This window comes from Monodelphis domestica, chromosome 3 (assembly GCF_027887165.1).
Source record: "Monodelphis domestica isolate mMonDom1 chromosome 3, mMonDom1.pri, whole genome shotgun sequence".
Classification (NCBI taxonomy): domain Eukaryota; kingdom Metazoa; phylum Chordata; class Mammalia; order Didelphimorphia; family Didelphidae; genus Monodelphis; species Monodelphis domestica.
Genome location: NC_077229.1, coordinates 7,990,367 through 8,134,545, shown reverse-complemented (window position 1 = coordinate 8,134,545; position 144,179 = coordinate 7,990,367). Strand labels below are relative to the sequence as shown.

The 144,179-nt window shown below is 39.4% G+C and overlaps 3 protein-coding genes and 1 pseudogene across 3 annotated transcripts; 2 read left to right on the top strand and 2 right to left on the bottom strand.

The window, feature by feature from the left end:
• The first annotated feature begins 1,382 nt into the window (after positions 1-1,382).
• Positions 1,383-19,139, top strand: LOC130458160 (zinc finger protein 420-like). The gene is made up of 4 exons (XM_056821269.1): positions 1,383-1,592; positions 4,106-4,227; positions 8,617-8,743; positions 11,483-19,139. The coding sequence occupies exons 2-4, from the start codon at positions 4,195-4,197 to the stop codon at positions 13,681-13,683; spliced, it is 2,361 nt and encodes a 786-aa protein (XP_056677247.1). The 5' UTR covers positions 1,383-1,592; positions 4,106-4,194; the 3' UTR covers positions 13,684-19,139.
• A 25,184-nt stretch (positions 19,140-44,323) lies between these two features.
• LOC100013400 (zinc finger protein 883-like) lies at positions 44,324-72,112 on the top strand. The gene is made up of 6 exons (XM_056821268.1): positions 44,324-44,465; positions 46,814-46,875; positions 49,263-49,390; positions 55,404-55,530; positions 56,905-57,000; positions 68,778-72,112. The coding sequence occupies exons 2-6, from the start codon at positions 46,821-46,823 to the stop codon at positions 70,601-70,603; spliced, it is 2,232 nt and encodes a 743-aa protein (XP_056677246.1). The 5' UTR covers positions 44,324-44,465; positions 46,814-46,820; the 3' UTR covers positions 70,604-72,112.
• A 15,836-nt stretch (positions 72,113-87,948) lies between these two features.
• Positions 87,949-122,208, bottom strand: VN2R530 (vomeronasal 2 receptor 530). Its single transcript, NM_001099528.1, has 6 exons — positions 121,994-122,208; positions 113,735-114,029; positions 107,088-107,894; positions 104,951-105,178; positions 92,707-92,830; positions 87,949-88,868 (listed from the first exon to the last, which is right to left on the bottom strand). The coding sequence occupies exons 1-6, from the start codon at positions 122,206-122,208 to the stop codon at positions 87,949-87,951; spliced, it is 2,589 nt and encodes an 862-aa protein (NP_001092998.1).
• VN2R529P (vomeronasal 2 receptor 529 pseudogene) lies at positions 136,774-143,534 on the bottom strand (annotated as a pseudogene).

Below are 144,179 nucleotides of genomic sequence, written 5' to 3'. Positions count from 1 at the left end.
TATCATATCAATATATGCCTAAAAGCTTTAAACTATGGGAACCTGCCATTTATTGATAAAATATTATAGGACTGTGATTAATGTTTGTGTCTGATTCCAGGAAAAGGGATAAAAACAAGGAGCACAGACTAAACCTGAATAGTGCCAGTAGAGCACACAAGAAATATTAAAGTGAGACTCGAGGTTGCAACGCTTAACTTATGTTTAAGTCGTAGGACTTCCTTGTATCTACACTCTTTATGAAGTACTCAAACAAGTACAAAGCTTGACTATCATGCTCTATGCCTTAGTACAGACCAGTCAGGCCGCTTTGTGCCTCAGTTTACCTCAGTTCACAATTACTTATGGCCTTTTGCACTGGTGCTGTCCCCCTGGATGAAGGCGTCCCAGAAGGGTGGTGAGACGTCCCCCGCCCTAATGGGGGTACCCCGGGGTCTAGGAATCGGGACCTCCATACCTAGACAAGCCGGATCCCAGCAGCCCCCGGGGGCCCTTCCGCCCTTCCATGCCCAAAGCGCTCCTCTTCTGCCTTGTGGACGGCGGGCCAGTGGAGCCTCCCATTCCGGGGCTGAGACCCCCTCGCACTCCGCTCTCGTTCCTGCGTAGAGGAGAGGATGCCGGGACTCCCTCCCCAAGCTGATGCCAAGGACTTGTACGCCCCCTTTGCAGCAGAACCTGCGCCCCCACGTGACCCCCGGACTGAGACAGGAGCTGCTGGAAGGTCTCCCCGCCCTATTCAGCCCCCAAAGGGACTCTGTATGACACCAAGGCGTGCCTCCTCCCCCCCCCCCACTCCAGAAATTCCTCCGTGGCTCCCTATTACCTCCTCGATCAAAGACAAAATGCCGTATGGCACCCAAAGCCCTTCAGGACTAGCCCGCTCCTTCCTCCCTGACAACTACTCTTAGACTGGCACAGAGCCAGCTCTCCGTGGTCCTGGAGCAAGTTGGGGCAGGGGCGAAGCGAGTGGGGCGTGGACAGAGTGGGAGGGAGGGAGAGAGGGGCGTGGCCAGAGAAGGCGGCACTAACGCCGGGCTTTCTCCTCCTCCTGCCTGAGGCTCTCTTCTAGCCTCCTACTGACCCCTAGGAGGTCTCAGGCTCCTCCAGGCTCTGCAGACTGTTCGGAGCCTGGCCACGCCCACATTTCTTTTCTATAAGCGTGGGGGGAGGAGAAGAGGATCTCTCGGGTCCCCCCCGCACTGTCTTAGGCCCAAGAGGAGCTTGGAACTCGGGACCTTCCTCGAGAAAGGCAGGAGACCGGAGCACCCTGAACGGAACGCAGGGCGGTCTCTGACGCACAGGGAGGGGCGGGGCGGAATGAAGGGAAGGGCTGGGGGGCGGGGATGGAGGCGGGGCTCACGCTGGAGGCTCCTAAAAAAGGATCAGGAGGAGGGGACACGGAGACAGGAGAGCCAGGCCGAAGGGGCAGTGCGGTGCAGCAATGTAGCTTCTGAACAGGTCGCGCAGAGGCCTCCGGGAACCCGGAAGTGAAGCTCGCCGCCAGCCCCACTCCTCCTCCATACCTGAGCTTTTTCCCGCCTCTACTTCTTAGAAGGCCCTGGATCTCCCTCCGCCTGGCGCCTCCAGCCTTGGTAATTCTGAAGTGGTGGCGGGGGACAGCGGCAAAGGGGGCCAGAGGGAGGGGGGGAGGCAGAGAGCAGGACTGAGTTCGAATCCTCCCGTTTACGAGTTCCTCAGGGGCAGACCCTTTCCGCGGTGACTCTTGGACACCCCCAAAGCCGGGAGCCCCGCCCATCCCCTACGTCCTGGGACCCTGCAGCTAGACGGGGTACAGTTTATCCGGGGCTCCCCGGGTGTCAGACTGGAGTCCACTGTGGCCTTCGGCTTATTCTTTGGGATCTTTTTTCCTGCTAAAATGTCCTGCCTAGAAGGGGGGGGGGGGCGCAGTACCAGAGGTACTTTTACCGCTCCCAGCAATGAAGGCAGAGGAAAGTCACGTGAGGGACTGACTGGAGACTGGCAGGAAGGGGAAGAGAACCCAAAAGGTGAGGGAGGAGGAGGGCCTTCCCCACCGGGAGTACTGCCCTCTGCCCAAGGGAGCACCGTGGAGAGTGCCGGGCCTGCATGGGGAGGGCCTGGGTTCCAGTCTGGTCTCAGACCCTTCCTGTAGTATTAGCGGCTCCCCTTTTGTCTCCGAACCTGCTGCAAGGGCTTCCTAGCTGGAGTCTGGCTGGGCCCCCTGGAGCACCTGGAGGGACCCCCACACCCATCCACCAGGCCAAGGGGGCCTCCTTCAACCCCTCCCCCTCCTCCAGAGCAGGGCTTTGGCTTTGGGCCAGTTTCTTGTCACATTGGGTCTTCCTCCGCCTCTTGGCCACTTACAGGCCTTCTTCCTTTTCCCCCTCCCCCTCCCCCTCTCCTTATCCCCCTCCTACTCCCACCCACCCTGACCCCCTTCACCTGCCTGATTCTCCTGAGATGGTTCAACCCCCAGATGGCCCTCCTTGTGGGCCTCACTTTCCCTCCCCTCCCCTACCCCCTCCTCTCCCCCAGGAGCTCTCTGCTGTCCCCACCTTCCTCCTAATATATCCAGGCAGTCTGGGGGGATGGAAGGAGGGTCTCCATGTAGGGGGAGGGGGATTCTCTCCTGCCCAGCCTGGTGGGGATGGCCCAGGGGGGAAGCCCAACCCTGGGAAGGGGTCTAGGGGCAGAGAGGGGACTTTCCTGGGACCAGGGATGCCTGACCCAGGCATCCTGACACCCACCCAGCTCCTGCTTAGAACTTCCTCTAGTCTGCCCTCAGAGGGGCCCTCTGGGAGGATCCCTGAGCTATGCCTTCCTGCCCCCCACCAGGAGCCAAAGCCCCTTCCTTGCTCCCTTCTTTGCTGCTCCCCGGCAGGCCCCCTTCTTTTGCTGCTCCCCAGCAGGCCTTGGGCTCTCTGACTCCTTCCCATCATGGATTCCCAGCCTCAGCTGTCAGAGGGTCCAAGGCTCCCCACCCCCTCCAGCCTCTAGGGAGACTCCTACTCAGGGTGCAGAGGACCCCTAGCGCCCCCCACCCCCGCCTTGCCCCAGGGGGGATGGGCTGAGCCAGACCCCAGCTGGAGGGAGATCAGGGTAGCTTTCTTGTGAAGTCCAGCTGAGAGCAATTGGCCAGGGAGGGAGTCCAAAGGCAGAGAGGAAGATGGGCTTGTCTCCACTGGGGGAAAGAGGGCTGGGATGGGAATCAGTTAAACATTCCCTGGGCCAAGGGAAGAGCTTTGACTGGAGCTCCATTCAGGGCCCAGAAAGTGGACTGAAGACGGGAGGGGGCAGGAGCCTGAGTGGGGAGATGTAAAAATGAATTTTTCATTACTTTTTTAATTTATCAGGGACCTGGAGGTCCTCCAACATTAGAGATGTGAAGGGATTCGCCAGCTCACAGTTATGGGAAGGAGAAATCATGGACAGGAAGGAGGAAGCATAGAGACAGGAAGTGAGGTAGGAAAAGGATATAAAGGAGGGCCAGCATCAGTTGGTAGGTTTTTCAGTTGCTGACAATTAGGTCTGGCAGTTGGGGGGAAGTTTACTGCTGTGTTGGGCTGGTGTATGGTGGTTGGTTGCTGGAATATAACATTGGGCTTGAGCTTAGTGAGAGAACTTTTGGGTTTGGGGGTTTTGGTTTGGTCTGTTGTTCGGTTCTTTTTCTTTCTTGAACTTTTTGGAATGTGGCTGCTCTTTGACAGATCTAATTGGGGGTGGATTAAACACTGATTGTGTTGGTTTTGATTGGTCTGGATTTGGTTAGAACTCTGTGGGATGGTTGTTATTAGCGGTAGTTATAGGTAGTTATAGGTAGATAGGCAGTTTATAGGCAGTTTAGGTAGTAAATGGAGGTAGTTATAGGATCACTCGTATAGACTTCAGGCAATTTTCTTTCTCTGCCTCTTTCTTATGTTTCTCTCCTTTGCTATATTCGTTTAACTCTATTCTTTGACTATCTCTATTTAACTAAATTGTTCCTTGTAAACCCTGCTAGAAGTTTTCTTTCCTCTGGCTTTGAGGGATGACATTAAGTTACTCCTCTGCCTTTATTCTCATTAAACCTTAAATGATTCAATGCTTCTCCCTTATTTTGTCCAAACTTCTCATTTAACCCTTACAGAGACGAGGCTGGAAAAGCTGGAAGAGCTTCTCCAGAGGGACTCACTGGGGCGGCTTTTCAGCCTGTAAAGGAAGCCTGGGGTACCCGGGATGGTCTCCGAGAGGGACAGACACCCAGCCCAGGTAAGTACATTCCGGCCCCAGATGGGAGCCCCCTCAGCCAGGGAGGCCATTCCCTGTCTCTGACACAAGATCGCTGGGAAGCTGCTGGCTCCTTCCTGCTGGGCCATGTCTATCCCCACGTCCCAAGCAGGAAGAACAGCCCTTCCTGGCCCTCTTCTTGCCTTTGGGAGTGATTCCTGGGCCCTTGGACAGCTCAGACCTCAAGAGTTCCCCCCAGGAGCCGGCTCCCATGCTGTATTTCTCCCTTGGCACAAGTAAGAGGCGAGGACAATCATTGACTCCTTCTTCTTCCCTGAATATGGATCCTGTCTTTCCTCTCTGCTTGTCTGGCTGCACTCGCACCTTCTTCCTCTGCTTCTTTTCACCTGTTCCCTCTTGAGTCTGGCCTGGAACAGAGCCTGAGGGTGTCCCTTGGTCTGTGCCGTCCTCAGGGAAGACTTTGTTCTCTGGTGCTGCTCATTGGCTTCTGCCTGGAATCTTCCCGGGTCTCCCAGTCCTCCAAGTGCCACAGTGGACACCCCCAACCCCACTCAGGACTAGTAGATTGCAGGCAGCAAATATCTCTGGCCTCAGTGTGAGTCCTCATCTCCCTTCACCCACATGAATATTCATCAGTGGAACCCCTTTCTACATCAAGGCAGGGTCTCCATCCTTTCTCCATCTTCTCAGGCTTTGCCTTCTCCTCTGTACCTCCTCCCCTGTATGCTCCTCTCTTTCTGAGATGATAGAGCACCTCCTCAGTCCTCCTCTCAGTCCTATCTGCAGCCTTTCATGCTTTGGGCCCATCTCTACTCCCCATTATTCTCTTTCTCTGGGGTTTAAGGACAGGGTTCTCTCTGTCCTGGTTTAGCTCCTCCAACTCTGCCCTGTGATTCTCTGTCCTCTCTGCTGGCTCCTCCTCTAGATCTTGTAGCACTAAGCCTAGGGTGAGGGAGTTGTTCCAGCCCTCTCTTTAGCCCTCTACTCTTCTCCTTCTGGGCTTCAGCACTTGGTGATCTCATCAGCTACCAGGGATGCAAGCACCACCTCTCTGCTGATGAGTCTCAGATCTCAATTTTCTGCTCCAATCTCTGTGCTGATCTCCAGTCTTTTATCTCTAATCTCCTTACAGGGATTTCACACCAGGTGAACAGGAGACATCTTGAGCTCAGTGTGTCTCAAGTACATTGTTCTCTCTCACCTAGACAGAACCCCCACCTTCTCTGGAGCTGTATCCTCCTAGTCCCTCTGGTTCAAAACCAAGGAGTCTTCTTTCCTCCTCACTGTCCCTTCCCTACATATCCAATGTAAAGCCAGGCCCTGTCAGTTTCACCTTTGCAGCATTTCTCCAATGTCCCCCCTTCTGTGCTGGGTCACTGGTGGAGGCCCACATCACCTCCCTCCTGGACTATTAAGACATCCTGCTGCTGGCTCTGTGTCCCCCAAGGCTCTTCCCACCCCTAGGCCTCCTCCATTCTCCCACCAGAGTGATTTCCCTACAGCTCAGTTATGATTGTGTCACTCCCCTCCTCCATAACCCCCAGTGGCTCCGTGTTCCCTCCAGGGTCAAATACAAACCGTTCTGTTTGGTATTCAAAGCCCTCTTTCCCATCTTCTTATTCATTAGTCCCCAGTCTGTATTCTTGGACCTAGGGTGCCTAGCCTCCTGGATTCCCTCAGCTGGAGACTTTAAAAAGACATACTTTACTTTCTGCCTTAGAGTTGATGGTGAGAATCTCTTGTGAGGCAGCAGATGGCTAAGAGGTAGGCAATTGGGGGGAGACTGGTTTACCAGATGTCACATAGGTAGGAAGTGTCAGAAGTCATATTTGAACCCAGGACCTTCTCTCTCTAGTTCTAGTTCAGTATTCACAGGCACCTAACTACCCCAGAATGGAAAATATTAGGGGGGGGGGGGCTGGTTAACTCTTACCTGCCATCTTGGGAGCAGTTCTAAGATAAATATGACTGATGAGGGTCAAATATGACTGATGAGGGTCAGGCAGTCAGAGTTAGTGACTTACCCAGGATCATACAGCTAGGAAGTGACTGATATCACATTTGAACCCAGGTCTTCCTGACTCCAGATCTGGCACTCTATCCACCATGTGATCTGGCTGGGTCTAGTTCCAGGCATTTTCCAAGGCTTTAAGTCATGTCTGGAATATTTTCCCTCTACATTTCATTTCATTGATCCCTTTAAACTTCCTCTAAGTCCCAGCTAAAGACTAGAAACTTTCTGCAGGAAACCTTCCCTGGTCCCTCTGGGTCAGAGTGCCTTTATTCTTTCCGTTCTTCCCCATTTCTCCTAGGCAGAGCTTGCTGGGTGTCCATGTGTCTGTGTATTGTCTCCCCCTGCACTGAGAGCTCCTGGAGGAAAAGGACTGACCTTTGCCTCTTGGGGAATCCCCAGAAGGGCAGAACAAGTGCTGAATGTAGAGGAGATGGAAATGACAGTTTCCGGTCCTTGAGGTGCCCCCGTGTATCCCTGTCTTCTCAGTATCTGCCTCCTCTTCTCCCCTGTGGTTGTGCAGTCCAACACAAGCAGCATCCTCCTGGAGCAGAAGGGAGGCCCCAGGAATCTTCCCCGGATCCCCTCTGTCTTTGCCTTCACCTTTAGCTCCCCCCTGAGTTTCCTCCTTCCTCCCTTTCTCCTTGTCTGTAGTTCTTACAAGAAGCCTCTTTCTGGTCTCTCTGCTGTTCAGCTGCTGCTGCTGTTGTCTTCATTCACTCCTGCATTTCTGCTGCTCAGGGTGTTCAAGAAGCAAATGATCTCTTCCCTTCTGGGTCTCTTCCTAAAAACTCTGCAGACTCCTCTTTACTAGGGAACATCTGCTGTTCTGTCCAGCATTGTGAAGCTCTTATTTACAGGTGTTGGGAGTGAAATTTAACCAGAGGGTAAACTGAGGCAGCTCTCCAAGGACGACAAGCAGTGGAATGCTGCCTGTCAATAAAAGAGTTCAGGGGCTCCCCTCTGTTAATGCTCCCTAAGCAGAAGGCTCTTTGATAGGTTTGGGGAGCAAAGAACAAAGAACAGACATGGTAAGTGATATCTGTCGTAGAATGGTCATAGAGCTGGGATGATCAGGGATATGTGACTGGCTGGAATAATCAGTAATAAGGGCCAACAGTGCCCCACCCCTCCTTCTGTCCTCAGACTAAGCAGAGATTCTGGTGTGAGTCCAGTGCAAGGTCAGGATTCTGATTTTGGGCAGGAAACCAGCCCTGTCTGAGATGGGTACAGGCTGTAGAAAGACTAAACAGACTCCCTGGGGCTCTCCTGAACCTTCCAAGGCCAGCGGATGCCTTGAAATGAGGCCAGAACAGTGATGAAGTGCCGAAGAGCTGGATTCTGCACTTCTCCCATTACAGGCTGGTTGAGTATGGAGCTGAGCCAGGAGGCAGAGATGCAGGACTCAGGCAGTTACCAGACAAAAGAAGTTACAGGTCAAGAGGATCAATAAGTCAATGATCCCAGATCACCTCAGCCTTCTCTGAGGAGGGTTCACCTGAGCTGTATCCCGAGTCCCCGAGCTCTGTGGAGCACCTTCTCTCCTTTGTCTTGTCTTCCACAGAGTTATAAGTAAAGACGGATATGCGGGCTCATTACCAAATTGGAGAGCATTTATTGGGGGAGAGAGAGATGGAGAGAGGGGGAGAGAGAGAGAGAGAGAGAGAGAGAGAGAGAGAGAGAGAGAGAGAGAGAGAGAGAGAGAGAGAGAGAGAGAAAGAGAAAGGGAGATAGACAGAGACAGAGACAGAGAAATGGGGAGAGAGAGAGAGAGGGAGAGACAGAGAGAAAGACAGAGAAGGAGAGACAGACAGAGAGAAGGAGAGAGAGCGAGCTCAGCCTTTCTAGATCTCCTCCATTCAGCTTGCTCAGGCTGGGCTTGCCAGAGATCAAGAGATTAGGGAAGCTCAGAGACAAATCCCCAGCCCAGAGAGCCAGTCAATTCCAGGGCAGTACAAAAGCCCCCTCTCCTGCCTTTTACCTTCCCTCCCAACCCCGCATCCCCGCCACCCCCCTCAGTGGCTCTGACAGGTTGGTGACTCACACCGATGCTGGCTATCCTGGGACACAACAACAGGGCCACAGAAAGCGTGACTGACTCCTACATCCCACCCTGGTTCCCTGGGATCCAGGCTACCCTGGAGGTCCCCTAGAGGTTTCCCTTCACACACTACAAACTCCTCGGCTTCCCTCCGGAGCCTCCTAGAGCTGCTCTTCTCAAGCCTCCTTTGGGCTCTTCCAGACTCAGCTTCTAGTGCTGTCTCTGACACTGACAAAGGGCGGGACCTTTGGGCCCTTCCCTCCTCTGTGGGTCAGTTTCCTCCTGTGACTGACCAGAGGTGGACTCTTCCTTGTGATGTGAGTTTCAGCCCTCTGTGCTCTCTCTTGGACTTCTCTAGGAGGTGGTGATGTTCCAGGATGTGGCTGTGGACTTCACTTGGGAGGAGTGGCGCCTCTTGTCTCCTCCCCAGAAGGAGCTGTACAGGGAGGTGATGCTGGAGAATGCCCGGAACCTGCTCTCTGTGGGTAAGGAGCCTCTGCTTGCTGCCCGAGTCTGCCATCCAAGGGAATGTTGAGCTGAGCAGCAGGCAGGGGTGGGAGGAGTTTTCAGACATGAGGAAGGGATGAGGGCTGGTATGGCCAGTCCCCGAGCCAGGGCCCTCCTGCTGCCTAGTTCTGGTGTAATGGGACTTTGGGGGCTCCCTTTGGTGCTCTTGAAGTCCGAGTTCTGATGAGTGTTGGAGAGTCTCAGACGTAGAAGTAATCTTGGTGTTGAATCCATCTCATCCCTCCCTGGCTCGCAATTTGTTTCCCAAACCCCTCTGGGAAAGCTCTTCTGGAGGATTTTCCTCCCACCTTCTTCCCCTCTAGGGTGGATCTACTACTGGGGATCTTTTTAACCAGCAGAAACTCGTAGCTCTCAGCTCCTTGGTGTCCCTAGGAGACGTGATTTGTCCTTAGTCTTCCTTTTGATTGCCCTAAGCCTCCAGCAGAGCCAGTAAGGAAGGCAGGCAAAGGACAAAGCATTCATAATGACATGCTCTTAGCCTGGGTTTCTATCTAGGGTTTTCTCTGTAATTTTCTGGCACTTCTTCCTCACTTTCATGTTCCTAATTTAGTGCCACAATTACCCCCATTTTCCAGATGAGAAAATACATTCAACAAAGTGGCTTGTTCTGAAGCACCCACATAGGAGCTGCTTGTGGTAAAATGTTAACTGAGGTCTTGCTGCCTCTGATTCCCAGCTCCTTAGCCCTCTCCTTCTGGCTGCCTCTCATTTCCTGATAATGGAAAACTATGGCCTGAGTACAGGCTTCTCTGAATTAAATCCCCTAAAACCTATCATTCTGGTTCTAGATTGGTTCCCTAAACGTCTTCCTCATTCCTCTCCCTTCCCTAAATGCTGGGGAGACTGTCCTCCAGCAGTCCTTGTAAGCCTCCTATAGGCCTTGCTTGCCCTTCTCTGTGATTGTCAAGATGAATGGACTGACTGAGAGACAGCATTGAATCCAAAGAGAATTGTTGAGTTCTCCAGGAGAGGAGGCAGAGACTCCCCAAGAGAAGAGTCCAGGAGGCTCAGAGAGGTGTCAAGGAGGGAGGAGCAGGCAGGGTGTTGGGAGGAGAGCTGATCCCTTGAGGTCCCTGTGTCTGGGGCTTCATACTGAGGCAGAACACTGATGATTGGAGCCATTTTGGGACATCAGGAGTTTCTTCCAGAATGGACTCAAACAGGGTGGGAGGGGGGCTATTGCTCATTCCAGGTCCCCCAAGAGGGTAACAGGCACATCCTACTCTGGGCTCCTGCATTACAAACCCTGAGAGATAAGGGCAGACTCCTGCAGGAACCCCAAGGACAGAGTCTCAGAGTGGAGTCACTGGCTAGATTTAGGGGAAGGAGGACCCAACTTAGAATTCTTGGGCAAGTCACTGAACCCCCTGTACCTCAGTTTCTCTCTCTGTAAGATGATGCTATTGGACTCCATTTCCTATCACTTCCCTTCAGTATTTTGGGATCCCAGCTGCAGGGAAACCAATCACAGGAGGGAAGGCTCTGAAGGGAAGGAGCACTAGAGAGGTCTAGTTTCACTCAGATGATCCAGGGATAAAGAAGTGTTGGGGAATGGAAATCTATTTAGTTCAACAGAGAAATCAGGAACTAGAGGAGTGAAGAGAATTGATAGTTAAAGGAGAAAAGTAATCTAAGGAGGAAATAATCCAAACTCTAAAGATAAAAATAAACACCATTTGCATATGGGCCCTATTATGTGTCATACACATTATAAATATTATCTCATTAGATTCTCATAGGAACTCCAGGAGTCACTTAATATTATTACGTTCATGTTATAGTTGCGGAGCCTGAGACCAGCAGAGCTCCTGTGACTTGCCCAGGCTTAAAAGTCCTGGCAAGTTTCTGAGGTATGATGAGAGTCCACCACCACCCATATTGGGATTCTTAAGAAGAATATCATGAAAGTGCCAGCATCTGTATGAGGTGGGAAAGAAAAAGAGAATTGTAGGAGCTTTCTTGCCCGTTTCTTCATAAATGGATCAAGGACTCAACTTACTCTATGAGACATATTTTTATACATGGAAAATGACATGTTTTTGTAGTAGGAGTTTAAGAGTAGGGAACAGAACAAAATCTTTTGTGCATTGAATGAATGCTAAAAAGAGTGCTGAATTTCTTCATCTGATCTCAGATACTGGGGAAAAAAAAATAAGGTCGAAAGCAATCACAAAGGGAATTCCATCATGCTTACAGAGAAGCTAGATGATGAAATGGAAATGTTTAGTCTACATGCACCCAGTGTTGTCTACCTAGGATGAGAGGATTGAATATATAGACAGTGAAAACCAAAGCAAAAAGATTGAAAGGGAATGGTCTAGTACCGTGGACAGAGCATGTCTAGCCACAGGATTTGGTCTCAGCTACCTGGATTTTGGGTCAAGTCACTCATCCAACCTTTCCTGAGTCACGGTCCATGTTAGGAATGTAATAAAGCTAGCTTGTCCCGAATCCCAGATTTCTTATGAAGAGCCTGTGAGATCACATGAGAGCCTCCTTATTATTTAAATTGTTCTTTAGCTTTGAGGCCATGGTATTTTCAAAGGATGGATTGTGCCCATTTTAGTTGGAAGCTTTCTTAATTGAGGAAATAAGATATAAAGCAGGTTATTGTCTGACAGTGGAGGAAAGGAGATAAGAGTTATATATGTGTATATGTTGCTCTATATGTATGTTTTACTGTTTGTTTCTTTTAGAAAGAGAGATCAGACCTGAAATGAAGCTGATTGCAACAGATTTGAGCCTCTCTGTGGAAGAAATGAACCTACAAAGATTCATGAGTGATTGTCCCGATAACTTTGCTTTCAGGGAATTCTGTGTTGCACCTCAAAATTCATCTGATATTGAACATCAAGGAATTCACTCTGGGGAAAAATCTAGTGAAGATAATCAGTGTGGAAAGACTTTTATGCAAAGGGCCATTCGTGTGGGACATCAGAGAATGCACTCTTTTAAGAAACCTTATGAATGCAACCAATTTGGAAAGACATTCAGTCAGAGCTGCAGTCTTGCTATACATCAGAGAATCTACACTGTGGAGAAACCTTTTGAATGCAACCAATGTGGAAAGCCATTCACATATTACTCCAGTCTAACTAGACATCAGAGAATCCACACTGGAGAGAAACCTTATGAATGCAACCAATGTGGAAAGACATTCAGTTGCAGCTCCCATCTTGCTGTACATCAGAGAATCCACTCTGGGGAGAAGCCTTATGAATGCAACCTATGTGGAAAGACATTCAGTCGGAGTTCCAGTTGTACTAGACATCAGAAAATCCACTCTGGGGAGAAACCTTATGAATGCAACCTATGTGGAAAGACATTCAGTCGGAGCTTCAGTCTTGTTGAACATCAGAGAATCCACACTGGTGAGAAACCTTATGAATGCAACGAATGTGGAAAGACATTCCGTCAGAGCTCTAGTCTTGCTGTACATCAGAGAATTCACTCTGGCGAGAAACCTTATGAATGCAACCAATGTGGAAAGACATTCAATATGAGCTCCAGTCTTGCTGTACATGAGAGAATTCACTCTGGAGAGAGACCTTATGAATGTAAGAAATGTGGAAAGGCATTTATTATGAGCTCCCATCTTGTTAAACATCATAGAATGCATACTGGGGAGAAACCTTATGAATGCAACCAATGTGGAAAGACATTCAGTCTGAGCTCCCATCTTGCTAGACATCAAAAAATCCACTCTGGCGAGAAACCTTATGAATGTAAGCAATGTGGAAAGACATTCTGTCGGAGCTTCAGTCTTGTTGAACATCAGAGAATCCACACTGGTGAGAAACCTTATGAATGCAACCAATGTGGAAAGACATTCCGTCAGAGCTCCAATCTTGCTGTACATCAGAGAATCCACTCTGGCAAGAAACCTTATGAATGCAACCAATGTGGAAAGACATTCAGTCGCAGCTCCTATCTTGCTATACATCAGAGAATCGACACTGGGGAGACACCTTATAAATGCAACCAATGTGGAAAGACATTCAGTATGAGCTCATACCTTGCTGTACATCAGAGAATCCACTCTGGCGAGAAACCTTATGAATGCAACCAATGTGGAAAGACATTCAGTATGAGATCCAATCTTACTGTACATCAGAGAATCCACTCTGGCGAGAAACCTTATGAATGCAACCAGTGTGGAAAAGGATTCAGTCGGAACTCCAGTCTTGCTGTACATCAGAGAATCCACACTGGGGAGAAACCTTATGATTGCAAGAAATGTGGAAAGACATTCAGTCTGCGCTCCTATCTTGCTAGTCATCAGAGAATCCACACTGGGGAGAAGCCTTATGAATGCAACCAATGTGGAAAGACATTCAGTCGGAGCTCCTATCTTGCTGAACATCAGAGAATACACTCTGGAGAGAAGCCTTATGAATGCAACCAATGTGGAAAGACATTCAGTCGGAGCGCCTATCTTGCTGAACATCAGAGAATCCACACTGGTGAGAAACCTTATGATTGCAAGAAATGTGGAAAGACATTCAGTCTGCATTCCCATCTTGCTCGACATCAGAGAATCCACACTGGGGAGAAACCTTATGAATGTAACCAATGTGGAAAGACATTCAGTCAGAGCTCCTATCTTGCTGTACATCAGAGAATCCACTCTAGGGAGAAACCTTATAAATGCAACCAATGTGGAAAGACATTCAGTCGCAGCTCTTATCTTGCTGTACATCAGAGAATCCACTCTGGGGAGAAACCTTATGAATGCAACCAATGTGGAAAGACATTCAGTCAGAGCTCCTATCTTGCTGTACATCAGAGAATCCACACCGGGGAGAAAACTTATGAATGCAAGAAATGTAGAAAGACATTCAGTCAGAGCTCATACCTTGCTGTACATCAGAGAATCCACACCAGGGAGAAACCTTAATAATAAAAGCTATGTGGAAACATGTTCATATGCAGCTCCAGTCTTGCTATGGTGTTTAGGAAATTTACTCTACCCCCCTTTCTTGGGCAGTATATACCTTGTTTGAGACTGAACTTGATGCCGGTGAGGATTATGTGATGGAATCCATTGAGTGAGGATAGAATGGCAACAAGAAAAAGGTAGCAATAGAGTTGAGAGATCAGGAGATGACAACAAGGTGATATCCCATTCAGTGCCCCCTGGACTGCCCTCCTGACAACACTGGCAAAAAAGATAGCCATGGTTGGCTTCTGGGATGAGATTTGTAAGTTAGTGGTGTAAAAATGGAGATTTTGATCCCTAGACTTCAATCCCGAGAAGTTCTTGGTATTTCCCTAGATTCCCTATAATTTCACCTCAGTCTCCACCTGGGTGAGATCACAATGAGTGTTTAATTGGCAGTCTCTGCCTCCCTCTCACTGGGCCATTGCAATAATGGGGTAAGTAAGGTGAGCGTGAGCACTCTGAATGGGCTAATTAGCCCTACCACATGGTTTCTTATTTTGTGTTTTCTTTATTCCTTGATTTCTAACAATCCTTAATAAACCTCATAAAATACAATATTTTAATAATCAGAGATATTTTAATTTTTTCTAAAGATAGCCTAGATGATTTTTTAAGCCACGTTTCTCCAAGGCTTTTCAGCAAAGCCTCTTGATGTACTCGCACCTGCTGCCTGTTTGCCTGCTTCTGCTCTTGCCTCCATTCATTTGCTTTTGACCTGCTTGACCCAAAGTGCTCTCCTGTATCCAACCCGCCTCAGCCCTACCCCAACTGATTTCCAGCCTCTCAACCGGATCACCCCAGGCCAGCTCCAGGACACAGACTTCTGGTAGCAGCCCCTTGTGTCTTAGAAACCAGCTGGTAAAAATGAGGGTGTCTTTTCCTTAGGCTATAATTATCCTCCACATGGAAGGGAACCACAGTGTGGTGGAATGAGGAAAAGGTAGAGACTTTTTGAAACAGGAAGTGTGGAGTATTCTATGAGAGAGCAGTGTATTACTTATTATAAACAGCCTCCAATTTTAGGATTTTTTTTTTTTGAGTGTACTGATACTTTCATTAATCTCATCTGAGATTCAGGAAAGGAATTCGTCTCCCTGCAACTCTGTTGTTTGGGCCTGCCCAATTTGAGATTCCAAAAACCCACCCTCACTATGGATGGGCAGCTGGGTGGCTCAGTGGATTGAGAGCCAGGCCTAGAGATGGGAGGTCCTAGGGTAAAATCTGGCCTCTGACACTTCCTAGCTGTGTGACCCTGGGCAAGTCACTTGACCCCCATTGCCTACTCCTTACCAGTCTTCTGCCTTGGAAAGAATCCCATACTTCTGATAAATAGTATCTCAAGGGATAAAAACAACAAAACCCCAAGGAACTTTAATGAGACTGGAGGTTATATTTTAAGGCATTTCAGACTCCAATGTTTTTTTAAAAAATCTATTTTATTGCATTTTACTGTTTTGTTTAAGATTTTATTTTGTTGGTTTCAAGTTCATATAATAATGTATTCAATACTATTCTGTTACACTGAATCATTTTGATGTACTGGGTTTTTAACTACTGTTATATTCTTTTGCTTTTCCCCTATAACTACACTGAACAAATATTGAATGAGCCCATATAAAAACAACTTTTTTCTACTTTTGATTTTGTAAATCGTCACATAGAGGATGGATGGACTTCTTTACCATTGTATAACAACCTTTGAAAAATTTAATGAGCTAAAGGTCTCAAATTGATTTTATGGGTACTTTAGAAGTGATTTTTATATTTTTTTTTCAACTCCGCTCATTTTTTCTGCCTCTAAGAGGAGGTAAGGTCCATTTCAGTAACTGAGGTGAAATACAATTTTAAACCCCACCTACCACATTTATAAAAAATGTGAATGAATGGGACATCACAGTCTCATACCAAAGGAGCTGGGAAGTTAATCCCAGGGAATGTTACCCATGGATGACTCCCAAAAGAGGAGCATCTCTCATTTATAACTTCAGCTCACTTTACCCAACATCAACAGTACAGTGGTTTCGTTTATTTGTTTTTTTCCTAGACTCCTCTGCCACATTTTTTAATGATATCTATATTTCTTCAGGATGTTCTAGACACAAATGAGTTTTACTTAATTCAAAAAAGTATTTGCCAAGGTTGAAAGATTTGCTACACCTAAAAAAAATTGTGACCAATATCCATCAGTTCATAGGCTTTTAAAGAAATGCCATACATCAAATTATGTGAAATATGATAGTGGGTTTGTTTCCTATTGTAATTAACTGGGCTATTGTGAATTTTAGGGATTTGCTTTACTACTGTTCTTTATTTTTTTAAAAAACTGTTACTTTGTGAAATTCATTTCCTCATACTCACACTTGATCATGGCCAGGTATGAAGAGGAAATGGATCTCTAGTTTGGTGAGAAACTTTTGTATTCTACATTTCCTTAGCTGACAGAGTGTGTCAATGATTATAAGCTATATTTTTGAATTTTAAAACTTTTATTATATTTTTCTTGCATGTGCAATATACCATTTCAGTTTCATTTTTTCTCTCCTTTTTATTTTTGAAGCACATGTCAACAGTATTATGATTTTAATTTTTTTTATTTTGCTGTAATATAAGTTTAAAATATATTTGCTATAATGTCAATGTATACCCAAAAGCTTGAGACTATAAAAATGATGCCATTGATTGTTTAAAAGAAATTTGGGGACTTTGCTTAATGATTGTTTGATTCCAGGACAAGGGAATAAAAAAAAATAAAGCTGAACTGCACAGTGTCAAAGGTGCACAGATTTAACTTTAGTATTGCCGAAAGAGCACACAGGTCAAAAAAAGGAGAAACCAATCCAGGTAGGATTGATGCACTTTTAAGCCAATACAAAGGACTTGAACTTAGTGTGACACTCGAGATAACAACGCTTGGCATATGTTAAAACGTAGGACTTCTTGTATCCACACTCCTTGTGAAAATACTCACAGACAAGTATCTCAAATTTGTCTCCTACCTGGCTCCTATAATCTAGTCCCTTTTCCTTTCTTTCATAATGTGGCAACTCCTTGTAGTCCTGGCTACTAACTGGGTAAATGCTTAATTGCTTCCATCATTTTAATTGGGCCCTGATTCAAGGACCTGTTATAGATTTAGTTGTCCTTTACTTAGAATTTTTACACATAAGACTTTGATAGTCTATATTTCATCCAGAAATTATCTTTTTTATTTTAGATTTTTTTTACTTCTCTTACCAATTGATTCATATACCTCAAAACTCAGCCATGTATCCCTAAGTGATCCCTGAGTTTTTCAATCACCCTGTTCAGAAGGGCATGTAAAAATATTATTTTAAATTGCAACATTTAAATTTCTTTTGAGAGTAATTTTAGGTTAAGGAACATGCTACCTCTCCAGAACATGAACTGTTTGGAGGAGACACCATGAAGATGGCTCCACAGATCACAAGCTACTACAGGAAGATCCAGATTGAACCTTGGGGTTCGGTTGATTGAACTGAAGGTTGATTGAATATTTATTTTCTTTGTACACTCTTGTGCCAAAGGGGACTGCCCCTTAACTGGCTTTTTGTCAATGCGCCAATCAATTATTGGTTTTGTTCTCTTCCTCTTATCTTAAAATTATTATATTTTCATAGCTGATATGCTTACAAGACCCATCGGAGAGACTAGTCTTCCTTGGGCCGCAAGGGGAAGGTAAAAATGGAACCCCAGACTTCAGTCCCCAGAAATCGTTGGTATTTCCCTAAATTCCCTATAATCTCACCTCAGTCGCCACCTAGGCGAGATCACAATGGGTATTTAACTGACAGTCTGCCTCCCTCTCATTCATCATTTCAATGATGTAGTAAAGTAAGCTAAGCGTGGGCACTCTGAATGGGTAATCAGCCCTTCCAAGTGGTTTCTTATTTTGTATTTACTTTATTCCTTGATTTCTAATGATCCTTGATAAACCTCATGAAATACAATATTTTTATTACTAGAGATAACTTAATTTTTACAGTGGGCTGAGAAAAGATTTGATAAACTGAAGCAAGAGCAGATATCCCATCTCTTTCAGTTTTCTTGCTAGCTGGATTTCCCTATGAGCATGGCTTTGGTGCCCTAATGATGGCCACAGAATAGCAAGCTCAATGGACCAGCAAGGAAAGTATCTCCTATTTTTCTCTCTTTTCTCCCTACTACCTTAGATTAAATAAAATGAACTGCAGGCCAGTTTCACATCACAGACATTCACACTGAACTCTCACCTTGCTCACAATCAGACAATTTACGATGTCATAAGGTCTCCTAAGATTTGGTCCAAATGGGCATATGATTTAGACCTAAAGTAGGATCCCATGAGAAAATTGAGGGAACATAGAATAGTTTACCTTTAAGATCAATTTATTGATAAGGGAAGATTTTATGACCAAATAAGAAATTGATAACATTTGGAGGTATAAAATAGGTAGATTTTTTATATTAAATTCAAAACTGTACAAACAAAAGTAATTGAACCAATATTAAAAGTGGAAACAAAGAGTTATTTACAACTATGTTCAAATAAATACTTTAGTTTTTAAAAAATTCTAACCCTATTCTCAATTGTCTTTATTTATCATAGCCTCTGGTTCTAAAGAGGAGTTAATTTAGGAATGAAATAATGTCTATATAAATCACTTGAAGATTTTCTCAAAAATTTCTATAAGGCAAAAATTAAAAGGTAACAAGATATCTTGGATTTCAAATATGAAATAAAATTGTTGACATTCCAATTGTGAATTTTAAAAGTATTCTGCCCTAATTAAAATCTCCATAAAACCCAGCTGACTTGGGTATTTTCATATTTGGGAATTTTTCCCATGGCGCCCACTTATTTTTTTTTTAAACCCTTACCTTCCGTCTTGGAGTCAATACTGTGTATTGGCTCCAAGGCAGAAGAGTGGTAAGGGTAGGCAATGGGGGTCAAGTGACTTGCCCAGGGTCACACAGCTGGGAAGTGTCTGAGGCCAGATTTGAACCTAGGACCTCCCGTCTCTAGGGCTAGCTCTCAATTCACTGAGCTACCCAGCTGCCCCCGCACCCACTTATTTTTGATTTAAATCAAGACACTAAAAATTATCTTTACAGTTTTGGCAATTAACAGTCATGAAACCCACATTTTTGTGGTCACATATGTCAGAAGATTATGCACTATAATTTATACCAGGAATGAAGGACTAGATCAGTATTAGGAAAACAACAGTATAATTGGACATATTAATATCAAAACCTACAAAAACCACAGGTTATTTTGTGATCATATTGGTTGCCACTTTTTACAGTGCAATAGCATGATTACATTCATATACCACAACTTGTTCAGCTGTTCCAAAATTGATCAGCATCCCTTCAATTTTCAGTTATTTGACACACAAAAAAAAACCAAACCAGATAATATAAATATTTTTGTACAAGTAGGTTTGTTTCCCCTGTCTTCTGTCTCTTTGGGATAAAGGCCTAGGAGTGCTATCATTTGGGTTAAAGAGTAGATATATATAGTTGTGACAAAACAAAAACAAAAAGATATGATGTAGTTGTGGCAATGACCGAGACTGCTCAGTGACAAGACTTTGACCAGACTTTTGACTTTTGACAAGATTTTTGACAAGAGTTTGACCAGAATCAGGAGTCATTCCCCAACTGAAAAATGGTCAAAAGATAAGAACAAGTAATTTTTAGAAAAAGAAACCAAAGCTATTTATATTCATATAAAAGGCTCTAAATCATTAAAACATCTGTGAGATATCACGTCATAGTTCTCAGATTGGCTAATGTAACAAAAGAGGAACATGAGAAATACTGGAGGAAACAGAAAAATAGGGACACTGATGCTTGTTGATGGAGTTGTCCACAGATCCTACACTTCAGGAGAGTATTTTGAAATAAGGGCCAAAAGGGTAGAAAACTAGGCATATCCTTTCATTAGGTATATTTGTAGAAGGTATGAGATTTGACCACTAACTGAATTTAGAGAGATTAAAGGAGAAGAGGTAGACAAGGCCAACTATGAGGTCATGACTATGATTTACAGGAAGGATTAAATGGTTGACTTCAAGAGAAAAAAAAGTATGGAGAAGGAGGAGTTTAGGGACAGAGAAGTGGTGAGGTTATGACTATACCACAAATCAATTTTTAAAAAGGAAAAAGTACCTTTATGCAATATATATATACATATATAGTATACTTATTACATGTTATATATCTAAAGCAACATAGTGTGGTGGAAAAGAATGTGACATTGAGGGGATTCCCATCAGGTGAAAAACAGCTGAACAATGATTGTGATGGAAGACCATTGTGCTTTAAGAAGTAATGAGCAAGATGCTTTCAGAACAAACCTGGACTGACATGAACTGATGCAAAGTGAAGTGATAAAAACCAGTAACAGATTATATATAGTAATATGAATATTGTAAGATGATCAACTGTTAATGACTTAGATATTTTGTCTTTTTTTTTTTAATTTGGAAATTTTATTTAATGAATAAATTTAGTATATTTTCCAATGGTTACAAGATTCATGTTCTTTCCCTCCCCTCCCCACCTCTCTCATAACCAACATGAAATTCCACTGGGTTTTACATGTATGAATTAGGTATGAATAGAATTAAACAGATCTAAGGTAATTCAGAGTGTCATATAAGGAAATAATTTTGTCCAGCTTCAGATAAAGAGGAAGTTAAAGAGGTATGCAGATCAAAGCAGACCTATTAATATTTTCTTTTTTCCCTTTGGTCTGTTACCTTTTGCAATAGAATTACAATGTAAATATGTTTATCATGATTGCAAATGTAAATTTTATATCAAATTGGTTACTTTGTCAAGGTAGGAGTAAGTAGGGGAGTGAAAAATTTGGAAATCAAAAATTATAAAAATGAATATTGAACCTTTTTCACATAAAAGTGGAAACTTTAAAGTATATTTTTTACAAAGAAAATGAGTCTCACTCCAAACTCTTTCTTTTCCATCCTTTCCTTTTATCCTCCCTGTGCCTGATCCATACCATTAAAATCATCTTTGAGTGGCTCTTCTGCTTTAATCTCTCTAATATACAATTAGAAGTCTCTTCTACACTCATCTCAAATTCATTACTCCATCAGCACCCTCACTCCTGACCTCAGGTCTTGCATCACCACTTGATTATTAAACAGTGTAAACTGAATGTCTAACATACATCTTAAACTCCATAGGTCCCAAATTAACTCACTATTGTAAGAATGGAAACTTGAACCCTGGACTTCAATTCCCAGGAGTCCTTGGTAGCTCCCAGAGTTCCCCATAATCTCAGGTGAGGTCATCACCTGGGCCTTGAGGAGAGGGTTTTTAAAACGGACTCCACCATCTTCTCACTCTCTTCCTGCTTGGGCTTCCAAGGACACGCGTCTCATGACGTAAGTCAAATTGAATGGGCCTTTCGGCCCTCCTAGACACATGCTTTCTTATTTTGCATTTTCTTTAATAAACCTCTAAAAATATAATACTTCTAGCAGAGAAACTAATTTTAATTGCTACAGGTATGGCAAACCACATGGGTTGAAACGAAATACCCTAAATCTTCTGATCTTTTACCTTTAATAGCTAGTGCCTAGTTTGTTTGTTTTTTTAAGCCATGTTTCTCCAAGACACTTTTTTAGAAAACCATCTTGATCAGCTCTGGCCTGCAGTCATCTGCTTCAGACTTTCTTGAGCCCTTCCCGCCGGCCCAGCCCAGCTCGCCTCTGCTTCTGCCTGCTTCTGCCTGCCTGCAATCCAGTCCTGTTTGATTCAAATCGCTCCTGCTCAGGCTGCCGCTCCTGCTCTCTCACTCACCTGGTCCCTGTTTGACTCAGATCTCGATCATCTGGTGACCCACCTGCCCAGCAGACTCTAGCATTGGAGCAGATTGCTCATCGCCCAGGACTCACTTCCACTGGCTGGTAAAAAAAAAAGCCGGGAGAAATTTTCCCTTAGGCTACAGTTAGCCTCCACATGGACTGGGGGCAGGGAATCACAGGAAGGGAGAAAGAAAGGGAAAGAAGAAAGAGACTTTTCCAAATAGGAACTTAAAGCATGGCTACTTTAAAATGCTATCTTTTAACTATATTGATAATTTCATTTACTTCACATGAGACTCAGAAAAAAATTCATCTCTCTGCAACTCTTTAGCTAACTTTGGGGAGACATCTGGGTGACTCAGTGGACTGAGAGCCAGGTCTAGAGACAGGAGGTCCTCAGTTAAAATCTGACTTCAGATACTTCCCGGCTGTGTGACCCTGGATGGGTCATTTAAACCCCATTGCCTAACCATGACCAATCTGCCTTCTGACAATAGGCATCTAAATGGATAAAAACCCAAGGAACCTTAAAGAGACTGGAGGTTTTATTTTTAAGGCATTTCAGACTCCAATGTTTTATAAAAATCTCTGTATTCTATTGCATTTTACTGATTGCTTTTTTATGGTTTAACTTTGTGATTTTAAGTTCTTATTTTAAGTTCATATATTACTGCATTCAATTCTTTTACACTGAATCATTTTAATATATTGAGTTTTAACTACTGTTATATTCTGTTGCTTTCCCCCTATAACCATTCTGAACAAATATTATTGAATAAGCCTATATAAAAAACAGCTTTTATATTTTTGACTTTGTAAACTGTCACATAAAGGATAGATGGACTCCATCAGAAACATTGCTACAACCTTTAGAAAATTTAATGTACTAAATATCTCAATTGATTTTAAGGGTTCTTTAGATACAATTTTTAGAAATTTTCTTAACAATCTGGTCATTTTTGCCTGCCCCTAACATGAGGTGTAAGGCCCATTCTAACAGCTGAAGTGAAATATATTTTATTACCCCCAACCTTCCTGTATGCCTAAAAATGTGAATGGAAGTTAGGCAGTTAATCTCAGGGCATTTTGTACCCCTAAAAAGCCTCCAAAAAGGAGCATCTCTCATTTATAACTCTTCAGCTCATCATCTTACTTCCACCAGAATGATATCTAGAATTCCTGATGTTCTAAACCCAAAATGAGTTTTACTTTGTTTAAAAATGTTACCAAGGTTGAACGATTTGCTACGTTTGTAAAAAATGGTGACAAATATCCATCAGTTCATAGGCTTTTAAAAATGCCATATAGCAACTTATGTGAAAAATGATAGTGCTTTTGTTATTGTAATTAATTGGGCTATTGAGAATTTTGAGAATTTTGGGGATACTGGTATCTACCTATTTATACTACTGTTCTTTATTTTTTTAAAAACTGTTACCTTGTGAAATTCACAGTGGATCATGGCCAGATATGAAGAGGAAATGGATCACATTTTTGGTGAGAAAGCCTTGTATTCTATATTTCCTTAGCTGACACAGAGAGTCAATAATTATAAGCTATATTTTTGAATTTGTAATACTCTTTTATTATATTTTTATTGCATGTGCAATATACTATTTCAGTTTTTTTATTTTTTCTCTCCTTTTTATATTTAAAGCACATGTCACCAGTATTAAGATTTTCTTTAACTTTTTTGATTTTGCAATAATATAAGTTTAAGATACATTTGCTAATGCATGCCCTAAAAGCTTGAGACTATAAAAATGATGCCACTAATTGTTTAAAAAAATTATGGGACATTAATTAATGATTCTGTCTGATTCCAGGACAAGATATACACAAAAGAGCCATTGCATAGGGCCAAAGATAAGCCAATCCAGGATGGATTGATGCACTTCAAAGCCAATACAAAGGTCTTTAAACTAGTGTGAAGACTCGAGGTTGCTATGTTTAATATTGTTATGACATAGGCCTTCCTTGTTTCCATACTCACTCTGAAAATACAGACAAGTATCCCCAAACTTGGCTCCTACCTGGCTCCAATAATCTGGTCCCTTTTCTGTCTTTCGTAATGTGGTAACTATTCTGTAGTCCTGGCTACTGACTGGGTAAATGCATCATTGCTTAGATCATTTAATTGGGCCCTGATTCAAGGACCTGTTATAGATTTATTTTTCCTTTACTTAGAATTTTTACATATAAGACTTTGATAGTCTATATTTTCATCCAGAAATTTTTCTTTTTTGGATTTTTCTGATGTTTTTGTTAATTTCTCTTGCAAATTGATTCATATACCTCATACCTCAGCCATGCATCCCTAAGTGATCCTGTATTTTTCAATCACCCCCAAGATGGGGAAATGTAAAAAATATTATTATTTTAATTGCAAAGTTTAAAATTCCTTTTGAGAAGAATTTTAGGTAAAGAAACATGTTACCTCTCAGAATCCAGAAACTGGAACTGTTGGAGAAGACACCATGAAGAAGCCTCCAGACCACAAACTGCACAAGATCAAAATTGAACTTTGGGTGTGGTTGATTGAACATTTATTTGTATGTACACTTTTGTGCCAAAGGGGACTGCCCCCTGACTGTTTTTTTTGTCAATGTGTCTAGCAATTATTGGTTTGTTTTTTTTCCCTCTTATCCTCAAATTATTGTAATCTTTAAGTTGATTATATATTTCATGATCCTTTGGGAAAAACCTTTTTTCCCAAAGGATCAAATGGAAAATGTAAAAATGGAGATTTGAACCCTGGACTTCAATTCCCAGGAGTCCTTGGTAGCTCCCAGTGTTCCCCATAATCTCAGGTGAGGTCATCACCTGGGCCTTGAGGAGAGAGGGGTTTTTAAATCGGACTCTGTCTTCTTCTCGCTCTCTTCCTGCTTGCACTTCCAGGGACATGCGTCTCATGATATAAGTCAAATTGAATGGGCCTTTCGGCCCTCCTAGACATGTGCTTTCCTATTTTGTATTTTCTTTAATTCTTTTTTTTAAACAATATTTTATTTGATCATTTCCAAACATTATTCATTATAGACAAAGATAATTTTCTTTTCCTCCCCTCCCCCACCTCTCCCATAGCCAACGCGCGATTCCACTGGGTATCACATGTGTTCTTGATTAGAACCCATTTCCATGTTGTTGGTATTTGCATTAGAGTGTTCATTTAGAGTCTCTCCTCACACATGTCCCCTCAACCCCTGTAGTCAAGCAGTTGCTTTTCATCGGTGTTTTTACTCCCACAGTTTGTCCTCTGGTTGTGGATAGTGTTTTTTCTCCTAGAACCCTGCAGATTGTTCAGGGACATTGCATTGCCACTAATGGAGAAGTCCATTACATTAAATTGTACCACAACGTATCAGTCTCTGTGTACAATGTTTTCCTGGTTCTGCTACTTTCACTCTACATCAATTCCTGGAGGTTGTTCCAGTCTCCATGGAATTCCTCCACTTTATTATTCCTTTGAGCAAAAAAATCAGGCCATTCTCCAATTGATAGATGGGCAAGGGACATGAATAGGCAGTTTTCAGTTAAAGAAATCAAAACTATTAATAAGCACATGAAAAAGTGTTCTAAATCTCTGATAATCAGAGAGATGCAAATCAAAACAACTCTGAGGTATCACTTCACATATAGCAGATTGGCTAACATGACAGCAATGAAAAGTAATGAATGCTGGAGAGGATATGGCAAAGTTGGGACATTAATGCATTGCTGGTGGAGTTGTGAATTGATCCAACCATTCTGGAGGGCAATTTAGAACTCTGCCCAAAGGGCGCTAAAAGACTGTCTGGCCTTTGATCCAGCCATAGCACTGCTGGGTTTTGTGGAAAGGAAACAATCCTGACAGTTGGTTGGGGAAGGGGCAACTGGGACTAGCACTTCCTTCCTGCTGGGTTTTACTTCCTTCATGGTGTTGGTGGAGGGAGGAGCTTGTTCAGCCCAGTCTGGTATGGTGTGCCTCTTCTTGGTTCAGCCCGAAGATTCAGGCCCAATCACTTCTGAAGGTTAGAATTGTTCTTGTTTGCTTTCTGTCAACTGATAAGATTCTGAATTAGACAAAACGAGGACTGATATAGAGTAAACAGGAGTGGGCAAAACCCTCTGCCAGCCTCTGGGACCTGGCCTCAGCTCTGAAGCTGAGGAAAAACTCCAATCCCAACTGGTTATTAAACTTTATATTATTTGAATTCGCAGTCAGATAAGTGGACTATCTTTTCTGGGCATAGCGTGAGCTGAATATCAGTTCAGTCATTCAAGACAAACAGTCCTTATCGTATATAACCCTGCTGCTTCCTCTCGGCAGGGGGCATCTCCCTCCTTTGCCTCACCAAGCAATATTCCCTCTCTCCCCTCCACTTGTCCATACCCTACTACAGACCTCCCATTATCTCCTGGTTTTTCATATCCTCCCTATCTCTCCCAACAAATATTACAGTTTGTACCCCAAAGAGATAATAAGGAAAAATATATGTACAAAAATATTCATAGCTGCGCTCTTTGTGGTGGCAAAAAATGGAAAATGAGGGGATGCCCTCCAGTTATAGAATGGCTGAACAAATTATGGTATATGTTGGTGATGGAATACTATTGTGCTCAAAGGAATAATAAAGTGTAGGAATTCCATGAAGACTGGAACAACCTCCAGGAAGTGATGCAGAGTGAGAGGAGCCGAACCAGAACATTGTACACAGAGACTGATACACTGTGGTACAATCGAACATAATGGACTTCTCTAGTAGTAGCAATGCAATGTCCCTGAACAAACTGGAGGGATCTATGATAAAAAATACAATATACACATGCAGAGGAAAACCTGTGGGAGTAAAAACACTGAAGAAAAGCAACTGCTTGACTACAGGGGCCGAGGGGATATGAATGGGGATGTAGACTCTAAATGAACATCCTAGTGCAAATACCAAAAACATGCAAATAGGTTCAGCTCAAGGATACATGTAAAACCCAGTGGAATTGTGCATTGGCTATGGGAGGGGTGGTGGGAGGGGAGGGAGGAAAAGGAAATGATTTTTGTATTCAAGGAATAATGTTAGAAATTGACCAAATAAAATAATGTTTAAAATATAAAATAAATAAATAAATAAAATAGAAGAAACAGCCACAGTGAAGACAAGCCCAAATGTGATTTATTTGAAGAGGCAGGAGGCTGCAGTGGGACAACCAATGAAGAGAAAGAAACAGAGGAAACATAAGGTGAGGAAGACAAGGAGAGTATAGCTGAGGGCCCTGTTACTGGATTTAACTATGGGGCTGTTTCAGAATTTCACAAAAACCCTGCGAATCAGAGCTGTGAGCCCAGAGAAGAAAAGAGCCACACAGGTGAGAGCCATTCCCAGAAGTTCTTTGATATCCAAGAAGATAATGACTTTGGGGAGGCAGTGAACCCCCTCCTTACTGGGATGTTCATCCTCAGGATACTTCATACAGTGCTTAATATCTGTAGGGGACAAGAAGCAACTCATTGTTTAATGTTTAAAAATTCTCCCTATTCTCAAACCTGGGAAACTTACAAATAACTGTAGTCAGGTCATTTGGACATAGAGGGTAGAACATGACTCTCAGGATATAATCATAGCCACACTGGTGTAGCCCCCAATGTGATTAAGTGCAGTTCCACTGTGCACATTACCTTTATAATTTAGAAGACCTAGATCAGGCTATTTCTCAGCATTTATCTTTTCCAATAGAACTGTGAATTTCAAAACTACTCCACCCTATTCAGACCATTCTTTAGAAGCTCGGATTTAGCTATTTCCTGATCAATAACAATAGAGATACTTGGAATAACAGAATCAGGTCTTGGAAACTACATTGTCCACCCTACTCAGTGGAACAAGATTAGAAAGGGCTACAGCAAACTCAAGATTTATTTGAGAATATGGCCTTCAAAAGACATGTGCAAAAAAAAGGGACAGTTGTAGTCGAGGCATTGCCGTAAGGGCAGTGAAGGGTTAAGCCTCCTCTTCTCCCTGCTTGGGCTGCATAGTCAAGGTCGTGGGTTGAACTGTGTACGACCTGCCCAGCTGCATGCTAGGTTGGAGTAGCAGTAGAGGGAGGACTGATAAGGTTTGTGAGAAAGAAACTGCAAGGTTGGAATAGCAGCAGAGGGAGGATTGATAAGGTTTGTGAGAAATTGTGAGAGACTGTGGGAAAGTTGCTTGTTTGGAATCCTCTCGATTCTTCCTTGTGCCTGGCAGGTAACATCATGGATTCCTATTAATCTGCCCAATTATTGGTTTCTGCTGTTGCTGGGCGGTAACATATCTTCCTGTGTGTCTTAACCTATATATGCTTTGTGTGAAACCAATAAAGCTTTGTCGTTATACCTTTCATATAGCGTCCATTCGTCACTCTTCATGTTCATTACCCCAGGCAAGGTCACAAAAGGTTGGCCACCTTTTTGATGAGCCTTGCAGACAGACCTCTGGGAGGTCCTAGGTCAAGCTAGAGCCACCTTTGGCACATGTGAGATGCAGGAAGTGAGGTAGAGAACAGCCTCTGGAGTTCTCGGGACTTCCTGGGAGGATAGCTAGAGTTCAGTTTGAGGCTGGTGCTTGAGGTTGGAGGAGCTCCATAGACAGCTTTCCTTCAAATTGGTCATGTGAATGATAAGGACTGGTCCCTTTCCCTGCCTTGGCTATCCAAGGCCTTAACACCTGCTTTGGCTCAGCCGGAGCCAGAGTGGTTCTGAGTTAAACTTCTTTCCTCTCTCTCTCTCTCTCTCTCTCTCTCTCTCTCTCTCTCTCTCTCTCTCTCTCTCTCTCTCTCTCTCTCCCTCTCTCTCCTCTCTCTCTCTCTCTCTCTCTCTCTCTCTCTCTCTCTCTCCTCTCTCTCTCTCTCTCTCTCTCTCTCTCTCTCTCCTCTCTCTCTCTCTCTCTCTCTCTCTCTCTCTCTCTCTCTCTCTCTCTCTCTCTCTCTCTCTCTCTCTCTCTCTCTCTCTCTCATACTTTCTTCCTCCTTTTGCAATTAAAACACCATAAACATTTGGCAGCTGACTTGAGTGTTTCATTTAGGAATTACATAAGTGAATTCCTTGGAGACCTTAAATTAATATATATCAGTCTTTTAAAGTGATTTCAATACCACCGTTTGGCTGACCACATCAGTGTGATGAAATACCCTCAATCTTCTTAAGTTTCCTAAACTTTTTTCTACTGTGACTATTTTTAATAGCTTATTTTGATCAGCTATACAGGTAAGTAAATTTGGATATTTTTTTCTTTTCTCCCTCTCTCCTTAAATTAGATAGAACACAGCTGTTTTAAATCTTAGTAACAGGGCCCCAAGGTCCTAGCTGGGAGAGCTGTTTCTAAATCTCCTTTCCCTTAGGGAATAACTGCCTAGATTAGGAGTGGAAAAAAACCTGTAGAAAGTTTTGGCTTTGTCCTGCTGCCCACGTGTTTTGTGAAGACCATTAGAAAAATTATATATATATATATATATATATATATATATACACACTACATTTTTGACATTTATATGGTGGTTGAAGAATTAGGGACGTTGAGGAACACAGCATACCTCCAATTTTTTATATTAATATGTAATGTCATTTTTGTACTCCTCAGCACTGTGTTTAGAGATGCTAACATAAAAAAATTAATTGAAGCTGAAATTCATAAAAACACTCAAAAAATTGAGGACATAAAAAAGATGCAAGAGAACATGCAAGTCCAATTTGAAAAGTTAAAATGTTTCTTACAGGATCAATTGGAAAACATCCACCCTACCAGAAACAGACCTGTTTCTGAACCTTTGAATAAGGAAATTTCCTTCCCTGAAATAGAGATGGAAAACGCCTTCCCTATAGCTCAGTTAACAGACTGCTTCTCTCACGTAGTGCAAATTTTGACTGAATTCAATGCCCAAAACCCGTCTCCTGCAATCCCAGTTTCTCATGTTCCCTCTCCTTCAGAAAACCAAATTCCAGCCCAAAGGAGATCTCATCCTCCTAAACTTGCTCTAGTCAAACTGACCCACAGGTACAAAATTCAACTAGAGGCCCATTTCCTCTAAGAGAAGTACCTGAAATAGGATGGAATGGGGATGTGGTGACTTTAAGACACAGGATACTGTTTACTGTTTATTACCAAGAAATAAATGAATTTACATGAAATATTCCCACATATGAACAAGATCCCTTTCTAGTAACAAAAAAGATGGGAGACATATTTTTTCAGTATAATCCGTCTTACAAGGACATTGAGAAATTGCTACAGGCTTTTAAAAACTGAACATGAGAAAAATAAAATAATTGCTCATGTCAACAAAACCTAGGGGTGTAATGCAGCACATTGGTCCTCTCAGGATCCTGAATGGGATTATAACAACCCGGAGGATTATCTACAACTATACCGTTGTAGAGAGGCCATCCTTACAGCAATGAGGGAATGTGCAAACAGTACAGATAAGTTGATGGAACTTGAAAAAATTAAGCAAAAGGAGGAAGAATCACCCTTCAGATTCATGGATAGAATAATCAAGTTTCGGGACAGATACCTGGATTTTGACCTAACTAAAGAGAATAGCTTAAGACAAGTTAGAAGGATCTTTGTCAGTAACTCTTGCATAGTTATTAAGGATTATTTTAGAACACACTGTCCAAGATGGTCAGAGATGGACCTTGATGAATGGCGAAAAATAGGTATGTATGTTTTAAAGGGAAACAAAGAAAAGGAGGAAGAAAATAATGATGCCATGGAGGAAATGAAGAAAGAAATGAGATGTGTAAAAGATAAGATAGCTAAATTAGAAAGTGGGCATGATAACGAACCAATGACACTTGCCCCTCTCCAGAAATCTAATTATTAATCCATTACCTGCCACTTCTGTGGGAAGAAGGGCCACAATATGGTAGAGTGTAGAGCTTTTCTCAAGATTATAGGAAGGAATATGCAGTTTAATAACAACTACAGAAGTGATAATTATAGAAATAAATATAATTATGACAATGAAAACCACAACTTTAGGAATGATGACTATAGGAAGTTGAACTAAATGGTTCTTTAGGGTCCTTCCACTTCTGGATATATGATCCTACACATTAATCCAGCTGATAATCATCCCCGTGTCCTGTTGTATAATATGTGAAAGAGACCAAGGACAAGAGATAGATAAAGAGAAAAAACAATCAGCCTCCCTTCTGGCTATATTTCTTGTTACTCTTTCATGGAGTTTGTGAATCTTAAAATTTACTCAGACCACCTTAGAAGATTTGGTTAAGCTATTCCCCTATTGTAACAATGGAGATACTTGATTAGGAATGTATTGGGAACTTTTAACATTACCCCCACCCTACTCAGACAGTGCCTTAGGGGAAGATAAGTTGTAAACTTCTGATTGAACAATGAAAGCCCCGAACTTATACCTTATTGTAAAGCTAGAACCTTAAGCTAGGTCTATTTTTAGATCTAATACAAAAAGGTGTTAAGTACCTGTAAAGGTTAAATTAGTACCTAAAAAGATCAAGTAACTTACAAAAGGCAAGCTTAACAAAGAGGTGTGAAGTACTCAGAAGATTTAATCTAACCAGAGAAGGTGAAAACCAAAGAAGGTGAAAACTAAGAATGGGCAGTTCTGGGAAAAAGCATCTACTGTGTTTGGTAGACATGAAAATTTAGGGGAGGTGACATAAGAGAAAAATCTCTTTTAAAGGAGGTGAAGGAGCAAGTTCAGGACAATTGAATTCAGTTACAATTGAATTCAGTTTGGAGAGTAATTTCAGTTTGGAGTGGAAGAACCCAGCTTGGAGACTATCTTGTGTTGGGGACAGCTACGGAGTTGCAAGAAAGACTGGAACATTATCAAAGCAAGGATAATGAACATTTATTGCAAGCTGCACACTAGATTTAAAGTTCTTCTCTAGAGACACAATCTATCTTCCCCAATCCTCCCCAGAATGTGAACAGAGGAGTTAACCCGTTCCCAGGACTTCTTGGAACTGTTTATATAGCCTTGAACTGAGATTTCTATGTTTTGGTGTACTCAGCAGGAATGGTATGTCACAAACACCTGGGAAGAGGAACTCTATTCCATGAGGTCATGAATGGTTCAGTGCAATTCCCCCTTTTTTGTTTATGTGATCCAATTCCCTTTGGTACAGGGTCTGATTAATAGTTTTTTGCAATACAGAAAAACTAGTCATTAAAGCTTTTAGTAAGCAAGGCAAGCATAAGCAGATAAGCAAAATCACCAGCGCACCAACTACGAGAAGAGTAATATCATGAACTAAGGAGGACAACAATCCCTTTTTTGTTTCAATCCAATTATACAAAGAATCTGCAATATGCTGTGGTTCAAGGTCCTCCTGTAAGGATGAATCAATATTCTGAATTAATATACTGAGATCGTTAATATCTTTGGTGATGTTATCATGGTCCCATAATCCCTGTAATTGTAATTTAATTTTTTCCAATGTTTTTGTGTCATTGCTTACTGTTATGGGTAGTAAGCAAATTGCAGTATATCTATAATTACATTTCATGCGTGTTTTCAATTACAAATATTCTACTTCATTCGTTAGATCAATCATTTTTCTGCAACATCATTATGCTTTTGTAAAAACTTATATCAATTTCTTTTTGTCTTTCTAATGCTGAGGTTACAGTAGCAGCCAATGCTTTCAAATAACTGACATCATGCTCAAGAGTATGTAAGTTAGAAACTGATTGTGCCAAAGAAACAGAACCTATTATAGTAGAAGTCAATGCAGAAACGAATGCTACTATGCCTAATGCAATACAAGTAATACATCGTTTATGTCATTGTCTTATTTTTTGTTGTAATACATGAAGAACTTGATCCCCTGGACTACCATACCATGAATCTTTATGTTCAGTGGCAAAAAGGGCCATGCGTGGTCGCTTGATGGTTAAGACTGGCCTGCCCACTTGTGATCCTACACAATAACTGACCCTGCATTTGCTACAGGTTACATTCCAATATCTAAATCCTTTGTTTGTTATTTCAGTAATGTTCAAAGCTTTAGGATGATTTTTTACTGTGGTTATAAAAGCATATTCCAGTTAGGCAAGATTGAATGTCTAATGTAACACTTCTTTTTACTGGTGTTTGGACTTTTCCATCATAAGTAACATTAACATAATGAGACATATTTACTTTATCCAATGCCAGGGCTATCTTTCCGTAATCAGTCAAAATCTGTGTGAAATTAGCAGAATGTAACCAATTAGCTCTGGGGGCATCACCCACAAAGGCAAGCTGTATCCTCCTATAAAACAATCATAAGATTTATAAAAATACAGTTTCTTTCCAATACACCTTGTGTCGTTATGCCAAGACACCCCAGTCATGTTTTTCCATTGAATACGTGACGCCCTCTTAGATCTACATGATAGCAAGGGCGGAAACATATTAATAGTGTCTCTTTTGTTCATATTCCATCACATAAGGACAAATAGGTCTCTCTTGTCCCTGAGTACTATCACAAGGTTCCCCCAACCAACCTAGATATTGCCGTTGGTCATAACCTTCCTATTTTACCCCTTTGTGTACACGATAAGGTCCTGTCCAGAAGGAGTCTGACAGGTCAGGATGACCATAATAAGGCGCCTGCAGAGATCTGAGGGGCAAGCATTAAGGATGGTCTCATGGGAGGCACACTGGGGGTGCCTCAACTAGTCCAGTCCAATTGAAAGGCACAAACAAATTGTTGGCCTGATTGTTGTCCTTAGCTTGTCTCTCACAACGGTAAATGCCAGGAATACCAGAGTTAGTTTTTGTAAATAAGACGACTTCCGGTAAAGCGTGTCCCATGCCGACATACTCTACCCAAGGGGGTTGTTCCCCAAAGACCATCCCTTTATTCCAGTAGCTGCACTTAAGTTCTTAAGCAGAAGAGGCAGCATCTTATGGAGACGTTGCCAAGTCTCCTTGTGAGTCTTCCTGCGTCCTCTCCTTGGGGGAGGGGGGGTTGGAACACAATTAGGACACTTTTTAACAATACTCCTGGCCTGATCCTTTGTGAGTTGGAACATTTTGTGTAAAGCAGGACTATTTTGGTGAAATCTATGATGGGATTCCTCAGCTAATTGCATATCAGTTAGATAACATGGAGCAATCAAAGCTTGATCATTTCCTTTAAAAATGGGTCCAGGCAGAGCGGTATGACTGCGTACATGCAGGACACACACTGGACGTGTCCTGTGTCGTAGGACAGTTTGTAATTCACAGAATAACGTTTGTACATTGCTTTGAGTGGCTCTGATGACAGCTTGTTCTCTACCCTGCACAGACTGAAAAACCTATTGAGAGTCCATTATAAGGTTGAAAGGCTCCTGAAATAACCAAAAAGCTGGTCAAACAGCTGTTAATTCATTTTGTTGGGTAGAAGAAAAAGGAGTGTAAAAATGACAGGGGAGCTGCCGTCCTGTATACTCCTGCCTTGTAACTAGCATTTGCATCAATGTAAACTTTAGGTCCTGCTACCGGATGATCTCTTAGAATTTGAGGAAAAACAATAGAATGTTGTGACAAAAAAGAAAATAAGCCTTGTGGAGTGCAGGTGGAAATAGCAGTGGGGTACATTAATAGTAAAGATCATTCGTCACGACTTTGTAAATATTTCTGTTGTATATCTTTAGCAATGGGTACCTGGACTTCATGAGGATGCTGTCCTAAACTGAGACCACATGCTCTATGCCTTTCCATATTAATTGAGCCATAAGACAGTCATAACTCTATAAAGCCTTTCCCGATTTGCTTTTTAGATGTAACCATTCAATGACTCTTTGTTTCTCAGTTAAGGCACCTGTTGGTAACATGAAAGTTGCAAAAATAGTCACTTCAACGGCTAATTGAGGCTGATAGCGGTGAAGTGGAGCCTGATTCAATTTGTCTTCTACTATCTCTAAAGCAAGAGAGGCCTCAGGTGTCAAAGTTCCAGGGGAATTCAAGTCAGAGCTCCCTTCCAGTATTTTGAATAACGGTTATAATTCAGCTGTAGTAAGAAATGAATATTGCCTAACCCAATTGATATCACCTAACAATTTCTGATAATCATTTAAGGCATTAAAGCAGTCCTTTCTCAATTGTATTTTTTTTGGGCATAACAGATGTTGCATTTAACTGAGCCCCTGAATAGAGTACGGGACTTGTTTTTTGAATCTTTTCTTGAGCAATGACTAAATGGTATTTTTGCAAGGTAATTTCCAATTAACTAGAGCACTTGCTTATTTGGGATTCATCTTCAGCCGCGATAAGAATATAATCCATATAATGGATGATGTACAGAGCAGGAAAGTGTAGTCTTACAGAATGAAGGGCTGAAGCTACCTATTGTTGGCAGAATAATCTTATCATTCTGGACATGGAATGTTTGCATTAAAATTCCACGGCTTCAAACAAGCTACTTGGTCAGACAGGGCTGGCAAAGTTTGTTTGTTTGAGCGTCTTAAAAACCTCCATTTCTACAATTAAAATATACTCATCTTAAGTTTTATCACACAGTGGGTGTTAACTCTTTGAGGTCCCTATTTCAATTCCTAAGTATCAGTGTGGATTATAAGCACTTCTTTCTCCTTCCTGTGTGCAAGGAAGGGGTTAATAGCTTGTGAGCAATTTATCCAGTCTCCTTGGCTCAATTTAGATTTATTACTTAGCAACCTTATCCCATCCTTCTTTAATAAGTGAGCTTACTACAATTTAAAATTTTGAATTTATCAAACTCTTTTCATAATAATTTACTCTCAGTGAATTTCAGTTTGAACTCCACAACTCCCAAATAACTTTAAGTCCTTTAGCAATCTTTCAGTGTGTAACCAAACTGAAGTACAAAGCATTTCCCTATACTCCTCTCAAACTTTTGTCTAAAGTAGAATAGAACCTCCAGTTTACTTTTCTTTTAGCTAAAAATATTGCTAAATACTTGATTAAATTCCAATTTATAATTTGTTGTATCTATTTAACATTAGAATTTATAGTATCAACTAGTATCTCCATCCATTATTCTTATTTCTTCTGGCTTCTCCTCTTTACCATTATTGTAAGTAGAGGAAAGGTACTATCACCCTTCTTGATTTCAAGGCTGCAGCTTGCATATCATATACCCTTATATTCCTTCCTATACATTGTACACATATTAGAAGCAATTCATATAACCTAAGTCAAAGACAACATCGTTTAGAAATTCTCTCTTGCAAAATACCAAATTCTTAGTACTAGTACTATTAAATCCCATGAACAGATTAATCACTTTAAAAACTTCTTGTGTGTCATATGATTTCTTGTTACTACTCCTGACAGGACATGCATTAAAATAAATCTGATTTGAAAAAATCCCAAATTTAAATTCTAGAATAAGTTCTTCTCAACAACATAACAACTTTTTCTGGATGACTTTTACATCTATAAAGTAGCCAGTACAATTTCTGTTCTCATAGAATAAAACATTCCCTCTCTGTGTCAGTCCGACTATCAGCCATATTTAGACAATTCTCAAATTCACTGAAACCATTATGCATAGCAAGATCTAACAAAACAAACTTCTAACCACGAGTTTTGTTGTGCTCAATAAAATCTGATTAATATTTCACATTTAACTGACAGGTAGTTACCATAATACATGAAATGATATTTGTATCATATCAAAATCATTAACAATCCTCCCAAATTGCATACATCAAACCATAGAATTAATCTTAAGTGAAAAATAGCCTCTAATTGTGGAGTAAAAATCTCCCTTTTTCTGCTCTGAATTTTTCTCTTTTTCGCTCCTTCGGGGGCCCATCCAAAGGAAGAAAGAGGAAAAAATCATTGAACAGGTATTTGCTTTTGTCCTCTGCTGAGGATTTTTGACAGACAAGTTCAATCTTGCAACTATCCCATTTTATTTTCTTTCTTTTTGTGAGTGTCCAATTTAAGAATACATAGAGACAAGACTGTGACAAAGACAACAATAAACAGAAACATACAACATTGTGACAAGCATGCTTTGAAAAAAAATCAGTGTTTTAGGATCCATTCTAAAGAAGAAATATTTGCAGGGAGAAAAATCATTAAAACAGTTTCAGTGTACTGCCTTTAACTGAAGAAGCTGTGTTGAACCAAGTTACTGAGATTAGCCATCTGAGTGGCTGGGTTGACTTCCTGGTTCCCTAACTTTCCCTGAACTCTACATGCTGATCTACCTAAACTTTCTTGACTTATGATTTCTAACAAAATACTCTTGTAGTATGTGGACAAAACTACTATCTGCTCTCAGTTGGGGTTAGAGGTGAACTGTTCATGAGGCTGACTGGATTTCTCAAGGAAGGAACTTTTAAATCCCCTTCTACTCAACAGAATCTTCTTTTCTGACTCTTTATCCTCCAAATACAACTTAACAACATTGTAAAGTAATACAAATTTAGGCTGTGGTTCTTCATTGCCATTAAATTTGGATCTAATCCATTCCCAATCTTCTGGAGTCACTCTATATTGATCCAGAAACCACGGGGCTAATTTCTGGACATACTGGACAAAATCTTTTAACTGCCTCCCTTTTACTTTAGCTCCATGTAACCCTAGGACTGTTCTAAGTAGCATGATCCTGCAACATGATCTTCATCTGAGATGAATACCAAAATATTACCCATCTTATTTATACCAAGCAAATACAATTATCAGGGAGAAAATAACAACAACAACAAAAAATAATACTGGCAAAAGACCAATACCTATTCCTATTAAAATACAAATTAGAAGAACTGAAATATAATTTCCCTCTCACCCCTAGAGTATCTCATATACTCATCACCGAGGGGATCTCCATAGCGTCGGGACTCTGCATGACCAGCACACAGCGTCGGGGGTTCTTGGAAGAACTGGACAAGTCAGGGGTTCTCAGAAGAGAACCAAGGGGGTTCACCAAAAAGAACTGAGGGGGGTTCATGGAAGAACCGGAGAAGTCAGGGGTTCTCCAAAAAGAACTGTGGGAGGTTCATAGAAGAACTGGGGGGTTCCAATAAAAGAACCGGAGACTGGTCCCTGTTCTGGGCACCACTTGTTGGGGACAGCGACAGAGTCGCAAGAAAGAAAGTTTGGAACATTATCAAAGCAAGGATAATGAACATTTATTGCAAGCTGCACACTAGATTTAAAGCTCTTCACAAGATACACAATCTATCCTCCCCAATCTTCCCCAGAATGTGAACAGAGGAGTTAACCCATTCCCAGGACTTGGAACTGTTTATGCAGCCTTGAACTGAGATTTCTATGTTTTGGCATACTCAGCAGGAATGGTATGTCACAAACACCTGGGAAGAGGAACTCTATTCCATGAGGTCTTGAATGGTTCACTGCAGTCTTGTGGTGAGTGATAAAGTCTGACTCGCACTCCCTTAGGCTCAGGCCTAGGTCATTTTGGCCTAGGCATTTTTCAACTGCTTGGCTCAGCCTGAGCCAGAGCAGTTTAAATTAATGTACTCTCTCTCTCCTTCCCTTAATTCCTTCTCTTTGTTAATTAAAATCTCCTTAAATCACAGCTGACTTGGGTATTTTCACATTTGGGAATTTCCCATGGTGACCATTTATTTTAGATTTTAAGTCAAAACACTAAAGTTAACTTTACAGTTTTGGCTGACCACATCGGTTATGACAAAAACCCTCAAATTTTTGTGAAATCCCTTTCCTTTTTCTCTTTATTACTTGCTTCTGTTAGTCTTTTTAAAACGTGCTAATTCAGCTTCAAAACACAGCTGCAATAGCAGATGAGTAAAAAACATTTTGATTTCTCCTTAAATTAAATGCAACACTGCTGTCTTAAATCTTAGCAACAGGGCCCTAAGGTCCTGGCTAGGAGAGCTGTTTCTAAATCTCCTTTCCTTTACGGAACAACTGGCTAGATTAGTATTAAGGGAAACCTGGAGAAAGCTTTGGCTTTCTCCTTCTCCCCACGTGGTTACTTTATAAATATGTGGCTACAGGCAGTTCACAACTTACTTAACAAATGGTTTATCAGATCCATGACCAAACTTGTAAATATAGTATTTCTTGTCTCTCTGAAATGGCTCATTCCATGGAGCTTATGGCAAAGTATAATCAACATGTTACTCCCCCTTGGGATTCTGATTGTTGTAGCTGTAATATTGTATCCCCTTAAAAAACCCACTTCTCAGTCAAACCAACCGATTGCTCCTTCTACTATTCAACAAAATGCAGAACTAAATACTTGGCTTGAGCTTATAGAGAAAAGTCAGGGGGAGATTGTAGCTGTTATGAGAAGCATTAAAAGAGAGTTAAGAACATTATCAGAATCTCTGTCCCACCCTGCTCTGGACAATATGGCTCCTAGTTCACAAACATGCCCCTCCCACACCAACCCATTCCTCCCCCCACCCATACTGACACTAACCCAACTAACCAACCCACTACTCCCCCTGCCCATGCCCCTTGCCCAATCTGCTCAGCCCCAGTTCCCCCCTACTCATGCCTCCTACCCCACCCCCCACTCTAAGTTCACAACCTGCCCATGCCTCCCACCCTAACACCTCTACTCTAAGTTATAATAATTAAAATAGTTGATTGTGTAGGTCATAAACTGTAGTGAGTTAAAAGAGTGGAAGACTTAAATTGTTGTAGATAAAAGAGTGGATGAGTAAATTGTGACCCCAGAAAATATGTTTTCAAGACAGTGTCTTGTTTTTAATCAATATATAAGGTGGTCGCCAGGGAAATATTCCCAATTATTCAAATATACCCAAGTCAACTGGGTTTTATAGAGATTTTAATTAATTAATACAATGAGGAATTAAAGAAAGAGAGAAAGAGTAAGAAAGGAATAAGTATGATGGGCCTTAAGCCAACATGGCCTAGACCTGAGTCTTAAGAGAGAGAGATCAGTCAGTCCTTAATCACTCACCATAAGATCTGTCCAAGCAAGGATTCTAGTGGCATCAGGCCAGCATCATCTCAGCTGCCTCCACCAGCTCAATCCTCAATCTGAATTTGAATGTGAATCTGAATGTTCCCGAGAGAGTCCCAAGAGAGACCCTTCATGGCAGCCTTTCCCAGCTGACTGTCCCAAGAGCCTGTTTCCAGAGCTCTCGCCCAACAGCCTCCTGAGAGACTGTTTTTCCAACAGCCTCCTTAGAGACTGTCCTCAAGAGACTGTCCCAAGAGCCTGTCATCTCCTTATATAGGGAATTTTCTCCTATGTCATCTCCCCTAAGTTCTTCCATCTACCAATCACAATAGATGTTTTTCAAAGGACAGACCATTCTTAGTCCACACCTAAGAAGGTGTAAATTTTTGAGTAATTCCCACCAGGAAAGCTCTGAGTAAGTTTCTCAGCTCTTTGTTTCTTGTAAATTCACAAGTTGCTTGACCTTTATAGGTACTTATCTTAAGAACTTTTTGCCTTATTATAAGTACGGGTTTAAGTACTTTTCATTGTTCAGAAAAGAGTTTACAACTTTATCTTCCCCTAGGGCAGACTTAAGTAGGTGAAGTAGAGTTCTCACATTCCTGATCTAAGTAGAATTCACTGCCCAAATGGGGAATGGTCTTAATCCAATCTTATGAAGTAGGGTCTGGGAATTTTTAAGGTTCACAAAGTTCACACCCTGCCCATGCTTCCTACCCCACCCCCATCACCCTAAGTTCACACCCTACTCATTCCTCCAACTCAAACCCCTCTGCATCCTTTCCCCCATCTAATGACCCTTCTTCCTTTGCCCCTCCTTCCCACCCTGCCCAGTTCAAATCCCATACCCTTCCTACCTCTTATCCTTCTGGCACTATGGGACAAAAACAAATCCTTCCCCTCAGTGTGCCCAACCCTTCTCTTTCTCATACCTACCCCATTGAGAATGGATTAAGAAGTGTGGAAACAAAACCAGGAGTACCAAATAATTGAGATTGGTTATTTCCTTTAAGGGAAGTACCAACTTTTAATAAAGATGGGAACTTGGTATCTGTAAGGCACCATTCACCTTTTAACCCTGATGATTTAAATAAATTCAAGGAACATATTCCATCATTTGAGGAAGAACCAATATTAATTATAAAAAGATTGGAGAACATATTCAGAACTTTTGACCCCACTTGGATGGATGTTGAAAATTTATTAGAAAAATTTCTGACAAAGAGAGAGAAAAATAATGTCATCTCTCTGGCTAATCTGAAGGGAGGTAGTAGAGGAGCAAATTATTGGCCAACTGAAGACCCACACTGGAACCCCAATGTTGAACCAGATTATACAAAACTAAACCAGGCCAGAGAAGCATTATTGACAGCTATTAGAGCATGCTCGGATAGACCTGAATCATGGTCAAAATTTGAAAGAACCCGACAAGAAATTGATGAGACCCCCTCCCAGTTTATGGACAGACTTATTGACGTAGGAAATGCATATGTGGACCTTGATTTATCCAGAGAAAGGGATATTAGGCAAATACATAGGCAATTCATTGAGAATTGTTGTTCAGTGGTAAAAGACTACTTTAAAACTAGCTGTCCTTTGAAGAATTGAGGAGAGTAGCAACCTATGTTTATAAGGGTCATGTAAAAAGACCTGAGGAACACAATACATTAGTGGAAGACTTAAAGAAAGAAACTGAAATGTTAAAGAGACAATTGAAAAAGAAGAGAGAAACCATAGCCCCTTTGCAGGAAATGATAGAGTGTAGAACTCTACAAAATGATAGAGTGTAGAATTTTTCTCAAGATTATCATAAGGAATATGCAGTTTAATAACAACTACAGACGTGGTAATTATAGAAATAACTATAATGACTATAGAAATAAAAATTTTAGAAATAAAAATTATAGAAATAGAAATTGGGAAAATAATGGCAGTGCTCCAAATGAAGAAAATGATAATAGCCAACAAATGCACAACAGAAATATATAAAAAATGTTGCTTGTCCCCAAAATACTCGAGGTGCTAATGCCCCTCAGAGGGGTGCCCTTCAGAGGGGTGCCCAAAGAACGTCCCAAATACAATGAAGGTGTCTGGGGGGGAGGGCTGGGGCACAGGAATCAGAAGTTATAACCTTTGATTTTCTGGACCCTGATGTCCTACTACCTGTTGTCCCTATCCACTGACCCCCCATACTAATGAACCCCATGTTACCTTAAAGGTGAGTAACACCTATTATGATTGTCTTTTAGACATTGGAGCTACCAGGTCTGTCTTAAAGAGTATACCTGATTTATATTGTTATTCCATTGACTCACAAAGTGTAGTGGGAGTATCAGGAATACCCCAAAGAGTTAAAAAACTTCCCCCCTAGAATGGTGTCTGTAGGACCCCTAGAGGTACAACATTCATTTCTTTTGATGCCTGACTCCCCTTTAAATTTGCTGGGGAGGGACCTTTTATGCAAACTCAGAGCCACAATAACTTGCTCCCCAGATGGTTCCTTATCATTGGAAGTACCGGAGGAATCTTTAAATTTACTTCATGTACTTCTCTCAGAGAGCCAGGAGGCAAAAGAGACTTCCACTTTTGAAATACCTGAAGATATACCAAAATCTATTTGGGCCACATCTTCTTCTGAAGTAGGCTTACTTAAGTCGGCTGTTCCTGTGCAAGTAAAAACTAATTCTAGCCCACCTCCTTCCATTCCTCAGTATCTACTCTCAAAAGAGGCAATTGAGTACTCCAAAATGGTATAATGGACCTCAGAATTTCCTGTATCATTGAAAAATACTTGGTCACCAGCACTATCAAAGGGGATTTTCTTCAGAAATTTGTGGAGCTGAAAGGGAAGAGAAATATCAGTCACTGCCCAGTGCTCAAAGACAGGGCTCTTACCAAAGTAAGATACATAGCCTATCTAGGAGATCCATGTGCTCATGGCCCAAAGTTAGTGCTCTTGTTTGGTGTGAGTAATAAATATCTTCTTTTTTATAAGAACCAATCTTGACAGTAGACTCTGTATTCTATGGAATACTTTCATGGTTTCAGGCCCAGGGGTATTGATTTTTAATTACACTATGAGATGTTGAATAATTGTTGGCTAAAAAGATGGGAATTGAATTCTAAGTAATACGTTCCATTCATCCCTGCGTGTAATGCTCACAACATCACTCTAGATTGGCAAAGTATTCACATAGATCTCAAACCCAGGTCTGACCTAGGCTTATATTAACAATTTCCTTTGTATTCAAGAGATACCATATTGAAATGACATTGAAAGAAAGAATATCCTTTATATTTTATCTTAGTTCCTTCACACACTCTATTATAGCTATTCCTATCTTTTTCCTGTATGGCTTGAACTCTACATGATAGCTCTTCCCTCTCTATTTTGCCTTAACTATTTCCCAATAAAATGCATTCATTCAACCTCTTAGATAAGAAAATTTAGATTAGACACAGCATCATGTTTCTTTTGTATAATTTGACACATGTAGGTATTTTCTTTCTCAATAGATCGTTAGCACCTTGAGGACAGAACCTCTTTAAATTTTATATTTTCATCTCCACTGTTTAGCACATAGTCACTTTTCATAAATTCTTGATGCTTCATTTGAGAATCCCTAAGTGTGAAATCACATAAAAACATTCCTTTTACGGTGTGACCCTGGGCAAGTCACTTACCCTCCATTGCCTAGCCCTTACTAGTCTTCTGCCTTAGAACCAATACACAGTGTTGATTCTAAGCTGGAATGTAATGGTTGAAAAAAAGTTCCTTTTAGTTCAAGTGAAAATATGAAGTAATAAAATGATCTGATCTCCAAACTCGGTTCAGTTTTCCCTGTTTGAGAATATCTACAGGATAAGAGTCTGAGGTCTCAGGTGATAACCAAATAAACTTTTGCCGTTGCCTTAGCAGCCTTCTCCAGTGAGTGGTGACAAGGCCCACCTAAGGGCGCAGCTCTCTTTCTAGCCAAGGGTTAATGCATTACCCTTCACATGCAGAGCCAATCCGCTGACAAGCCTGGCACTTCTTCCTCCATAGAGCCCTACATCTGTCCCCTTCTGGGGTGGCTCCTCATTTCCGCTACAATCAATCGGAATGTTTTTAACTTTAAGAAAATTCACGATCTCACCAGCACTAGCCATGCCAGTGTCACTGGGCATCCCTCCTGCTCCTGCACTCTGCTCTCCCAGCAACCTGGCTCTGTCTGCCCTCTCGGAACCTCTATTAACTTGCCTTACTCTCCCCAAACCCGAAATGCAAACCTGATTAGAATTGTTGCCGGATCATGATCTGAACAGGATGCGTTTATTATTCCTGCTCTTTTTGCCTTTGGTTGGGAAGTTTTTATGCCTTAGAATACAGTCAGAGCAAGAAGGGCGTGGCCAGAGACACCTGGGCAATAGGGGCGTGCCTAGGGAGGGCGGACCAAGAGGGCGGGGCTTTGTCCTTCTTTCTTCAGCCTGTGGCTCTTCTGGTATCCTCCTGCAGACCCCCAGTAGGTCTCTGTCTGAGCCTGGCCACGCCCACATTTCTTTTCTAGAAGCGCTGCAGGAGAAGCGGATGTCCCCGCCCCTCCCCCACCTTGTCTTTTACCCAAAAGGAGCTCGGAACTCGGGACGCCTGGTGCACCAGGACCCTTTTCTTTCTTCCCGAAAACCAGGAGACCGGAGTGCCTAAACTGAGCAGGGCGAGCACAGGCACTACCAGCCCTCGGACCCACAGGGGCGGGGCGGTGGCTTGTCGGGCCCACCGTAGCTAAGGAAGAATGAAGAGGAGGGAGGCGGGGTTCGCACTGTAGGCTCTGAGGGGTGGCTCTGGAGGAGGGGCGAGGGGGAGCGCCAGCCCAGGGTTAAGGCGGGGCAGTCTAGCCCAGGAATAGGGGCGCAGAGGCTTCTGGGAAACCGGAAGTTAATAACCGAAGCGGTTTCCTCCTCCGCCACTTCCAAAGTTTCTTACCCCTTGTCTCCTTATCCGGCCCTGGAACTCCCTCTGCCGGGCGCCTCAAGCCTGGGTAATTATGAAGTGGCAGCGGGGGACAGCGGGAAAGGGGGTCCGGAAGGGGGAGGGCGGGCGGCAGAGAGCGTGACTGAGCTCGAATTCTCCCTTTTACGTGTCCCTTTGGAGCAGACTCCTCCCGTCTGTGCCTCCTATATCCCCGCCAAGGCGGGACCCGCTCCCCTCTCCCCACGTCCGTTGACACTCCAGCTGGGCGAGGCTTGTTGGGGCCATAAAGGGGCCGTAAAGGACGTGAGGCTGCAGCCTGGAGCGCAGGGTACGGCGTATCCACGAGGCTGCTCCGGGGTCTGATTGTGATCGGCTTCTTCGAGATCTTTCCTGCTACTACGTCCTGCCTGGAGGCGGTGGTGGGGAGGCGGGGGGCGGTGACGGAGGTTTGGGGGGGGGCTGTACGGGATGTAGTTTTACCGCGCCCTGTAAGGACCCAGGAGTCCTGCCTCCCAGCCTCTGGGCCCCAGGTCCCCGAGCTCCTCCCTGGCCTCCCCTTTCCCCACCCCTCGGGCAGCCTCACTCACCCTAGGCAACTCCATTCTGGCTAGACAGGCAGTAATCACCAGAGAGAGGGCAGAGGGTGAAGAGGAGTTCAGGAGGGCTTCCTGGGGGAAGTGAGATTGACATTTGGATGGGCAGTGTTCCAAGCTGGGGAGGGAGAACCTGTGACCCGCCCATGGAGGACAGCCAGAGAAGGTGCTCCTGGCAACAGCTGGAGGTGCTGTTCATGGACCCCCCAGGAGGCTGGTGTGGCCCAAGGCAGAGGGGGTGGCAGGGAGGAGGGGGATGGGGCCATTAGGGCTGGAGTGCTGAAGAGCAGCATGGGGGATTTCCTCTGGGGAAATTCCACCCTACTTTGACCATACTTTAGGGGAAGATAAAGTTTAATCACCTGATTGAACAATGAAGTTACTTAACTCATACCTTATAGTGAATCTAGAACTTTAAGATAAGTCTTTTTTTAGATCTAATACAAAAAGGTGTTAAGTACCTATAAAGGTTAAATTAATCACCAAAAAAAGGTTAAGTAACTCACAAAAGGTGAACTTAACAAAGAAGGGTTAAGTAACTCTAAAGATATAATCTACTCAAAGAAGATAAGAACTAAAGAATAGACATTGATAGGAGGGGACATAAGAGTAAAGGGTCTATATATTGGCTCACTTCCTCTCTCTGGCACCTTTCTGGAGGTGAAGAGTTGGCTGGTGGCAGCGTGCTGGGCCTTTTGGCATATTAGGGTGGCAACAAGCTATTGTCTGGTTCCTGGTGAGTTTCTGGCTGAGTTTTTCCTCCTTTACTTTCCAACTTTATCCTCTTACAAGCCTTTAATCTTCAGAGACCTAGAGGCAGGGATTTTAAACTCCCCCTGGCAGAGGCCAGGCAGAAGGAATCCTGTATCCTCTTCACTCCTTCTCCTTAAATTCCTTCCCTCTATATTAATTAAATTACCATAAATTTCCAGATTGAGTTGGGTATTTTATTTGAGATTTCCCTTGGTGACCAATTAAATCTAGATTTTAAGTCACAACCCTAAAATTATCTTCACAGTCAGAGGAGGAAGAGGGCCTTCTCCACAGGGAAGACTGCCCTCTTGCAAAGGGAATCCGGCCTGGACCTGTATAGTGCTGTGGGATGGGCCTAGGTTCCAGTCTGGCCTCAAACCCTTCCTGTGCTCTTGGCGGCTCCCCATTTTGTCTTTGAACCCTGAGCCTGTCCTGGCCCCCTGGAAGGTCTTCCTGGCTGGAGAATCTCTGGAGACTGGCTGGGCGCCCCTGGATCACTGGGAAGGCCCCCCTCCTTCCCAAGGGGGTCTCCAGCAGGCACTTGAGGACTTCTGGGATGGGAATGCTCCTGGGGGTCCTCCTGCAGCCCATCCCCCCTCCCTGGAGAGCAGGGCTTTGGCTTTGGTCCAGTTTCTTGTCAGAGTGGGCTTACCTTAGCCTCCTGGCCTCATCTAGGCCCTGTTCCTGGTTTTCCTCCTCTCCCTCCCTTTTCCCTCCTCCCTTCCACCTGCACTGACCCCCCCCCCCCCCCCCCCCCCCCCCCCGCCTTCACCTGCCTGATTTTCCTGAGATGCTTCAAACCCCACCCCCCAGCACCCCCAGATGGCCCCTCATTGTGGGCCTCATATTCCCTCAGTCCCTCCATTCCCCCATGGGGCCCTGCTCTCTCTCTCAGTAGCTTTCTGCTCCCCTGCCTCCCTCAGCTGTATCTAGACCTTCTGAGGTAAAGGCAGGAGGAAAGTCCCTAGGATGGTGGAGGAGAGAAGGAGGGGCTGGATACAGGGGGAGGGGAGCTCTCTCCTGCAGAAATAGAAAGATGTTAATCTATGTGATACTATTTCTGGTGCAGTGACTGGATGCTCTGGCTTGTGACTAGAGAGAGCCGCTACTATTATGGAGCGACACTTGGAGGTACCTTGTTACAGTGGTGAGAGAGATGAGAGACTGCTGGTACAGGGGAATGCTCTGGGGTTTGCCTACTGATCCTTACTGATGACTAGTGGATCAATATTTCTCCTAATCTCCTCCTTCCCTCCCTCCCTCCCTCCTTACCCTCTCTTCCCTACCCCCCTTACCTCTCAGTTCTTCTTGAAGCCTTTGGCTTCATCCCTCACCCCTGAGTGAACTATAAAGATATTCTTTTCCTTTTCAAGTCAGGGGGTTTATTGGGAAACAGGATAGGAAACAGGGATGAGGGTGTCTCTAATCTATAATGAGGGAGAATTTGAGTGTTTTGGAAAGTAATCCAGTTACAATTGTTACTCTTAAGACAGTTAGAGAGATCAATGGGGGACAATTGTTAAAATCATCTTTTTTCTTCACAAAGTCTAATTTAGGTTGTTCAGCCTAATTTTAGAAGCCTCCCTCAAGGGTCCTTCAGTTCTCGATAGAAGTTTATAAGATCAGTTCAGGGCTTCTCTCCTTCAGTCAGCCACCAAGAAAAGTTCTTCTTCAGCCTGGCTTTCCTCCAACTCTTGGTCAGTAAAATCTCAGAGGGACATAAACAAATCCTCCTTTGGTTAGATAGCCCAAGGCCAATTCAGCCTCAACTCTTAGCGCCAGAGACAAAATCAGAAGTTTCTCAGTTTCTCCTGGCCAGCTCAACTGCCAGAGACAGAGACTGAATCAAAATCTAAGTTCCTGATTCTTCTCTTCTCTGTCTCCAGACCCCCAAATGTCTCTCCTGGGTATAATCTATTTGGAACCTTCTTCTTGATTGACAGGCAGGCCAGATCTCCAGCTTGTTTCTTACATCTTGGCTTGTCTTGCAAAACCTCTCTCCCTTTATGTCTCTACCACACTGCCCAGCCTGGTGGTGGCCCAGGAGAACCCCAAACCCCTGGGGTGGAGTCTGGAGTTGGGGGAGAGGTCTAGAGGGAGAGAGGGGCCATTCCAGGAGCCCAGGAATTCCTGACTCAGGTGTCCTGACCCCTAGCTCCTGCTTAGAGGTTCATTTGTGCTTCCCTCAGAGCCAGCCCTCTGGGAGGATTCCTGAGCTCTGCCTTTCTGCACCTGGGCCTGCCCAGGAGCCAAAGCCCTTTCCTGACCCCCTCTTCTAGGGTGGTTGTTATTAGTGGCAGTTATAGGCAGTTTTAGGTAGTAAATAGAGGTAGTTATAGTTAGTTATAGAATGACTAGTCTAAACATTAGGAAAATTTCTTCTCTACCTCTTTCCTGTATTTCTCTCCTTTACTATATTCATTTTACTTTATTATTTTACTGTCTCTATTTTAATGAAAAGAAATTATTCTTTGTTAAAAGCTGCTAGAAGTTTTCTTTCCTCTGACTTAAAGTGTGAATCTTAAAAACTACTCAGACTGTACTTTAGAAGATTTGATTTAGCTGTTTCCTTATTGTAACAATGGAGATACTTGGTCTAACAAGAGTCAGGAATGTCTTGGAAAGTTTACATTACTCCACCCAACTTAGACATACTTTAGGGGAAGATAAAGTTGTAAACTCCTGATTGAACAATGAAGGTACTTAACTCATGCCTTATAGTGAAGCTAGAACTTTAAGCTAAGTCTATTTTTAGATCTAATACAAAAAGGTGTTAAGTACCTGTAAAGGTTAAATTAATCACAAAAAGGTCAAGTAACTCACAAAAGGTAAGCTTAACAAAGAAGTGTGAAGTACTTCAGAAGATATAATCTAACCAGAGAAGGTGAGAACTAAAGAATGGTGATAACTACAAATGGGCAGTCCTGGAAAAAAAGCATCTACTGTGATTGGTAGACGTGAAAATTTAGGGGAGGTGACATAAGAGAAAATTTCTTTAAAAGGAGGGGTAAAAAGTCAGTTCAGGCAATTCAATTCAGGGTGGAGGTTCTGAACTCAGTTCAGGAGATTGAGTTCAGTGGAGGACTGGAGCTTCCTTGGAGATGGTCTCGTGGTGAGTGATAAGACTGACTCCCTGTCCTTTAGGCTCAGGGAGGCCTCTTTGGCCAAGGCCTTTAACTACTACCTGGCTCAGCCTGAGCCAGAGCAGTTTAAATTAATTCATTCTCTCTCTCTCTCCCCTTTTCCCCTCCTCTTACCCTTTCCCTCTCTCTCTCTCTCTTTCTCTTCCTTAATTCTTTCTCTATATTAATTAAAATCCCCATAATTCCCAGCTGACTTGGGTATTTTATTATTTGGGAATCATCCCTGATGACCAATTATTTAGATTTTTAAGTCAAAACACTAAAATTATCTTTTCAAAAGGGATAATATGAATTTACAGCTCTCTTCTCATGAAAACTGAAATGATTAAAATCTGATCTCTTATTTTGTGAAAACTCCTAATTTAACCCTTACAGACACAAGCCCAGGAAAAGATGGCAGAGCTTTACCAGATGGACTCACTGGGGCTACTTTGCTGCCTCTACAGGGAGCCTGCAGAAGAGCCTCAGGGATGACCTTTGAGAGGGACAGACTCCCAGCCCAGGTAAGTGCATTCCAACCCCAGATGGGAGCCCCATCAGCCAGAGAGGCCCTTCCCTGGCTCTGACACAAGATTGTCTGGAAGGCTGTTCCCTCCTTCCTGCTGGGCCATTTCTGCCCCCACATCCCAGGCAGGAGGAACAGGCCTTCCTGGCTTTCTTCTTGGCTTTGAGAGTGATCCTTTGTCCCTTGGGCAGCTCAGACCCCAATAGCTTCCCCCAGGCTCTGCCTCTCATGTCTGATTTCTCCCTGGACACAAGGGAGCGCCCAGGACGACCATTGACTCCTTCTTCCCTGTCTAGGGATCCTGTCTTTGCTCTCTGCTTGCCTGGTGACACTCACACCCTCTTCATCTGCTTCTTTTCACCTGTCCCCTCTTGAGTCTAACCCTAACCCTGGTCTGTGCCATCCTCAGGGAAGACATTGTCCCCTTTTGCTGCTCACTGGCTTCTGCCTCAAGTCCTTGAGTCTTCCTGGGTCTCTCCGGCTCCTTCCTCTTTCCTACTTCTTAGTCCAAGTCAACCAGTGTGGAGGAACACCCAGGTGTGTGCCTGGCACTGCTCAGCACAATGGAAGGTAGAAGCCATCTGCTGCCCTCCAGGCCCTCCCCCCCCAGACTGATGGAGGAGACCCCTCATCAGCCTTGTCCAAACCAGCTCTGTGGGGGCTGGAAGGAGGGAGGCATTGTGGGAAGGAAGACTAAGGGTTCTGGGAAGACCATTGATTCCCAAGGGGACGATTCAGCTGAGACTTGAAGGAAGCTTCGAGGCCAGAGTGTGTAAGGAATAGCTTTTGCTAAAGACAAGCAAGATATTCCAAAGACTGGGTCAACATTCCAGAGCTCTCAGAAGATGAGGAACTGAACACAGAGGCAGTTGAGACTGACAGTTGTCTCTCTGGGAAGAAGACCGAGAAGAACTGGAGTTGTATCTCTGAAGAGAAAAGCTGCCAGGAAATTGGACCATCTTGAAGGAGTGGTTGAGTGAATGATTACCTCACACTGGTGGACAGTGTGACTCAACTGTTCTTAGCAATTCAGGGTTGTAAGACAATCCCAAAGGACTCATGATGAGAAAAACCATCTGCTTCCAGAGAAAGAACTGATGGACTCTGAATTTAGACCAAAACACGTTTCTCTTTTTTCATTACATTCATTTTCTTTGGTTTGAGATTTCTTCCACAAATGACCAATAAGGAAAAATATTTTATGTGATTGCTCAGGTAAAGGCTAGCTCAGATTGTTCGTTCTCTCAGGGAAGGACAGTGGAGGGAGGGAGACTATTTGGAAGTTAATTTAAAAAATGAATATTAGAAATTGTAATTGGGGAGAAAATAAAATATTATTCTACATACATCTCCCTATAGCTGTGAGATGTATATGAGATGTTTCTCTCCTACCTTCTTATAGTGTGATCTTTAATATTTCCTTAAACCATGTCTGGTAGAGTATGGGGTAGTCTTATGTTCTGAGCCTCAAAGCCTTCCAGGCTGCATTACAGTTTTCTTAGCAGTTTTTATCAAATCAGGAATTTTCTCCCAAATTGCTTGTTTTCTCCCAAATAAATTTCTTTAGTCTGTTCCACTGTTTTATCTCCTTATCTTAACCAGTTCCCCAGGTTTAGGATGACTTCTGATCTGGTCTGAGCTCTGGGAGTGCTATTTCCCAGTTATCCTGGCTTCTTATTTTATTTTTTGTGATATGGTAGGTCGTTTGAAAAAAATAATTTTTTTCCCAAAGGATCATGAAAACATAATCAATTTAAAGATTAAAATAATTTGAGGATGAGAAAAAGAATAAAACCAATAATTGCTGAACGCATTGACAAAAAGCCAGTTAGGGGGCAGTCCCCTTTGGCATGAAAGTATAGATACAAATAAATGTTCAATCAACCACACCCAAAGTTCAATTTTGTGCAGCTTGTGGTCTGGAGGCTTCTTCATGGTGGCTTCTCCAACAGTTCAGTTCTGGATTCAGAGAGGTAGCATCTTCTTTACCTAAAATTCTTCTCAAAGGAATTTTAAACTTTGCAATTTAAATGATATTTTTTACATTCCCCCCATTAAGAGGGTGATTGAAAAATACAGGATCACTTAGGGATGCATGGCTGGGGTATGAGGTATATGAATCAATTGGCAAGAGAAATTAACAAAAACATCAGAAAAATCCAAAAAAGAAAAATTTCTGGATGAAAATATAGACTATCAAAGTCTTATGTGTAAAATTCCAAGTAAAAAGAAAAATAAATCTATAATAGGTCCTTGAATCAGGGCCCAATTAAAATGATCGAAACAATGATGCATTTACCCAGTCAGTAGCCAGGACTACAGAAAGTCACCACACTATGAAAGGCAGAAAAGGGGACCAGATTATGAGCCAAGGTTTCCGGGATACTCGTCTGTGAGTATTTTCAGAGTGAGTGTGGACACAAGAAAAGCCTATGTCGTCGTAACAACATGTTAAACACAGTAACCTCGAATCTTCACACTAGGTTCAAGACCTTTGTATTGGCCTAGAAGTGCATCAATCCATCCTGGATTGGCTTTTCTTTGGCCCTGTGCAATGGCTCTTGTGTATCTTGTCCTGGAATCAGATAGAATCATTAAGCAAAGTCTCATAATTTTTTAAATAATTAGTGGCATCATTTTATAGTCACAAGCTTTTGGGGCATACATTGACATTATAGCAAATGTATTTTAAACTTATATTACTGAAAAATCAAAAGGTTAAAGAAAATCTTAATACTGGTGACATGTGCTTCAAATATAAAAAGGAGAGAAAAAAATTAAAAAACTGAAAAAGTATATTGCAGATGCAAGAAAAATATAATAATAAAAGAGCTTTAAAATTCAAAAATATAGCTTATAATCATTGACACACTGTGTCAGCTAAGAAAATAAAGATTACAAGACTTTCTCACCAAAAATGAGATCCATTTCCTCTTAATATCTGGCCATGATCACTGTGAGTAGAAGGCAAATGAATTGAACAGTAGTACAAATATGTAGATATCAATATCCCCAAAATTCTCAATAGCCCAATTAATTACAATAGCAAACAAACACACTATCGTATTTCACATAAGTTGCTGTATGGCATTTTTTAAAACCTATGAATTGGTGGATATTTGTCACAATTTTTACAAACATAGCAATCTTTCAATCTTGGTAATAAGCATATTTTTAAACAAAGTAAAACTCATCTTGGGTTAAGAACATAATCAAGAAATCTATATATCATTCTGGTAGAAGTAAAATAGTGAGCTGAAGAGTATAAATAAAGGGGTGCTCCTTTTTTTGGAGGCTTTTTAGGGATACAAATACCCTGAGATTAACTGCCCCAACTTCCATTCACATGTGGGAAGGTTGGGATTTATAAAATGTATTTTACTTCAGCTACTGTAACGGGCCTTACCTTGTGGTAGGGCAGGCAAAATAACCAGAGATTGTTAAAAATAAATTACAAAAATCATATTTAAAAAACCCTTAAAATCAGTTGAGATATTTAGCACATTAAATTTTCCAAGGTTGTTATAGTAATTGTAACCAGTTCTGAAGTCCATCCATCCTCTATGTGATAATTTACAAAGTGAAAAATAGAAAAAAGCTGTTTTTTAAAATGGGCTTAATTACAATAATATTTGTTCAGCACAGTTATAGGGGAAAAACAACAGAATTTAACAGTAGTCAAAACTCAGTACATTAAAATGAACAGTATAACAAAATAATATGAACTTAAAATCACAAAGTTATATCTTAAACAAAACAATTAGGAAAATGCAACACAGAGATGAGATTTTTTTTTATAAACCATTGGAGTAAAATGCCTTAGAATATAGCCTCCAGTCTTTAAAGTTCCTTGTTGTTTTTTTTTGTTTGTTTGTTTTTAATTATCCATTTAAATGTCTGTTGTCCGAAGGCAGAGTGGTAAGGGCTAAGCAATGGGGGTTAAGGGCTCTGCTCAGGGCCCCACAGCTGGGAAGTATCTGAGGACAGATTTTAACCCAGGACCGCATGTATGTAGGCCTGGCTCTCAGTTCCCTGAGCCACCCATTTGTAAATTCATAGTTGAATCTTTGGCCTGAATCTTCTGGCACGCAGGTGAAATCAATGAAATTACCAGAACAGTCAAAAGGTATCCTTTTAAATAGCCCATTGCTTAAAAGTCTGTTTGAAAAGTCTGTTTCTTCTCCTCTCCCTTTTTTCTCTCTCCTGCTATGATCCCTTCTCCTGCCCCAGTCCATGTGGAGCCCAGGCCACCCACGTGGAGCCAATTACCCCCCCCCCCCCCATTTTGTTACCAGCCAAGAATCTGGGTTTGTTGGGCATGCAGGTCACCAGGTGATTGCAATCTTGGTTGAATCAGGTGGGCCAGGTGAGAGAGAGAAAGACCACTGGGGTGGGCAGGGCCGGGGCCAGAACTGGAGCGCAGACAAGCAGGGCCGAGCAAAGTGGGCAGCCGGGGTGGGGCCGGGACCAGGTAAGGACAGAGAGGGGTCAGGATCAGTAGCAGGAAAAAAACAGGCAGGCAGAACGAAGCAGCCAGGAACCAGGTGAGAGGCAAACAGCAAACAGGCAGGCAAGGAGAAGATAATGGCTGGAATGAGCAGTAGCTTTGCGAGGGTAAAAAAAAAAAACCTCGGCCAGAGAAACGTGGATCAAAAATAAATTTTCTAGGCACTAGCTATTAAAGATTAAATCAGAAGATTGAGATATTTCGTTTTCCCGAAGTGGTTACGCCAAACTGTAAAGATTAAAATTTAGGGGAGACTGAGGCAAAAGAAATTAGTTTCTCTCTGCAAGGAGTATTATATTTTTAGAGGTTTATTAGAGATTAAGGATTAAAGAAAATACAGGATAAGAAACATGTGCCTAGGCCAGAGTGGCCTAGACAAGATAATCTCACATCATGGAAGAGACTCATCTGCTCCAAAACGGAAGTCCAAAAGAGCCCACAAAAGCCTTTGCAATCAGGTTAAATAACTTCTCCATCTCGGCCCACCTCAGAATTCCATGAGATTACAAAGCATTTTGGGGAAGTGGAGCAAGGGCTTGTGGGGATTGAAGTCCAGAGTTCGAGTCTATTTTTTACACTTCTGGTTTAGCTCCTACCACTCTGATCTGTGGTTCTCTGTCTTCTCTGCTGGCCCCTCCTCTAGATTTTGTAACAGTGGGGTTGGGGTGAGGGAGTTCCTCCAGCCCTGTCTTTGGCCCTCTACTCTTCTTCTTCTGGACTTCTTTACTTGGTGATCTCATCAACTACCATGGATAGAAGCACCATCTCTCTGCTGATAAGTCTCAGATCTGCCTTTTTTTGCCCTAATATCTGTGCTGACCTGCAGTCTTTCATCTCAGATTTCCTTATAGGGATTTCACACTAGGTGACATCTTGAGCTCAGTATGTCCCAAACACATTGTTCTCTCTCACCTAGACAGAACCCCCACCTTCTCCATAATTGTATCCTCCTCGTTCCTCAGGGTCAAAACCAGGGAGCCCCCCTTGACTCCTCACTGTCCCTTAACCAATATATCCAATATGGTGCCAGGATCTCAGTTTCACCTTTACAGCATCTCTCCAAAATGACCCCTTCTGTTCTTTGTCACTGCCATCCTCCTGTTGGGGGCCCACATTACCTCCTTCCTAGACTATTAAGACAACCTCCTGCTGGGTGTGCTGCCCTGGGATATAGCAACAGGGCCACAGACACATGACTGACTTAACATCCCAGCAGTGGGGACCCTGGGTTCCCAGCTGCCCTGGTGGTTCTCTATAGAGATTTCCTTTGACACACAAGAAATTCCTTGGGTTCCTTCCAGAGAATCCTTGAGTTGCTTTTCTTAAGCCTCCATTGGACTCTTAAAGACTCAGTTTCTAGTGCTGGTTCTGACATTGACAAAGGTCAGGACCTTTGGGCCCCTCCCTTATCTGTGGGTCAGTTTCCCCCTGTAACTGACCAGAGGTGGGCTCTTCATTGTGATGTGGCTTTCAGCCCTCTGTGCTCTGACATGGTCTACTCTAGGAGGCAGTGACATTCCAAGATGTGGCTGTGGAGTTCACGTGGGAGGAGTGGTGCCTCTTGTCACCTCCCCAGAAGGAGCTGTACAAGGAGGTTATGCTGGAGAATACCCGGAACCTGCACTCTGTGGGTAAGGAGCCCTCTCCCTGTTGCCCGAGTCTGCCCTCCCAGGAAATATCACCCTGAGCAGCAGGCATGGTTGGGAGGAGTTTAAGGTATGAGGACTGGTATGCCCAGAGCCAGGGCCCTCCTGCTTCCTGGTTCTCCTTTAAAAGGGCTTTGCATTGTGTAATGGGACCTTGGGGGCTCCCTTTGGTGATCCTGAAGTCCAAGGTGAAATGCATGTTGGAGAATCTCAGATGTGGAAGTAATCTTAGAGCTGATTCCTTCTTGCCTCTCCCTGGCCCGGAATTGGGTCTCCCAAACCCATCTCTGAAAATTGTTCAGGAGGGTTTTGCTCCCACCCTCTTCCCCTCTTGGGTGGATCTACTTTTTGGGGTCTTTTTCTCTTTAACTAGCATAAACTTGTAGCTCACAGCACCTCTGTGTCCCCAGGAGAGATGGTTCATCCTTAGTTTTGCTTCTTATTGCTCTAATCCTCCAGTAGACCTAGTGAGGAAGGGAGGGAAGGGATGAAGCATTCATAACAGCCTGCTCTCATCCCAGGGCTCTGGGCACTTCTTCCTCACCTTTATCTTCCTAATTCAGTGACATGATTATCGCCATTTTATAGATGAGGAAATAGTTTTGATTAAGTGGCATTTTCTTAGGCTCCGATATAGGAGCTATTTGTGAGGAAATGTGAATTGAGGCCTTCCTGCCCTCTCCCTTTCTAGCTGCCTCTCCTTTCCAGATAATGGAAAACTATGGACTGAGTTTAGCCTTTTCTGAAGAAAATGCCCTAGAACCAAAGGTTCTGGTTTCAAATTGGTTCCCCAAGCTTCTCCATCCTCCTCTCCTCACCCTATTTGCTGGGGAGACTCTCCTCCAGGAGGCCCCTTAAGCCTCCTACAAGCCCTTCTTGCCCTCCTTTGTGATTGTCAAGGTGAATGGACTGGCTGAGAGACACCATTGGGCCCAAGGAGGATTGTTGAGTTCCCCCAGGTGAGGAATTAGAGATATCCTGAGAGAAGAGTCCTTGAGGTTCAGAGAGGTGTCAGGGAGGGAGGAACAAGCAGGGTGATGGGACAAAAACTGATCCATCTAGGTCCCTGTGTCTGGGGCTTCAGACTGACCCAGAACTGTGACCCTTGGACCCAGTGTGGGAGTTTAGGAGTTTCTTCCAAAATGGACCAGAACAGGATGGGGGAGGAGAGGCTGTTGTTCATTTGAGGTCCCCCACCGGGGTAATAGGCATATACTATCCCAGGTGCCTCCATTACAGACATGGAGGGGTAAGGGCAGACTCCTTTATGAATCCCACTGGACTCCCCATCCTTTCCCTAAAGATAACTCAGAGACAGCTTCTCTCCATCCTCTTCCCTAACTGATTTTCCATGCCCAGGGCTTCCAGCTCCCCCAGAAGACATGATCTCTTATATGGAACAGAGGGAATTCTCTTGGATGCTGGAGCAAGATGGCCTGAGCAGCTGCTGCCCAGGTGAGGGAGGGGGAAATTGGTATGGGAGAGCCAAGATGACCAGAGGGTTCTGTGTGCTCTGGTGAAGTCAGTGTTACGTTTGGGGAGCAGGAAGACCCAATTTGGAATTCTTTTTTCAGAGGTTTTATCAGGGTTCACTTGGAGAATAGAGGGAGAATAGAGTATTGGGGAATGGAAATACATTTAATTCTTCAGGGAAATGAGGAACTAGAATAGTGAAGAGAATGATAGTTTAAGGAGAAAAGCAATCCAAGGAGGAACTAATCCAAATTCTAATGATAAAAATAAACATCACCATTTGCATGTTTCCCCTAATATGTGTCATACACTTATAAATATTATCTCATTCAATCCTCATAGGAACCCTAGGAGTCACTTGATATTATTATATGTCCATATTATTGTTGAGGAGCCTGAGACCAATGAAGCTCCTGTGACTTGCCCAGGGCTAAAAGTTATAGTAAGTTTCTGAGGTGCAATGAGAATCACCACCACCTGTATTGGGATTTTTAAGAAGAATATCATTAAAATGCCATTATCTCTCTAAGGTGGGAAATAGGAAGAGAATTATACAAGCTTTCTTGCCCATTTTCTTATAAAAGGATCATGGACTCAACGAGACATATTTTTAAACATCAGAAATGCAATGTTTTAGTTTAAATCTTATTGAGTAGAAAGATTTTATTTTAGTGAAGAGAGGCATTTAAAGAAAAGAAATGGCTACTCTTAAGGAGTAGGAAACGGAACAAAATCTTTCATGCCTTGAATAATTGCAAAAAAGTGCTGAATTCCTTTATCTGATCTCAGATCTTGGAACCAAAAATAAGATAGAAAGCAATCACAGAGGGAATTACATAATGCTTCCAGAGAAGCTAGATGATGAAATGATAGATATATTTAGTCTACGTGTACCCTGTGGTGTCATACCTGTGAAGAGAGGACTGAATGTATAGACAATGAAAATAAAAGCAGAAAGATTGAATGTGAACAGTCTAGTACTGTGGAGAGAACATGCTCAGTCACAGGATTTGTTCTCACCTGCCAGGATTTCGGGTCAAGTTACTCATCCAGCCTTTTTGAAGTAATGATTTGTATTAGGAATGTAATAAAACTAGCTTGTCTCAAATCCCAGATTTGTTATGAAAGCCAGTGAGATCACATGGGAAGTTCTTTGTAATTTTAATTGTTCTTTAGGTTTGAGGTAATGGTATTGTCAAAGGATGGGTTGTTCCCATTTAAGTTAGAAGACTTTTCTTATCTGAAGAAATAGGATATAAAGTGGTTTATGTTCTAACAGTTCAGGAAAAGAGATAGAGTTATGTATGTGTATATGTCAATATATGTATTTTTTTGTAAATTTAAAAATTAATGTTCAGTATGCCAAGTATTATATTTAATAATATTTATTAAATTTAACTTGAAGCAAAGGGAAAATAAAAGGCTAGAGAAACCGAGAGAGCTCCCCACCTGCAAGTGGAACTGAGAGCCACATCTGTGTTAATCAAAACGAAAAACTCCAAGCACATCATGACCCACATATATGAAAGGGGAAAGAGAATTGTCAGAAATGTAGTCCTGGGCACACATTCTTTTTTTTTTAAATAATTTTTTATTTGATCATTTCCAATCATTATTCATTAGAGACAAAGATCATTTTCTCCCCCCCCCCCATAGCTGACGTGTGATTCCACTGGGTTTCACATGTGTTCTTGATTCGAACCCATTTCCATGTTGTTGGTATTTGCACTAGAGTGTTCATTTAGAGTCTCTCCTCAGTCATTTTCCTGTAGTCAAGCAGTTGCTTTTCATCGGTGTTTTTACTCCCACAGTTTATCCTCTGCTTGTGGATATTGTTTTTTAGATTCCTTCAAGTTGTTCTGGGACATTGCATTGACCCTAATGGAAAAGTCCATTACCTTCGATTGTACCACAGTGTATTAGTCTCTGTGTACAATGTTTTTCTGGTTCTGCTCTTTTCGCTCTGCATCACTTCCTGGAGGTTGTTCCAGTCTCCATGGAATTCCTCCACTTTATTATTTCTTTTACCACAATAGTATTCCATCACCAACATATACCACAATTTGTTCAGCCATTCCCCAATTGAAGGGCATCCCCTCATTTTCCAATTTTTGGCCACCACAAAGAGTGCAGCTATGAATATTCTTGTACAAGTCTTTTCCCCTATTATCTCTTTGGGGTACAAACCCAGCAGTGCTATGGCTGGATCAAAGGGCAGACAGTCTTTTATCGCCCTTTGGGCATAGTTCCAAATTGCCTTCCAGAATGGTTGGATTAATTCACAACTCCACCAGCAATGAATTAGTGTCCCTACTTTTCCGTATCCCCTCCAGCATTCACTACTTTACATAGCTGTCATGTTAGCCAATCTGCTAGGTGTGAGGTAATACCTCAGAGTTGTTTTGATTTGCATCTCTCTGATTATAAGAGATGTAGAGCACTTTAGTGTGCTTATTAATAGTTTTGATTTCTTTGGCTGAGAACTGCCTGTTCATGTCCCTCTGGGCACACATTCTAATGACTACAATCTCCTGTGATCCTTTGGAAGACTAGTCTCCCTCCCCAGTGGTTCATCAAAACATAACTTATAATATGAACCAGAGGTATATACAAATGTTAGCTTTTTAAAGGGAAATTACAATAATTTGGGGATATGTGGAAAAATAAAAGAGAAAAGGAATAAAACCAATAATAGGTTCATTGACAGAAAACCAATTAAGGGTCAGTCCACTTTGGCATAAGAGTGTACATTCAAATGAATGCATTCAACACCTCCCTTCCTCCTCTCAGTTCAAATTCGCCATATCTCAAAGTTCACCCTGGATCTTGTGGTGTAGTGTGTGGCCTCTTCAGACATATTCATGGCACCTTCTCCAAAAGTTCACCTTCTGGATTCTGGGAGGTTGTCTCTCATTCTAAGTTGGGCTCAAATTGAAATCAAAGTTTACAACAATAATATCCCCCCCCCCCCATTATACTTTCCCTCCTGAAGAGGATATTGGGATATATACATCCTATACATAGGAATTACATAGGGATACATGGTCGAGTCATACACATTTGAATCAATTATCAAAACCATCAAAGAATCCAAAGAAATTAAAAAATTAACTTTGAGTAAAATATAGAATATATATAAGAAATACTTGAAAAATTTTGGAAAGGAAAAAAATAAAATTCACACATCATAACAGGTTCTTGTAGTGATCCATGTCTCATAAGCATGCAATGACAATCACTAGCCCAATTTAGCAACCTAGACTGTAGTAAGTTTGAACATGATGAAAGAATATAGAAAAAGAGACTAGATTTTGAGAGAAATGGGAAAGAGAATTCCCCAGTTTGACCCTTTTCTTCACTTCCTGGCATAATGGAGCCAGAACAATCAATGTTATGTGTTTGGTATAGAGTCTGGTACAAGGAAGTCCTGCATTTAATACATGTTAAACAGCCTCAATCTCAAATTTCACACATGGTCAAGTCATTGGGCTTTTTTGTGCAGAATGTCGTCAATCCCCATAGGATTATCTTGATTTCTTATACCTTTTGTGCTTATTTGGCACTTTGCAGGTCAAGTTCTGTGATCCTTTGTGATCCATTTCTCCTTGGATTAGACATAGTTATTGAGCAAAAGTCTCATAATAGTTAAATAACTAGTGGCAAGTGGCCATACTTCAAAGCTTTTTGGGTATACTTTTGTTAGACAAATGGATAACAGGTTATTACCTTTTCAATATTGATGACATGTGCCACAGAGGCAAAAAATGAGAAGAAAAATCAAATACATGTAGGAAGAAAGCAAAAATATTAAAATTGTGTATGTTTCACAAGTACAGAGGGAAAGTATAGGGGATACTTTTCAAAAAGTAAGATTCATTTTCTCTTTGAATTACCATGATCTGCAGTTTAAGTGCAAATGAGGTAGATAAAATAATTCGAGTGCAAATGAGGTAGATGAAGCAACAATACATTCAAGAAAAAAAAAATTTAAAAAGGCCCAAAATGTTACAAAAGGCACATCAGGTCAATATAAGTAACTAATACATATTTTCTTCTTTGAGGTAGTATGTGTGGCCCTACAAGGGAAATTCGTTCAAGTACAAGGATCAACCAAATAAAGTGCAACAAAAATAGTACAAATCCAGCAATAAAGAAGTCTTATCACAATCAATAGTCAAATACAATCAGTATAAGCAATCATTCATTATCAACAAAAGGTACTTGTTTTACATGGCTACAATGAAACCATGAGTCCCTCTCTCTGATTTTTATGGCTGTTGTAGTCAGTAGGACTTGGAACAGTTTGTCAAAAGGAGGTTCAGTTGACCAAGTATGTTTGAAATTCTTTATGTTCACACTGTCACCTGGGTTTAAATCATGAAGCGAGAAGTCTATGGGGCCTGCTTGAATAGCGGCTTCAGAGTCATGGATTTCTTGCAATTTTGTTTGTAACTGTCTGATATATGTAGCGATGGTTTTATCCTCTCCTAGCAATGAGGTATAGGCAGGGATAAATGGTTGTGCCTGAATAGGTAGATGTCCAAATAGCATCTCAAATGGTGAGATGTCTAAATCACCTCTGGGTCTGCTTCTGAGATAAAATAGGGCCAGAGGTAGAATTTCAGGCTATTTCAAATGAGTCTCCATGCACAATCTGCCAATTATGGTTTTAAGTTCTTTATTCTTTCAACTCGGCTGGACCTCTGGGGATTATATGGCATATGAAATTTAGGAATGATCCCGAAACATGAGTAAATCTGAGACAAGACTGCATCAATAAATGAATTCCTTTATCCGATTCAATAAGTACTGGTAGGCCAAAATGAGAAATAATTTCTTTCAGAAGGACTTCGGCAACAAAAGGCAATGTAGCATGAGCAGTAGGAAATGCTTCAAGCCACCTGGTCAGCTATGGCATGAAGAGAAAAAATTTATACTGTCCAGTTGTGGGCATAAAGATAAAATCAAATTTTAAATGCTCAAATGATGTGTAAGAAGAGGACATCCACCAAAGGCTTTGCCATGAAAGGCATGTTGATTAAAAGCCTGGCAGGTAGGACAAGCTATACATACTTTGGAGGCAATTGTAGTTATTCCAGGTGGTAGCCATGCACTTTTAACAGAGTCCACAATGCCTTGGGTGCCAAAATGATCATATTTATGAATGGAGTGACAAATTTGGTTATAGAAAGCTCTAGGGAGCAAGGGTTTGCCATCTGATGATACCCATACTACATTAATCTGTTTTGTTTTAAATTTTTGCTTCCATTTTTCCTCTTATAGGAAAGGAATAGATCCAACTCATCAGTAATTGTTAGTGGCATAATTAATTCAGGTCCTTCTATAGCTGCTAGTTTTGCTGTGATATTTGCTTGGCTTTTTCCTCTGGAGAAAGGTTCTTGCCATCCGTGTGTACAGAGCAGGGAACAATAGCTATGATTTCAGGGAACTACATGGCAGAAATAAATTCAGTAATAAGGTTTGCCTTGGCAATACATTATACAGCTGATGTTAAGAATCCCCTCTGAAGCCATAGCATACCAATGGTGTGACACATGCCAAATTTTTTTTGAGGATTTCTTTATTTTTTATTTTATTTTATTTTTGTTACAATACACACTTTATTTCCCTCCCTCCCCTCCACCCACCCTTCCCATAGCCAACACATAATTTCATTGGGTATTACTTGTGTCCTTGATCAGAACCTATTTCCATGTTGTTTGCACTAGGATGTTCATTTAGAGTCTACATCCCCAACCATATCCGTTTGATCCATATAATCAAGCAGTTGTTTTTCTTCGGTATTTTTAATCCCACAGTGTTTCCTCTATATATGGATAGTGGTTTTTCTCGTAGATTCCTCCAAGTTGTTAAGGATCACCGTATTGCCACTAATGGAGAAGTCCATTACATTCTATTGTACCACAGTGTATCAGTCTCTGTGTACAATGTTTTCCTGGTTCTGCTCCTGGAGGTTGTTCCAGTCTCCATGGAATTCCTCCACTTTATTATTCCTTTGAGCACAATAGTATTCCATCACCAACATATACCACAATTTGTTCAGCCATTCCCCAATTGATGGGTATCCCCTCATTTCCCAATTTTTGGCCACCACAAAGAGAGCAGCTATGAATATTGTTGTACATGTATTTTTCCTTATTATCTTTTTGGGGTACAAACCCAGCAGTGCATGGCTGGATCAAAGGGCAGTCTTTTATTGCCCTTTGGGCATAGTTCCAAATTGCCCTCCACAATGATTGGATCAATTCACAACTCCACTAGCAATGCATTAATGTCCCAACTTTGCCACGCCCCCTCCAGGATTCATTACTTTCCTTTGCTGTCATGCTAGGCAATCTGGTAGGTATAAGGTGATATCTCAGAGTTTTGATTTGCATTTCTCTGATTATTAGAGATTTAGAGCATTTTTTCATATGCTTATTAATAGTTTTGATTTCTTTCACTGAAAATTGTCTATTCATGTCCCTTGCCCATTTATCAATTGGAGAATGACTTGATTTTTTGTTCAATTGGATTAGTTCTTTATAAATTTGAGTAATTAGACCTTTGTCAGAGGTTTTTATAATGCAGATTGTTTCCCAATTTGTTGCTTCCCGTCTACTTTTGAATGCATTAGTTTTGTTTGTACAAAAACTTTTTTATTTGATGTAATCAAAATTATTGATTTTATATTTTGTGATTTTTTTCTAGCTTTTGCAATTTTAAAGTCTTTCCTTTCCCAAAGATCTGACAAGTATACTATTCTGTTTTCACCTAATCTGCTTATAGTTTCCTTCTTTATATTCAGGTCATTCACCTATTCTGAGTTTATCTTGGTGTAGGGTGTGAGATGTTGATCCAGACCTAATCTCTCCCATACTGTCTTCCAATTTCCCCAGCAGTTTTTATCAAATAGTGGGTTTTGGTACCAAAAACTGGGATCATTGGGATCATCATAGACTGTCTTGCTGATGTCATTTACCCCAAGTCTATTCCACTGATACTCCTTTCTGTCTCTTAGCCAGTACCAAATTGTTTTGACGACCACTGCTTTATAGTATACTTTGAGATCTGGGACTGCAAGTCTTCCTTCCTTTGCAATTTTTTTTTCATGGTTTCCCTGGATATCCTTGATCTTTTGTTCTTCCAAATGAACTTTGTTATGTTTTTTTTTATAATTCAATAAAAAAGATTTTTGGAAGTTCAATGGGTATGGCACTAAATACATAAATTAATTCGGGTAGGATTGTCATTTTTATTATGTTAGCTCATCCTATCCATGAGCAATCAGTGTTTCTCCAGTTGTTTAGATCTAGTTTTAATTGTGTGGAGAGTGTTTTGTAATTGTGTTCATATAGTTCCTATATTTGTCTCAGCAGATAGATTCCTAAGTATTTTATATTGTCTAGGGTGATTTTGAATGGAATGTTGAGTATGGATATTTCCTCATGGTCTATACTTCCTTTTGTCAGGATGTAATTATCTTCCCCATGTATTGTAACTAGATTTATTTTATTTTTACTTTGGCTCTGTCAGATAGCATGATTGTGACTCCTGCCTTTTTATCAGTTGATGCCCAATAGATTTGGCTCCATCCTCTTACTTTCATGCGTATCTACTGTCTTTATGTGTGTTTCTCTTTCTAGTTCTTGCTGCTTTAATGGGTTGGGGATATATAGAAATACTGATGACTTATGTGGGCTTATTGTGTATCCTGCATCTTTGCTAAAGTTGTTGATTATTTCAACTAGCTTTTTGGTTGATTCTCTAGGATTCTTTAAGTAGACCATTATATCATCTGAATACAGTGATAGCTTGGTCTCCTCATTGCCAATTTTAATAACTTCAATTTCTTTTTCTTCTCTAATTGGTACTACTAGTGTTTCTAGTACAATGTTAAATAATAGAGGTGATAATGGGCATCCTTGTTTGACTCCTGATCTTATTGGGAAGGCTTCTAGTTTATCACTATTGCAGAAGATGTTTGCTGATGGTTTTAGATAGATACTGTTAATTATTTTTTGGAAAGACCCTTCTATTCCTATACTTTCTGGTGTTTTCAGTAGGCATGGGTATTGTATCTTATCAAAGCCTTTTTCTTTATCTTTTGAGATAATGTGATTTTTGTTAGTTTGCTTGTTAATATGGTCAATTATGTGGATAGTTTTCCTAATATTGAACCATCCTTGCATTGCTGGCATAAATCCTACCTGGTCATAGTGAATAACCCTTGTGATGACTTGCTGGAGTCTTTTTTCTAGTATCCTCTTTAAGATTTTTGCATCTAGAGATTGGTCTATAGTTTTCTTTCTCTGTTTTTGACCTTCCTGGTTTTGGCATCAGTACCATGTTTGTGTCGTAAAATGAATTTCTGTTAAATAGTTTGTATGATATTGGGTTTAGTTGTTCTTTGAATGTTTGATAGAATTCTTTTGTGAATCCATCTGGACCTGGGGATTTTTTTCTTAGGGAGTTCTTTGATGGCTTGTTTAATTTCTTTTTCTGATATGGGGTTGTTTAGATAATCTTATTTCTTCCTCTGTTAGTCTAGGCAATTCATATTTCTGTAAGTAATCATCCATATCACCTCAATTGCCATATTTGTTGCCATATAATTGGGCATACTTGTTTTTAATGATTGCCTTAATTTCCTCTTCATTAGAGGTAAGGTTTCCCTTTTCATCTTGGATACTGTCAATTTGGTTTTATTCTTTCCTTTTTTTAGACTGACCAGTACCTTTTCTGTTTTATTTGTTTTTTAAAAGTACCAGCTTCTAGACTTACTTATTAAATAAATAGTTCTTTGACTTTCAATTTTATTAATTTCTCCTTTGATTTTTAGGATCTCTATTTCAGTCTTCATCTGAGGAATTTTAATTTGTTCACTTTCTAATTTTTTAATTTGCATGCCCAATTCATTGACCTCTGCTCTCCCTAATTCATTAATATATGAACTCGAGGATATAAATTTCCCCCTGCGTACTGCTTTGGCTGCATTCCATAGGTTTTGAAAGGGTATCTCGTCATTGTAATTTTCTTCAATGAAGTTATTAATTGTTTCTACGATTTGTTCTTTGACTAACTGGTTTTGGAGAATTGTATTGTTTAATTTCCAATTAATTTTTGATTTACCTCTCCATGTACCCTTACTAATTATTATTTCCATTGCATTGTGATCTGGGAAGGTTGCATTTATTATTTCTACTCTTTTGCAGTTGTTTGCAATGATTTTATGCCCTAATACATCATCAATCTTTGTGAATGTACCATGTGCTACTGAAAAGGTGTATTGTTTTCGTCCCTATTTATTTTTCTCCACATATTTACTAAGTCTAATTTCTCTAAGATTTCATTCACTTCTCTTACCTCTTTCTTATTTATAGTTTGGTTTGATTTATCTAGCTCAGATAGAGGAAGATTCAGGTCTCCCATTAGTATAGTCTTTTTATCTGTTTCATTCTTGAGCTCCACTAATTTCTCATTTAGAAATTTGGATGCTATGCCATTTGGTGCATACATGTTGAGTATGGATATTTCCTCATGGTCTATACTTCCTTTTGTCAGGATGTAATTATCTTCCCCATGTATTTTAACTAGATTTATTTTATTTTTACTTTGGCTCTGTCAGATAGCATGATTGTGACTCCTGCCTTTTTATCAGTTGATGCCCAATAGATTTGGCTCCATCCTCTTACTTTCATGCGTATCTACTGTCTTTATGTGTGTTTCTTGCAGACATGGTAGGGTTTTGGATTCTAATCCACTCTGCTATTCGCTTGTGTTTTATGGGTGAGTTCATTCCATTCACATTCAGAGTTATGATTACTAGCGGTGCATTTCCCAGCATTTTGATTTCTACTCCTAGTCTTGCCTTTTCTTTCACTATTTCCTTCTATACCAATGTTTGTTTTTAATCAGTCCCCCTAGTTCCATCCCTTATTTTACTTTACTTTCTATCCTCTCTTCTTATTCCCCCCTTATTTTCTTTGCAGTCTTTTTAAAACTACCCCCCCACCCTTTCCCTCCCTTATACTGTTTCCCTCCCCACCAATCTGTTTGTTATCCTTCTACACCTCTATAGGGCGAATCTATTCTTTTCCCTAATGGATTGGAGTGTTTGTCCCTTTTTGGGTCAATTTCAATGCAAGTAAGAGTTGAGTTTTTCCTGTCTCCAACCTCTTTACCCTTCCAGTGTATTGATGTGCTCCCCCCTCCCGCCATAAGCTTCTTTGTGACACATAAATCTACCCTTTTTGTTGCTTTTCCCATTTCTTTAATATTAACCTCTTTTTTAGCTCTAGTTTTGTGTATATGTATATATATATACATATATATATATACATGTATATGTATTTATGCATACATATATCTGTATACCTATTTATGTCTTGCTATTTCATCCTATAGAGTATATCACTGTTCCCTCTAAGGGTAATTCTTCTACCTGCCCAGGTGATAACAGTTTTTAAGAGTTACTAATGACCTCTTTTCTTATACGGATACATATCATTTTAACTCATTGAATATCTTTAAAAAAAAGTTTTTTTGTTTTTCTTTTTTCCCTCTTTTATAATTACCTTTTGATGGTTCTCTTGAAGGCTTTCATGCAGTGAAGCATTTATGCTTTTTTTTTTTTAGCATTTTAACAAAAAATAGGAAAAGGGGAAAATATACTTTTGAATGTATATTGTTTGTTTTATATGAAATTTTTAAACTTCTATCATTTTAAAATCATTATTGTGGTGGGTATCGGATAAGGGGAGATTTGGCTTATTTAATTTAATTTTTTAAGATTTTGTTGAATTTTTATTCATGGAAAAATTTTTTAATTTTTTCATGTATTTGTTACTGCCTTCTGCTGGCAAAAAAAAAAAATCCCAGCTACTGTAGCTAAGCAAAAAAAAAAGGAGGAGGGAAAAGAAAATAATATTTTATTTTTTTGTGTTTAATATTGATCAAGTAACACTACAACAGGGAGGAGTTATGGGCATGATTTGGCGTGGGTTGGGGTAATTGGTATAGTTAGGGTCTGCCAGAAACCAAAATGGAGGATATGAGTACAACACTGTGTGGGGTTTGGTTCGTGTTTTCCCCAAAAGCAAAGTGGTTCTGGAGGAAAGATGTGAGTTTGGGTAAAGCAGAAAGAGAGATAGGAGTTAGGTAGCCTGTGGTGGGTTAAAGAGGGCCAGGACCCCTCCACCCGCCTAGGCAAAGAGCCTGGAAGAGGTTAGGAGGCAACCAGCTGCCCTGCACAGAAAGGGACTCTCATTACTCACCAGCTGTCACTGAGGTAAGTACAGCAACAGGAAGCAGCAAGATGTGGAACAGGACTGGCAGAAGTTGCAGGGGCACAAGGTTTGGGCAAGCTGCTGGCATACAGCAGCTCAAATCAGTCGGGGAAGAGCAAGCTCAACTTTGGCCTGGCGGTTTGGGCCCCTGGGGCAGGAAACCCAGCAAGAAAAACTCAAGTTCTTGGTTCTTCGTAGGTTCGCCAGATTGAAAATTTTTAAATTAATATTAAATGCTCCAAGCATTATATTTAGTAATATTAAATTTAACTTGAAACCAAGGAAAAGTAAAAGTCTAGAGAAGCCGAGAGCTCCCCCACCTCCATGTAGAACCAAGAGTCAGGGCTTTGCAAACCAAAACTAAAAACCCCAACCACATCATGATAAAGTATACAGAAGGGAAAAGGGAATTGTGGGAAATGTAGTCCTAGGCACACATTTTAATATATTTTTACTGATGGTTTCTTACAGAAGGAAAGATTAGACCTGAAACGAAGGCGAATCCAACAGAGATGAGCCTTCCTGTGAAAGAAATGAACCTACATGGTCCTGATAACTTTTCTTTCAAAGAATGGTGTGTTCCATCTCCAAAGTTATCTCATATTGAACATCAAAGAATGCACACCAAGTTAAAATCTAGTGAAAGTAATCAGAGGGGAAAGACTTTTACATACGGGTCCAATCTTACTGGACATCAGAGGATACACACTGGGGAGAAACATTATGAACGCATGCAATTCAGTTGTAGTCACCATCTTGTACATCAGAAAATGCACATTGGGGAGAAACCTTATGAATGCAAGCAGTGTGGAAAGACATTCAGTCAGAGTGACATGCTTGCTGTATATCAGAGAATCCACACTGCAGAGAAACCTTATGAATGCATGCAATGCGGAAAGACATTCAGTCGGAGATACCATCTCACTATACATCAGAAAATGCACATTGGGGAGAAACCTTATGAATGTAAGAAGTGTGGAAAAACATTCAGTCATACTTCTAGTCTTGCTGTACATCAGAGAATTCACACTGGAGAGAAACCTTACGAATGCAAGGAGTGTGGAAAGAAATTCAATCGGACATGCCAACTTGCTGTACATCAGAGAATGCACACTGGGGAGAAACCTTATGAATGCAAGCAATGTGGAAAGACATTCAGTCGGAGTGACCATCTTGCTGTACATCAGAAAACGCACAATGGGGAGAAACCTTATGAATGTAAGCAGTGTGAAAAGACATTCAGTCGGAGTGACCATCTTGCTGTACATCAGAAAATTCACAATGGGGAAAAACCTTATGATTGCAAGCAGTGTGGGAAGGCATTCAGTCGGAGACACCATCTTACTGTACATCAGAAAATGCACAATGGGGAGAAACCTTATAAATGCATGCAATGTGGAAAGACATTCAGTCAGACTTCTAGCCTTGCTGGACATCAGAAAATGCACATTGGGGAGAAACCTTATGAATGCAAGAAATGTGGAAAGGCATTCTGTCAGATTTCTAGTCTTGTTGGACATCAGAGAATGCACAATGGGGAGAAACTTTATGAATGTATGCAATGTGGAAAGACATTTATTTATAGTTCCCATCTTCTTGTACATCAGAGAATCCACACTGGAGAGAAACCTTATGAATGCAAGCAGTGTGGAAAGACATTTAGTCGGAGTGACTTGCTTGCTGTACATCAGAGAATCCACACTGGGGAGAAACCTTATGATTGCAAGCAGTGTGGAAAAACATTCAGTCGGAGTGACCATCTTTCTGTACATCAGAGAATGCACACTGGGGAGAAACCTTATGAATGCAAGAAGTGTGGAAAGACATTCAGTCAGATTTCTAGTCTTGTTGGACATCAGAAAATGCACACTGGGGAGAAACCTTATGAATGCAAGAAGTGTGGAAAGACATTCACTCGTAGTTCCCATCTTGCTCTACATCAAGGAATCCACACTGGAGAAAAACCTTATGAATGCAAGGAGTGCGGAAAGACATTTAGTCAGACGTCTAGTCTTGTTGTACATCAGAGAATGCACACTCAGGAGAAACCTTATGAATGCATGCAATGTGGAAAGACATTCACTCGTAGTTCCCATCTTGCTGTACATCAGAGAATCCACACTGGAGAGAAGCCTTATGAATGCAAGGATTGTGGAAAGAAATTCAATCAGAGAGCCCGACTTGCTGTACATCAGAGAATGCACACTGGGGAGAAACCTTATGATTGCAAGCAGTGTGGAAAGGCATTCAGTCGGGGAGACAATCTTGCTGTACATCAGAAAATACACATTGTGTAGAAACCTTATGAATGCAAGCAGTGTGGAAAGATGTTCAGTAGGAGAGGCCAACTTGCTGGGCATCAGAGAATGCATACTGGGGAGAAACCTTATGAATGCAAACAGTGTGGAAAGACATTCAGTCAGAGAAACAATCTGTACAACAGAGAATGCATGCTGGGAAGAAACCTTATGACTGCATGCAATACGGAAACACATTCAGTCGGAGAGACCCACTTGCTGTACATCAGAGAATTCACACTGGGGAGAAACCTTATAAATGCAAGCAGTGTGGAAAGACATTCAGTCGGAGAGACAATCTTGCTGTACATCAGAGTTATCAGAGTATTCACACTGGAGAGAAACCTTAAGAATACAAGGTTTGTGGAAAGGTGTTTACATGTAGCTCCAGTCTTGCTATTTTGTGAAGGAAATTTAACCTTCCCCCTGTCTGGGGAAACATACCTGACATGAGCCTGGACTTGACTCAGCGGTTAGAATAAACTAGAAGCCTTCCTAGTATAAACAGAACTGAATCAAAGATGCCCATGACCACCACTCTTCAAAATTTTAAGAAAATTGCTAGCTAGAGTAATGAGAGAAGGAGGAATGAAGGAATAAGAATAGGCAATGAGGACCAAAAACGATCACTTTTCCCAGGTGGTATTTAATATACATAAAGAATTAGCCAAAAGGTTAGAAAAACAATTAGCAACTTGATCAAAGTTGTAGGATAATAAATGGAAACCACAGAATTCCTCTTTACAACCAATGGAACATAGGGGAGATATAGAAATAGAAATTCCATTAAAAATGACTGTAGACAATATGAAAACTACCTGGGAGTTCACTGCCACGATATCTACTACCCTAGAATTCCCTGAAGACTGTATCTTAATCTATCATTCTTTATTGGTAAAGGTTAGAGGGAGAGAACAAAGATCACATGACCACCTGGCTGGGTCTAATTTAAAACTGTTTCCATGCTTCCCAGGCTCATGCTCCAAAGTAGCTGCATTTGGCTCCAGCAGCTGAGCACAACAGATGCCAGTGTGAGATTATCATTCAATGCTCCAGAGAAGGGAGAGGGACCAGTTGTATGAAATAAGCCCATCATTTGGAATAACCCCTAGACATTTCCCAGCCTGATGATCTTTGATAAACTGCATAATATCTTTGAACCTCCTCCCCATCTTGTAAGAGGGAGATGATAACAACAGTGGTTTGTGGGCCTCAGATGAGGTCATACACATGCAGTGATTTCCAAATACTAGATCTTTCTCCAGGGATGTCTATAGTCTTGCATTGTCAGGATAAAATAGCTTGGAAATTCTAGTTCAGAAATGTACCTGATGAGTCGAGCTGAGTGAGAATGGGAAAACTTTGATTAAAATTTTGATTAATAGTTTAAAGTATTAACTAAAAACTGCTATTTTTAGTATTAAAAAGCCATTGTGTGACTGGACATTCCCTTTTGAGTTCCTGTTTTGACCTACCTTGTAATAATTAAAAATAATATTTCTACCCGGATATATATGTTTTATAAAGTTTATTAAAAGGGTAGACAACTGTTCCTCTAAGTAACCTGACCATTTGGTGTCTAGCCTGCCAGTCTTTTCCTCATTTCCCCCTCACCTGCCTACTCTCTCTTCTCATGGTTCTCCCGATTTGTTGTTCGTCTTCCCCGATCTGCCCCAAACCATAACTTTTATTGACATATAGAACATACACTGACATTACCCTTGTGCAACTGTGGTATGTCAGGGATGTTTGATAGACAGGTAAAGTTACTCAGGAAAGGAAGGGGATAAGCTTCCTTGACACTAGGCACCCTGTGATCCTTTGGGATACCTGTCTCCCCAATGGATCATTTAAGTATAACTATCTTTAAACTCTAAATGCCTTCTATCTGAAAGCACATACAAGATTGAATTTTTCTAAGAGGGAGTTACAATAGTTAGAAAGGGGAGTAAAATACCCCAAAAAAATATGTATAGAGTCACACAGTAGGATCTGAACTTGGGTCTTCTTGATGGTAAGCCTGGCAGTGTTTACACTGAGATAATTTGGAATGGAAGCAAGAGACATTTAAGATTTATGAAAAAACACTCTGCAAGTTTGTGCTTGAGCTGTCTTAAACAGTGACAGTGTCTTTAGGAACTGAGAGGAGATATTTATGCATGTGTTGTCTCTCCAATTAGAATAGGAATTCTTTGAGGCAGGGAATGTTCCTTTTTATCACCAGCATTATGCAGGGTCTGGAATATGTTAAGTGCTTTAAAAAATTCTTGTTGACTTAGTCTAATGAGTCGTATTTGAATATTTTGTTCTTGGTTTCTTACTCTCTATACCTCTGGTTACTGCACAAATATTGCGAGCAGGTCCTGACCCTAGTATTTGCTAAGGAGGAGATCCACAGGGAGGCTAATCTGTCACCCAATATTTCTACCCTGGGATTGCTTGTCTATAATGCCTGCCACAGTGATGAGAGAACCCTGGAGAGCTCCCTGAGGTGGCTGTCTGAGCAGGGCCAGCTCATCCCTAACTACAGGTGTTTGGAGCAGGACCAACCTGTGGCTATTATTGGAGGAGCTATATCAGCTCTTTCTACTCAGATGGGGACCTGCTTGAGCTCTACAAATTTCCACAAGTGAGGGATACTGAGCCAATCACCTTCTGTGCTTTTCTCAAACCACCCAGTCTTGGGAATAGTAGGGTATCCTTTAGTAATTATCAAACTATGGACTGAAGATAGAATTTATTATTCAACTGTTGGCGAATTTAATCATCCTAGAGATAATCTGGGGCAAACTGTTTGTCTCCAGCAGACTATGCAGATGACCCTCGGCAGCAGTTTTCCCACGGTCAAGCAGGTCCTTGCAAGGAGAACTAAGATGAGAGCCCAAATGCCCTGCCTTGTAGTTCAGCCGCTGTGTGGTACGAAAGTTGTACAACTTGGATGACTAGGAGGATGTTAGTGTCCTTAATAGAAATAGGGAATTAGGAAAGGAGGAAAATTGAGGAGGGGTTAGTTTGAGGGTGGGGAATAGTGAATTAATTTGGGACCTATGGAGTTTAAGATGTATGTTAAGTCATTCAAATTACAATGTACAATTTATACTGTCTAATACTCAACTGGTGATGCAAGACATGAGGCCAGGAGAGAGGGTGGTGATGCATAAATATGAAATGTTATGAATGTAGAAGTGACTAGATTTCTAGTTGTATATTAGAGAGATTAAAGGAGAAGAGCCAGGCAAAGATGATTTTAATGATACAGATGGCATGAAGATTAAATTTAACTTTCTCCTTGTTATAACAATGAAATTAACTCTCCCTTCATTGTGAAGATTTCAATTGTATCCCCTGTCTATTTTTAGAACACCCTACTTAAAAGTTGAGTATGAAGATCTGCCCATTTTTAGATTTACTCACTAAAGGGGTGTAACCCCTTATTTCACACACTAAGTGGGAGGTTTGTGACCCATGTGTGAAATAGTAGGTGATGAATCAAAATCAGCTTACTGCCTGTGGGTAGTCCTAAAATAAAGCTTCAATTGTGATTGGTAGACATAGAATTAGGGATGTTCAATCAAAAGTTCAGTCCAATCAATCACATCCAAAGTTCATTCTTGATCTTCTTGATGAAGTGTAGGTTTTTGGCATCTTTCTGCAACAGTTCATTCTCTGGATATAAAAGTTTCAAGATTCTTTCTTGAAGATCTTTTCTCGAACAAAATCAAAATCTTTGAAATTTTTTATAACAGTAAAATCTTAAACAAAAGTCTTGGATTTTTATAAAAACACAATCTCAAACAAAAAAAATTCAAAAATTCTTAGATTTTAAATTGAAATACAATCCCCCTGAAGTAAGTATTTAAAAAAATATATCAAGTTTAGCTCAGAATGCAATGTTCAGTTATGGGGGTGTATGTGTCAATTATCAAAAGAATAGAAAAATAATCAAAAACATAAGAAAAATTCAAAATAGACCTTGTATAGGTCCAGTTTAAAGTAATTTCTATCCCACAAGTATGTAGGACAGAATGCAGTAATATTTCACTTAGCCATTTGTAGCCAAGACTACAGGAAGTTGCCATAATATAAGAAGAAAAGAATTAGAATTCTATTTTGATGGGGAAATGTCATTCCCTTGTCTGATTTTTTTTTTCCTTCAGAGATATAGGGAGCCAGCATGATAGTCAAGCTTTGTACTTGTTTGAGTACTTCGAAAAGAGTGTAGATACAAGGAAGTCCTACGACTTAAACATAAGTTAAGCGTCGCAACCTCGAGTCTCACTTTAATATTTCATGTGTGCTCTATTGGCACTATTCAGGTTTAGTCTGTGCTCCTTGTTTTTATCCCTTTTCCTGGAATCAGACAAACATTAATCACAGTCCTATAATATTTTATCAATAAATGGCAGGTTCCCATAGTTTAAAGCTTTTAGGCATATATTGATATTATAGCAAGAGTACATATATTAACTTGTATTACTGCAGGAAAAAAATAATATTAATATCAATTATGTGTACCTTCAGTACAAAAATGAGAAAAAAATCAAATACTCTGATCGAAAAAGAAAAGAAATAAGAAAAAGAAAAAGCAGTAATTCAATATATTCTTGAAAAATACAGCATCCATTTGTCTATGGATTATTATCTCCAATTCATATGATAAGATAGAGTCACAATTCATATGATAAGATAGAGTTAATCAGTCTCAGCAGAAGATGCTTTCTTCACAGTGAGCAGTGAATCCAAGAGTCTCTTTCTCCAATCTTTATAGATGTTGGAGTAGTTAATAATATTTGGAATGGTCCTTCCCATGAAGGTTGAGTTGCTCCAGTTCGCTTGAAATTCTTGATATAAACTTTATCTCCTGGGTTCAGATTATGCAGAGAAAAGTCTAATGGTCCGGCTTGTTACTGCAGCTCCGGATTCATGAAGTTAATGTAGTTTGTGTTGTAACTCCTGTATATAGGAAGCAATAGTAATATCTCCCCCTAACAGCGATGTATAAGCCGGGGAGAAAGGTTTACCCTGTATAGATGGATGTCCAAAAAGCATCTCAAATGGTGAAATATGTAAATCTCCTCTAGGCCTGCTTCTAAGATAAAATAGGGCCAGAGGGAGAATTTCAGGCCATTTTAAATGGGTCTCAGTGCATAATTTGCCAATCATAGTCTTAAGTTCTTTATTCATCCTCTCCACTTGGCCTGAGCTCTGGGGATGATATGGAACATGGAATTTTGGAGTTATCCCCAAGCAAGAATATATTTGATTTAAGACAGAATCGGTAAAATGACTCCCTCTATCGGAGTCAATACGTGCTGGTAGGCCAAAACGAGGAATAATTTCTTTTAAAAGTATCTTTGCAACAAAATCTGCTGTGGCTCAGGTCGTAGGAAATGCTTCCGGCCATCTGGTTAGTTGATCTACAATTACTAGACAAAATTTATAACGTCCAGCCTTTGGCATCATTATGAAATCTATCTGTAGATGTTCAAAAGGTGTGTAAGCCAGAGGACGTCCCCCAAAGGCTTTTCCACGATATGCATGTTGGTTATATGCCTGGCAAATAGGACAGGCTGAACATACTTTAGAGGCTACAGTAGTTATACCAGGGGCTATCCATACTCTCTTGACAGAGTCCACGATGCCCTGGGTGCCAAAATGACCATTTTTATGAATAGATTGGCAAATTTGGTTATAGAAACTTCTAGGGAGCAGGGGTGTTCCTTCAGATGACACCCATACTCCATTAATTTGTTTTGCTTTAAATTTTTGTTTCCATTTTTCCACTTCCTTTTCATTATAGGAGAGTGATAAATTTAAATTATCAGTGGTTGTTAATGTTAAAATTAATCCAGGTCCTTCTATGGCTGCTAGTTTTGCAGCGGCATCTGCTCGGTCATTTCCTCTAGAGACAGGGTCAGAGCCACCTGTATGGGCAGAGCAATGAACTACAGCTAGGGCTTTAGGCAGTTTGAGAGCAGAGAGAACTTCATTAATAATTTCTGCATTAGCTATGGATTTTCCAGCTGAGGTTAAAAATCCTCTTTGGAGCCATAGCATCCCGACTGAGTGACAAATGCCGAAAGCATATCTAGAATCCGTATAAATTGTTGCCTTTTTATCCTTGGCAATTATACAAGCTTGTTTTAGAGCTATGAGTTCTGCTCCTTGAGCACTAATGTTAGAAGGTAGTGAAGCTGACCATTCAGTGGCAAATTCTGAGACTATGGCAGCTCCAGTGTAACGTATGCCATCCCTCATAAAAGAGGAACCATCGGTAAATAAAATCAGATCTGCATTGTCTAAGGGAGTGTCCAAGAGATTATCTCGAGGCTTTTCTGCCATGGACACTAATGTTTCACAGTTATGTAGTGGTTCTCCTGAAGTAGGTAAATCTGGAAGCAAGGTGGCAGGGTTAAGAGTTGAACAGCGTTTCAAGGTAATATTTTCACTATTTAATAAGGTTATTTCATACCTTGTAATTCTCTGATCCAAGAATGCCTGTGTTCTATGTTTTACCAATAATGCTTCAATCTCATGTGGGCACATTATTGTTAATGGACATCCCAATACTAAATCAACGGTTTTTGTTACTAGTAAGGCTGTAGCAGCTACTCCTCTAAGGCATGGTGGTGCTCCTGCTGCTACTGGGTCTAGTTGGGCAGAATAATAAGCAATTGGGCGCTGAGAACGTCCCAAAGTCTGAGTTAACACACCAGAGGCTACTCCTCTTCGCTCATGCACATATAAAGTAAATGGCTTGTTGTAATCTGGGATGCCTAGAGCAGGGGCAGACATGATAGTCTTTTTCAGATCTGATAGAGCTGACAAGTGTTCAGGCTCTAATTTGAGGGGTTCAGGAACCGAATCCTTTGTTAATGCTATAAGGGATTTAGTGATTTCCCCATAGCAAGGAATCCATTGTCTACAAAACCCTGTTGCTCCTAAAATTGCTCTCAGCTGTTTCTTAGTGGTAGGAGCACTCAATTTTTGAATGTTCTCAATTCGTTTTGGAGAAATATAACGAGCACCCGCAGTCAAGATGAATCCCAAATATTCTACTTTTTGGAGACACCATTGAACTTTATTCTTAGAGATTTTATGTCCTCTTTTGTGCAATTCCAAAAGAAGGTGTTTGCTATCTTCTTGACATGTTTTTGCATCTGTTGAAGCCAAGAGTAGATCACCTACATATTTGATTAATTTGCTATTTTTAAATGTTATATTGTCTGTGTCTTGGCTCAAAATTTGCTCAAATAAGCTCGGACTTTCGACATAACCCTGTGGCAGCCGACACCAGGTATATTGTGAGCCCTTCCAGGTGAAAGCAAAAATATGCCTGGAGTTTTCATGTATTGGTATGGAAAAGAAAGCTGAACACAAGTCTACTACTGTAAAGTATGTAGCTGTGCTAGGAATAGATGAAATAATAGTATGTATGTTAGAAAGTATGGAGTGTCTCTTTATAACATGATTATTCACTGCCCTTAGATCCTGTATGAATCTATAGAGGTGCTTGCCATTCGGCCCTTTTTTTGGTTTTTTAATTGGCAGGATGGGCGTGTTGTATTCAGATTTGCAAGGGATTATTATTCCCTGTTCTATTAATGAGTTAATAACTGGTGTAATACCCTCAATTGCCTCCTTTGAGAGGGGATACTGAGGGATAGAAGGAGGTGGGCTAGATTTAGTTTTTATCTGCACAGGAACAGCAGATTTAAGTAAGCCTACATCAGAAGAAGATGTGGCCCAAAGAGACTCCAGTATATCTTTAGGTATTTCAAAAATGGAAGGTTCTTTTGCCTCCTGGTTTTCCGAGAGAAGTACAGGGAGTAAATTTAAAGATTCCTCTGGTACTTCTAATGATAATGAGCCATCTGGGGAGCAGGTTATTGTGGCTTTGAGTTTGCATAGAAGGTCCCTCCCCAGCAAATTTAAAGGGGAGTCAGGCATCAAAAGGAAAGAGTGTTGTACCTCTAGGGGTCCTACAGACACCATTCTAGGAGGAAGTCTTTTAACTCTTTGGGTTATTCCTGATACTCCCATTACATTCTCTGAGCCAATAGAATAACATTGTAAATCAGGTGTTCTCTTTAATACAGACCAGGAAGCTCCGGTGTCTAATAGACAATCATAATAGGTGTTACCCACCTTTAAGGTAACATGGGGTTCATCAGTATGGGGAGGGCAGTGGATAGGGACAACGGGTAGTAGGACATCAGGGTCTGGGAAATCAAAGGTTGTATCCTCTGATTCCTGTGCCCCAGCCCCCCCCCCCAGACACCATCATTGTGTTTGGGATATTCCTTGGGCACCCCCCTGAAGGGCACCTCTCTGAGGGTCATTAGTACCTCGAGTAATTTTTGGACGAGCGCCATTTCTCATATATTGTTGAGTATTATCATTAAAATTTTCTTCAATTTGAGCATTGTCATTAATTTCCCAATTCCTATTTCTATAATTCTGGTTTCTAAAGTTCTTATTTCTATATTCATTATAGTTATTTCCATAGTCATTATTATAATTTCTAGAATTCTGGTTTCTATAACCATTATCATAATTTCTATAGTTATTATTTCTAAAACTATTATTAAACTGTGTATTCCTTCCAAACATCTTAAGAAAGGTTCTACATTCCATCATTTTGTGGCCCTTCTTCTCACAGAAGTGGCAAGTAATGGATTGATAATTGGATTTCTGGAGAGGGGCAATTGTCGTTTGTTCATTATCATGCCCACTTTCTAATTTAGTTATCCTATCTATTAAATATCTTATTTTTTTCTTCATTTCCTCCATGTCATCTTTATTTTCTTCCTCCTTTTCCTTGTTTCCCTTTAAAACATACATAGTTGTTTTTCGCAATTCTTCAAGGTCCATATCTGACCATCTTGGGCATTGTGTTTTAAAATAATTTTTAATTACTTTGCAAGAATTGTTTACAAAGATTCTTCTAACTTGTCTTAAACTATTCTCTTTAGTTAAGTCCCAATCTAAGTATCTGTCCCCAAACTCGATAATTCTGTCCATAAATCTGGAGGGGGTTTCGTCTTCCTTTTGCTTAATTTTTTCCAGTTCCATCCACTTATCTGTACTGTCTGCACATTCCTTCATGGCCGTGAGGATGGCCTCTATACAACGGTATAGTTGTAGATAATCCTCAGGATTATTATAGTCCCATTCGGGATCCTGAGATGGCCAATGTGCTGCATTACGCCCCCGGGTTTTGTTGACATGAGCAATTATTTTATTTTTTTCACGTTCACTTAAAAAAGCCTGTAGTAAGCTCTCAACATCCTTGTAAGACGGATTATACTGAAAAAAATATGTCTCCCATCTTTTTTGTTACTAGAAAAGGATCTTGTTCATATGTGGGGATATTTCATGTAAATTCATTTATTTCTTGGGGAGTAAACGGTATCCTATGTCTTAAAGTCACCACATCCCCATTTCGTCCTATTTCAGGTACTTCTCTTAGAGGAAACAGGCCTCTAGTTGAATTTTGCACCTGTGGGTCAGTTTGACAAGGACAGGTTTCTCTAGGAGGACAAGATCTCCCTTGCATTGGAATTTGGTTTTCTGTAGGAGAAGGAACATGAGAAGCTGGGATTGCAGGGGAAGGGTTTTGGGGATTAAATTCAGACAAGATTTGCACTACACGAGAGAAGCAGTCTGTTAACTGGGCTATAGGGAAGGTGTTTTCCATCTCTATTTCAGGGAAGGAAATTTCCTCATTCAAAGGTTCAGAAACAGGTCTGTTTCTGGTAGAGTGGTTGTTTGCCAATTGATCCTGTAAGAAACTTTTTAGATCTTCTAATTGGGCTTGCATTTTATCCTCAATTTTTCCTATTTTATCTTCCATATTTCCCATTTTATCCTCAATATTTCCTATTTTATTCTCAATATTTCGTATTTTATCCTCAAGTTTTTCTATTTTATTCTCAATATTTCCTATTTTATCCTCAATTTTTTCTATTGTATCCTCAATTTTTTCTATTTTATCCTCAATATTTTCTATTTTATCCTCATTTTTTTCTATTTTATCCTCAATATTTTCTATTTTATCCTCAATATTTTCTATTTTATCCTCATTTTGTTTTATTTTATCCTCATTTTGTTTTATTTTATCCTCATTTTGTTTTATTTTATCCTCATTTTGTTTTATTTTATCCTCAATATTTTTTTATTTTTTCATCTCTAAATATAGTATTGAGGAGTACAAAAATGACAGTACCTATTAATATAAAAATTTGGAGGTATCCTTCATTCCTCAATGCCCCTACTACTTCAGCTGCCATATAATTGTCAAAGAATGTAGTACTCATTTATATATATATATTTTGTAATTTCACAAAACACGTGGGGAGCAGGGCAAAGCAACAAACTTTCCACAGGGTTTTTTTTTTCTAATCCAGGAAGTTGTTCCTTAAGGGAAAGGATATTTAGAAACAGCTCTTCCAGCCAGGACTTTAGAGTCCTGTTGCTGAGATCTAAAACAGCTGTTTTCTGTCTATCAGAGTCACACAGCTGGGAAGTATCTGAGGTCCGATTTGAACCCAGGACCTTCTGCCTCTAGGGCTGGCTCTCAATCCGCTGAGCTACCCAGCTGTCCCTTAAGATTAAAGGGAAGAAAAAGAAAAAACTGCTGATTCCAATTTTAACTTAAGGAGAAAAGAGAAAAAGTTTTTTATACTCACGTGTTCTAGCAGCTGTGTCTTTAAGCCAAGTTTTTTGTTAAAAAAAAAAAAGGACTAAGTGGTGAGACGGTATAGTAAAAAGGCAAGGAATTTCAAAAGTTTTATTGAGAGGATTCTTTAGACTCCCGTGTGGTCAGCCACAATGTAACAAGGGAATCACTTTAAAAGACTGATATATATTAATTTAAGGTCGCCAAGGAATCAGCTATGTAATTCCTAAATGAAAAACTCAAGTCAGCCGTCAGCCTTTTTTGGAGTTTAATTACAATAGGAGTAAGAAAGGAATTAGAGATAGAGAGAGAGAAAAAGGGAAAGAAGGGAATAGGGCTTAAATACCCCTTCCGTTTAGGCTGGGCCAAAAGGCCCAAGCCCTTAGATAGCTGGGGCAAAGAAAAGAGATCAGTCCCTATTACTCAGGTGTCCAAAATGGAGAAACAGTCTCAGAGGCCCCCACCTTCAGCTTCCTTCAGAGCAAGCCTTCTCAGAGCCACAGGAACCACACCGACCAACTCTCCACTTCCCCTGGAGTCTTCAGACCCCCTATCTTTAAGGAAACCATCCAAGTTCCTCCCCTCAGTTCTCCCATTTACCAATCACTGTTCATCAATTTCCCTGTGCCAATGGAGGCTCTAGCTTAACCCAGGACCGCCCAGAGGTTTCTGGCTTTTGCACATGTCTGTTGAAGGTCATATTTTCAAATGATTAAATCTTTACTCCTTTGCTACAGCCCTTTCTAAATCCTGTTAACTTGAGTAGGGTAGAGATTGGAATAATTAAATTTTGATCTAGGCTGCAGCCCTTCCTCAATCCTGTTAGGACTGAGTAGGGTGGAGATTGATTCCAAGTATCTCCATTGTATCAATTCTAAAATCAATCAAGACTCAAAGAAATTCCTGTTCTATGCTTAAGCATAGGTCAAAGTCCTTTCCATTGTTCAGCAAAGGGTTTCTGTCCTAAAGTAATCTTAAGAAGGGAAGAGAAGGAACCTCCCATGCCAATGGGATTCCCATTCCAATAGACTATCAGTAAGAAATTTTCCAAGTATGAAATATCCCAATGGTGAAATTTCCAACATTTATAAGTCTAAGGAAATTTGAGGTTTACAGGGGAAGGCACAGGAAGTGATGCAAGAGAAAATGTCTTTAAAAGGGACTGACAACTTTCTGAAGTCAGTTCAATTCTTCATGTTTTCAAGTTGAGGCTGGTGAAGAGGCTGCTGACTGGACCTGAGTCCCTGTTCCTGGTGAGGTTGTTCTTAATTTCTTCCCTTGTACTGACCCGTGGTGAGTGAAAAAGCTGATTCTTAACTGCTGGATTATTCGACAAAACTAGCCTTAGGAGAAACCTATCCTCTTGAGAGAGGCTCCCTATATTCCCAGGTCCTTGGCTACAAGGGCCGAGGTCAGCTAAGGACTAACTCCCCCTGCCTGGGTTGAGCCAGGTGTCAGAGGTAAATAATGCTTAGTCTAGATATCTTACCTTACCTCTCTCTGATTTCCTTCTTCATTCTTCCCTACATTTTGTAAATAAATTGTAAAATAAATCTCTTTGGAATTAATTTAATTTTGGGCAACCACTCTTAAATAATCAACTTCAACCACTTTTAAAATTAACCCCCTTTCCCTCTTACAATGAGGCACAGGGAGGAATAAATGGCTTCCTTGAAGAGAAAAAGGAACATATGGAAAAGAAGGAGTTTGGAGTGAGATTCATTTTCTTTGTAAAGAAATATATTTTGATTTTTCCACTTTGATGTGAAAAAGTTTTGAACCACAGTGTATCAGTCTCTGTGTACAATGTTCTCCTGGCTCTGCTCCTTTCACTCTGCATCACTTAAACAATCCTAGAGAATCAAGAAAAAAGCTAGTGGACATAATCAACTTTAGCAAAGTAGCAGGATACAAAATAAACCCACACAAGTCATCAGCATTTCCTTATATCTCCAACCCATCTCAGCAGCAACAATTAGAAAGAGAAATTCTATTCAAAATCACCTTAGACATTATAAAATACTTAGGAATCTATCTCCTGAGACAAACACAAGAACTATATTAATACAACTACAAAACACTCTCCACACAACTAAAAAGACTTGAGGAACTGGAAAAACATTAACTGCTCATGGGTAGGATGAGCTAATATAATAAAAATGACCATCCTACCCAAACTTATCTATCTATTTAGTGCCATACCCATGGAACTTCCAAATTTTTTTTTTACTGAATTATTTCAAATTTCTGCATCAATATTCATTCAGGAAATAGGTCTATAATTTTCTCTGAATTTTCTTTTGTCCTTTGTGCTTTTACAGGGGGCCTCAACTTCAGAGTATGAGCAATTAAATGTGATTCAAGGCTGTGCAGAAGAGGTTAGCATACTTGATTCCAGAGGGAGAGATGTCATGTAATGGGATTTTACACCAGCCCATGAAAGGGACATCCCTGTCCACTATTCCATTAACCATGTTTAACTGAAGTTCCACATCTATAAAATTACTTTTAAACAAGGAAATGGAAAACCTAAGTAGGGCCAGGATGTGTCAGACATTATTGAAATGCCTGAAAAAACAAGAAAAAATTATTTATTGCTAAAATAATTGATGTGTTCAGTCATCCAAGCTGGAATATTGATGGTCTTACCAATGCTGGATAAAGAAATGGAGCATATTAGTGATATTAATATGAACATTAAATGTGGAGCACAAAAGACAGAAGGATAAAAAAGGAAATTTAAAAATCTTCAGATAACAGGATAGGGTGCTGTCACAAAGACAGAGAAAACTAGAGAAATACAGGTAAAGTTTCAGTGAAGTGTATGCAAGTAGGTAGGATTCAGGTGTTCTCAAGTTCATGAAACATAGATATTCCAATATGATTCAGGTAATTTCTTAAGCACCTCTTCTGACTTGTGAAGAAATTCTGATTCAGTGTTCCAGATGAAAGGAACAAAAGAGGAAATAAATGATGACAAAAAGGTTTGATTTTGTGAGCTTATCCATTTATTAAGTAATGGATATCAGTGGTTTAACAGATTAGGACAAGGTTCTCTCCATCATCTTAAAGCTGGATTTTAACCTCAAGGGAATATGTACTTTAATATATTAAAAACAATCACATAAAACCAATTAATTTTAAAAACTATAGAGTATAAATAATCTGATTTGTAATTCAGTGGAAGATTAGAGAATTTTCCACATTGGGAGAGGAAGAAAGAAAAATTTCAATTTCCTAAAGTTAGAAAAGGGAGTGTTTTACTCCTCTCAAGTATCTGTATATAATCAAATAAACATAAAAACAATAATTAACTGATCAGTATGTGTCCAGTTTTAAGATAAAACATAGGCTGCTTGAGGTATCTAATTATTAGAAATCTCCTTATATTAGTCTTGGGATATGACTATTTCTGGTTAAGATAACTTAGGTATATTTTAATAAGTCTCTACTGAGGATGTATAGGTGGTCCACTTTCCCATTGAAAGAGATCTAGTTTCAAAAAAATATTTATACAATTTTTTCTGAGTTTCCAAATTTGAAAATTTTCTCATAGTTAAAAAATTTTACTAGTGTCATAATTCAATGCCAAGAGAAGCATGCTAGTTCCAGAAGTGAGTCACCAAACTGAATGTAGCAAGGGAATTGTGCAAGGCTAACTCAAAGTCTTCAAACCAAGATTCCACAGAGCTGGTTGGTTCAGCATTCTAAGGCAGTTGGGGAATTGGCAACTGACAGAGAGGCTATGTGGACGTGTCTCCATGAAGGAAACCAACTTTGGGGCTGCCAGAAACTTGGATCATCTTTAAGGAGAGGTTGAGTGAGTGTTCCCTTTCACACTGGTGGACAGTATGAGTGAGTGTGAACCTCCTCCCTTCCTGAACCTTGTGAGGATTATTCATCTTGATACTGCAGTTTGACCCAACGAAGAACTCTGGAGTTGTGAGAATGTGGACTTTATCTTTTATTACCCCTTAGGTTAAGGTTATTTAGAAAGGCTAAGATTTTAATATCTGGGTGGGTTAGAAATAAGTCACTCCCTGATTCCCTTTCCAAATCCCTTGTCCCTTTAACTAATAAACCTGTTTTATATTTTTTTGTTTGTGATTCCTTCTGTTTAACCTTCCTTAAAACCCTCCTTATTACATTTGGCTGAGACAGGGAGACAAACCTAGAGAAATTAGACTTTAGTTAGAGAAAGCCTATTAGAGAGCAGATTGGCAGTTAGAGGCTACCTGGAAGGTTCTGTTGTCACTCCCAGAAATTGGTTACTTCCAGGGGGTTGCCACAGAACTCTCTGACTCTGACTGGCCTCTGGGGGATTTTAATGTTTAAAGGCCCAAAGGCACATGTTCTAGGTGGCCATTTTGGGTTGGGTTTTTTTGTTGATTTTTTATCGATTTTTTTTAGTTCTGTTCTTTAGTGTTTGTAAACCAAAGTGGATTATAATACAACACATCCAGGATCATATAGTGGTGTTATATTGAATGTAAATATGTCAGGGGACATGACAAATGATGTATTGTACCTTTTGTGGGTTTTGTGTTTTACTTATCCCTTATGTAATTTTTTGTTTCCTCAATGTTGTTATGAAATGTTGGGATATCATTGGATGAAACCATTTATGTGCTTAACTATGCAATCTGTGTTGTCATATGTTTATTTATATTATACAAGTGTAAATTTGTGGTGTTTGATATTGGTTATAGATTGAAAGCTATTGTGGAATGGATTACTAAAGACTTTGAGTTAAAGCAAATGATTATAATTATGAAGGACATGATTGAGACAATGGAGTCATGAATGAAAGAAATAATGATTGTAACATGATTTTTGAAATGATTTAAAGAATAATGATGGGAAAATTAAGAATTTAACTAGATTACAATGGGAAGAGGTAGAATGCAATAAAACTCAGTAATCAATGTTTCTATTAAGGGATATCCCTGTTGTAAGTGATGATGAGATATACAAAGTAAAAACACACAAATTGTTTACATCATAGAATTTGGAATTGATTAAATGTAGGACTCTATCATTTACAGAAGAACCTAATAAGGTTGTAAGGGAATTTCAAAGGGCTATAGATATCTTTGACCCTGATTATGGTGATTTTTATTTATTGATGGAAAAATTATTAACAAAAAGAGAAAAATAAGTTTATTGATGAGACAAGAAATAATCCACTATTGACCCCATGGCCAGAAACTTTCCAGGGTGTGGATATGAATAATAAAGTTGATTATGAATTTATGAAAGAGGCCAGAAAGTCAATTACGGATGTCATGAAGAGACACACTAAAAGACCTAATGCCTTGTCTAAATTTGAGAATATCAAACAAAAAATAAATGAAACGCCTACACATTTCCTGGCGAGGATTACATATGCAGCAGAAATCTTTTTAGGCCTTGATGTTTTAGAAGAAGGAACAATTGTTCATATTAAGAGAATATTTGTGAGAAATGCAATCCCTAAAATTAAATCATTCTTTAGGAATAATTGCCCTGATTGGGAGGAAATGGGACTAAAGGAATTAAGGAGAAAGGCAATATATTTGTGTATTGATAATGAGGATAAATATGATGAAAGGGACACTAATAGAAGCTTTAAAAAAGAAATTGAGGGATGCAGAAAATAAAGCTAGGGACAGAAAAATAAAAGAAGTAAAGGCTATGGCAGTTCTAAGATCTGTACAACCAAGCAACTAATACAAGCTTGGAGAAAGGAGATCTAGACATTTTGTCAGGGACTATAGGTTTTCAAAGGGAAATTTTCTAGACAAGTAAGTAGAAATGGAGGGTACAATAGACAGAATAATTGGAATAACAATAATAATAATAGGAACAACTACCAAAGGAGAAATAATGTTAACATTTGTCAAAATGCTTGCTGTGAGGGAGCTCAAGCACCACATTTAAACACTATGCAGGAGTGGGCTAAATCTGGAGCAGGGCCCAAATACAGTCAAGTAGTTAAGGGTGATCAGAACAAAGGGGCATGTTCATTATGAAGCTGTACCCAGAGTTCTTCTGTATTTGAGCAATCAAGGGCAAATGGTTTGGAAATAAATGAAATTTATAATAATAATAAATAATAAATAAATGGTGATAAATTTAATGAAGTTAAAAGTGATATGATTTAATCAAAGGATAATGTAATTAGTGTTAATAATTGTGAGGGAAAAGATGTAATTTTACAATGTAAAATTAGTGGGAAAATCTAATGATTGTGTAATAATGGAAAATATTGAAGAATATAAATTTGATAAAGATAATGTGATTGTGAATGAAAGCTATGATACCAAGGTAGAGATTGATTATAAAGACCAATGAGGGTAGTGAAAAAGCCAATGATGATGTTAAAGATGTGAAATCCTGGGAATATCATGCAATTCAAGCCGATGTAAATTTGGAAGGACAGGAAATGAATGAGCTTTGTACTGATGTTACTCTGGTTGCACCAGTATTGGAAACATTCTAACCACCAAATAGTACAGAATCATATGTGTCTGTAACTATTGGAGATCAGATTTATGATATTCTGGTTGATACTGAAGCCAGTAAATCAGTTTTGCAAAGTCTTCCTAAGAATTGTAGAACTGTTGGTACAATGGAAGTTATAGGAGCTACTGGAAAACCAATGTGGTTTCATGAACTTCCACAATTATCCATTTGCTAATCCTTTCAAATTCTTAAGCCAAATGCTTCTTACTCTTGCATTATGTGGCCTAAGAAAGATCACATAACACTTGGGAATGAAGATGCAGCCCAGTAAGCCAGCACTGGATGCCAGGATGGAGAAGATCTCCACAACCACCATGGCTTTGCCCTTGGTGCTCTGGTATGTGGGCAGGAAGGAGACCCACACGCTGCAGAACACCAGCATGCTGAAGGTGATGAACTTGGTTTCATTGAAGGTGTCAGGTAGACTCCTGGCCAAGAAAGCCACTATGAAGCTTCCCAGAGCTAGGAAGCCCATGTAGCCCAAGACACTGTAGAAACCAAAAACAGAGCCCTCATTACATTCAATGAGGATCTGATTGGGTTCAGAATGTATGTCTGTTTCTGGGAAGGGGGGAGAGATTCCCAGCCAGCTGCTGCATAGAATCACTTGAATCCCAGAGCAAAGGACTACAACACAGTTGGACACTCTAGGTTGCAGCCATACCTTAATCCTGCTTCCTGGTTTTGTAACCCTGAAGGCCAGAACTACCAGAATGGTTTTTGCTAAAATGGAAGAAACAGCCACAGTGAAGACAAGCCCAAAAGTTGTTTGTCGGAGGAGGCAGGTGGCTGCAGTGGGACGGCCAATGAAGAGCAGGGAGCAGAGGAAACAGGAGGTGAGGGAGATGAGGAGAGTGTAGCTGAGGGTCCGGTTATTGGCTTTCACTATGGGAATATCTCGGAATTTCACAAACACCCCGAGAATCAGAGCTGTCAGCACAGAGAAGAAAAGAGCCACACAGGCCAGAATCATTCCCAGAGGTTCTTTGATATCCAGGAAGGTAATGACTTTGGGGAGGCAGCGATCTCTCTCCTTATTGGGATACTCATCTTCAGGACACATCATACAATGTTTCATATCTGTAGGTGACAAGAAGTATCTCATTGCTTTATGTTGAAATTTTCTCCCTATTCTGAAACCTGGGAAACAGAGGGTAGAACATGACCCTCAGGATATAATTATAGCCCCCTTGGTGTAATCATCAAGGTAATTAAGCCCTGTTCCACTGTGTCCACAAACTTTATAATTTAGAAGATCTAGATCATGCTGTTTCTCAGTGTATAGTTAGAAATTCTTGAACCTTAAAAAAATTACCCAAAATTCTTTTCTGTATTATCTAGAATTCTTTTCCCTTTTCTGGCATTCTCATGTTTTATGTGATTGTATTTAAGGGACTGTAACTCCTCCCTCTTCCTCTCTTTTTGACCTGTGACCAAGCTGAGTTCAGGCAGTTCTTTTGCTTTAGTTATTATGAATAAAACTTTATAAAATAGAATACTTAGTTATTGATTATTAATTTTTGAAACCCACATCAGGATGTATCTTTTCCAATGAAAACAATGTTCCTCCATCTATCTAAAAAAGGGAATGAACCTTTTAGAGACCAAGTGCCCAAAATACAACCCCTACGCTCCATGTGAACCTCTCCCTTACCCCAGACAGGGAAGGAAGGGAGCACTCCAATTGGGAGGCTGGGCAGAGGGGTGGGTTATATGAAAAATGTCCTCAGGCAGGGTGGAGAGGAGGAGAGATGCAGCCACTTCTGCCATATGCAACATGGATCTTTAGTTCTATTGTATGTGTGCTCACTGATACTTCCCAATCATTATTTATAATAAAAGTGATAATATTAGCATCTATATAGCACCTACTAAGTGCCAGGTATAATGTTCCAAGTGCTTTGCAAGGATTATCTCATTTAATCCTCATAAGAACTCCATTAGGTAAATGCTATTTGCCTTCTGAACTTACAGATGAGATACTGAGGGAATTTCCTCTTCTGTAAAATGGGACTGCTAATAACACCTTTCTCTTAGGGCTGTTAGGATAATAAAATGCTATTATACTTGTAATGCTTTCCCAACTTTAAATTACTATATAAAATATTGTTATATTTAAAATGTTCACTGTTCAATCCCTCATCTAAATGCTTTATCAACATTTAAAGAAAATTATTTCAACAATGATATCCAAGGGACTACAGCACAAATATTTCATTGTACTGAAAAAAATGTCTATACTTTACTATATTTACTCATTCCAGTTATTTTCCTGTTAATAAATTTTCCCTCCATAAACTGGAATCTTTGATAGATTTGCAACAGTTTTTTGAGGGTGAGCTTTCTTCTATTCTTTCCATAATGAGAGTGCATATGTCACCCTCACTTCTACCTTGGTATGTAGACAAATAATTGTGCCATAGGAAAAGGAACACTTATGGCCTTCCAGTTTGATAAATTGGAGGCACATCTGAAGCACACATACACATTAAAGATAACCTAGTCCATGACCCTCCTTTTACATTAGAGGAAGCTAAGACCTCACTTAAATGTCTTGTAGAAAGTCACACAAATAGGACTTTGAAAAAGTCAGATTCAAATCCAGTTCCCCTTATACTATCTATCTGTGGGTTTTCATCTTAACTTGACTACTCATATGACCTTGGATATTTCAAATTGTATCCTCCTTTATCTTAAGGTGATGCAAGTTTGCTATTTTTAAACCATTCCATTCTGTCTCCGAATTGATACTAAGTACCAGTCCCAAGACAGAAGAGTAGTAAATATTGGGAAGTTGTGGTTAAGTGACTAGTGCCAGGTCACACAGCTATGAAGTGCCTCAGTCAAGATTTGACAACAGGGTCTTCCATTTCCGGACCTAACTCATCATCTATTTAGCCATCAAGATTTCCCCCACATTTATTAATGAGAAGAATTCCCTCTTGAGCTGACAGGAATTGAATTTTAGGTAATTAAAAAATTTACTAGCCTATTATTACACCAAAATGTCCAGGTAACTTCCTCCCTCCCTCTCTAGCCTCCATTAGAGAAAGCATCATTGATAAAAAAAAAAAGATATATTTAAATGTAGAACCATGTCTCTTTTATTTCTACATATGAATTCTTCTTTTGGAAGTGGATGTAAATAAATATTCCTTTAAATGATATTTCTGATGCTGTATATAATTTTCTCTTGGTTCTACTCATTTCACTCATTGTAACTGCATGTAGGTCTTTCCATTTTCTTTAATTAATTGGTTCATTATTTCTTATGATGCAGTAGTATTCTATCACAATCATAGGCTACAACTTGTTAAGTTGTTACCCTATTGATGAGCATCCCTTCAGTTTCTAGTACTTTGCCACCACAAAGACAACTGACATAAATATTTTAGAAAATAAAGTAGCCTTTCCTATTCCCATGATCACCTTAGGAAATTTACCTCATAGTGGTATTACTGGATCACAAGGTATACACGGTTTTATAACACTATAATTATAATTCCAGATAATTCTCCAAAGTGGTTGGATAAATTCAGAATTCCATCAGTAGTGTATTAATGTCCCCAGTGCATTGGAGAAAAAGTTTGAGGGAAGAGTGTGGATATGTCCCTTGGTACTTCATAGAAGATTGGTGAAATTTTCATGTAAGAGTTAATCATTTGGGGCTATGTGGAACTCTATTTTGTGCGGGCATATAAAATTGAATCAGATAACATACAGCCTTTCCCAATTTTTCTATTGAGAAGGACACATCAGAATTCAGCAGAGTTAAGAGAAGATTTTCATCCTCGAGAGAGAAGCATTTAGGTCATAGGAACAACAAATGTTGCCCGGGGCACAGGCATATGTGGTTTTATGATGATAGTTGGCCATTGTCTCTTCTGGTTTGTGATGTCATGTTTGTTCACTGTTAGGTGTTTCCACTGTATGTTCTCTGTTATTCTCTCCACAAATGGCATCTAAGGCCTGTTCCAGCTTTCAGTCTATAGTTATTTCACTGATTAGTGGCATAGGAAGGAGATTTTCATTGCAAATTCCCTTCATCAGGGGTTCTAGCATAATCAGGTGTTCAGGGGAGACAAAAATGTATATAGAGATGTTTAATATTGGACCCTATCTCACATCAATGTGCCCATTATTTATAGGGGTGTTAACTCCAATCATGTAAATAATTGCTCTACTGGAATGGATGGGTGCAAGTAATTTGTTCCCATGGTTATGAAGGTGGCAGAAGTGGGAACTATGGAGTACTCAGAACTTGGACAGACATCAAAGATACCATTATCATCTACAACCTCTAGGATCATTACCAGTCATCCTGACTTTAGCTTTATCACTGGACTTCAATGACTCTGGAAAAGCAAATGAGGCTAATGACAGTTCAACTCAGTCTCACTAATACCCAGTTCATGCAAAAGTCTAGACATGATCTGGTGATGTCATTAATCCTCTTCAAAAAAGAACAAAGAATAGCAACAGCAGTATTGTGGGGAAAGCACTGCCCCAGAGGAACTAGGTGGGGATCCTGCCTCTGTTTTTTACAATATGACATTGGACAAGTCACTTAACCCCAACAAGTCTCAGCAATCATACCCCATTCTTTGGTTGTTCCATGATTAATCAAATGAGAGAGTTGAACTAGATGGCTACTGAGGTTCCTTCCACCTCTAAACCTATGAAACTACATATTAATACAATTGGTGATCATCCCCATATCATGCTGAGTAATAGATGAAAGAAACCAAGAATGATATGGACAAAGAGAAAGAAAATAATCAGCTCCCCCCACCTTGTGACTACATGTCTTGTTAGTCTTTTACTGATGTTCCCATGAATTCTACATGACATCAAGAGCCAAAGGCCAAATTTTTTATGTTTTTAGTGGGTTGGTAGGAAAGGTCATTGCAATACTTACTCATTTGTTTGGAAATCTCCCCTTCTGGGCATGAAGAACAGTCAAAGCAACAGATGGGCTCTCCCTCCCGTGGGGTTTTCCTGAATCCAGGGCCACAGCTATCACTGCACACAGCTTGGGGAGCCTGAACAGTGAGAAGAAAAGAAAGTGTTTGAAGAATCTGGGTCCTAATAACACAAGGTAAAGTAAGTTATTTTGTGAGAATGTATGCCATTTTGAGCAAAGGTAAGAAATCTTATTTTATTTAAAAAAAGCTATGGTACTTCTCCTAGGCTCATAAATCAATTAGTATATGTAAGAAAGTTCCCATTACACATGTATGCAAGACATATAATTTAAATGACCATCCATCAGTAGCCTTCTGACTTTGGTTGAGTTACTCCTCTGCCTTGGGTTTCAAATTTTTCATTTTAAAAAAGAGATTGGTGGACTTAAAAGGTTCTTTTCAGGTATAACATTCTAAAACTCTAGGTATAACAATGACCATTATGACAACCCTGGTGGTTAAAAGAAAGGCAGAATAATGACCTAAAATATCAATATTTATTTTTGTTCACATATGAGGTAAGACACAGAGTCAAAGGCTGTGATGGAGTTCATTTTTCAATGGAAAGCAAACAATAAATCCCACAGTAATTTGCTAAATACAATTTGGCAATCCAAACTGCTTTTGGAATATTCAGAAATATAATTAATTTCATAAAATAAATTAGCTAAAATCATTAGACAAAACTTTAGGAAGATTGAATGACTTTGCTTTATGTAAGGATTTTAAAAGGAATATGAATGGGTTATAACAGAGATTGAATGACTTTGCTTTATGTAAGGATTTTAAAAGGAAATATGAATGGGTTATAACAGGGAATAGAGGAGGTGAAGGTACAGAAGCAATAAGAAGGGCCGGGGAGGTAGAGAAAGAACCACTGGGGCTGAAAGAAGGTCTGTGAAATTCTCTCTTTCCCTCACCCTTCAAACCCAAGAGAGAGAGGTACCCCTGAGCTGATGTTATGATAAGAATAAACAGGGGCTGTGTCTCAATGAGTAGACTTCTGGGAGGTATGGAGTTCACTTGCTCTCAGGACTTGGTTGATGCCTAAGCCCCTAGAAGCCCTTCTTGTCAGACAGGCTGACTGTCCTTGCTAGCTCTTTGTTGTTTAGCCAAGGCTAAATGGCTAACCTAGTCCAGCACCTTCTCTTTCTCCTAAACTGTTATGATTTGAATCTGACTGTGAGTTTCTTCAAACAAAGTTGTTTTAATAGTTCAAGTAATAAAAGGGGAGAATAGGTCTGTGGGAATAGGAGACCCTACAGGTTGTCTTTTCCTTCTTCAGCTGCAGCTGAGCCAAATGGCTCATGCTTCAGCTTCTCTTTCTCCTTCCTCTCTAATCACTGTCACTATCCTATTCTAATCAGGTGTCAAGAGTCCTTCTTGTGAAGGTCAAGAGATGGGAGGGGCCTTTGGGGTGACCCCTTGAAGTTCAAGGGATCAACACCCTTCAGCAACAGTTGCTGTTCTTTTGCTTTCTTTTATTGATAATCAAAAGATGTCAGGGACCTTCTATCTTCAGGGTAAGGGAAATGGAGGCAAGACTCTTTCACCACAGTTTGGGATCTTGAACTTTAATCCTAGCACCTGTCTCTCACAAGTTCACAGGGCAAAGACCCCTTTCTCAGCTCTCACTCCCACAAGCCCCTTCTGCTGCTCCAACTGCTGCACCCCCTCTGGGCAACATTTTTAAATGATGGTTCCTCAGTCTCAGTTTTCCTTTCCACAATCATCCCCTTTTTATGTTGTGATGTTCCCAAGGTCACTTATATGTACCTCTTATGCTTACCAATTACTCCTAAATCTAATTTCTAACTATTCCCCCCAAAATAATAAACTTCCCTTAATTACTCTATTGCTATTCTATGCCAACATTACCTAATCTAAGTAATTCTTTGTAGGAAAGTTTTGGGTAAAGGTAGTTTGGGGGTTTACAATAAATACAGTAAAATAAATGTTTTAACACAACCAATACACAGAAATGTCAACCCTAATGATAATGCTACTTACTCTTCCAAAGTTTAAACTAATAGTTTTCCTAACTTTATCTGTCTATGCTTATTTGTAAACTATTCTATTTCCATTAACACAATAACAGCATCGGCTTTACACTCAAAACTTCAACTAACTAATCTGCAAATGCAGCTTACTTCTGTTCCTAAGTATAAGTAACTGTCTATCCTAAGCCTAATTTAACTCCTAATCTATTCCTTACTTATTATAAGTTATTTTTTAAGTCCTAACACTAATCTATACCCTAATCTTATATACAATGCATGTACTCACTGTTACATTTTTACAGACCCTATCACTATGTTGTCAACCTATTTTACAAGTATATACACTATTCACAGAGGTTATTTACATATGATACAATATTATACATTGTTCCTCAATCCTGATGTTAGTCAGAAATATCTTTTGATCTTTCTGTTTGACTAAGACCTTATGGAACTAACTAATATATATATAGATTTACATTTTGCATATATGCAAATTCAGACTCTTGTTTATTTACATGAGATCTCCAAATATATACCAGTTTGTGATTTTTGTTATGTATCTATTGTGTTGCATGGATATACTTACTGCTTTTTTTTGGATTTCCACTTCTCATGTTCACTAATGGATTCCTTCTTTTTTCCAAGTTATGTAGTGTTGCATGTTTTCCCCTAATATATAAAATTAGTTTTGTGTTTTCATGCCAACATTGTACCAGTCTTACATATTATTCCCATTTTCCACCTGTTCTCTTCCTGTATATGCAAATTTACAAAGTTCAAAGTCTTAGCTGTCCATTTCAGCTTGCAATCTTTGTTTCTTCTCTCTGGCAGCTTTTCTTGCTACTTTTCCTCTGAGATACTGTCATGTCCTCCATTCTGTTGATGTGGCATGTTTGACTGTTGTATGCGTTGACTGATGAGTTCTTGTTGTCTGGAACATTATGTGGCACTATTCTTTCATTGTGGTGTACTCTCTGATGTTAATCAGTTTTTGTTTTCATTTCTCAGCACTATCTTTTGTCTAACTATCATTTTCATCTACCTCTGTTACACTGGTATTAGATTTTTCAGGTTTGATGTGAGAACAATGGAATCATGAGTCTTTTCCTGCAACTTTTATAGCACCTGGCATAGTGAGCAAAATGTCAAATGGTCTAACCCATTTTGTATCTATAGTCAATTTTCTATTCAAGTTTTTAATGTACACTTTATCTCCTGGTTTGATGTTACTGCTGTTGTATTAAACTCATTTTGTGCAATTCTGCTATTCTAGAGTGTAAAGCCTGTATGTATTTGGTTAATTGACAGTCTCCTCCTATCATGGCTATGAGAGCTTGTTTGCAAGTCCTTCCCTGCCAAATTGCATGTCCACATAGCATTTCAAATGGAGAGATGTGCACATCTCCACTTGGTCTTGTTCTAAGATGGAACAGTACTAATGATAGAATGTCTGTCCATTTTAGGTGTGTTTCTGCACAAAATTTCCCAATTATATTTTGATATCTTTGCTTAATCTCTCCACTTGCCCTGAACTTTGGATACAGTGTGTGGTAATTTGCTTCTATTCCTGGATTTTTACAAATTTCATTTAGTATTGATTGAGTAAAATATCTCCCACGATCTGAGTTCAATTTGGTGAGAATCCCAAATCTAGGAATAATTTCTTTTAATAGGATTTTGACCACAAATGCTACATTATTCTTTTTGGCAGGAAAAACTTCTGGCCACTTAGTTATTTGTCTATGATTACTAGGAAATACCTTTGTCTCTTGGCATGTTTATAAAGTCAATCAGTATATATTCAAATGGAGTATACGCTAAGGGATGACCTCCTAACCCTTTAGTCTTATACACTCCCTGATTGAACTGCATACGAATTTTATATTTTTGACAGACTCTTATGGCATATGAAGATATTCCAGGTGCAGTCCAAAATCTTATCACTGAGTCAATCATGACTTGGGTTGCATAGTGTCCTTGTGCATATATGGCACTGTGCACATGATAGAATAAGGTTCTAGGCAGGATGGGCTTGCCTAGTTGTGAAAATCATATGCCCCCTAAGGTTTTTATCCATGTTTGAATTTCCCATTCATTGTAGGCATTAGTCAGATAGTCCTGTTCAACTAATGAAAAATTTAATACATGGATGGATCCTTCTCTAGCTCCAAATTTTGCTGTAATGTCAGCTCTGTGGTTTCCTTAGGATACTTGATCTTTAGCCTCTGTGTGTGATCTTCAGTGGATTATTGCCACTTCCTTGGGCAGCTGTACAACCTCAAGAAGTTGCACTGTGATTTTGGCATATGAGATCTCTTTGCCTGCACTTGTCAAAAATCCTCATATTTACAAATTTCTGCTGTGTCATAAATTACTGAGAATGTGTATAGGTGATCTGTGTAACTATTGACCCTTTTATCTTTCCCAATTTGCAAAGCATTTAATAAAGCAACTAGCTCTGCCCCTTGTGCTCTCATGTGCACTGGTAGGGATGTATACCATAATGTCTCTGTTTTTGTTATGTGAAGATTAGATTTGACTCTCCCTTGATGATAACAATGAAGATACTTAGCTCTTCCTTGATTGTGAAGATTAAATTGTAATCCCTGTCTATTTTTAGGTCTTAGTCCCCCAAAATGTAAGCCCAATACTTAAAGTTGAGTGGGAAGATCTGCCCATGTTAGATTTAATCACCAAAGTGTAAATATCCCACTTAATCATGAAGTGGGAGGTCTGTGATCCACATGTGTGTTAGTGGGTAACACATTAGAATTTACTACCTGTCTTCTGGGCAGTCCTAGAACATAGTGTCAGCTGTGATTGGTAGACATGGAATTAGGGGAAGTGACACAAGATAAAAGGTTGTTAAAAGAAAGAGACAAAGGCCTGAACAAGGTTGGTTGTTGTGGTTGGTCTTCTGGGAGTTTGAAAGAGACACACTTGGAGTGGAGCCTCCTGTACGAAGTTCCACTAGAGCTGAGGCTAATAAGGAATCTGCTGATTGAACTAACACATGATGAATGTAAAGGCTGACTTCCTTTCTTTGGCCTTTCTGGATGCATCAGTCTCTGGAAAAGGCCCATCATCTTTAGACTACTTTCCCCTGGCTGGGGCCTTGAATTCCTACCTGGCTCGGAGGAAGCCAGAGCTCTCTCTCTCTCTCCTTTTTTTTCTCTTTCTCTCTTCCTTAATATTTTCCCTCTATTGTAAAATAAACTACCATATTCTGGATTTAGTCATTCATTTGGGGGATTTAGTAATTAAGCCCCTTGTGACCAATTAAATATATTCAGTCCAACCATAAATTTAACAGTTATTACTGCCACTCTGGTGAACCTTTCCCCATTAAATACCACACTAGAACCATCTGTATACATTTCAATTTCAGGATTTTCCAGTGGAGTGTCTTTCAAATCTTTTCTGGTTTTTTCTACAAATGATATTATTTCCCGGTGATTATGTATGGGTTCTCCTTCAAACAGCAGATCTGATATTAACGTTGCCAGATTCAATGGGTTGCAACATTTCAATGTGATGTTTTCGTTGCTTAGTATAACACAATATCATATTGAGAAAGTCTCTGCTGTATGAAAGCTTGCAAATGACATTTCTGCAATATTGACTCTAGTTGATGTGAAGAACAGACATTAAGTTTTGATCCTAAAATCAAATTGGATGATTTTTGAATCATGGTTGCTGTGGCTGTGATTGCTCTCAGACAGGGAATCAGGCCCTTTTCCACTATATCTAATTGTGTGCTGTAATATGCCACTGGCCTAAAACTCCACTGGACTAACACTCTAGAAGCTACACATTTTGCTTCATGTACAAAGAGATGGAATTCTTTGTTGTAGTCTGGAATTACTAGGGCTAGAGCTGTTATTATTGCTTCCTTGGGCTGTGCCAAGACTTGGAGATGCTCTTTTGTTAGTTGCAAAGGTTCTGTGACTGTGTTTTTTGTTAAGTCCATCAGGCATTTTGTTATTTTGCTATAGCCTGGGATCCATTGTCTACAAAAAACTTGCCACTCTTAAAAAGGCTCTCAATTGTTTCTTAGTCTTTGGCATGCTAAGCTTTGGGATGTCATCTACCCTCTTTTTAGAAATCTTTCTCATCCCCCTTTCCAAGATAAATCTTAGGTATTCATCTTTAGGCAATACCCATTGTAGTTTTGATTTAGAAACTTTGTGGCCTTTTTAATATAGCTTTAAGAGGAGTTTTTTTTACTGTCCTAATAACAAATTTTAGCAGATGGGGATGCAAGAAGAATGTCATCCACATAGTGCACAATTTTGCTTTCTTTGAATTTTATAGTGTCTGGATCTTATTTCAGGATTTGGCAAAATGCTGTGGGGCTATCGCAGAATTCCTGGGGCAGTCTCCCCCAGGTCATCTTGGACCTGTTCCATGTGAAAGCAAAGATTTTTTGGCTTTCCTTTGCATTTGGAATGCTAAAATAGGTGCTACACAGGTCCACAATGGTGTAGTATTTGGATGTGCTTTGAATTTCTGAAATTTTGTTAGATGGGTTTGGAATTACTACATTGGACTTTTTCACAAAATTATTTACTGCTCCAAAATCATTGACCAGTCTCCATCAAATTCTGCCTTTAGAGTCACATTTTGCTTTCTTTATGGGCTTAATTGGTGTGTTGTACTCTGAAATTGTTGGGATGAGAATTTTCTTTTCTAACAGGCTCTGGATAATCAGGGTGATTCTGTCTATTGCTTCTTTATTTAATTTGAATTGTGGTATCTTTGGTTGTGCTCCTTCTTTGACTTCTACTTTTACTGGTGTTGCAGACTTTAGAATCCCTACATCTATAGAATATGTAGCCCAAAGCCCTTCTGGTACATCAATTGGTATTTCAAACATTGTACCTTCATTCTGGTTTTGTGAGTCATCCTCTTGCCCCATGAAAGGCCACAGATGATATTTTAAAGAGTCTTTGAGTAGATGTAGAAAAATTTCCCCCAGTTGATCACAATGAATGGTTGCCCCTATTTTACACAAAAAGTCTCTGCTGAGAAGATTAGATGGGCATTCTAGGATTAACAAAAATGTGTGTTGTTACCATCTTTGATTTTAATTTTGGTACCCTCTGTTTTTTCCCTGTTTCCCTCATTATTTGTACATAACTTGTGATTTTGTTGTCTTCAGATGTTTTTAAAACAGATCTTGTTGTCCCAGTATCTATAAGAGCTGGGTAGATTTCATTACCCAATTTTATCATGACCTTGGTTCTGTGTTCTCATTTTGTTGGCATACTTTGAACACAGGTGCTTGTATTTCTATTTTGTTCATATCCCAGTTTTGTTCTTCAGCTACAGACTTCTTTTGTTGCTTTGAACATTCATTTCGCAATCCATCATCAGTTTGCAATGGAATTGAATTAACATGAAGACTTAGGGATAGAGCAATAATATCTGTGTTTGCTTTTTCCTGTGTAACTGCTATCGGTTGGAATTTTTTGACATAATGGTTTAATGTTGACTTTGCTAGTATGTCATTGACATTCCCTTTTGTAATATCATCCCTATTGGCTTTGTCTCCAGGACAAAGTTCTGAGATATTGCATTATCCTAATCATTGGACAACTCTTTTGTTTGTTTGTATGCTTCAATTAACTTAGTTAATTTAGTTGCATCTCTTTTAGTGTCCCTGGAACATTCTAATGCTTTTATTTTTGCTACTTCCTTTTGTCTTGTACTTTCAGTTTCTGAAGTGTACTCTATCCTTTCTGCTGTTGATTTTGTTTTGTGCTGAGAAATGTTGCTTGGATATAATCTTTTGAGTTCTTTGCTTTCTAATTTATAGTTTCCTAATAGGTTCAAAGCTTGTGTTCCAGAGATTGCTGCAATATCTGTATTTCCTTCCTCTTTCTTTGTATCTTGTTCTACCGTTCCCAAGATTTTATCTCTAATCTTTCTTACATCATTATCTAATTGGATTTCTTCCTATATCTGCTCTTTAGTTTTTTGTTTTGTTTTTTTTTTGATCCCCTAATTCTATTTCCATGCATTTCTCTTCCCCTTCATTTTTCCCATTTCTCTTTCCCTTTTTGCTTTTTGATGTTACCCCTGGCATATGGCTTCATAATTGGTTTTGTTTGCCAACACCTGACAGGACCTTCAAATACCATGGTTTTGTCCCTTGCTGGATGTATTTTTGCATGGTTTGGAGACCCAGTGCATAAGATGAGCTTTTATTCATGTGGTCACAGCACTGGGAATGATTTTGTGTATTGTATCTTGTGTTGCTGCTCCATGATCTCTTGTTATTGGTTTTTAAGTCTAATTGTATGTGTAGTTTACAAAATCTCACTATGTACCCAATTTTCCCACAAAGGAAGCATGTCTGGCCATCTGCCTATGTTGTTGTATACCTCTTCTTGGTCTGTAAGCTTGTAGAGTAGCTATATTTTTAATTTCTTGAATTTCTTGTTGTTTAATGGTAGCATTTGCCTCTTTAAACTGTTATTTCAGGTCTTTAGTGATCTCATCGTTTTCCTTACCCTGTTCCTGTATCCCTGTAATGTAAGAAAGAGACATCAAGGGGCTTACAATGAGAAGCCAAGCTGAAGGAGAGATCAGCTGAAGAGCAGCAGAGGAGGGGCAGAGAGAGAAAAGCTCCAACTGTCAATAGTCCTCTAGCCTGAGAGGTGGAGGAGGAAAGGAGGTTTTCCTGGAAGCTGAGAAAGAGCCCATCTGTATGGGACTTGTTATTCCTTCTGGGACCATAAAACACCTCCACTAAGACTCTTCAAGAACAGCTCCTGGAATTCTCAAGGGGGTTTTGGATTTGGACTCAGGCTGGCCAGAGCCATACAGATCTTTCCCTGAGATCTTTCTCTCTCCCTGACCTTTTCCTAGACTCCTGAATTAAAAGCTAGTTAGCTGAGAAATAGAGATCAATCAGCAGCTGACTGGAGGAGGGTTCAAGGCACTCAGCCTTGAACCCTGAAAACTTGGGTGGGCTAGCCTGCCAGAGGGGAAGTGTTAGGGTTTTCTACTCCTCACTTTCCTTGCCATACACCCCTTCCTCTCCTTCCTTGTGTGAACCCAAATAAATTGTTTACTACTTTAGAATTAGGTCTGGTTGGTTTCTGATGCTAGGAAAGGGGACAGAAGATTTGAGGAGAATAACATCTTTCCCCAAAAGGGGAAGGTTAGCTCAGAATCCCAGGGATCAAAACTGCCTAAACCAAGGAACAACAGTTCTCCTTGATAGTGGGTTTCTAAAGGGAAGTGACAGTGGGGGTCCCTAAGGAGACCAGAGGCAGAAGAATCCATCCTGCCTTTCAACAATAACTGGGTCCAAAGGGGAAGGCAGTGAGTCATCTTACCAAAGCTAATCTCTCCAGTTCTTGTCCTCTATCTCCAAGAACTATTCTCTGAGGACACATATTCCCTCTGTCAGGGGGACAAGACTTGGCTACCTCTCTCCCAGAAAAGAGAGGGGAAGAAGAATCTCTTCACCCTCTCTCGCCATTTCCCTCTCTCTCCTTCCATTCCCCCTGTTCCCTTCTCAATCTTTCCCTCTCAGGTCCTTCTATTATACCCCTGAGAATATGTATGTGGATGTTTTTCTCAAGTTCTCAAAGCTAAATTCTTCCCACCCCAAGCACTGTAACTTCATGAAGTTACATGGTCATGGGCAAGTTGCTTCCCTTAACGAATTGTCTCCTGATATGTTGGAAATTCTCTTTATTTGTATTTTGGAAGCCTAAGAAGTTTTCAGCTGCCTCAATGACCCTGTCAAGATGAACAGATGGGTACTCTCCTGTCTCCTACCTCAATTTCTCATATCTACCTCAACTATCTGTTCTTTTTGCAAATGATTTCATTGCTTTGACCAAATCCTCCCATTCCCTTCTCAAATATGAGAGATTTTGATTGTTGGACAGTTCTAAGTCTGTCCACTGCTCAGGCTAGGACCTAAGGTTTGGGTTATTTCTTGTCTCTTGTGTAAATTGGTCTTTCTCTCTGGGGGTAAAAAGTTCTGTCAATAAGATCTCCAAATCCTGAAAAGTTAGATCAAATAGTTGAATTGCATGTTTGAATTCTTTGATTGCCTTAAATGGATCCACAAAAAATTGGGGGATTCTAGCTTTTAAATTGTTCAAGTCCCCTGTTTTGAAAGGCATGTGTAATTTTAAATGAACAATGCCCAAGTCTGCCTGTAAGGTAGTCTGATCTCTAATCGGTAGTATTGATACTGGTTTTTCAGTCCCCTCTACTTTGTCTTTCTTTAGTTTCTGATTTCTCAGGGTTTTGTTCCTTTGTCTTGTTAGTATCCCTTTCTACTTTAAGCTCTTTATTCATCTCTGCTAGTTGTGACACCTTTGCACTGATTCTTAAGATCATTACTGTCACAACTACTTTGTTTTGTTTTCTGCCCAAGATCTCATTGATACAGATTTTGATGGGATAGTATAACTATATTATAGAATATAGAATCCCAATTGTCCCAGGAACATAGGAGATTAACCTTTCCAGCTCTATTTTCAACCAAGTAAATTTTTCATATAAGTTCAGGAAAAATATACATAATCTGGTATCATTATGAAAGACTATAAATCACATACCCAAATTGCCCCATAAGAGCAAAACAACCCATAACTATCAGAATCTGTATTCTTTTTATTGTAATGGTGTTTCTCTTATTTTTCAGTTTTTAGAAGTGACAGAAGCCTCTGATAAAGATGACTTTAGACTTTTTTCTTTTAAGATTACCACTTTTTAAGAGCTGCCTCCACCCATTAGAATGAGTGGTGTTCTGATTGACTGCTTTGTTGTCAGGCAGCCTCTCAACTCCTACTCAAGATGGCTACCAGCGTTTTTCCCCACTGAGGTTTCTGTACTACAGTGAATCTTTACTGATACCACCCCATTTCTTCTTCTTTTTGTTGATACTAATCAGGTTTGAGAACCTAGCTGGCTCACCAAAACTGTAAGGCTTTTAAAAGGGAAGATTGATGGGTTATAACAGGGAATGGAGGAGATGAAGGTCCAGAAGCAATAAGGAGGGTTGGGAAAGTAGAGGAAGAGAGAACCACCGGGGCTGAGAGAAGGTCTGTGAAATTCTCTTTCCTTCACCCTTCAAACCCAAGAGAGGGTTACCCCTGAACTGATGTCATGGCAAGAATAAACAGGGGCTGTGTCTCAATGAGTAGGCTTATGGGAAGTATGGAGTTCACTTGCCCTCAGGACTTTGCTGGTGCCTGAGCCCTAGAAGCCATACTTGTCATGTTGGCTGACTGTCCCTATTGGCTCTTTGTTGTTTAGCCAAGGCTAAATGGCTAACCTAGTCTAGCACTCTCTCTTTCTCCTAAACTGTTATGATTTGAATCTGACTGTGAGTTTCTTCAAAGTTGTTTTAATAGTTCAAGTAATAAAAGGGGAGAATAGGTCTGTGGGAATAGGAGACCCTACAGGTTGTCTTTTCCTTCTTCAGCTGCAGCTGAGCCAAATGGCTCATACTTCAGCTTCTCTTTCTCCTTCCTCTCTAATCACTGTCACTATCCTATTCTAATCAGGTGTCAAGAGTCCTTCTTGTGAAGGTCAAGAGATGGGAGGGGCCTTTGGGGTGACCCCTTGAAGTTCAAGGGATCAACACCTTTCAGCAGCAGTTGTTCTTTTGCTTTCTTTTATTGATCATCAAAAGATGTCAGGAATCTTCTATCTTCAGGGCAAGGGAAATGGAGGCAAGGCTCTGCCACCACAGGTTGGCATCTCAAGCTTTGGTCCTAGCACCTGTCTCTCACAAATTCACAGGGCAAAGACCCCCTTTTCAGCTCTGACTCCCATAAGCCCCTTCTGCTGCTCCAACTGCCACTCCACCTCCCAGCAACATTTTAAAATCATGGTTCCTCAGTCTCAGTTTTCCTTTCCACATTTAGCTGAAGTCAAGTAAATGGAGAGGGTGGCATAATGCAAATTATCAAATATTTCACACTGTAGGAACATTGGGTGGATTGACAACTTACTATTTTTTTCTTGGTCATTCTGGGAAGAAAATGGAAAGAGGAACCAGAGGAAGCTTTTCTCTATAAAAATATGGATCTGAATGAATTAATAACACCTAATATTTATATAGGATTTTAACATTTAAAATGCTCTTTGTTAAAATAACTTAAGAAATATTAGATTTCCATGATTGAAAACCTGAATCAAAACTGAAATTATTTCTGACCTTTGGCTCAAACCAGCCCCACACCATAGCCTCATTACGAATGGTAAAATCTTGACTATATGGAGCATTTGGAATAAAATGTCCTACTTTCACCATATTTTCAGTGTCATTGAGAAAGAATAAGTACTCCAAAATGTTATAATGAGCCTCAGAATTTCCTGTATCATCCAAAAACACATGGTCACCAGCACTGTTGTTAAAGTGGGTGCTCTTCAGAAAATTGTGGAGCTGAAAGGGAAGAGAAATATAATTCACTGTCTGGTGCCCAAAGACTCTTATGAAAGTACAATGTATGGCCTATATAAGAGATCCAAGTCCTCATGGCCCAAGTGAATGCTCTTGTTTGGTGAGAGTAATAAATATCCAGGTTTCTGCAAGAACTAATGCAGAAAGTAAACTGTATTCAAAGTTAGACTTTTATGTTTTCAGGACCAAGGGCAGTGGTTTTTATTTAGACTAGTAGATCTTCAACAAAGGTGGGCTGAAAAGACGTGAATTGGATTCTGAGTAAGAGACTCCATTCATTCCTGCATGTAGTGCTCACATCACTCCAGATTACAAAGAAGTCACATAATTCTCACACCCAGGCCTGGCCTAGGCTAATGTTAACAACTTGGATTGTTTTCAAGTGACATCATGTTGAAATATCATTTAAAGAAAGAATGTCCATTATATTTAATCATTTCATTTACACTCAATATTATATGGAGCCTGTGTTTTTTGCTATGAACTGAACTCTGCATGATGTCTGCTGCCTCCTTATTTTTGCCTTGACTATTTCTCAATAGAATACACTCATTCAACCTTTTAGACCCAAATATTTAGAATAGACATAGTCTCATTTTTCTTTTGGATTTATTTTGAATATATTTATGCATGTACATATTTTCTTTCCCAATAGATCATTAGCACCTTGAGGAAAGACACTCTTTAGTTTTTACATTTTCATTTCCATTTTTTGATAAATTCTTTTTTTTTAAAACCCTTACCTTCCATCTTGGAATCAATAATGTGTATTGGTTCCAAGGCAGAAGAGTGGTGAGGGCTAGGAAATGGGGGTTAAGTGACTTGCCCAGGGTCACACAGCTGGGAAGTGTCTGAGGCCAGATTTGAACCTAGGACCTCTTGTCTCTAGGCCTGGCTCTCAATCCACTGAGCTACCCAGCTGCCCCCTGTTTGATAAGATCTTGGTGCTTCATAGCATGGATGATATTTACACATTTCTTTTAGTTTGAGTGAAAACATAAAGAAATATAATCCTCTGACCTAGCAATTCTATTTAGACTTTTCCCTATTTGAAAATATCTACAAGATGAGAGCAAAGTCCAAGGTCACAGGAAATGGATCAGAGGTGATGACCAAATGCATTTTTGCTTGGATAGCATCATTGCCTAAAACCCTTCTGAAGTGAGTGGACCTACCTAAGGGCAATGTCTTCTTTTTATCTAAGGACTAAGATACTGATATTCACATCCATAACTTATCAGTTGACAAGTTTGTACTTTCTTCTTCCACAAACCCCAACATCCATCCCTTTCTATGGTGGCTCCTCATTTTCCTCTACATTAATTATGAATTCTTTTTCACTTTTAAAGCAATTCACAATCTTACCACAAGTAATCATTCAGGTCTCAATGGACATCACTCCTCCTGCACTCTGCTTTCTCACCAACCTGGCCTCTAGTCTTCAAATCACAGAAGACACTATGTCTCCCATCTTTAAACCTTTATATTACTTGCCTTACTCTCTCCAAACCTGAAATTCAAATCCTGATCACTTCCAGAACAATAATATAATTCCAGAGCCTCTTTCTCCAGACCACCTTTAGAGATCTCTTCTCCCTCCAAATAATTAGTGCCTTCTCTTCCTTGAATTGCCTTGTTTGTGTCATTACACATTTTTAAATTTGTAACCCCAGAACCTAGAATACTGTTGGGAACATATTTAGTCCTTGACAAATACTTTTTGATTCACTTATGGGTGTATTAGGAAACTAAAAGAGTATACACTATAGATATTTGTAAAGTGTTTTTGGGTAGGCATCTTCCACATTGAAGAAATAACTAGTTCTTGATGCATTGCTGTTTATGCTTTACCTAGCACAATAGCTAGTACATAATAGGCACTTAATGTTACCTTCCATGGCTGAGCCACCCAGGTTTCTCCATCTCTTATCAATTCTTTCTCTGATATCACCAGGAGAATTTCTTGGAGGGCCCTGGCCACGGTATGCACAGCATTGTAGATGGTGTAACTCAGACTAGACATTGACATGTCAAAGAATCGAAGAGGAAGCATCTCCAAGGAGGCATTAGGTGAGCATTCATTTGACTCCTCATTTTCCAGGCTCTTAAGGCCCTTGAATGCTGAGCACCAAAACTCCTTCAATAAAGGGTCCTCTGGGTATGTGGAAGGGTTTACTGTCCTGAGAAAGGACTTGAAACCAGGTATCTCCTTTGTCATCTGTGAAAATGAAAGTGCTCCATGGAAACTGTAGCCATCATTCCACTGGGGTCTCATGGTGATGTCCCAATGAGATGTAGTGATCCAGACCTTCCACAGGAAGAAATGAAGAAGAGGCTGTGAATATCTAAGGATCATGAGTGAATCTGTGTCACCGTGAATGATGATGACTCTGACTGAGGATTCTAAGATACGTGGCACGAACATGTACTGAGATTCTTTGTGTCTTCTCTCACTGACTGGGAGCTTCTCAGTGTAGGCCAGGCAGATGTCATGTTTAATCATGTCCCCTCTTAAGTTCCAGAGGAATTCTTCACCTCTCATATCATCTGTGGTCACCAAACCTACCCATGTCCAATCAAAATGTAGCATTAACCTGATCATACCATGGTGCAGGGAAGAGTCCCTGTGGGCCATTTGGTAGAGTGACGGGAACTGGGCCTTGTCACTCAGGATGGAATCAAAAGGCCCATAGCTGATCTGGATGGGAAAGAAACATGGGGCAGTTTCATTTCTGCACCTTTCATATTATTGAGCAAATTTCAGCAAAGTATACATTATCAGCAAATTATGTTTTGTTAGAAGGAAGGTGCTGGATTTAAGAATTCACTACTTAAATTTCAAGAATATCTAAATTCATTTACTTATTCGGTATTAAACTACCAAAGAATCTCTTCTCACATGAACGAAAACAATAATTAAATTGACCTGGATGAAAAAATACCAATAATATCAAGGGAAATCATAATAATAATTAGGATGGACATAGTAGTATCATCTCATATTTTACTAAGAAGTAATAACCATTGAAATAATTTGATATATAAAAAATACAAGTTAGTTAATGGAATAGATGAACTATATAACATATTGAAGTAAACAATTATAGTACCCTAAAATTTAATAACTCTAAACACTTTAGGTACTAGGGATAAGAACTTATTATTAATTAAAACTGCTAGGAAAACTGTAAAGGAGGTTCTGCAGTATTACGTTATGGATCAAAATCTTATATCATATGCCAAGATAACCTGCAAGAAGGTGCATACCTTAAACATAAAGGAAGACATAAAAAAGACATTTGAGAAACAAAATAAAAATATACCTTTCAGATTAGTGGATCATGAAACAATTCATGAGCAATCAAGGGTTACAGCAGATCAATGGACAATTCTGATAACAAAACTATAGAGTTTTTGCAGAAACAATGGCAGGCCAGATAAAATTAGAAGAGGAATAAGTAATTGGTGAGAATATGTTGAAATTATTTTCTTGGATAAAAGCTGCTTTTTCAAGATATTTGAGAAATAGATTCACCAGGAAGAATACTTATAACTAAACAGATAATTAAAGGAATATACAGGCAGTTTTCAAAGGAACTAGGAACACAGAGAAATGTAAATGAAAACAACTATGAAGTTCTACCTCATGTTTATGGGATTGGAAACATTGACAATCAAAGGAAATCACAAAGGTCAGAAGGGCTATGGGAACTTAACACACTATTGTGGTACTAAGGGATGGTTTTGTTGTCATGGAAAACAATTTGGAACTATGCCTCAAAAATTACCAAATCCTGCATATCCTTTGATACAATAGCAATACTATTTTACATGAACTTAAAAGGGCTTTAAAAACAAAAACAAAAAAGACCAATAGGTAGAAAACTATAACAGTTCTTTTTTTTTTGTACAAGTAGGTTCTTTTCCATTATCTTTGATCTCTTTGGCATACTGACCTAAGGGTAGTATTGTTGGGTTAAAAAGTAGATATACAGATTTGTGGCAAGATAAAAAACAAGAAGATAGGATGTAGTTCTAGCAATGACCAATACTGCTGTGAGAAGACAGTTTTCCCAGAATCATGAATAAATCCCCTTCTGATAAATGGTCAAAAGTTATGAACAAATAGTTTTCATAAAAATAAATCAAACCTATTCATAGTCATATAAAAATCCTCTAAATTACTATTGATTAAAACACCTGTGAGGTATCACTTCATTATTCTCAGATTAGCTAATGTGATAGAAGAGGAACATGAGAAATGTTGAAGTAAATGTGGAAAAATAGGGATACTAATGCTTGTTGATGGAATTGTCAATTGATCTACCCTTCTGGAGACTATTTTAAAACTACACCCAAAGGGGCATAAAACTATGCATAATCTTTAGTTACATATATAAGTATAAGTGATGAGACTTGGCCATTTATTGCATGTAAAGAGATTAAAGGAGAATAGGCAGACATGTTGACTCTAAGATTATGACCATGAGTTACAGGGAGGAGTAAATGGCTGACTTTAACAGAAAAAGAGAAGTATGAGTAGTTTGGAGATAGGGAAGTAGTGATGTTAGGTCTATACCCCAAAGATATTTTTTTAAAAAGGAAAAAATACCTGTAAGGAAAAAAATTAAAGCAACTTTATGTATAGGTAAAAAAATGGAAATTGAGGGGATCACCATCAATTGGAGAAAAGGTGAACAAGTTACAGTTTATGATTGTCATGGAACACTATTGGCTTTAAGAAGTAATGAGGAAAATGCTTTCAGAACAAACAGGGAATAACATGAGTTGTTATAAAGTGAAGTGAGGAAAACCATTTGTAAAGCATTATATATAGTAATATCAATATTGTAAAAGAATCAACTATTAATGACAGTTATTCTTAGAAATACCAAAATCCAAAATAAGTCAGATCACTTGAGGAAAAAAAATGTTGTCCAGCTTCAGATAAAGAAGAAATCAAAAAGGAATGCTATCAAAGCAGACTTTAAATTTTTCTTAATTTTTCTTGTTTTTCCCCCCCTTTGGTCTATGTTCTCTTTTACAACAGAATTACGGTGTGAATATATTTATCATGATTGCAAATGTAAAATTTATGTCAAATTGCTTACTTTGTCAAGGTAGCAGCAAGGAAGGGAGTGAAGAAAATAATTTGGAACTATAATAGTTAAAATTAAATCCTGAGGTGGCTAGTAGCTTTAGTAGCTTTTATTACATCAAAGTAGTGATAGAGGGAAATGTAGGAAAGAGGTAGAGAGTAGCTTACTACCCTATTTGCTATTTGATGGATTGACGATCACCACCAACAGGGGTTCCTTCAAATTCTAAGCTCCAGACAGAAGAGTGAGAGCAGACTCCTGGTCCCACCTTATAAGCAGTTCTCTCCACTCACTAGCTCTCTAACATCATATCTCAGGAACCAATCATAGTTCCTTAACTTGACTGACACTGCCGGAGGCAATGCCTGTGGGATCAGTTTCCCATCTTCTTGTTTTCAACTTCCTTTCTCTGAGGGTTTGTCTCTACCTCCATATCTCAATAGTAAACAACCTCCAGGTCACTGACTGATGAAATTTAAAAAAGCTACATAATGAGGAGGGAAATTTCCTTCTCACAGTATTAAAAAAATTTAAGTATTTTAAAACTTTTTTACTTATAATTGGAAAAATTGAATATGTCAAATATATGATATATAAATAAGAAAATATATTAAATATATTGCCTATCTCCAAACTCCTTCTTTCAATACTTTCTTTTTTCTCTTCAAGATGGTCATTTATTCCTCCATGTGACCCATTCCTAGCATCGGAATCATCTTTGACTAGCTCCTCTCCTTTAATCTCTCTAATATGAAATTATAAGTCCTATGGTTTTGTGGATGAAAGAGTTACAGACTGCATTGCAATGACTTGGTTTGTAGGAAAACCTCATGCAGGAAGAGATTGGAATTTTACTGTCAACTAGGGATGGGGCTAGAACCTCTAGCCAAGAATAGCAGATCAGCAGTTGGAGAAGGGGTTCTTCTTCTCTTTTGAACTGGAAGAGAGAGAAGCATCTTGCTGAGCTCAGCTTGCTGTGATCCCTCATCTGTCTGAATAAATCAGATTAGCCATTCTTCCTTAGTAGTGTTGGATAAATACTTATTCCCCTTGGTGGGGTGTATGGGGTGTTCATGGAGGGGTAGTATCTCTGGTATGGAGGGCTTGTTGTGCCCTTCTAGGGCAGCTCTCCAGCCTCTGACCCTCACCTGACACCTAGCTCTCACTTGTGGCTCCTAGTAGCTGCTAGCATGTGGCAGCGGCCACACCCCAGGCAATGGCTTCAACAGGCTGGCTAAACCTTGTGAAGGTAGCCATCAAGTCGTCGTTGACCCCTGGTGAACTAGGGCTTTGTTCACCCAGCATGTGAAGACTGCTTCGGCTGAACAGGCGGAAGAAACCAATAAGAAGGTTCAACGGCTGAGATGGCGTCACAGCAAAGCACTGTGGAGTGCTTAGGGTGTGTTGGAGCACAAAGGACAACATGGCCATCCAATGCAGCTGAGGAAGTCTCCAGATGTAATGACTTTTCATGCCACTGGACCCAGGCTTCCAAAGCCGAGAGAGTGGGACTGTCTCTGTGCATTGACTTTTCCACTTAAATCTTCATGCACAAATGTCTTTGTGCACAAAAACGCACAAAGACAATAGTCATCCTTGGTTACCGAGAGACAACTACTAGACTAGAATAGACTATTCCCCTTGGGAAAAATAAGAGATTATCTACCCAATAAGATTTTCGATAGATCTCTTCAATAACTGTACATCCCCCTATATCAAGAAAATACAACAGCCTGACTCCACAATCTCAACAGAGACTCAGGTCCCCAGACTTGAGCCCTCAACCCCTGAGAGGAATTTAGGACAAAAATAGAAATGAGGGATTTCCTAATTTTCCCTCTACCCCAAACCTACCATTCCTAAATACCAAAAACAAAACAAAACAAAACAAAAACAGATCTTATTAATCCAGAAGGAACTGAACATATTATTCATCTAATGTACTAAGGGATAAGGATAATATCTATCAAGGGAAGAAGGCCAGAAACTAGAGACTGAAGGGGATTTCCTCCTTACCTTTCAGCTCTGAACCTTGATCAAACTTCTCCCCTTCCCTTGTGTAGCTCTATCTAAGGGAAGAAGTAGTGCTTCTTTTTATCTGTTCCCTCTCTCTCTTAGACCTTTCAAACTTTAGTTCCTGATCCCTGCTAGTACAATTTCTACATTCATGACATTTCAGATTTATTTATCCATCTCTCCTGGCCTCAGGTCTTGCATCACCAGTTGACTATTAGACATTATAAACTGAATACCTTACATATTTATTAAGCTCCATAGGTCCCAAATTAACTCCACCCTCAAACTAAACCTTCCTCAACCATTATCCTTTTCCTAATTTCCCTATTTCTATTGAGGATACTAATATCCTCCTAGTGTGAAGAGTGAATCAAACTTTGTCTATCAATAAGCAATTTTAAAATTAATCAGTTGAAAATTTAAATACCTCTACTTAACACTAAGTAAGAGAGTTCACAAGTCACTTACTAAAGTGGGTGACAACTCCAGAGACCACTGACCACCCCTGGGGCAGGGCTAAGCAAGTTGAAAGACTGTAATTGGTTCTCGTAAAGTGAAGGAAGGGAAAGGAAGGGACATGAGAAAAGGACTATAAAAAAGCCCTGAACTTCCTGTCCAGGGACTTCTCCTAGTGACTTGGCTTTTGGAGGTGGTTTTAGACTTGACCTTTGGCTTGGACCTTGACTTTAGCTCTTGGACTGCTTCTTGGAGGACTGCTACTGGATCTTCTCCTTTGGACTTTGTCTTGGGCAAGTGAATAACTGGCCTTCCTTTCCTGGATTCTGGAGAGATTAGTTCCAGAGAGACCTTCCTTTCCTGGAGAAGGCTCCATCGGTGAAACCCTTGCATAAGACACCACTGGGTCCTCTGGTTGAGGGTTATCAAGCCCTACTGGGGCTGAGCCAGACACTGGAGCAACATTTAATGTGATAGGCTAGACATTTTCTCTACCCTCTTCTTACATTTCTCTACTTTCACTCTTTCCAACTCTTTGTAAATAAAAGTTCTAAAAGTCATTTTGACTTGAGTTGTAATATTTTAAATCAGTGACTACAATATTATTTTCAAATTCTCATATTTAGCCAAACCCTAAATTTAATTCCTTACACTAGTCATCTAAGTTTTACAATTTTTCATACCACATACTCTGCTGAACTACAAGGCAGGGCATTTGGACTCTCATCTTAGTTCTTCTTCCAAGGGACTACTTGACTTAGGGAATGCAGATGCCCATGGTAATCTTCAGAGTCTTCTGGAGAGAGATAGGCAGTTTGTTCAACTAGGATGCTTAAGCATGCCAAAAATTAAATAATAAATTCTATCTTTAGTCCATAGTCTGGTCATTACTAAAGGACACCCTAATATTCCCAAGATTGAGTAGTTTGAGAAAAACACAAAAGATGGCTATCTCAGTATCCCCCACCTGTGGAAATTTGTAGAGCTCAAGCAGAGTCCCCATCTGGATAGACAGAGCTGATGTAGCTCCTCCAATGATAGCCACAGACTTGTCCTGCCTCAAGCAGCTATAGTTAGGGATGAGATGGCCCTGCCCAGACAGCCATCTCAGGGAACTCTCCAGGGTTCTCTCATCACTGTGGTAAGCATTGTAAACATGGAATCCCAGGGAAGAAATATTGGGCAACAGATTGGGGTCCCTGTTGATTTCCTCCACAGCAAATAGCAGGGCCAGGACCTGCTGGTAATTTTTGTGCAGCCACCTGAGGGATAGAGAGTAGGAAACTAAGAACAAAATATTCAAATATAATATGTTAGACTCAGTAAACAAGGAATTTTTTAGCACTTAATATGTATTGGGCATTGTACATGAATATTCCCTCCCTCAAGGATCTTCTAATTGGAAAAACAACATATGCATAAATATTTCCTTTTAGTTCCTAAAATCTCTCTCTTTAAGACATAGCTCAAGCACAAACTTGAAGATCTTTTTCATGAATCTTGATCTACCCAACTTCTCTTGCTTCCATTCCAAATGGTCTTGGTATAAAGAGTGCCAGGCTTACAGTCAAGAAGACATGATTTCAAATCCAGTTTGAGACATTTACTAGCTGTGTGACCCTAGGCAAATAAATTAACCCTGTTTGTCTCAGTTTCTTCAAGTGTAAAATAAGCTGGAGAAGGAAATGTCAAATTAGTCCCTCCATTATCTTTGCCAGAAAAACCTGAAATGGGTACACAAGACTGCAGTACAATCAAAATCACTGAAAACAAGATTATATTAATGAAGATTATACTCATGTATTGTACATTTTATATAAAAATATACCCTTCTTCATGAAATTGTAAATTCCTGGTAAACAGGGATGGGTTATTTATTTGGATTTATTTCTTCTCAGCTTCTTCTAGAAAGGCGCCTGGTAAACAATAGTGTTTAATAAATACTAGAATAATTGATTCTTCAGCCAAACCATTCCCACATTCTTGTTCCTTTCAATTAGAATTTGGATTGAAAGGCAGTTTTGCTCCATCAAAATCTTCTTCCTTGTCCTTATCTAAAACTCAGTCAAAATGGATGTTTTTCAAGAACTTTAAAAAAACTCTTTAGGTACCTCCATGCTAAAATGGCCACAGAGTAGATGCAAGGGACTTCCTGTCCTCATCAATTACCAATATAAAGTATTTCAAAAGGACAAAAACCAAAATTAGATGAATGAAGGGGTTCACTTGTAGGGTCTAGCTTTGAAGGTAGGCAGGGTTTGGGCATTTCCATGCTATAAGGGAGTAAAATTACTCCTACTTAAGCATAAGCTGATCACCACTCCCCCACTCTCACGGTCAGAGGGAGCACAGCGTCAAATCAAGCACAGAGTCAGAGGGAGTGTGGGGCAATCACTAGGTTCTTGGGGAGATGACTGAGGACACTATAGACTTACCCCAGAGAGCAGTGAGACTTGGGATCCCAGGAGGCTGAGAAATGTGGAGACTGGGCACAGAAAGAGGGCAGAGAGGGTCTGTGCACAGGAGATGCAGTGCAGATGAAAAATAGCCTCGGGCAAAAACTACTCTATATTTTGATACACAGAGAGCCTGCCCTCTTCATTCAGACTTCTGACTGGGAAGGGAACTCCTTCTGACTGGGAAAGAACTACCACTGAAATGCCCACCAACCAAGGAACTACAATCTACATCTACCCCCCCCAAAAAAAACCCAACAAGAAAAGGCCAAACACCTCTGACCCTTGATATTTTCTATTGAGAAAAACTCCAGACTACTGTAATATTTATTGGGAAAGGAAAATAGGATTTGGAAAACAGGGGGATAAATGGGAGGTTTGTATGGGGTAAGGAGGAGAGAGGAGAGAGAGGGTGCTTGGTGAGGCAAGGGAGGGAGATGCTCCCTGCTGAGAGGAAACAGCAGGGGTACAATAAGGACTCTTTGTTGCCTTGATGACTGAAACTGAAGTTCAGCTCCCTCTATGACCAGAAAGATAGTCCACTTATCTGACTGCGAATTCAAATAACATAAAGTTTAATAACTAGTTGGGATTGGAGTTTTTCTCAGCTTCAGACCTGAGGCCAGGCCCCAGAGGCTGGTGGAGAGTTTGTCCCACTCCCGCCTACTCTCGTTGTTCTAATTCAGAATCTTAGCCATAGACAGAAAGCAAACAAGAACAATTCTAACCTTCAGAAGTCTGTGTCTTCGGGCTGAACCAAGAAGAGCATGCCACTCCAGACTGGGTTGAACAAGCGCCTCTCTCCTCCAACACCCGGAAGCCAGACTTTTTCCCGGCAGGAAGGAAGTGCTAGTCACAAGACCCAACTGCCACTCCCAGTTGGCCCTTCCCCCACACAAACTATTAGTCTAGTTTCCTTTCCACACTGCAGAGGAGAAAGCAGAGTTCAACAAACAAGCAAACACATCCAACCTTCCAAAAAAATTCAAAGACTTCAAAAAAAAAAAAAAGGAAATTGGTCGCAAGATCCTGAGGAGCTGAGATTGGATATCATGAACTAAATGAGAAAGATAGAAGAAACTTGGCAAGAAAAGTGGGAAATACTCCAAAAAGAAAATAATGGTTTAAAAGACAGGATCTCCCACTCAGAAAAAGAAGCCCAGAAATCAAATGAAATGATAAGCAAACAGAAGACCAAACTTGACCTGCTAGAAGCCATGAAAAACAGAATAGACCTAACTGAAAAAGGAAAATCATAGCTCATAGATCATAGCTGAAAACCAGTCTTTAAAAACTAGAATTGGGCAAGTAGAAGCTAATGATCTAACAAGACAATAAGAATTAATAAAGCAAAGTCAAAAGAATGACAAATTAGAAAGAAACATGAAATATATCATTGAAAATATGGTTGACTTGGAACACAGGTCCAGGAGAGACAATGTGAGAATTATAGGCCTACCTGAATACCTGGAAGTAAATAGAAACCATGACATCATTTTAAGAGAAATTATCCAAGGAAACTGGCCTGATATTATTGAACAAGTGGGTAAAAGAGATATTGAAAGAGACCACAGACCACTTTCTACATTAAATCCTAAACCCCAAGGAATGTAATTGCCAAATTTAAGAGTTTCCAAGCTAAAAAGAAAATATTTTTATATTTTATTTAATTAGATGATTTAGAATATTTTTTCACGGTTACAAGACTTATGTTCTTTCCCTCTGCTCCCCCCCACTTCCCATATCTGATGCACAATTCCACTGTGTTTAACATGTATCATTGATCAAGACCCATTTCTAGATTATTAATATTTGCACTAGGGTGATCTTTTAGAGTCTACTTTCCCAGTCATAGCCCCATCAACCCATGTGATCAAGCAGTTGTTTTCCTTCTGTGTTTCCTAAAGAGAAAATATTGCAAGAAACAAGAAAGAAGCAATTCAGATATCAAGGAGCACCAGTCAGGAATACACAGGTTCTGGCAGCTTCCACACTAAAGGACCTCAGTGCTTGGAATATGATATTCAGAAAGGCAAGAGAAATGGTCCCACAACCAAGGATCACTTACCAATCAAAACTGACTATATACTTCTAGGGAAAAGTATGGGCATTCAAAAAATAGATCTCCAAGTATTTGTAAAGAAAAGGCCAGAGCTAAATGTAAAATTTGATGTCCAAATACAAAACTCAAGAGAAACATGAAAAGGTAAACAAGAAAGAGAGGAAAATATTTTTATTTCTTTGAAGGGCTTTAGTAAGATCAAATTGTTTATAATCCTATATGGAAAAATTATATTTATAACTTCCAAAAACTGTATTAACTAATAGTAGTTAGAAGAATTATTCATAGGTAGTGTTTGGGGTACTAAGTAGTTTAGGATGATATAAAAAAGCATGAGTGCGGAGAATAGAAGATGGCACCAAGAAAAACTTGAAGGAATAAGAAAAATACAATAAATTATACTACAAAAAAGGTGCATGGGAGGGGGAGTGGATGAATCCTATTAGAAGAAGAGGGAGAGAGTGCTAATAGGTAATACTTAAACCTTACACTCAGTGGAATCTACTCTGTGAGGGAAAAGCATGTAGATCCATTGGGGTAATGAATTCTATATTACCCTACAGGGACACTGAGAGGGGAAAATTTAGGGAGGGAGTGGGGTGGGGAGTACTAAAAGGGAGGGAAAGAGAGGGTGGAGGGAATTCAAAAGACCCAACAGCAAAAATATATGGGGAATAAGAAGGGAGGGGTGGGAAGGGAAGTAAATCAATGTAGGGATTAGGGGGGCTGATTAAAAGCAAAAGACTGGTGTAGGAGAAAACAGTAAACAAGGAAGAGAAGGACTAGGAGACAAAAATCAAAATGGTGGGGAATACACAGGTGGTAATCATAACTCTGAATGTGAATAGAATGAACTCACCCATAAAACAGAAGCAAATGGCAGAGGAGATCAGAAACCAAAATCCTACCATATTTTGTCTACAAGAAACACATTCAAGGCAGGTAGACACAATAGGGTAAAGGTAAGAGGCTGGAGCAAAATATATTGGGCATCAACTAAGAAAAAGAAGGCAGGAGTCTCAATTATGATATCTGATAAAAGCAAAGTAAAAATAGATCTGATTAAAAGAGATAGGGAAGGTAATTACATCCTGATAAAAGGCAGAATAGAAAATGAGGAAATAGTAGCACTCAACATATATGCACCAAATGGTAGAGCATTCAGTTTTTTAAAGAATAAACTACTGGAACTTAAGGAGGAAATAGATAGTAAAACTATACTAGTGGTTGACCTGAACCTTCCTCTATCACATCTAGATAAATCAATCCAAAAAACAAATAAGAAATAGATAAGAGATGTGAATGAAATCTTAGAAAAATTAGAGTTAATAGATATATGGAGAAAAATAAATAGGGACAAAAAGGAATACACCTTTTTTTCAGCAGCACATGGTATGTTCACAAAGATTGACCATGTACTAGGGCATAAAAACATGGCAAACAAATGCAAAAGAGCAGAAATAAAAATAAATGCAACCTTTTCAGATCACAATATAATAAAAATAATAATTAGTAAGGGTATGTGGAGAGACAAATAAAAAATTAATTGGAAATTAAATAATATGATTCTCCAAAATCAGTTGGTTAAAAAACAAATCATAGAATGAATTAATAATTTCATTGAATAAAATGACAATAAAGAGACATCATATCAAAATCTATGGGATTCAGTCAAAGCAGTACTGAGTGGGAAATTTATATCCCTGAGCGCATATTTTAACAAATCAGGGAGGGAAGAGGTTAATGAATTGGGCATGCAAATTAAAAAAATTAGAAAGAGAACAATTTAAACCCCCCTGAAAAAAACTAAATTAGAAATCCTAAAAAATTAAAGGAGAAATTAATAAAATTGAAAGTGAAAGAACTATTGAATTAATAAATAAGATGAGAAACTAGTACTTTGAAAAAAGAAAGAAAATAGATGTGGTACTGGTTAAGCTAATAAAAAAGGAAATAAGAAAACCAAATTAACAGTATCAAAGAGTGACCTCATCTCTAATAAAGAGAAAATTAAGGTAATTATTAAGAACTATTCTGCCTAATTATATGGCAACCTAGGTGATGTGGATGATTATTTACAAAAATATACATTGTCTAAATGAACAGAAGAAGAAATAGAATATTTAAATAATCCCATATAAGAAAAAGAAATTTAACAAGTCATCAAAGAATTCCCTAAGAAAAAATCCCCAGAGCCAAATGGATTCACAAGTGAATTCTATCAAACATAGGTCTTTCCTGAGGGTGGTCTCAAAAAAAACCCAGCAGTTAAGAGTCAGTTTTTCACTTTCCATGTGTCAGTCCAGTCAACAGATTCTTTATCAGCCTCCACTCCAAGTCAAACTCCCAGTAGAGCTCCCAGTAGAACTCCCAACTCAACTTTTAAGTAGGGCGTTTACGCTTTTGGTGATTAAAATCTAAAAATAGGAAGGGGTTACAATTCAATCTTCACAATCAGGGAAGAGTTAATTAATTCCATTGCTATAATCAGGGGAGAATTAAATTTAATCTTCACAAATGCAGGGTTGGTTTAATATTAGGAAAACTATCCTGATAATTGACCATATCAACAACCAAACCAACAGAAATTACATGATTATCTTAACAGATGCAAAAAAAGCCTTTGGCAAAATACAACACTCATTCCTATTGAAAACACTAGCAAGTATAGGAATAGATGGGCCTTTCCTAAAAAATAATGAACAGTATATATTTAAAACTATCAGCAAGCGTCATCTGCAATGGGGATAAATTAGAAATTTTCCCAATAAGATCAGGAGTGAAACAAGGATGCCCATTATGACCTCTATTATTTAACATTGTACTAGAAACATTAGCAGTAGCAATCAGAGAAGAAAAAGGAATTGAAGGGATTAAAATAGGCAATAAGGAGACTAAACTATCACTCTTTGCAGATGATATGATGGTCTACTTAAAGAATCCTAGAGAATTCACTAAAAAGCTAGTGGAAATAACCAACAACTTTAGCAAAGTTGCAGCTTACAAAATTAAACCAACATGAGTCATCATCATTTTTAAATATTTCCAACACATATTATCAGCCAGAGTTAAAAAGAGAAATTCAATTTAAAATCACCCTAGATAATATTAAATATTTGGGAATCTATTTGCCAAAACAAACACAGGAATTATCTAAACACAACTACAAAATACTTTCCACACAATAAAAACTAGATCTAAACAATGGGAAAAACATTAAGTGCCCCTGGATAGGATGAACTAACACAATAAAAATGACAATCCTACCTAAATTAATTTACTTATTCAGTGCCATACCTATCAAACTACCAAGAAACTTCTTTACTGAATTAGAAAAAATCATAACAAAGTTCATTTGGAAGAACAAAATATCAGGAATATCAAGGGAAATAATGAAAAAAAATGTGAAAGGGGGGATAGCAGTACCAGATCTTAAACTGTGTTATAAAGCAGTAGTCATCAAAACATTTGATTGTGGTTAAGAGACAGAAGGGAGGATAAGTGGACTTGGGGTAAGTGACCTCAGCAAGACAGTGTATGATAAACCCAAAGAGCTCAGCTTTTGGGACAAAAATCTACTATTTGATTAAAAAAAAACTGCTGGGAAAATTGGAAAACAGTATGGGAGAGATTAGGTTTAGATCAACACCTCACACCCTACACCAAGATAAACTCAGAATGGGTGAATGACTTGAACATAAAGAAGGAAACTATAAGTAAATTAGGTGAACACAGAATAGTATACCTGTTACATCTATGTGTAAGGAAAGATTTCAAGACCAAGCAAGAAACAGAGAATATCACAAAATGTAAAATGAATAATTTTGATTACATTAAATTAAAAAGGTTTTGTACAAAAGTCAATGCAATCAAAATTAGAAGGGAAGTAACAAAATGGGAGAAAATCTTCATAACAAAAACCTCTGACAATGGTCTAATTACTCAAATTTATATAGAGATGAATCAATTGTACAAAAAAGCAATCCATTCCCCAATCACCAAGGGACATGAATAGACAATTTTCAGATAAAGAAATCAAAACTATCAATAAGTTCATGGAAAAAAATGTTCTAAATCTCTTGTAACCAAACCAAACACCAAAACTCTGATTCCTGAGGCAATGTTTTTATCCATTTCACTTTTGATTTTGAATATTTTAATATGTTGCTGTTTCCATTGTTTCCCAGAGTCAGTAAATGAAGAAGAAAACTTTAAAATCGACCATCTAGAGCACTGTCAATACTGCATGAGACCTGAATGTGACAGCAGACACTAATGACTTACCTCTCCAAAACATCAGGAAGTAGGTGCTATTTTACAGGGAAAGAAATTGAGTTCCAGAGAAGTAAATAAGACTAATAATAGTTAAAAGTTATATAGTTAGTAAAGCACTTTACATGTCTGATCTCATTTGAGCTTCACAAAAGCCCTGAGAGGTTGATGCTATTATTATCTCCACTTTATAAGGGAGGAAACTGAGGCTCACTGGAGTTAATGTGATTCTTGGAGATTTATAAAATGCTTTCCATGCACAATGCCATTAGATCAACTAAAGGGCACTGCCAGCCAGTTGAATCATATACCTACATCTAGCAGAGATCCCAGAGAGAATGTGAGAGAAAACAGGATAAAGCCCCGTCTCTTAGCACTTTTTGTAAACTTCACAGTGGAAAAGAGAACTTCAAGAAATAATCAAGCAGGCACTTACTTGTAATCTCTACAACTCTTGTCAGGATGACTTTGAAACAGACCTGCTCCTCTAACATTACTCACTTCTACAGAATGCATGGGGAGAAAGCTTCCAATAAGTAGGTCTCCATCCCTAGAGAGGCTGGGACTGGTTTTTAGGAAACAAAGGGACTTCTCTGCCTTGTGCACAGAAAATGAGAGCTGTAGGAGCATTACCAGGAGGACAGAGATCATATGGGAAATTTTTCTATGAATTTTGAGAGGCATCACTGAAAATCAGTTGAAGTCCCAAGCATAGAGGTAGTCAATTAGTGCTTAGCCTCACACAAAGTACCCTCTTTGGGACTTATCCTGATTGAGAAGAATCTAGCATCTGAAAAATTACATCTGAGTGCCAAGACCTATTCTATATGCCTGCTGATGCACAAATGAACATCAAGCAGGCATTTGTTTGGGGGAATGATGGAAGGGGAGGAGTATTTAAGCATCACTGTTCCTGAGATTAGAAACTTTCTTAATTCTCTTGTTTTTAAGAGCGGACAGGTGCCTGCCTTTTCCCTGACATCAATCTTCATCCTCAGCCATAGAGAAGCTCTTGGGGTCATCTATACCTGAGGCATCTCCAGCTCTGTCATTGAGTCTACCAGGAGAACCAAAATAGAAAGGGAAAAATATGTTTATGAATCTCTCCCTGTTCCTGGTAAAGCTCATGGGACCTGAGAAACTTTGAGTTAATTAAGAAGTTTAATTTATCTGTTTATAATATTTCTTTCTCCTCAGCTGGTGACCCATGGGTGTCCTTGTAGCAGCAAGTGGCCATATGGACTCTGGGGCTGAGACATGCTGTTACATCAGGTATAATTCTCTCTTCAAGTGATTCCAAGCTTCAGGCAGAAGTCACTGTGGAGTGGTAAGATCAGAAACTCTCAGCCATAATTGGCCAAGAGGCTACAAGACCCGTAGTCTTAATGGACACACAAATGTCATAATAATAATAAAAACATTGATGCTTGCAAAAACACTTTATATTATCTCATTCAATCCTCAAAACTTCCCTGTGAAGGAGGTGACACTATTGCCCCCATTTCATGGATGACAAAGTAGTCACATAGCTAATAAGTGTCTGAGTAATATTTGAACTGAGGTTTTTCCCAATCCAAAGTCTAATGCTATTAACCATGACACTGCCTGTAAGCCTCTTGTGCTAACCTTGGGCTATGCAGTGCAGATCTGACACAACTTCAGGTGCAAATTAATCTCTTCTAGGTACTGACTTTTGCCATGAATTACTTACGAGTCTTTTTCCCTTCCTATCCCAACTACCTCATAATTGAGTAGTAGAGATATATAACAGAATATCAGAGGTGAAAAGTCCCTCCAAGGTTATCAAATCCAGACCATAGTCAGGAATAAAAATCTCCCTTCACAATGATTCCTACAAAAACTTGAAATTTTACTGACTCCAACTCTCACCATGACATGAGTGACTATCCTAGAGGAATGACAAATCCATGGGGATTTGAGAAATATAAGGGACTTCAGAAGGCATTTAGTATAATCCATATTTCAAGGAGAATTCAAACTTCCCAGCCCCCTATATAATCTGTCTCTAATTAAAATCTCATTGGTGGACATGCATGACCTCCTGGGATAAATCATTGCATTTTGTATCAGCTCTGTTAGGAAGTTTTCATTTCATACTGGGCTCTACATCTCTGCCACCTTAGTTCATTTTTCTTCTTCAACCTTTCCATATGGAATCTTCAAACACTTGGAGATAATTTTAATATCTACAGAAATATTTTCTTTTCCAGGATTACCATTTTCATTTCCTTCAGTGTATTTATAATTTACAATTCCTCAACATGTTGTTCTTCCTCCAAGACTACAGACTTCCTGAAAGTAAGGAACACTATAGTAGGAAGGCCACTGTTGTTTGATTTGGAATCAACATTTGGAATACATATACATTTGGAGATATATATATATATATATGTATATATATATATATATATATATATATATATATATATATATATAGTGCCAGCAAAACCCTTCACAAGACCTCATTGAGCCCCAACAAGCCCTTGAGGAAGTTACTATATGAAGAGTAGAGCAGAGAAGTGACTTGGTCATCATAAGTATGCTGTAGCTTTGTCTCTTTAATTCCCAAACCAGTATCTTTCCCATTAACCCATTCCATCCACCAACTAACTGAGGAAGTAAGTTAGGTTATTTGTTCAGGACCAATTACATACAACAACCACTGTGGTAATAAGAAAAGGGAATGCAAAAATTAAAAGATTAATGCAAAGATTAAGATTCTCTTAAGGAACTCAGCCTAATGTGGTAGATAACATGCAAACAAGTATAAGAAAACAAGGTATATATACCTAGAACTCATCAAGTTCTAGGTAGTAGGTTTAAGGGTTATCAGTTAAGGAAAGGCTTTTTGTAGACAGTGGGATTGTAGCTGAGGTATGAAGGAAGATGGAGAAGTCAAGAGGTAAAAAGTTCCAGCTATGGGGGACAGCCAATGAAAAAGACTTGAGTCAGGAAATTCAGCATCACATATAAGGAACAGTAACAGAAGACAGTGTTAATGAATTGAATAATCCATGGAGGGAGATAAAACATAAGAGTATGGCCCAGGTAGAAAAGAATCAGGTTATGAAGAACACTGAATACCAAACTGAGGATTTTGCTTTTGTACCTAAAGAGGGAGCTTCTAGAGTTTATTGAGTAGCAGACTGACATGATAAGACTTGTATTAATGAGTATCACTTTGTCAGATGAGGGGAGCATGGACTCAAATGGGGAGGAATTTGAAACAGGCAGATCCCTAGAATCTATCATCATGGTCTAGGTGTGAGGTGATAAGGGCATTCGCCATGATAGTGCAAGTATCAGAAGAGTGAAGTGAATGAATTTGGTGAGATTTTATGAAGATATGGTTAACAGAATAGAATTGGCAAGAGAACAAGCAAGATAGAACCAACAGATTGGTTATGATGGTGTAGGGATGATGGATGGTGAGGAGCTGAAGATAGTACCCAAGTAGTGAGCAGGTGTGACCGGGAAGAATGATAGTATCCTTGGCACTAAAAGGAAAGTTAGGAAGATAGAAAACATTTTGGGGGGTAAAAATCATGAATTCTATTTAGGAAATGTTAAGTCTAAGATTTCTCCAATGCATTAGTCAATCCAAACTTTCTAAGAAATTACCATATGCCAGGAACTGTGGTAAGGGCTAGGAATAAAAATACAAAAAAGAAAGCCAGTCCCAGTCTTCTAGGGGCCTATAATTCAATAGACAGTTGGAGGCGGAAGGCTGTAGGTTTAAAGAGATAAGGTTAGGGTTGAATAAATACATCTGAGAATCATCAGCATAAAAATGATCTTTGAATTCATGGGAATGATGAGATCAATAAGTGAAATAGTGTGGAGAGAGAAAGGAAATTGGTGCAGGGAAGAACCCTGGTGGGCAGTTATGCCATAATTGAAGATACAACAAAGGAGACAGAGAAAGACTGGTCTTACATGTAATAGTAAAAACAGGAGAGAGCAATGTCACAAGAACATAGAGAGAAGAGAATATCAAGGAGAAGAAAGTAATTAATAATGTCAAAGGCTTCATAGATCAAGAAAGAGAAGCAGGCTGGATTTGTAAGTATACCTCTATCACTTACTAGCACTGGGATCTTGAATTCATTTAACCCCTATGGACTTTAGTTTCTTCTCATTTAAAATAATGGGAGGAGAGTAAATGATCTTCAAGATCTAAATTCCAGGATCCTTTGTGATGTTCAAATATGAAAACAATATCTTATATTTGATCTGACGAGGAAATAATTATATGACATTTTCACCTCCAAGATTGTAATCGTTGTTGTTTAGTCATTTCAGTCTTGTCTGACTCTTTGTGACTCTAACTGAATTCTTTTTTTCTTTTTGAGAAAAATAATGGGAATTGTTTGACATTTCCTTTTCCAGATGATTTTCTGGGTCAGAAAACTAAAACTACCTAGTCATTATGGCTCCGTTAAAGCAGCTTTCAAAAGCATCAATATTTTTGTTGCTTTTTAAATTTTAATTCAATATGTCCAAATGCCCTCTTTGTAGGAAATTTTGGTATGCCCTCTACTATATTACTGATGATTTTTCCTGAAGTTGAATTCTTTTGAATAATTATTTTTGATAGATTTATGTGATAAATCTTTTTTTATATCCCCACTAATATCATCCTATTAGATACAGCCTAACCTATCTTGGAAAAGCCCATTGATCCTGCCCACAGTAGTATTCACCTATGTAAACCTTCAGGTTAATCCTTCAGATTGCCATACCACCTTCTGGACGAACTATGGAATTTGACTCCAGTTGTGGATCCCAGAACAATCATATAATCTATAATCAAGAAATAGAAGCATAATCTTAGAGGTAATATAGTCCAAGCCTTTCATTGAACAGATAAGGAAAATGAGGCCCAAGATGGTATAACAATAGCTGGTATTTCTATAATTATAAAAAAATCTTTACATGTATTATCTCATTTGAGCCTCACAAAATCTCTGTTATTATCATACACACACACACACACACACACACACACACACACACACACATATAGTGGAGGAAGGAAGAGGTTTGATAAGCTTATGGGATGTGTGAAGGGAATCCCCTGGGGTCTTACCTGTGTCCCTAGACTGCTAGCTTTATGTCATATGAGTGTGCTCCAAAAATAGGTCCAGTGTATAATAATAATTATTATTATTTTAAATTGCAAAGTTTAAATTCTTTTTGAGAATCATTTTAGGATAAGAAACATGCTACCTCTCTGAATCCAGAAAGTGAACTGCTTAGAGAAGGCACCATTAAGATACAGACCACAAGCTGCACCAGGAGATCCAGAGTGAAGTTTGAGATGTGGTGATTTGAAGTGTGTGGGGTTGAATGCATTTGTTTTGTATGTATACTCTTATGCCAAAGGGGACTGCCCCCTAACTGGTTTTTTGTCAATGTGCCTAGCAATCGTTGGTTTTGTTCTTTTCCTCTTACCCTCAAATTATTGTAATATCAAAGTTGGTATGTTTACAAGACCCATTGGAGAGACTAGTCTTCCTTGCCTCTCAGGAGGAAATGTCTAATTGAAAATTTGTTACCTAAAAAAAAGAACTATATTTCCCAGGAGCCCACTGACTTCCTGTCATTAAGTACTTTCTGTAGATAGAGAATATAATGTGAGGAAGGGGAGAAACTGACTAGCCAACCATGGGCATATGGTTTTTATTTTGTACCCTCTTTATTCCTTGATTTATAATTATTTTTAATAAACCTCATAAAATATAATATTTTTATTATTAGAGATTATAATTTGATTTTAACACCAGGGAGAAGTGGCCTGTAATTATATTTTGTTAAAAGGGACTCTAGACAATGAGGAAATATCATTAATCAACATGTATGCACCAAATAATATAGCACCCAAATTTCTAATGGAGAAACTAGGAGAATTGAAGGAAGAAATAGACAATAAAACCATACTAGTGGGAGACTTAAACCAACCATTATCAAATTTAGATAAATCAAATCAAAAAATAAATAAGAAAGAGGTGAAAGAAGTGAATGAAATCTTAGAAAAATTAGAATTAATAGACATATGGAGAAAAATAAACAGGGATAAAAAGGAATACACCTTCTTCTCAGCACCACATGGCACATTCACAAAAATTGACCATACATTAGGTCACAGAAACATAGCACACAAATGCAGAAAAGCAGAAATAATAAATGCAGCCTTCTCAGATCACAAGGCAATAAAAATAATGATCAGTAAAGGTACATGGAAAACCAAATCAAAAACTAATTGGAAATTAAACAATATGATACTCCAAAATCGTTTAGTTAGAGAAGAAATCATAGAAACAATCAATAATTTTATTGAGGAAAATGACAATAGCGAGATATCCTTTCAAACCTTTTGGGATGCAGCCAAAGCGGTAATCAGAGGTAAATTCATTTCCCTGAGTGCATATATCAACAAACTAGGGAGAGCAGAGATCAATCAATTGGAAATGCAAATAAAAAAACTCGAAAGCAATCAAATTAAAAACCCCCATCAGAAAACCAAATTAGAAATCCTAAAAATTAAGGGAGAAATTAATAAAATCGAAAGTGATAGAACTATTGATTTAATAAATAAGACAAGAAGCTGGTACTTTGAAAAAACAAACAAAATAGACAAAGTACTGGTCAATCTAATTAAAAAAAGGAAGGAAGAAAAGCAAATTCACAGCATTAAAGATGAAAAGGGGGACAGCACCTCGATGAAGATGAAATTAAGGCAATCATTAGAAATTACTTTGCCCAATTATATGGCAATAAATACACCAATTTAGGAGAAATGGATGAATATATACAAAAATACAAACTGCCTAGACTAACAGAAGAGGAAATAGAATTCTTAAATAATCCCATATCAGAAATTGAAATCCAACAAGCCATCAAAGAACTTCCTAAGAAAAAATCCCCAGGGCCTGATGGATTCACCTGTGAATTCTATCAAACATTCAGAGAACAGTTAGTCCCAATACTATACAAACTATTTGACATAATAAGCAAAGAGGGAGTTCTACCAAACTCCTTTTACGACACAAACATGGTACTGATTCCAAAACCAGGCAGGTCAAAAACAGAGAAAGAAAACTATAGGCCAATGTCCCTAATGAATATAGATGCAAAAATCTTAAATTGGATACTAGCAAAAAGACTCCAGCAAGTGATCAGAAGGATCATTCACCATGATCAAGTAGGATTCATACCAGGGATGCAGGGCTGGTTCAACATTAGGAAAACCATCCACATAATTGACCACATCAACAAGCAAACTAGCAAGAACCACATGATTATCTCAATAGATGCAGAAAAAGCCTTTGATAAAATACAACATCCATTCCTATTAAAAACACTAGAAAGCATAGGAATACAAGGGTCATTCCTAAAAATAATAAACAGTATATATCTAAAACCAACAGCTAATATCATCTGCAATGGGGATAAACTAGATGCATTCCCAATAAGATCAGGAGTGAAACAAGGATGCCCATTATCACCTCTACTATTTGACATTGTACTAGAAACACTAGCAGTAGCAATTAGAGAAGATAAAGGAATTGAAGGCATCAAAATAGGCAAGGAGGAGACCAAGTTATCACTCTTTGCGGATGACATGATGGTCTACTTAAAGAATCCTAGAGATTCAACCAAAAAGCTAATTGAAATAATCAACAACTTTAGCAAAGTTGCAGGATACAAAATAAACCCACATAAATCATCAGCTTTTCTATATATCTCCAACACAGCTCAGCAGCAAGAACTAGAAAGAGAAATTCCATTCAAAATCACCTTAGACAAAATAAAATACCTAGGAATCTACCTCCCAAGACAAACACAGGAACTATATGAACACAACTACAAAACACTCTCCACACAACTAAAACTAGACTTGAGCAAATGGAAAAACATTAACTGCTCATGGATAGGACGAGCCAATATAATAAAAATGACCATCCTACCCAAACTTATTTATCTATTTAGTGCCATACCCATTGAACTACCAAAATACCTCTTCACTGATTTAGAAAAAACCATAACAAAGTTCATTTGGAAGAACAAAAGATCAAGGATATCCAGGGAAATAATGAAAAAAAAAACACATATGATGGGGGCCTTGCAGTCCCTGACCTAAAACTATATTACAAAGCAGCAGTCATCAAAACAATTTGGTACTGGCTAAGAAACAGAAAGGAAGATCAGTGGAATAGACTGGGGGAAAGTGACCTCAGCAAGACAGTATACGATAAACCCAAAGATCCCAGCTTTTGGGACAAAAATCCACTATTCGATAAAAACTGTTGGGAAAATTGGAAGACAGTGTGGGAGAGACTAGGAATAGATCAACACCTCACACCCTACACCAAGATAAATTCAAAATGGGTGAGTGACTTAAACATAAAGAAGGAAACCATAAGTAAACTGGGTAAATACAGAATAGTATGCATGTCAGACCTCTGGGAGGGGAAAGGCTTTAAAACCAAGCAAGATATAGAAAGAATCACAAAATGTAAAATAAATAATTTTGACTACATCAAACTAAAAAGCTTTTGTACAAACAAAACCAATGTAACTAAAATCAGAAGGGAAACAACAAATTGGGAAAAAAATCTTCATAGAAACCTCTGACAAAGGTTTAATTACTCATATTTATAATGAGCTAAATCAATTGTACAAAAAATCAAGCCATTCCCCAATTGATAAATGGACAAGGGAAATGGATAGACAGTTCTCAGATAAAGAAATCAAAACTATTAACAAGCACATGAAGAAGTGTTCTAAATCTCTTATAATCAGAGAGATGCAAATCAAAACAACTCTGAGGTATCACCTCATACCTAGCAGATTGGCTAACATAACAGCAAAGGAAAGTAATGAATGCTGGAGGGGATGTGGCAAAGTAGGGACATTAATTCATTGCTGGTGGAGTTGTGAACTGATCCAACCATTCTGGAGGGCAATTTGGAACTATGCCCAAAGGGCGATAAAAGAATATCTACCCTTTGACCCAGCCATAGCACTGCTGGGTCTGTACCCCAAAGAGATAATGGACAAAAAGACTTGTACAAAAATATTCATAGCTGCGCTCTTTGTGGTGGCCAAAAACTGGAAAACGAGGGGATGCCCATCAATTGGGGAATGGCTGAACAAACTGTGGTATATGTTGGTGATGGAATACTATTGTGCTAAAAGGAATAATAAAGTGGAGGAGTTCCATGGAGACTGGAACAACCTCCAGGAAGTGATGCAGAGCGAGAGGAGCAGAACCAGGAGAACTTTGTACACAGAGACTAATACACTGTGGTATAATCGAACGTAATGGACTTCTCCATTAGTGGCGGTGTAATGTCCCTGAACAACTTGCAGGGATCCAGGAGAAAAAAACACCATTCATAAGCAAAGGATAAACTATGGGAGTGGAAACACCGAGGAAAAGCAACTGCCTGAATACAGAGGTTGAGGGGACATGACAGAGGAGAGACTCTAAATGAACACTCTAATGCAAATACTATCAACAAAGCAATGGGTTCAAATCAAGAACACATCTAATGCCCAGTGGACTTACGCGTCGGCTATGGGGGGTTGGGGGGAGGAAAAGAAAATGATCTATGTCTTTAACAAATAATGCTTGGAAATGATCAAATAAAATATATTTTAAAAAAAAGAAGTGCTTAAAAGTATCTAATTGGTTTTCCATGTTTTCTTGAATTTTATCTTCAAATTATTGCAAGGTAGCATTTCTTGTAACAATATTTAGGAGTATAAAAATGAAACTAGAGACACATGGGGAGCAGGACAAGGCCAAAACTTTCTCCAGGTTTTTTTCACCACTAGTTAAGAGTAATCTAGGCCGTATTGTCAATGAGGATTGGCTAATTGGGTTGTTAGTTCCCAAAGGAAAGGGAGATTCGTAAACAGCTTCTCCGGCTAAGGCCGCTTAAGGTCTTGCACTTTTAGGTTCAAGAAAAAATGGTTGTGTTCAATTCAAATTAAGGAGAAAAGAGGGAAAAATGTTTTATACTCACCTGATCTTGCAACTGTGTTACAAACTGCTGAGTTAGATGCTTAAAAAACCGACTTGAGGAGGTAATAAAGAGAGAAAGGAAAGGAAGGTTTCACAGAAATTTGAGGGTCCTGGTCACAACCTTCATAGTCACTAGACTGTTCGGGGTAAATTTAGAGGTTTTTGACTGAATATAAATTTAGATGGTTGCCAGGTGTTTAATTCAATCCCAATAAAAAATACTCAAGTCAGTTTAAGAAATTTATGGTGATTTAATTAATACAGAGGAAAGGAATTAAGAAGAAGAAGAGAGAGAAAGGAGTATAATATTTCTCCGGTCTACCCTAAGCCAAGGGAAGTTCAGAGAACTCAGCCATGAGGCCTCCTCAGAAGATAAAAACTAGCTCAGCTTCCTAAGAGGATAGTGTTTTTGGAAAGGTAAAGGAAAAAGGAATCAGCCTAAACTCCAAGAGCTCAGGGAAGACACCTCACCTGACCCATGCTACTGAGCTTCTCCCAGTCACCTCAACAAGGATGCTCACCACCAGACCCGGACAAAAGCTGCAAGCACACCAAGATGCCTTCACCACCAAAAAGAGTGTGGCAAGAGGAAGTGATGTGGAAGGAAGTGGAATACATATAGGCTTTCTTATATCACTTCCTACATCTCACATGTATGAATGGTGGCTTATGCTTGACTTAGGCCAGCCCAGGGGGTCTGTCAGTTGTTTGTTATTTGTCACTTGCTAGCACATGTCTGTCATAGGTCATACCTCCTCAGTACTTAATCCTTAAGTAGGGGTGTTTACATTCCTGTTTGTTAGGATTTTTAAAACTAACCAGGGCATAGAAAATCTAAAATTCACATATGGTTTGGTGACTTGTCAGTAGGGGAATATGTTCTATTCCTATAAATTTGAATCATTTCTATACATATTAAAGAAATGAGATCTTTGTCTGAAACACTTGATGAAAAATTTCCCCCCAGTTCTTGTTTCCTTTCTAATCTTGGTTGCATTAATTTTATTTGTGCAAAACTTTTTAAATTTAATGTAATCCAACATCTGTTTTACATCTCACAGTGTTCTCTGCATTGTTTGAACATAAATTTTCCCTTATACATAGAGTGTGGCATTTAAAAGAGTGGGAGCCACAAACTGTAATAGTTAAAATGGTTGAGGTTGTAAATTGTAGTGATTAAAGTAGTGGAAGACTTAAATTGTAGTAGATATGAGAGTGGGTGAGTAAATTTGTGACTGCAGAAAATATGTTTTCACTACAGTGTCTTGTTTTAAATCAAATATATAGTGGTCACCAGGGAAATATTCCCAATTATGAATATACCCAAGACAACTTGGTTTTATAGAGATTTTAATTAATAATACAATGAGGAATTAAAGAAAAGGAGAGAGAGAATAAGGAAATAAATGAGAAAGGTATAGACCAGCCCAGGGCAGTCCTGGCCAACCTAGGCCTAAGTGCTAAAAGAAAAGATCAGTCAGTCAGTTATCACTCACCATAAGATCTATTCAAGCGAGGATTCTGGGGGACAGAGTCTCCCCAGAGGGAGTTCCAGCCAGAGTCAGCCTCCCTTGAGAGACCTCCTTAGAGATTGTTCTTCAAGAGATTCTTCTCAAGAGACCCTCCTTAGAGCCTGTCTCTCAAGAGCTCTTTCTCAAGAGAGATCCTTTCTCAAGAGATTCCTTTTTCTTATATAGGGGGTTTTCTCCTATGTCACCTCCCCTAAGTTCTTCCATCTACCAATCACAGTAGACTTTTTCCAAAGGACAGCCCATTCTGAATTCACAGCTGAGTCGACTAATCCCTTTAGTAAGTTTGAACCAGAAAAAACTTCCGAATAAGTTTTCACCTTTTTGCTCCTTGTAAATTCACAAGTTGCCTGACCTTTATAGGTACTTAGCACCCTATTGTATTAATTCTAAAAATAGGCATGGCTTAAGTATGGGTGTAAGCATTTCTCATTGTTCAGCAAGGAGTTTTTCTCCCCTAAAGCAGTCCTAAGTATGGGTGGAGTAGAGGTCCTCCCATTTCTGATCCAAGTAGAGTTCTCACATTTTAGATCTAAGTAGCTTCACTGTTTAAAATAGGGAATAGTTCCAATAGGGAATTATCCCAATAAAAAATGGGGAATTTTTAACATTCACAAGTCTGAGAAATTTCAAGATTCATAATCCCCCCCCTGATGATCATTGGGAGACTAATCTCCCCATTGATCATTTAACAATCATTTTGTAATCCTAAATGCACTTCTAACTATAGATATACACAATATTCAATTTTCTAAGAGAAATTAGAATAGTGAGGGAGGAAATAGAAAAGAAAAGAAAGCAAAACCAATGTTTTGCTAGGCCCATTGACAGAAAGCCAAATTAGGGACAGTCCCTTTTGGCATAAATGTGTACATTTACAATAAATGTTCAATCAAAGTTCAGTTCAATCAATCATATCCAAAGTTCATTCTTGATCTTCTTGATGAAATGTAGGTTTTCCGGTATCTTTCTGCAACAATTCATTCTCTGGATTTAGGAGTTTCAAGCTTCTTTCTTGAAGATATTTTCTCGAACAAATCAAAATCTTGGATTTTATGTTTAAAAATACAATCTCAAACAAAAAATCAAAATTCTTAGATTTTAAATTAAAAATACAATACAAGAGCAATAGATAATTCTATACTCTCATTTCTTTATGGTACACCAATTATTTCTAAAGTATATATTCATTTTCATTTTCATTTGGTATATGGTGAGTAACGTTGGTCTGTGCCTAATTTCAGCTATGTTTAACAGTTGTCCCAGGAATTTTTGTCAAATGTTGGGTTCTTTTTCCAAAAACTTGGGTCTTTGGTTTTGTCAAACCCTAGATTACCATCATCATTTATGAGTATGCTTTGAGTGACTAATCTAATCTATTGATGTAATACACTATTTCTTAGCCAGTACCATATTAATTTGATGCATGATGCTTTAAATACAGTTTGAGTTCTGGTACAGCTAAGCTACTTTCCATCATATTTTTCATTAATTCCCTTGATATTCTTGGCTTGTTGTGTTTGCAGGTGAATGTAATTTTTTTTTTCTTTTGATAGTAAATAGTTTTTAGTTGGTTTGATTGGAATGGCACTGAATGGTTTGATTAATTTCAGCATAATTGTCCACTTTATTATATTTATTCAAGCTATCCATAAGCAATTAATATTGTTCTGATTGTTTAGATCTGACTTTATTTGTATAAAAAGGGTTTTATATTTGTGATCATATACTTTCTGGGTTTAGCTTGGCAAGTGGACTTACAAGTATTTTATGTAATCAACTGTTTTTTTCAATATGTCTTATCTTTTGAAATCTTACTGTTATACTTTATTGGTAGTATAGAGAAATGATGGTGATTTACATGATTTTATTTTATATCCTAAAACTTTGACAAAATTGTTAATTGTTTCAATAACTTTGAGTTTTATTCTCTATGTATAGCACATATCATCTGGAAGAGGCATAGTTTTCTTTCATCATTGCCTATTTTGATTCCTTCAGTTTCTTCATCTCTTATTGCTATAGCTAGTATTCCTATTATAATATTGAATAGTAGTGTAATAATGAGTATCCATGCTTCAACCCTGATACTATAAGGAAGGCTTCTAGTTTATCCTCATTGCAGATAATATTTGCTAATGGTTTGAGATAGATGCTAGTCATCATTTTTAGAAATGTTCCATTTATTTCAGTGTCTCTAGTTTTTTAATAGGAATGGATATTGAATTTCATAAAAAGCTTTTTCTGATCTATTGAAGATAACCAAATGGTTTGTGTTGATTTTGTTATTGATATAATCAATCATGATGGTAGTTTTCCTAATAGTGAATCAATCTTGCATTGTTGGTACAAAGCCCACCTGGTCATGAAGAATGATCTTTTTATTGCTGTAATCTTTGATAGTATTTTTTTCAGTTTTGCATCAAAATTCATTAAAGAGATTGGTCTATTGTTTTTGTGGGAGGGTGTTGTATTTCCTATTCAGTCTTTGTGCTTTAATAGAGATCTTCAACCTCCAAGAATGAGCAATAAACTTTGTTGCCTGCAAGCTTGTGTGGAAAAGGTTAGCATGCTTGTTTACAGAAAGGAGAGATGTCATAGAATGGAATTTTACTGCATCCCATACAATGGGAAAGTTTGGCCTGCCATCCCATTAATCTGTTTACCTTAGTTTCTTCATCTGTAAAATATGTTGAAAAAGGGAAATGGTAAACCTCTTCTGCATCTTTGTCAAGAAAACACCAAATGATGTCAGAGAGTGTCAGACATAACTGATGTGACTGAACAACAAGAATAAATGTTTATTGACGGAACAATTGCTTAATTCAGACATCCAAGATGGAGGTGCTGATGGTCTTATCAGCGAGGGTAGATAAAAAAATTGAAAAGTGATATCAGCAGTAACTATATACAATAAATGTGGAACAAAAAAGGGAATTCAAAAGGAGCATACTTTCAAAATCATAAAATGAGGAGACTTAATTGGGTGTCACCATTGAGAAAAATAGAGAAATTGGGGGAAATCTTTAATGAAATTATTAATTTAGGTATTATCTAGTGTTATCAAGTTTGTGAAACATAGGTATCCCAGAATGATAGCTTCATTTCCCAATACCCTTCTGTCTTATTAAGGGATTCTGATTTCATGTTCCACATGTAAGTTGTAAAAGATGAAATAAATGAGGGGAAAATGGTTTGATTTTCTGAACTTATTTATTAAGCAATGCATGCCAATGGCCTAACAAATCAGGAGTAAGTGCCCTTTCATCATCTGAGACCTGGACTCTAAATACAAGGAGATACAAACCTTTATATATTAAAAACAATTAAACACATGAAGGCAATTAATTGAAAGGAAGCTAAATAATAGTGGATAATTTGATTTCTAATTTTATGGAAGATTATGGAATTTCTAAGATGAGAATGGGAGAGTGAATGTCCTGAATTTCCTGAATTCAGAACAAGAGGTATCCTACTCCTCCCATTTGACTGTATATAATCAAAGAAAATATAAAAATAATAACTAAATGATCAACATGGGTCCAATTTTCAATAAGATGTTTGATATGTCCAATTATGAGAAAAGTCCTTCCATAGCATCTGACTACATTTATAGTTAATATGAAGACTGAGGAATGTTTTTGCTAAAATAGAAGAAAGAGCTACAATGAACACAATCTCAAATGTCATTTGTCAGAGCGGGGAGGTTTTTGAAGTGGAATGGCCAATAAAGTGCAAGAAGCAGAAGAAACAAAAGGTGAGGGAAATGAGGAGAGTGTAACTGACAGCCAGGTTATTGGCTTTGACTATGTGTGAATCATGGAATTTCAGAAACACCCCAAGAATAAGAGCTGTCAGCATAGAGAAGAAAAGAGCCATACAGGCTAGTGTCATTCCCAGAGATTCTTTGATATCCAGGAAGGCAATGGCTTTGGGGAGGCAGCAATCTCTCTCTTTATTGGGATACTCATTTTCATGGCAACATGCTTTTATGATAGCAGTGTGGAATTAGGAACTAGATAACTTGGGCTGGATATCTCAAAACAGAAGGATTGTTGGATTATAAGAAACCATTTTATAAATCACTCTTCCCCAGACATTAGAGAATATTTTCAGAACTGTCCAGAATGGACTCATATTGACAAAGAGCAATTAAAAAGAACAGTAGTATAGGTTTTGTTTTTGTTTTTGTTTTTTTTAAACCCTCACCTTCCATCTTGGAGTTAATACTGTGTATTGGCTCCAAGGCAGAAGAGCAGCAATGGCTAGGCAATGGGAGTTAAGTGACTTGCCCATGGTCACACAGCTGAGAAATGTCTGAGGCCAGATTTGAACCTAGGACCTCTCAACTCTAGGCTTGACTCTCAATCCATTGAGTCACCCAGCTTCCCCCTCATATATGTTTTTGAAGGCTGTGAGAGGAAGAATTGGGAAAGAGCTGAAAAGGACAATTTGATATTAACAAACTAGGGAGAGCAGAGATCAATCAATTGGAAATGCAAATAAAAAAACTCGAAAGTGACCAAATTAAAAACCCCCAGCAGAAAACCAAACTAGAAATCCTAAAAATTAAGGGAGAAATTAATAAAATTGAAAGTGATAGAACTATTGATTTAATAAATAAGACAAGAAGCTGGTACTTTGAAAAAACAAACAAAATAGACAAAGTACTGGTCAATCTAATTAAAAAAAGGAAGGAAGAAAAGCAAATTAACAGCATCAAAGATGAAAAGGGGGACATCACCTCTGAGGAAGAGGAAATTAAGGCAATCATTAGAAATTACTTTGCCCAATTATATGGCAATAAATATACCAATTTAAGTGATATGGATGAATATATACAAAAATACAAACTGCCTAGACTAACAGAAGAGGAAATAGAATTCTTAAATAATCCCATATCAGAAATTGAAATCCAACAAGCCATCAAAGAACTTCCTAAGAAAAAATCCCCAGGGCCTGATGGATTCACCAGTGAATTCTATCAAACATTCAGAGAACAGTTAATCCCAATACTATACAAACTATTTGACATAATAAGCAAAGAGGGAGTTCTACCAAACTCCTTTTATGACACAAACATGGTACTGATTCCAAAACCAGGCAGGTCAAAAACAGAGAAAGAAAACTATAGACCAATCTCCCTAATGAATATAGATGCAAAAATCTTAAATAGGATACTAGCAAAAAGACTTCAGCAAGTGATCAGAAGGGTCATCCACCATGATCAAGTAGGATTTATACCAGGGATGCAGGGCTGGTTCAATATTAGGAAAACCATCCACATAATTGACCACATTAACAAGCAAACCAACAAGAACCACATGATTATCTCAATAGATGAGAAAAAGCCTTTGATAAAATACAACACCCATTCCTATTAAAAACACTAGAAAGCATAGGAATAGAAGGGTCATTCCTAAAAATAATAAACAGTATATATCTAAAACCATCAGCTAATATCATTTGCAATGGGGATAAACTAGATGCATTCCCAATAAGATCTGGAGTGAAACAAGGATGCCCATTATCACCTCTACTATTTGACATTGTACTAGAAACACTAGCAGTAGCAATTAGAGAAGAAAAAGAAATTGAAGGCATCAAAATAGGCAAGGAGGAGACCAAGTTATCACTTTTTGCAGATGACATGATGGTCTACTTAAAGAATCCTAGAGATTCAACCAAAAAGCTAATTGAAATAATCAACAACTTTAGCAAAGTTGCAGGATACAAAATAAACCCACATAAGTCATCAGCTTTTCTATATATCTCCAACACAGCTCAGCAGCAAGAACTAGAAAGAGAAATCCCATTCAAAATCACCTTAGACGAAATAAAATACCTAGGAATCTACCTCCCAAGACAAACACAGGAACTATATGAACACAACTACAAAACACTCTCCACACAACTAAAACTAGACTTGAACAATTGGAAAAACATTAACTGCTCATGGGTAGGACGAGCCAACATAATAAAAATGACTATCCTGCCCAAACTTATTTATCTATTTAGTGCCATACCCATGGAACTCCCAAAAAATTTCTTTACTGATTTGGAAAAAAGCATAACAAAGTTCATTTGGAATAACAAAAGATCAAGGATATACAGGGAAATAATGGAAAAAAACACTAATGAGGGGGGCCTAGCAGTCCCAGACCTCAAACTATATTACAAAGCAGCAGTCATCAAAACAATTTGGTACTGGCTAAGAGACAGAAAGGAGGATCAGTGGAATAGACTGGGGGAAAGCGACCTCAGCCAGATAGTATACGATAAACCCAAAGATCCCAGGTCTTGGGACAAAAATTCACTATTTGATAAGAACTGCTGGGAAAATTGGAAGACAGTGTGGGAGAGATTAGGAATTGATCAACACCTCACACCCTACACCAAGATAAATTCAAAATGGGTGAAAGACTTAAACATAAAGAAGGAAACCATAAGTAAATTGGGTAAACACAGAATAGTATACATGTCAGACCTTTGGGAAGGGAAAGACTTTAAAACCAAGCAAGACATAGAGAGAATCACAAAATGTAAAATAAATAATTTCGACTACATCAAATTAAAAGGCTTTTGTACAAACAAAAGCAATGTAACTAAAATCAGAAGGAAAACAACAAGTTGGGAAAAAATCTTCATAAAAACCTCTGACAAAGGTTTAATTACTCATATTTATAATGAGCTAAATCAATTGTACAAAAAATCAAGCCATTCCCCAATTGATAAATGGGCAAGGGAAATGGATAGACAGTTTTCAGATAAAGAAATCAAAATTATTAATAAGCACATGAAGAAGTGCTCCACATCTCTTATAATCAGAGAGATGCAAATCAAAACAACTCTGAGGTATCACCTCACACCTAGCAGATTGGCTAACATGACAGTTATGGAAAGTAATGAATGCTGGAGGGGGTGTGGCAAAGTAGGGACATTAATTCATTGCTGGTGGAGTTGTGAACTGATCCAGCCATTCTGGAGGGCAATTTGGAACTATGCACAAAGGGCGATAAAAGAATGTCTACCCTTTGATCCAGCCATAGCACTGCTGGGTTTGTACCCCAAAGAGATTATGGACAAAAAGACTTGTACAAAAATATTCATAGCTGCGCTCTTTGTGGTGGCCAAAAACTGGAAAACGAGGGGATGCCCATCAATTGGGGAATGGCTGAACAAATTGTGGTATATGTTGGTGATGGAATACTATTGTGCTAAAAGGAATAATAAAGTGGAGGATTTCCATGTGAACTGGAACAACCTCCAGGAAGTGATGCAGAGCGAGAGGAGCAGAACCAGGAGAACATTGTACACAGAGACTAATACACTGTGGTATAATCGAACGTAATGGACTTCTCCATTAGTGGCGGTGTAATGTCCCTGCACAATCTGCAGGGATCAAGGAGAAAAAAACACTATCCAAAAGCAGAGGACAAACTGAGGGAATAGAAACACCAAGGAAAAGCAACTGCCTGACTACAATGGCTGAGGGGACATGACAGAGGAAAGACTCTGAGCGAACACTCTGATGCAAATACTAACAACATGGCAATGGGTTCAAGTCAAGAACACATATGATACCAGTGGAATCACACGTCGGCCACGGGGGGTGGGAGGGAGGAAAAGAAAATGATCTTTGTCTTTAATGAAAAATGCATGGAAATGATCAAATAAAATACTATAAAATTTAAAAAAAAAAAGAAAAGGACAATTTGGAAAAGAGAATCAGGAAAACAAGACAGTTATTTGTCTCCTGTCACAACAAATGCAACTGAGGAAATCATGGCCTCTTTGAGAGAAATGGCAAGGACCCTAACAGACACAGAATCAATGCAATGCTATTTCAGTGGTAAGCAAAGACATAGCTGTGAGTTGTAGGAAAAAGAATCAGGAAAATAGGCCAGAAGTTAGAGGGTAAATAGTAATAGAACCTCCAACAGGGATAGTAAGTATAATGAGGTAAATCACAACTCAAAACACAACACCCCTCAAGGAACCTGTAGTCAGTATAAGAGACCACAGAGGGATGACCAGTGGAATGGCCAGAGGGATGATCTAGGGAATCAGGATTTCTGATGGCATGAGAGAGGGGAAGGGACTTAAAAGAATCTGGAGCTGAAATTTACTCCCAGTATCTTATTGATGCTAATCATTTCAGTCTGCTCCCCTCCCCCTAGTGAAAATCCCTATGTAATAGCACAACAGTAAGTGCAGATCTATACTTGGGAGGCAAGGTATATGTCAAGAATTTTCAGCACGTTGGAAGAATTTGCCTGCTTGAGAAGGCCCTTTACAAATTTTGCTAACTACTCTAACTGCTATCAAAATTGGAGAAAAAGACTCATATTCATTGCTCTCATGTAAAATGGGTACCATCTATTAACAATAACTGTCACACATTGCCCATTGTTAATTGTTTGGTTTGGGATTTGGTTTTGCTTGAAGTTTATAAATTAATCTGATCTAGAGTATTCTGTTACAAAATGTTCTGCCTCAGTTGCTGTAGCAAAACTTATATCAAGCTTTTACCAGGAGAAAAAAAAATATGTACACTCAAACTGTGGATACAGACCAAACTAGAGGGACAATAAAGAGGATTGAATAGGTTGCTATCATTGACAAAACTAGAAAAACTCAATGAAGTGTACAAAGTAGATATGATTCAGATGTTCCCAAGTTGATGAAACATAGATATCCTAATATGACACAGTTTCTCACGTACTTCTTGTCTTGTGAAGAAATCCTGATTTAACATTCCAGATGTAAGGAGCAAAAGAGGAAATAATTGAGGGGAGGAAAGGTTTGATTTTTCTGATATTATCAATTTATTAAGTAATGTATGTCAGTGGCCTAACAAATCTGACCAAGGCCCTCTTCTGTGAAGACTAAATTTAACTCTCCCCTGATTGCAAAAATTAAATTAACTCCCCTGCACATTTCTAGATTTAATCACCAGAAGTGTAAACATGCTACTTACAGTTGCGTGGAGAGATCTGCCCATTTTTAGATCTAATCACCAAAAGCATAAACATTCCACTTAATCATTTAATGGGAAGGTCTGTGACCTATGTGTGCCACAGTCTGTGACAAATCAGAATCGATTGACTGCCTCCTGGGCAGGCCTAAGCAAAACTTTAGACTATGATTTGTCCACATAAAAAGTGAAGGAAGGTATAGGAAGTGATTCCAGGCATATCTTTGCTTTCACATGGAAGGGCTCTCAGTGGACATGGGTTCATCTGCTTCAAGGTTATGTGGAAAGTCCCAGACTTTTTGCACAAATTTTGAGCCAAAACACAGATAATGTAAAATTTAAAAACAGTAAGTTAATTAAATATATAGATGATTTACTCTTGGCTTCAACAAATGCTGAAGTATGCCAAGAGGATAGCAAGTACTTCCTCCTAGAACTATATAAAAGAGGACACAAGATCTCAAAGGAAAAGGTTCAGTGTTTGGTGCCTATGCGTTTTCTCCTAAGGACATTGAAAATATCAAAAAATTAAGTGCTCCTACCACTAAAAAGCAATTGAGGATGATTCTTGGAGCAACAGGAGTTTATCAGTAATGGATCCCTTGTTGTGTGGAAATCAATAAGCCCCTTGTATCACTTACAAAAACTCAGTCCCTAAAACACTTAAATTAGAAACAGAACACCTAACAGCTCTTTCAAATTTAAAACAGGCTATACTATCTGCCCCTGCTCTAGGCATCCCAAATTATGATAAGCCATTTACCCTATATGTACATGAACAGAAAGGGGTAGCTTCAGGTGTTCTAACTCAACTTTTGGGACCTACTCAATGCCCAGTAGGCTATTATTTGGCCAAGCTGGACCCAGTAGTTGCTGGAGTACCACCATGCCTTAGAGGAGTAGCTACCATGGCTTTATTAGTAACCAAATCAGTTGATCTGGCATTAGGATGCCCTCTAACCATAATGTGCCCACACACTAGGTCAAGGCACTGTTATTAAGACATAGGACACAGGCATTTACTGACCAAAGGATTACTAGGTATGATATAACACTACTAAACAATGAACATATCACACTAAAATGCTAAGTCCTTAATCCTGCAACCTTGCTCCCCAATTTCCCAACTCCTAGAAAACCTTTACATGACTATACATCTTTAGTGTCCATTGCTGATAAACCTCATAATGATTGCCTGGACACCCCTTTGGATAATTTGGGTTTAATAGTATTTACAGATGGTTCTTCATTTCTGAGATATGGTATGCACTATACAGGACCTGCAGTAGTTTCGCAATTTGATACCCTGTGGTCAGCTTCCTTACCCTTAAATGCAAGTGCACAAGGTGCAGAACTCACAGCATTGAAACATGCCTGTATCATTGCAAAGGATAAAAGACTCACAATTTACACAGACTCCCACTATGTCTTTAGCATATGTCATGCTGTTAGCATGCTATGGCTCCAAAGGGGATTCCTAGCATCAGCTGAAAAATATATTGCCAGTGCAAACCTTATTACTGAACTTCTGTCTGCCATCCAGCTCCCCGAAGTCATAGCTGTCGTTCACTGCTCTGCACACACACAGGTGGCAATGACCCTGCCTCCAGAGGAAATAGCCAAGCAGATATCACAGCCAAACTAGCAGCCTTAGATGAAGCTGAATTAATTTTGCCACTAAAAATTACTGATGATTTGGATCTATCCCTTTCCTATAATGACAAAGAAGTGGGAAAATGGAAGTAAAAATTAAAACAAAACAAATTAATGGAGTATGGGTGTCATCTGAAGAAAAACCCCTGCTTCCTAGAAGTTTTTACCAACAAATTTGCAAATCTATTCATAAAAATGGTCACTTTGGCACCCAGGGTATCATGGACTCTGTTAAAAGAGCATGGATAACCCCTGGTATGACTACTATAGCCTCTAAAGTATGTACAGCCTGCCCTATCTGCTAGGCCTTTAATCAACATGCCTTTTGTGACAAAGCCTTTGGTAGATGTCCTCTCACTTACACACCATTTGAACATTTACAAATCAATTTTATCTCTATGCCAAAAGC

What these genes read in the sequence shown, in the direction of transcription:
- LOC130458160 (XM_056821269.1), top strand. Translation starts at nt 4,195, where the DNA reads ATGGTCTCCGAGAGGGACAGACACCCAGCCCAG. An exon ending in GGGACAGACACCCAGCCCAG is followed by an intron (nt 4,228 to 8,616) that starts GTAAGTACATTC and finishes GGACTTCTCTAG; the next exon opens with GAGGTGGTGATGTTCCAGGA. An exon ending in CCGGAACCTGCTCTCTGTGG is followed by an intron (nt 8,744 to 11,482) that starts GTAAGGAGCCTC and finishes TGTTTCTTTTAG; the next exon opens with AAAGAGAGATCAGACCTGAA.
- LOC100013400 (XM_056821268.1), top strand. Translation starts at nt 46,821, where the DNA reads ATGCTCTGGCTTGTGACTAGAGAGAGCCGCTACTATTATGGAGCGACA. An exon ending in GGGACAGACTCCCAGCCCAG is followed by an intron (nt 49,391 to 55,403) that starts GTAAGTGCATTC and finishes GGTCTACTCTAG; the next exon opens with GAGGCAGTGACATTCCAAGA. An exon ending in CCTGAGCAGCTGCTGCCCAG is followed by an intron (nt 57,001 to 68,777) that starts GTGAGGGAGGGG and finishes GGTTTCTTACAG; the next exon opens with AAGGAAAGATTAGACCTGAA.
- VN2R530 (NM_001099528.1), bottom strand. Translation starts at nt 122,208, where the DNA reads ATGATCTCTGTCCTCCTGGTAATGCTCCTACAGCTCTCATTTTCTGTG. An exon ending in AGCTCTACAAATTTCCACAG is followed by an intron (nt 107,895 to 113,734) that starts GTGGGGGATACT and finishes TTTCCCATCCAG; the next exon opens with ATCAGCTATGGGCCTTTTGA. An exon ending in GGGTGGCTCAGCCATGGAAG is followed by an intron (nt 105,179 to 107,087) that starts GTAACATTAAGT and finishes CTTCCCTTTCAG; the next exon opens with CTCCACAATTTTCTGAAGAG.